This window comes from Cupressus sempervirens, chromosome 6 (genome assembly GCF_028749045.1).
Source record: "Cupressus sempervirens isolate cs-2001-9-10 chromosome 6, ASM2874904v1, whole genome shotgun sequence".
NCBI classification, from domain to species: domain Eukaryota; kingdom Viridiplantae; phylum Streptophyta; class Pinopsida; order Cupressales; family Cupressaceae; genus Cupressus; species Cupressus sempervirens.
The window spans coordinates 18,335,752-18,479,930 of NC_143123.1; the positions used below are offsets into that span (position 1 = coordinate 18,335,752).

The window sequence follows — 144,179 nt, forward strand, 5'->3', positions numbered from 1 at the left end:
GTCAACTTTCACATCAGGACATTCAAAACTAGTGTCCATCATTACCAAATTTTAAAAAAGTACCTCTATAAATGAATTACTTTAAAAAAAAAGTTGCTTACCCTTATCAATTGTAGTAACTTACCTTATTTTTTCCCTAACTTTTCTTCAACTTTCAATGCATACTAATAAACATATTCAACTAAACTAAGTTTCAACATACTCAATCCATCTTGAACATTAAATTTCAAGCCATTAATATACCTTGCTACATTTTCCTTAGAAGATTCGTGATGCCCAGATCTTATTTGTATTTTGCAAAATTATTCAATATAAGCCTTCAAAGACATGTCTTTTTGCTTCAAGTTTTGTAGTTTCTTAAACAATCCAAGTTCATAGTCTTTAGGAATGAATTTTTCCTTGAATATAGAAACCATGATTTTCCATGTAGTAATCTTAGGTTTATCATTATCTTCTCTATCCTTCTGCAATTCTTTCCACCATAAGGCAACATGACCTTTCAACTTAGTTTGTGCTAGCCTAACTCTCTATGGATCTACAATATTTTCAATCTCAAGTTAATCATAAAGTTCATTGATCCAATCTATCATTTCCCCAGGATCCAAAGAACCAAAATAATTTAAAACTTCCATTCTAAGACTCTAATGAACTTGTGCCACAACTTTCAACAATATTTCTTCTTTTAAAGGGATCTCTACTGTAGGAACTTCAAGATCTTCAATAACTTCGATATATTCTTCTTCAACTTTAGGCTTCCTCCTTGAGCCATTCAAGACATTTCAATTCTCATTCCTCATTTCAGCCTTGAATTCTTCAAACATATTCTCTAGCCTCCTAGGGTTCATTCTTCTAGGTGACATACTAACCACAAAAATGTGTTACTGCCTCCAACTTCGACGATATGTACACCAACAAGGACCAATAGGTCCATAACAGGATTCCACAAAACTTGAATAAGTCCTCTACAGTTATGAGCCAAAACTTTAATCTTTCACCTCATAATCAAGGATAAAAGTCTTTACAAGCTCTCTGAGCTTAACTAAGATCATATAAAAAACTATTAGATCCACTCAATCTCTGACAAGTCATCGACAAGATCAACCTCTCGCTCTGATAAGATTAATAAGATCAAACAACTAGATCAACAATAGGCTTTGATACCATTCTGGTGAAGATAGGTGAATCTCAAAAGGAGATGACCAAGCCCCCAACAAATACAATACAAGTACACCAGATATAATCGCAAGAAACACTTTAATTATTAATAGATCTTCAATCACACCAATTTTCCATATACATTCCACTTATTCATAAGATATCTTGCATGATAAAATATACTATATGTCAGGTTGTAAGACCTTCCTGGTTACAACTAATGTATTTTCCAAATTATAGACTAGAATTTACTATTCAAGCTTTATTTAAGTATCCTCTTGAATGATACTACCTTAAGCATAATACCTCCTAAGACTCAAGGATATTACATATATAGCCATTAGAATACACAAGTATGCTTTGAGTTTACAATCCCCAATAATGTGAAACATGCATTACAATATAGGAACGACCCTCAATAAATTGATGACCACATACATAATAGATGAGATAACATTATGTGACCTTAGGTATAGGTCCACATGTGAACCAACTGCCTAGATCCAAGAGTGCACAAGCTAACTCTTAAATATAGAATCATGCCAAATTAAGTACTAGGCATCACATAAAGAGAAATATAGGAAAACAACACCCAAGAAGATGAAGCATGACTTCCACTAGATGCCACATAGGATTATGCACACTTTTGGATAATGATCCATGATATGTCCCCAATATGAAGCTAAGGCCACATAATTTGGAAATAACAACAAGAGCTCTCTAATACAAAATATTTGAAAGATAATTATGAAATAGCAAATAAGAAATATGTTTTTGGGCGATGCAAGATTTTCAACAGTTCGTAGATGCTCTTGCATCATAATGACACCACATAAAACCACCAAAACAAGTTGAACATTAGTTTGTGCGAGACAAAGAGATTAATTTAGAAGATTACATGCAAATCCATGAAAAAGAAAATCAAATTGGAAATGTACTAGAAACTAATTAAGTGCATGAATGCAACAAGAAAAGTAGTAACACAACTCAAGTTCATAATTAGCAGGAATGAACTTAGCCTTCAACTTAGTCACCATGAACCTCCATCTAGTGATCTTTATTTCATCTTTTTCTTCTCGGTCTCTTTGCAATTCTTTCCACCAAAGAGTAGCGTGTCCCTTCAACTTAGTTTGTGCCAACCTCACTCTAAGTGGATCCTCAATATTATCAAGCTCAAAGTAGTCTTCCAGTTCACCAATCCAATCAATTAGGTCTTCAGGAGTTAAAGTACTTGAGAAATTAGAAACCTCCATCATATGCTTCAGCTTGAACTAAGATCTAGATCTAGCAAACTGATCAGTCCTAGTTCCAATAGGTCTCTCTGCATGATTGGTTAAGATCCAACAACTTCAAAGTCTTTAGCAACTTCCTCATAACCATCTTTAGTACTCATATACCTAGGCACACCACCTAAAGCATTCACAATTTCAACAATCATGTCACTTTTCATCAATACAATCTTAGATCTGAACTCTGCTCTAATCTTCTCTAAGATCCTTTCTTCCATAGCATCACTAAGATCATTAATTGCACTAGGGTCCAATTGTCTTGGAGTCATCTTCCAATTTTTTGCAAACCCTAAGCAATAGACCCACCAATCCAGAAGATCAATCAGCTCCACTAGATTAACCTTCCCTACAAATCCTGGTGCAAACTACCTCAGCTTCAGTGATCTGTCCACAAACTCAGGAAAAACCTTTGCTCTGATACCACTCGATGCAGTACGAGGCAAGACAATCCACAAAGGAGATGTCCAAACCCCTAGAAAATAACCATACAATGAAAACACAATAACAAGCAACAAAAATGCAACATCTAATACCAATTCACAACTCTTTATTAATAAAACAACTCATTACATGAAATATGCCTGACTATAAGGCCTTCTGGGTTAGGGACAAATACAAATAGAAAATTACAAAATTAGTTATGTAAGATCCCACAAGATCTAACTTACAATATCAATCCCAGCTAGTCCAGATCCACAACTGGACAAGAACACCAAGAAGAATCCACACTTGTACCGTCAAGTCCACCAAGCAATCTGCTGGTTCCTAAGACACAACCCTGGCTCTTCAAAATTTCTATCTACTTCTCATCTCCTTCTCCAGGTTGGAATGAAACAATATTTTCAAAAGACTCTACAAGACCCCTTATGTATACTTTTGTCACAAAATTTTTCACCCTTGTCCAAAGTTTTTACAAGGACAACCTTGTGAAACATGGAAACAACCTCCAAGGTGTGGGACTTGAACTGTGAGGTTGAGTATCCAGAGAAGGTCGACTTCCTTTACTATCAGGATGCACCTAACTATTCTTGGAGAGCAAAAGAGAGAAGGAATGCATGAAAGAAAATCTGCCTACTCTAACCTAAGGGGTAATGCACCAAAATAGAGTGTTGACCTTATCTCTACCCATAAATGCACAGTTAGCTAGTTATAACCTCAAGGTATATAGATTCAAGCTTCACTTAATTCAACAACCACATGTAGATCAGACAACAAAAGAATGCTATAGGAAGAAACTTCACTTAATATCATTCAAATGTCAAAAGTAGATACAATTGTGAAAATTGCAGAACATAGACCAAAAAAAAAAACCAAAGGCAAAGAAACCTTGCATAGTGTGTTAATGGCTAAAAGAGACTTGGAAAAGGATTACAATGGCTCAGAGGCATGATAAATTATAGTAGTATGCATAGAGCAATACTAGAGAATTAGAGAAATATCAACCCTTACAAAGATCACAAAATTTGCTTTTATAGCTGAGGCATAATTGAAATATTTCTAATTGAGTTACTCCACAACTACTATCATTAAACACTTAGAGAACAATCATATAGCTCTAGAGAAAATTTGATCTTGGCATTGATTAAGATATAATAAAATCCAATATTTTGCCAAAATAGAGCCTTGAGAAGATATAACGACGCCATTAAGTCACTCTGACCAGGTAGATGGATAAAACTAGAGGTGGTAGAGTGTTTCCTTCATTTATCAAACATGAAATTCATTTGAGAGTGGTTGGAATCGATCATGAAGATTGGATCATGTGACAAAACCATCTCTTTCCCATAGTTGGCCCAACAAATCAGCAAAAGTCAATAGATCAACTGAGTTTTGCAACTGGGATAAGCCACATAGGACAATAGCTCTTTATCTTTCTGCCACCCTGCAAAGTCCTCGTGGTTTGACCCTCTTATCCATCATAATTGTGCCATCCCTAACTACGACTACCCAAGGAACCGTGACCCAACCGTGATGTTATTGTTGTTGTTACTACCCAAGCCTGCAAGGATATGTGTCCTTCAAGCACTTCCCCATATTGCTTAAAGTCCTTGCATTTCTATGGTGAAGGAAAGCATTGATCATTGATCTACGAAAGATCAACGATTGTTGAAAACCTTTATTATTACTATGCCTATCCTTTTATCTTTTGGGCCCACAGACCACTCGGCATCCACCCCAGCACAACCTGGCATTCAAATGGTACTACTTTTTAACCTTAGTGGCCCATACAGAAGGATGGACCCACTAGTCCATATGTCACAATGTCACTTGCCCACATTGTCAAAAAATCTGACAAAAGACAGAATGCAGGAAAGCGATTGCCAATAGAATCTTAGTCGTATTCCAACTTACATTGGTATATCAACATGATACCTTACTTCATCTATGGCCCATGAGAAATGGGACCCATATGCCATATGACAGCAAGGCACTTGCCTACTTTATTTAAAAGCCGTTCATTTTGAGAAAGCGAGAAAGCGCTCACTGTAGACTTGTGCAAGATCTGATGGTTTAGGAAATTGCGAGAGCCCAAAAAGAAAACTTAAGAGGATATGGAAATATTAGAAGGTTCCTTATTTAATTTATTTTGTATTTCCATGGCATTAGAATATTTTTAAAATGGGAAGTGGTTATTTATCATTTGAATTCAAATGTGGTGATTTTGGCAGGAAGGCAAATTTGGCTAACAATTCTGGCGACTCAGGGGGATGCAAACCAGCTATGCATAGATTGATAGCTTGTGCATCCATTGGGCAACAAAATCATAGAAAATGTGAGAATCTGCCCAACAAAACCCTAAAATCATAAAAAAAATTCATGGGAAACCTCAAAACTACCTCTTCTTGCAATTGTAACCAAGAACCAAAATCCTCTACAACCTCTGTAGGACACATGTGCTTGTGCACTTCTTGGAAAACAAGAAACCATAGGAAGGAAACTAACCTAATTCTATACATGAAATACTCATCCTTTATTAGAAGCAGGACTCAAGATATATTCCATTTACTAGAATAGGCAGAATTTCACCATTAGGCTTGCTTAATTGGAAAGGCATTGGCATGTTTCCAACTGATAACCAGATAGGGACCACTCCATAGTGCATCAAATTTTGAGTGCCTCCCGGGTTTTGCTCTGTCTCCATCCCATTTTAGTACCAGACACATTCTCTAAAGATTCTAACCCTGGCCTTCCTATCAAAGCTCTTTTTCACCTGTTGCTAATGTGTTTCTAGGGTCTACATGGCTTGTTTCCTTTTCTCTTCCAACTCCATCAAATTTTCCATTCTTACTATCATGGCACTATTTTCCATTAGCTCCAGCTAATGAGCCAATTCTAGGGATGGGAATCTAATGAAATTGGAAGTCTTGCTTCTTTTCCATATACTACCATAAAGGGTGAATTTCCTGTGGCTCTCTTAGGTGTTATTCTATTAGCTCACAGCGTTGTCTTCAACTTTTGATGCCAAGATCTTTGGTTGTCCTGTGCAGTCCTCTTTATAATCCTTATTAGGTTTTTGTTAGATGAATCAACCAATCAGTAACCTTAGGGATAATAGTTTGAGGATGTGCTCAAGTAGATATTATGATCAATTGCCCATGCACACATTTGAGCTCCTACAAAAGATTTTGCATTATTTGAAATGATTGTCGAGGGGGCACCGAACCTAGTAATAATCTCATCAAGAAATTCAACAACTGAAGATTATGTGGCATCCTTTAATGAAATTTCCTTTGTCCATCTATTGAAATAATCTATAGTAGTTAGGATCCATTTGTGACCAAAGTTAGAAGGAGGATTGACAAGGCCTATGAAATCCAATCTCCATTGAGCAAAGGGTTGGTCCACCTGAATGGGATGAAGGGGAAGAGCTGCAAGTCTTTGCTCGCCAGAGAAGAAAGCACATTTTCCACACTTCCTTACATACTTATGAAAATCATGGAACAAGAATGGTCAATGGTAACCAACTCTCATGATCTTCATTGCACTCAATGCTTGAATTCCTCCTTTTTGAGCAAGTAGAAGACCTTGAATCAAGGACTCATACTCGGCCACATTATTGGTACAACTAAAATGGAGCCTAAAGGAGAAGTAGTACCTTACTTGTGTAGGATAAATATACATCACACGCACCCCTGATCCATTCTTATTCCTTGATCCATCAAAATAAATACTCCATATCCCACTCATATCTTCTTTGGTTTTCATAAGGTGAGGGACAAGAGCATCCCTTTCTAACACACAATATGTACCAAGACCTATCTCAAGGGTTTCTAATATGGGATTAAATTGGTATGCATTAGCCCATTCATCTAAGAGAAAAATTGGGTATCTCTGCTACAGAAGTGGCAGGCTCATTCACTATGTCATTCTCATCCATTTCTAGGATAATGCACTTCATTTTGATGAGATTAGGGGTGTCGGGTTTGATATGATGGAGGGATAGAGGCTCTGTTCTGATTGAAGCCTTGGTACCATATCTTGTTCTAAAAAACATATATGACCAATCAGAAGATATGTAACCACCTATTTGGGCTGTGAAATCTCTTGACAAACAAATGGCAAAGTGTGGCTTGACTTTAGTAACTGATATATCTTGAGTTATAATATAACTAGGGCATGCATGTAGGGCTATTTCCATGTTCCTAAGGATCCCTATAGTCTTGATAGTACTACCATCCAACTGTAATACAATCCTAACAATGGGTTCATATTCCATTTCTAAAGCATCAGCAACACACTTAGGCATCACTGAACTACTAGCCCCTGAATCAATCATGCAATTGTGAACTAGTTTATCCCCTATAATTAGAGAAACATAAAATGGAGGAGGTCTGAACTTTTTACTTGTCTCTGCCTCCCTTCATGGTTGTACCAGGCTTGTGGAACCTTCCATGTTGGGTGACTGGTCCTTTGGTTCAATACTTTCCAATTCTTGTTGCAATAGCCTCTTTTGCATGGCTATAGTGGCAACAACATCCCACATGGATATATTCACATTTGTCTTCTTCATCTACTCTACCACACTGAATGAAGCATTAGGTGCTCTAGTAGAAGCCTTGGGAACTATAGGTGCAGGGGGTTGAGTTAGAACAACTTGGGGGGCATTCATATCTCCTCTAGAATTACTTTGTTTTTATTGTTGGAAGGTATTGGCTTGGTCATTTGCTGCTTGTGCATGAGTCATTGCATTTCATGTTGAAGCTTGATCAAGAGGAGGAGGACGGGTAGCATCTTCAATGGCTCTCCTTTTTCTCCTAGTGTTGTGAGCAATAGAATCTTGGTTTACATTACAATATTCCTCCACTTGATGATTCATGAAGGAGAAATCACCCTATCTTTGCATTTGTGAGGCATCCTTGGGTTGGCTTTCATTGTATGATTGTCCTATTGCAGGTTCTTGAGTGGTCAAAGCTAAATAAGATATAGCCTTTTGACACATGCAATAGGCATAGGAATAGTTGCAGGAGGGACAAAAATCTTGATCTTGAGCCATATTTTTTTGAGGGACTATGGCTCTACTTTGATTTGCATTTGAGGTAGAGGCATGACTATTCTGCCTACTCTAATCAAAAGAATTGTTCCCATAATTATGATTTGGAAGCCTACCATTGTTCAGAGTTTCATATTGCAATTGATGAGCCTTACTACCTTGAGCTTACCACCTTTCCAAAGTCACCATTTCATTGCTCTCTTTCTACATCACTGAGAAGCTATCTTCCAACCTCTTTTCTTGGCTTTGCAATCTTTTATCTATGTTCAACATCATAGACTACATCTTCTCCTTGATTTCATCCATTCCATTCGAACATGTGGAAGCTTGAGGGACTAGAATAAGGGCTTATGGTGTGGAAGCTGTGGTAATAGGGAGCATTGTTGGTTGGTGATTTGGGACATCAGGGAAGAAGGACATAGGAGGCCTTGGAGCTAACTTCCCTCCTTGTATCAATATATTTTCTGCCCTTATTGCTATTTCATAAGCATTGGGTAAGGTATCTCCTCCCATGGTTTGGATTGTAGTGGCAATATCACTGTTAAAAGCTCAGAGGTAAGAAGGCTTTACCAGGGGTAGGTTTCACTAAAGTAGGTATTTTGTCCGATGTTTTACGAAACCTCTAATTGAAACCAGTCATACATTCATGGGGGGCTCTTTTTATAGTAGTTAGTTGTTCTAAAAGTGACAAGTAGTCACTTTTGTCCTCAAAGTGTTTACATAGTCCTGCTCCTAATCCATCCCAATCCGTTATAGAACCATGTGATAGACCCCTATACCATTGTAGGGCTTTCCCTTTTAAAGATGAAGCTAGGAGTCTAATGGCCAAATCATCTTCTATAATACCATGGATATTGTAGATATTTGCAACCTCTTGAATGTGCTCTAAGGGAGAGATAGAAGTTTCACTAGTAAATTCAAGTATACTTTTAAGTGCAGCTACTGGTATGTCATGTCTTTGGGCCAATAAAAGAGGACTTCCACCATTGCAGGTGGCAAAAGCATGAGCTCTAGCCATATAAGCAAGTGATCTATTAATATGAGTTGATGGCAACCTAGGTTGAGATCTAACAATAGGAGTGGAAATTGTTCTTACAGGGGTATGTATTTCCTCTATATTCCTAACGGGTGATAGAGACAATCTAGTCTTTCTTCTTCTAACATTTGAAAATGAGAGCTCTTGGTATTGAAAATTACATCTAGAAGATGCCCTCATTTCAGCTTTGGTCATGGAACCAGATGTGAAGGGTGTAGAGTTGTCAAGTGCTTGTAAAATGAGTCTCTTGAAGGCCTAGAATACTGAGAGCAACACTATCTTCTCAACATTAGCTTTAAATTCTTTCTCTTTTGACACTAGTAGACTTGAAATCTTTGTGTCATAAGGTCCCATCGGGCATGCCAAAAACTGTTGTCACAAAATTTTGCACCCTTGGCCAAAGTTTTTACCTAAGGACAACCTTGTGAAACATTGAAGCAACCTCCAAGCTGTAGGACTTGAACTGTGAGGTTGAATCTCTAGAGAAGGCTGACTTCCTTTGTTATCAAGATGCACTTAACTACAATTGGAGAGGAAAAGGGAGAAGGAATGCATGAAAGAAAATCTACCTACTCTAACTTGAGAGGTTATGCACCAAATAGAGTGTTTTACCTTATCTCTACCCATAAATGCATAGTTAACTAGTTATAACCTCAAGGAATATAGATTCAAACTTTGCTTAATTCAACAACCACATGTAGATCAAATAACAAAAGAATGCTATAGGAAGAAACTTCACTTAATATCATTTAGATGTCAAAAGTAGATACAACCATGCAAATTGCAGAACATAGACAAAAACATTAACCAGAGGCAAAGAAACCTTGCACAGTGTATTAATGGCTAAAAGAGACTCAAAAGAGGATTACAATGGCTCAGAGGCATGAGAAATTATAGTAGTATGCATAGAGCAATACTAGAGAATCAAAGAAAGATCAACTCTTGTAAAGATCGCGAAATCTACCTTTATAGCTCAGGCACAACTAAGATATTTCTATTTGAGTTACTCCACAACTATTGTCATTAAATGCTCAAAGAACAATCATATAGCTTTGGAGAAAATCTGGTCTTGGCATAGATTTAGATACAATAAAATCCAATATTTTTCCAAAATAGAGCCTTGAGAAGATAGAATGACGCCATTAAGTTACTTTGACCAGGTAGATGGATAAAACTAGAGGCGGTGGAGTGTTTTCTTCATTTACCAGGCATGGCATTCATTTGAGAGTGGTTGGAATTGATCATGAAGATTGGATCATGTAAGAAAACCATCTCTTTCCCATAGTTAGCCTAACAGATCAGCAAAAGTCAATAGGTAAACTAAGTTTTACAATCGGGATAAGCCATGTGGGCCAATAGCTTTTTATCTTTCTGCCACCTTACAAAGTCCTTGTGGTTCGACCCTCTTATCCATCATAATTGTGCCATCCCTAACCATGACTGCCCAAGGAACCACAACCCAACCGTAATGTTACCACTATTATTATTACCTAGGCTCGTAAGGATACGTGTCTTTCAGGCACTTCCTTGTATTGCTTAAAGTCCTCACAATTCCATGATGTGGGAAAGCACTGATCGTTGATCTATGGAAGATTGACGATCGTTGAAAACCTTTATTATTACTGCGATTGTCCTTTTATCTTTTGAGCCCACAGACCACTCAACATCCACCCTAGTACGACCTGGCATCCAACTGGCACTACTTTTAAACCCTGGTGGCCCAGACGGAAGGAAAAACCCACCAGTCCATATGTCACAATGTTGCTTGCCCGTATTGTCAGAAAATCTAACAAAAAACTGAATATGAGAAAGTGACTGCCAATAGAATCTTAGTCGTATTCCAACTTACATCAGCATGTCAACATGGTACCTTACTTCATCTATGGCCCACGAGAAATGAGACCCAAAAGCTACATGGCAGCGAGGCACTTGCTTGCTTTATTTAAAATTCATTCATTTTGAGAAAGTAGGAAAGCGCCCGTCGTAGACCTATGCAAGATCTGACGATCCGAGAAATTGCGGGAGCCCAAAAAGAAAACTTAAGAGGATAAGGAAATATTATAAGGCTCCTTATTAAGTTTATTTTTCATTTCCATGGCATTCAAATATTAAAAAATGGGAAGTGGTTATTTATCATTTGAACTCAAATGTGGTGATTTTGGCGAGAAGACAAATTTGGCCTATAATACCCAACTAAGGCACAAGTCATCCTAGTTTATTACAAACTAAATTAAGTCCCTCATATAAATTAAATGCCAAAATTTGAATCACAGATGACTCGACACCAACAAAAACCAAGACCAAATCGAGTGTAAGAAAAACCAAGTCGAGCACCGATAAATTCACAAGCATTGTCGAGCTCCTAGAGCAAACCAAGCACTACAGATCATGCTAAGATCCAAGACTAGTCGAGCTCCAATACCATGCCCATCTCCAAGACCATGTTGAGCACCACAATGTGTGTTGAGCTCCTAGAGCATGCTAAGCATCATAGAGCATGTTGAGCTCCATATTGTATGTCGAGCTCATAGAGTATGTTGTGCTCCCAAGTGTCCGAGTCCACAACCACAAACCATAATTCCTTCAACATATAGGATTGCAAGAAGGCCTAGGATGCTCCTGCATCATTACTAGCAAAGGAATATGAAAAACAAAGGCAAAACATTGACCCCCCATGACACTTTAATTAGAGTAGTGTATGTACAATAAGGTACAAGATATGGTGAATCCCAAGAATATAGTAACCTGCATGAATGTCTTTAGATGACACTGCTCAAATCATAAGGCAAAACAAGGCAAAATAACTAAAATAAAATTACAAATGGAACATGACACGTTATCTCAATCTGTTTACAAAAAAGCATAGAAAAGATGTCTACAAAGACTAGAAGAGACATAAGGTTGATACAACAAATAATACAACCCATGATGAATCATCTAAAGTAACAAAATTGATCCCCAAACTTGAAACAACCAATATATCCACTAGAGCACAAAAATACAAAAAATTGAATAGAATATGCCTAGAGCATAATCGTGAAAAATAACTAGCATCATTGAAAAGTGCTTTGAAAGACCTTTCCAAAGATATAAATAATTCCTAAATCAAAGATTGAATGCTCAAGATATGTCTTTCAGAGTGGAAAACCGAACTCCTGACTTTGACAACAACAAAAAAGCCATAAAAAAATCAAAACTAAAAAACCACCTACAACATCATGATGATCTCAAAACTAGCTTTCTGACAATATCTCGTTAGTGGAAAATGAAGTCCGTATGCCCAAGATATCTAAGATATGATAAAAAAACTAAAGGTAGGTCCAAACAGAGTCAAAAGGGCTTGCAAGGTATGCTGATGTAGTGTTGATGTCAGCAAGTGACAAGCCAAAATTTGACAATCAAATGGTTGTCAAAGTAAAAAAAGCCTAAAAAATGACCCCTGATAGAACATAGCCACAGTTGTTAGAAAAAAACTAGTTCATCTAAAAATAAATATCTAACTGATTGGAATATAAGAGGGGCTAGTGCTAGGAAAAAAATTCTAGGGGCCAAAATTTGGCATGTACTTTTTAAAAGAAATTATCAAATCCTATTGGTGTAAATAGGTATTTACTACTTACACTTTACTTAAGTTTACTTAGGTTAGTGCATTATTTTATTATTTCTCTTTATAAGACACTTAGGAGTTTGTGCACCTTCTCGAGTTGTCATGTAGACAACATAGTTATTTGCACTCCTAATTTAACACATGTTGTCTACAACACTATTTTGCGTGTCAAACCATTGTAGGCTTATCCTCTCATCATCGCACTTACTTCTGTGCTTAATGGAGGATAACCCGTATCTGGTGGACATGTGCCTGGTTGTAGGACTTATCATGATGCTGATTCTGAGGCATTCTAGATGCATCTCAGAGGCCTTTATATTGAGGCGCTCCTAGTGTACTTGTACATTGTATTGAATACTATATAGTTATTGTGATCATACTCTAGTCTAATTTGTGCTTGTGTTTTGAGTTCCTTGGTCTTAGGTGAATTCTTCCCTAAGGAAGATTTTTACATGGTATCGAAGCTGAGGGAGATACTTGTCACATAGCCATTGGAGACCTCGTTGATTCATCTCTCTAAGGGACTCGATTCAAATCTGGAGCATAAGTTGTAATTGGGAGCATCTAGAGCCGAAGCGAACCTCACCATTGTGTTTGGAGCAACAATTTGATGAAGATTGACTATAAATTTTCTTATTTTAGACCATAGTCAACCAGGAGGGAATTTTTTTTTGCAAATCAGAACCTAAACGCTTGATCTGCAAATCTAGGTATGGTCTTTTTCGATCTGATTAATTGATTTTTGGATCCATTAATTCTATATTTTTTTTGCATTTTTTGAAATATTTTTCGAAATTAATTTTTTGGTCCAGGCACTAGGCAGTCACACCCCAGCCCTGAACCAGTGAGGAATATTTAGTAATCTGCAGAATATATTTTATTTCATAGGCTATTATACAAATTTTTGGGCTCAAATCAATGCATCAGAACCTAAATTATCAGCATAGCAATAGTCCCTTATCACCAATGAATATTCCTCAAAATTTTGTCAAAGTTAGATTTCCTTCCCTCGGCAAAATGGATTAACAATCCATGCGAGCCAATTTCATTGGCAATCACTACCTTTACATGTCTATTGTTGCGAGATTCCTTTTATACAACATTGGCCCACATTGATTAGTCAATGTGGGACTAAACTATACAGTCCCCCTATCGGCATTCCAATTCTTGGCCATCGCAAAAAAACATTCTAACGAAGACCTCCAGCAAAAGACCCCCCATGCGCAAAGCAACACGTGTCACAAATAGAACACTGGCATGCGACAAGAGATTGTTCGACCACCAATGCCACTTGCATAGTCTGCCAACCATTTTGCACAAGACATGTGGCATTTCTCGACATGTCCAATCGACAAGTGATTGTGCATTCCAATCAGCATTGAGGACACGTCAACCTTTCACTAGCTAGACTCCGTACAGTCTCCATGGCGTCCATAGCATCGCCAGCGGTGCATATTTATACACCAGCTAGCATGCCATGTCACCTGCCATACATCCAATCAGCAGTATAACTTGGAAATTTTTGTACAATTTTGTACCATTCATACATGCCACATCATCAATCGTACAAGGTGACATCATCACATGCTTGCACAGTCGCTGATGTCAATAAACTATTAGCCTAAATTTGATGGTCATTTGCCCGTCATACTAGGGCATTTTTGGACTTCCACGATGGCTATTTGACCATCAAATTTAACACAATATTTTCCTCTACAGACCCCTCTTCAGATGCAGTTTTGATTTGGTAGCCCAACTTCAAACGGCCATAACTCGGCCATTCAGACTCCAAATCAGGTGTATTTTTTTTAATTTGGGTAAAATTTCCTGAATTGTTCAGTGGTGTAGCTATTTTTTGGTGTTGGTGCACGAATTGGTTAGTATAAGCATTTTTTGGTGACTGTACCTGCCTAATCTTACTTTTTGCAACTTCAAATGCATCGTACGGGCTCATTTGTACTCCTTTTTAGGTTCTATTTTTTTTGAAAGTATATATATTTTCCTCTAGTTTTTAGATCTGTAGTTAGATTGTAGTCTTATTTGGACAAAAATATTACTCTTAGAGATAGGTCATGTTTTGCATTATATTGCTCCATAATCATTGTAATTTTGAGCTACATTGTAATAGTCCAGATTTTTACTCTACATTGAGGTTGTAATCAACAAAATTAGAAAGCCCACTTTGTCCATTTTGGCAAGTGGCCCATTGTAATCACACTATATGTAAAGTGCTAAAAACATTTATTTGGGGCAAATTTTTTGATTGAGTGAAAGGGGGGTGTGTATTGTGTACTGTGTCTCCTTGATCTTGTGTTCTTGCATTATGGGTTCTTTTTCAAAGTCAACTCCACATAATTATGCTACTTGGAAAGAAAACATTAAAGAGCCATTGGTAGAAAAAGGTTTATTGTGTTATGTCACTGGTGCTGCAAAGAAACCTCCTGCTGATGCTGATGAAGCTCGAAAAGAAGACTAGGAATCCAAACAAGAGATGACCCTAGGAACCTTGTTGAAAAATATCTCTGATCTTATCAAATTTCACATTAGGAAGCTTATAGATCCAATAGAGGTTTGGGCTAAACTTGAAGCTTTATATGGGATAGTAGGTGAAGACATGGCTTATACCATAGGGGATAAACTTCCCAAGTTGGATCCTAGAAATTTTGACATTATTAAGGACTATCTTACCCAAGTAGAAATGTATAGGGCACTGCCGAAGGACTGTGGTGAACCCATTAAAGATGGAAAGATGATCAAACACATCATTACTTATCTTCCACCTGAATATGCTACTTTTGTTTCTAGCTTCAACACACACAAATTAACAATGGGTAGTGCCTATGTTAAGCGTTCATTCAAAACATTCTTAGAAATGTTGATCTTTGAACATGACAATCTATTGGGTATGGGAATTCTCAAGTCTTCCAAAACTAAAGCCTTGGTAGCAAATGAAGGTAATTCAACTGGTAAAAACTCAAACAAGAAGCAAAAGCCATGAAAGGCTAAGCCACAAGATGACACACAACAATCCTCCTCAAAACAACAATCTTCCTCAAATCAATCTTCTTCCACTCAACATTCATCTTCACAACAAGGAAAGTCTTCTTTCATGAATAATCGAAAGGGGAACAATTCCAATAGGAAGAAGAAGAAAACATGTTCCTATTGTAAGAGGAATGGTCATGATGAACATGAGTGCAAAGATAAGCAGATTGATGAATTGGTCAACATAATGAGGAAACACAAAATTGATGTACCTAGTGCATATAAGGACAAGGGTTCTTCATCCACTTCAAAGGGCAAGGGACAAGCTTTAGTTGTGAGTACAAATAATGTAGAGGAATGGGTTCTTGATTCATGAGCAACACATCGTATGGGTGCTTCAAGGGAGCAATTTTCCTTTTTAAAACCATCAAATGTACCATACATCTATGTGGGCAATGATACTCAAGTTGAAGTAGAAGGTAAAGGGAATGTTGAGTTAGAGAATGGCGTCCTCAAGGATGTACTTCATGTTCCTAATCTTAGCACTAACCTTCTCTCCATCTATCAAATCACTCACTATGGATGTGGCAACAAAGTAGAGTTCCTCCTCGATAGAGTAGTGTAGAAAAATCTCAAAGATGATTCAATGGTGGCAGTTGGAAAGGAAAATCATGAGAGAAGACTTTATTCTTTCTCACATTTTGTGCCTAAGTCTGCTTCTCTTGCCTTGTTGACTCATTCAAACACTCAAATTAAACTATGGCATGAAAGATTTGGACACCTTAATTATCGCTACCTTCAGTAACTTAGCAGCAAGGAAATGGTCATTGGTCTACCTCAAGTCAAGTTTTCAGAGGGTGTATGTCTAGGTTGCAAAGCAGGTAAACATCCCAAAGAGAAATATGACAAGGGGAAGTCTTGGAAGGCAACTGTTGTTCTAAAATTGGTTCATAGTGATGTAGTTGGCCCTTTTCCAGCACCATCCTTTGGTAAGGCCCACTATGTTCTCACATTTATTGATGACTTTTCAAGGTACACTTGGGTCTTTTTCCTTGGTCATAAGAGTGAAGTCTTTGACAACTTTATCACATTCAAAGCTCAAGTTGAGAAAAAATTTGGAAAAGGCATCAAGATCCTAAGGACAGATAATGGCAGAGAATATGTCAACTCCAGACTTATAGACTTTTTCCCACATGAGGGTATAGATCTTCAACATTCAATTGTATATACGCCATAGCAAAACAGTGTAGCTGAAAGAAAGAACAAAACCCTTAAGGAAATGACTACTTGCATGCTTCAACACAAGTCTCTAGATTAAGTTTTTTGGTCTAAAGCCATGTGTTGTGCCAACTGCATCCAAAATAGAAGTCCGCATAAAGCCTTAGATGGAATAACACCTTTTGAGGCATGGTGTGGCATAAAACCAAGTGTTAAGCACTTCAAGGTTTTTGGTTGTCCAGCATGGGTAAGGATACCTCCACAAAAGCGAAAGGCGTTAGAACCACAAAGCAAACCATGCATATTTGTTGGATATCTTAATCATCTCAAAGCATACAGACTAATGGATCTAGAGACACATGAAATCTTTTATGAGAGGAGTGTTCACTTTGAAGAGACATGTCCAAGTTTGGTTTCTTCTACTCCTCCTTCTTCCACCTTCATGGATAGTGATCATAGTGATGATAGTGAATCAGAAGATGAGATTCCTCCAACTTTGATTCATAGGACACCACCTTCACAGAGTCAACAAACAATTGAGGCCATTCCTTCTTCTTCTTCCACTAGACCTTGTTGGGCACAATAAACTCTTGATGCAGCAGGTTCATTGGTGGGAAATCCTTCAGACACTCGGAGGACTAGGTCACAACCCAAGTCATTTCCACATGCATACATAGCCATTGCTTTAGATCCACAGTCTTTTAAGGAAGCATCAGGGATTCCAGAATGGGATAAGGCTATGGAGGAAGAATACAATTCATTGATGAAAAAGAACACATGGGACTTAATTCCTCTTCCTAAGGGAAGAAAAGTGGTTCGATGTAAGTGGATCTATCGAACCAAATTTGTAGCGGATGGAAGTATTGATAAGAACAAGGCTCGACTGGTTGTCAAAGGTTTCTCGCAGGTTCCAGGTATTGACTATACAGAGACTTTTGCACCAATTGCCAAGATGAACTCAATTTGCTTGACACTAGCAATTGTGGCAGCTCAAGGTTGGGTTGTACACTAGATGGATGTTAAAAGCGCTTTTTTGAATGGTGATCTTCATGAGGAAATTTATATGGAGCAGCCACAGGGGTTCATACAAGATTATACTATGGTTTGCAAATTGAAGAATTCTATTTATGGTCTTCAGCAGGCTCCTTGGGCTTGGTATGCCAAAATGGATTCCTTCCTCCTCTTAGCAGGTTTCACCAGATGTCACTCTGATTCAAATGCTTACATTCTTCAGAAGGATGACTCTCACTTGATATTAATGCTTTATGTCAATGACTTGATCATTACAGGGAGCACTACATCCATCATTGCCAATGTCAAGACCTCTCTACAGGACAGATTTTCAATGACAGACCTAGGTTTGCTACATTAGTTCCTTGGCATTGAGATCACATAGTCTTTAGTAGGGATAACTCTTTCACAACCCAAGTACGCTCTTGACTTGCTTTCTTAGTTTCACATGAGTGATTGCAAGCCTGCTCCTACTCTCTTCCTATCACGTGTCAAGCTAGAGGCTAAGTGCACAACTCCACTTGTTGATGCGACATTACATAGATAGTTAGTTGGGAGCCTTATCTACTTGACACAAACATGCCCTGATATTGCTTTTGTAGTTGGCATGGTTTCATGCTTTAAGCAAGAACCACATGAGCTTCATTGGAAGGCTGACAAGCACATTTTGCACTATATCAAGGATACACGTACACATGGGATACATTATGCAGTAGGTACAAGAATTTAGCTGATTGGATACACAGACTCAGACTATGCAGGAGACTTAGATTCTCTCAAGTCCACTTTAGGGTACATATTTCACCTTGGTTTTGGCCCTATTTGTTGGCAGAGTAAGAAGCAGAACAATGTTGCTCTTTCTTCCACATAGGCTGAGTATCAAGGAGTTGCCAATGCAGCTATAGAGGCTCTTTAGTTACAACACATCTTGGAGGAGTTTAGATTTGATCTCCCTGAGCTTACAGTTATTCATTGTGACAATCAGAGTGCCATTGAAATCTCTAAGCATCCATTTCAACATCAGCGGACTAAGCATATTGAGGTTCATATGCACTATATCAGAGAGCTTATCCATGAGCAGATCATTGCACTACAGTACTATCTTATAGCAAAGTAGGTCACTAATATCTTCACCAAACCCTTCACCGAGGTCAAGTATACTCATTTGCAAGATCTCTTAGGGGTGTGGGATGTTGCAAAAAGGGGAGTCCCTTGACTTCTCTTTTCTTCTTCTTCTTCTTCTCGGAGGGATTTTTTCCTCTTTTGAGGTCTTCTTCTCTCTCTTCTTCTTTATTGTACTCATCTCTCTTTTTGGACGAGGGTTTTTCCCATGAGGTTTTCCTCTTTCTCTACTTTATGAGAGATTGCATTGCATCATTCTAGCATTGCTTTTGTACATGGGTACCTAACATGGCCTCGTAGTCGGGACCCATTATGCATTGATGAGCATAAGTGCATTCCCCTAAGTTGCACTTAAGGGGGGGTGTTAGTGTAAATAGTTATTTACTATTTACACTTTACTTAAGTTTACTTAGTTTAGTGCATTATTTTATTATTTCTCTTTATGAGACACTTAGGAGTTTGTGCACCTTCTTGAGTTGTCATGTAGACAACATAGAAGTACACAACTCTAATTGTGCACATGGTGTCTACAAAATGGGAGTTTGCATCATTCACTAAGTTGTCATGCAGACAACATAGTTATTCGCACTCCTAACTTAGCACATGTTGTCTACAACATTGTTTTGCATGTCACACCATTGTAGGCTTATCCTCTCATCATCGCACTTACTTTCGTGCTTAATGGAGGATAACCCATATCTGGTGGACATGTGCCTGGTTGTAGGACTTATCATGATGTTGATTTCAAGGCACTCTAGATGCATCTTAGAGGCCTTTATATTGAGGCACTCCTAGTGTACTTGTACATTGTATTGAATACTATACAATTATTCTGATCATACTCTGGTCTAATTTGTGCTTGTGTTTTGAGTTCCTTGGTCTTGGGTAAATTCTGCCCTAAGGCAGATTCTTACAAATCCGCTTGGGAAAAGCATGAGACCACCAAATAATGGTAGGAAGGGAAAATATAACCAATAACCAAAAATTGTGTCATAAATAATACAATTTCACCAAAAGTTGGCACCACACCCAAAAATAAAATATGTGCATTTATAATATGCATAGCCAAAGCCGCTTGTGATCATGGGTTGGCAGGTACACCGTGGAGCTCCAAGGACACCACACGCAATCAAAACCACCAAAAAAGACCTATATGTAAAAGATACATGCTAAAAAGCCTCCTTCCAAATAAGAGGCCCAAAAAAGGGCTCAAAAACCAAGACTAAGGTCCTGTCAAAAATGTGATCACCCAAATTATGTCATTGAAGGTGGAGCCAGCTAGGGTGATCCACTAAAAATAAATTTGTAACAACTCCCATGTATGTGTAGGGTTTTATGGACCTTTAAAGGAGAATTTTGAGGAGGAGGTGTGAACTCTGACAATCACCTCCTAGATGCGCTCTCCCAAATAAACAGTGGAGGCGTACTTTGCTAAAGGAAAAATGGTCCTATAGGGGTCTGATAGTGACATAATGATTTGAGAGAATACTTGTGCAAGGCACCATGATGTACTTTCATGGGGTCCATGCCTAAAATCCATGTAAAGCTCATAAAAAAAAATCATATGCAAACAATGTCGCAAGGTAAAAAGGGCCCCTAAAACAATAATTTTTTTGTCATTTTTCAAAAAAGAACATGCATTTAAAGATACACGCACTGTATTTTTTATTGCCAAAAAAGATTTTGGAAAATAAAAAATCATTGTCGCTTCTTAATTTTATTTTTTGGAAAATAGAAATAATCATTGTTCTCGATTTGCATGCCCAGGCCATGCGACCTAGGTGCAAATTTTTCTTTTGCCTTAGAAACCAACTTCATCTAAACTAGATGTATTTTATATGGAAATGGGGGTTTTGAATGCTCAGAGGGTTTGTTTGGTTCATGGAAGATGATGGGAATCAACTCTTTCATAATCCAAATTTGAAATTTTTTGTGTTATTTCAAAATTGACAAAATGGAATTAGAATATCAAACTACTAATTTTGTCTCAAAACCAGATTTTCAGACTTCCTAATAGCAATTAGGAATTGATAATCAAAACCTGGTTATGGTTTTTGAGAAGTGTAAAAATAATAGATTGGACTACTTTTTGGAGTCTACTTGCAACTCCAAGCTTACGCATGAAAATGTGTCTTTCCACTCATCTTCCGAGTGAAATAAATGGTTCAAATAAAATCTCAAAATAGAAATGAAGGTTTCCAAAACCTTGATTTGGCTAAAGCAAGAATTGTAGAAATCTTGATTTCTACAATTCCATGAACCAAATGGACCCTGAATGAAAAGGTGATGTCTATTTGGGCTCAAAGTGACCAGAATAAAAGGTACCCCAAATTTAATAAAAAACTCTAAAAAATGAAACCCTATGAACAAAAGATCTAAAAACCCAACCAAACCTCTATGAAACAGATAGGGGCATGAAGATTTGGAGCTTTGATACCATGTTGAAGGTGATGAAATATCAACCCCACAACTCCCAAGAATCACCTACATGCGAACACCTGTCATGAAAAGAGAGGAGCAAAGCTAAGGATGCCTAAATTCAGAGATCTACAAAATATGAGACATTCTTGACGTGCAAAAAAAAATTGCAAATTGTACTAAATGAATAGTATTACAAAGAGAGATCATTCTTTTAAAGGAGATCAAAACCCTAAAAGGTAAAACCTAAGTTGCATGATGATAATTAATAAAAAAATTAATTATTACATGCCTAAAATTAGCTTAAGCAGAATAGAGTTAATTAGAAAATATCTAATTACTCTAACATCCCTCTATATATCATTTTGTTCTAGTTCCATTTTGTTGTTGCTATGATTGTGTTCTCCCCTATTCATTTGTTTCTTTTGTCTTATCTTCTCTTTTTGATGTATACTCTCCCTTTGGTATCTCTCAAATTTCCCTCTTTTTATAACTTTCTTATTTTCCCCCCTGTCATCAATGACAAAGGTTGTTGTGGGTGACTACAGGTTATTGAATATATTGTGATATTGACCCTATATTGTGGTAAGATGAGTGTCCCATGATGCCTTTAGAGTTGTGAGAAAAATTATCTCACTCTTCATCTCTCCTAATAGTATTTCCAATTCAATTATGGTGTTGTCTAGGAGTTGGTTGATTACAACTTCTGTATTTGCAATTTGTATCTAGATGATTCAAGTCGTTAGTGATATTTTGCATTATACTTCTATGAGCCCGAGGGATCACTTTTCCTACTTGTTCTTGATCTCATGTATGAGATGTAATGTCCTTTGAGATTTGGATAGATAGTCAACTATAGGGTCAATTACTACGTTGTAATTATCTTCAAATTTTGCAGTTATTATTCAGCTTGTTGTAGTTTCTATTCCAAATCTGGTGACAATGCGTGTGGATTTGATGACTTATTCATGATCGGGGCTGAAGCCTACAAAGTTTTTGTCAACTTTTCTTCGATTTCCAGTAGGGTTGTTCAGTTCTTTGCCACTTTTTCTTGAAATGTGCTCATTCTTTCAGTCTCAAGCTTCTTCTTGACTAGTGCTTCTAACAATTACTTGTTTGTCTTTAACCTTGTCAACCAATGTAGAGAGTTGGTTTATGAGATTTGTACTAGGATCATATGGGACATCAAAAGCTAGTTCTGCAATGATGTTTTTGGTAATCACTAGTGTGCTAGCTTGTTTTTCCTTCTTGAGTTCTGATTGCTTCTTCAAGTGATGCTTATACTCATTGATCTCTTTAGATCCATGTCTTTAATCTTTTCTTTCTTTTCAACTATGAGCATGTCTAATTTTGCCTTTCCTTTGGCTAGTCCCACATCATTTTCATAAAATTCTCCTTTATCTTTTGAGCTTGAAGAGGAGGATGATGATGTCATCATGTGTCTGGTTGCCCTTCTCTTTCTAGCATATTCTCCACCATTTGTTCTAGACATGCTCGGTGCTCTCTTTCTACTTTCTTGTTTATGTGTCTTACTCTTAGACACTCTTGATGAAAATGTAGGTCTCATTGTTATGCCTTGTCTCTCTTTTTATGATTTTGCTTCCTCTTCACCTTGCTTGGTTGGTGACTCTATGTCCTCCTCTATATTTGGGGATTTCTCGTAATGAGGTTCATCATTTGGTATTTGTAACAGTACTTTCACTTTTATTTTCTGCATCTTTTGCTGATGATGAGTCAACAAATATAGTCACTATTTTAATAGTTACATCAATCTATTGTTGAGTTATGCCTTGTAGTGACTTGACTTGCTCCTGTATGGTTTTCTCATTGATGCTTGTAATTGGAAATACCAAATTTTAGGGCATAGTTACCCATGACAAAATTATCCCACTCATTCTCAAAATTTGAATTCCAAGCTTGGTTAATTCACAGAAGACCTATGAACCCCATGTCTAGGGTCTAGATTGTAACGTTATGAATCTCTTCATGAATCAATGGTGGCCTATTGCCCTTGTACACTTGTGTCATTTATCTTTTATCTTCTATCACATTATTGGTGACTCATCACTTTGGTAACTTGGATCAATTATAATCCACAGATGACTTCTTGTGCCAACGTGGGTGTGCTAGAGTGCATGTCGGTGTGCCTCTCGACTAGTAGCTCTAGACTTCTTTCTCCTTTAGCTTCCTTTGACCTTTGTTCATTCATTTTTCCAAACATATATTCTTGGCCATCAATGAAAACACTCAATGCTTATCTTATCATTCATGAAAGATGCACGTGGGGCCAACATTTATGACACGTACATTCAAACAAATGTGTGATGATCACCAAACAAATAACATAGTTGTAATATGAATAATAGGGAAACTTGGAAATGCTTTGTTGAACCTACAACAAAGGTCATTGCAACAAGCTACTCATTGTTCCTACCCTTTGGGGTATTACACTCATTTGTTTTTTCACTCCTACTTAAACACAACTCATGCTAATGTATATTCATCGATACAAGAGAAGGCAATGAATGCATATTTATCCTCAAATATGTCAAAAATTTGATCAAGGAGCCCCATAAATGTAAAATGTGATGACAAAATCTTATATAGACTACTATTTAAGTCATAGTATGGAATAATTTGTTTTTGACTATAGATAATGGGTATTAAATTTGAACCAAGAGAAAAATTAAATATAATACGATTCATTAATTACAACAAACATATTGATCTAGAAATCCATTGCAGAGAATAAGCATTTTTTGTGCCATTTATAATTAATGGAAGTACATTGAAGCATATTTTTAACTCATGGGAAAGAAGATATACTTATCATGAAGAAATAATTAGGAAAAACTATGCTACAAATACCTCATGGGGTGACATTGAAAAAGAGGCCCATCATTTCAAAGAAAAAGATTTAGACAACAAAAATGAAAACTTGAATCCAAAAAAAAAACACAACTAATGAAATCCAAATAGAAGTTGGACACATGACACACAATAAACTAGATGAAATATCCTACAGTAGATTTGAAACAAACAAGCACCCACAGATAGCTGACAATAACATTTACAAGTGAAGAATAAAATAATTCTTGAAATAACATGCATTGAATTATATGTATCTTGGCAATTTGACAACCAATTTACATATCCACATACAATAACACACTTAACTCTATGCACATTAAACAAATGTAGTTTATATGCTCACACATCTAACATACTTAATGATCATGACATCATGTCATCTAATATTTTGTGCCTACAAGAAGTCCATATGCATCCTTATCTACCAAACAAAATTTCCAACATTTCAATACAAAAGTGATTGATGACATCCATGACACAAAGACACTGATAAAAAATAACATAACAGTTATAAAATGAAAATAAAAAATTGAAATAATTTAGAAGATTTGCCATTAATGATAATTCTACATGACAATGTGATGAGAGTGCAGTAGATTGGATGAACAAACCCTACATAAGAGGTCGTAAAATGACTTCTTAATCAATCAAAAGTGCATTCCTTTGCACTTTGCCTAAAATGTTTATTCCAAGCTACACATTGGCTCATGGAGTTTAAATATTTCACTTGGCTTTCAAGGATTCCCTTAGCATGAACTTAGAGGTCCTGGACCACTTCCTATTTAATTTCTAACTTGAATCAACACAATGTCCTTGTGACTCCTTATACAACCCTCAATAGCTTGGGCTAGTCTTGAGGGTTTGAATGACTCAACTATACTAATACTTCCCTACACTTTTGATGGAGTGATCTTATGATATTATACATGGAATACAATTAGTTTCAATCTTCCAAGGTGATCCTAACACTCGATTAAGGATAGGTGCCTCAAATATGACTATTTAGAAATTAAGCTTGCCTAATTGGTAATCAACTTTCCCTTTTTGACTCACTAATGATCTAAAAAAAATAAGGGCATTTGAAAATACTCTTTTGGGCCCTTCAAGAAAATTTCACAATTTCAAGCATGTATCAATTGAACAAGGCATCTAATGCCTAGTGAGCTATTAGGCCTAAAGCGAAGCTTGTGTCTAGCACTTGGGATGTTTGTGCAAGCGAGCAGGGGAGCTTCTATTATTGGAACCTCTCCATGGACTTTGAATATAGACCCAGTGCTAATGATTATGATTGGATACGAGCCTTGGATTCTAAATTTGGTCAACAACATTGGTTTTTTGTGAGAGATGGGTATGAAAGCACATCCTGATTGCTATGTGGGAGCTCCCTAAGGTTGCCTTTGTGCAACTTGATCGGCACAACATTGGGAATGGTTTGATAGTGGTTGTCATTCTAATGTGTCATCAGGATGTCTTGGAAAGTGATCTTTCAAGGGTGATCTCATGTCTAGCACTTGGATTGTGCGTTGATGGGGATATTTTCGCTATTTAAACTCTTCCCAACGGTCCTCGAATAGATCTAGTCCCTATAACCAGGACAGATGCGAGTTTGGGATTCTAAATTTGGTCAACAACATCGATTTCTACAAGAGGGACAAGAAGCACACCTGATTAGCTATGCGGGTGCTCTCCAATGTGTCATCGCAGTGAGACAAAAAGTGATCTCTTGAAAGGGAGCCCCCATCTAGTGCTTTGGGTTTTGTTCTCCTATCTTAGATACAACCAATTCTTGTGAACCAAAAATGACTTGTACTATCTGATTGTAAATTTTATTTGGGAGCAGCATTGAGTCTATGGAAGGGCCCCGTTGCAATGTGAACGAACAAAGGAAACCTTTGAAAATCTTTCTGTGAACGGTACCATGGTGATTGCAAGAGAAAATTGACTTAGTCAGAGCATTGGCCTTAGGCCATTGTGACGGCCTTGCAATTTCTCTTTAATTGCAACCTATGTTTGCGCAGTAGTAGAGTTCACATGTAAGATTGGCCTTGTTCTTGACAATTCCAGGAGATGACCTCTAGAACTTTTGGATTGGGCCCCTTCAGAGTGAAATTCATCCAGTTGATTGGATGAGCTTGATGTGCTTGTATCTATTTTGAGATGGTAATGATGGTCATTAATCTGTGGCGATGAGTATATCCCATTTGGTAATCGTAATGACAGAGCTAGTGGGAGGTACTTGTAACTTTATTTTGTTGGATACCTTAATGGAAGTATTTGCATAGCTTGCAACACACTACATTTGGTGTTTGATTCTAAGATGTGTTTGTTGCTGAGTGTATGGAGTTGTATCTTTTAGCCAAGGGCTCTATCTCTTGGCACATTCTATCATTGCATTTTTATCCTGCGCAGACAACAAGCAGGAAAGAGATGGTTACATGAGTGCTTTGCTTGACGTCCCTCATTTCATCAAGGGTCCACTCTCCACCCTAAGTTTTGCCAATTGGTAGAGTCTTTGGATTGAGAGGGGCCGGCGAAAGGTTTGGTTGCGTATAATTTATTCACCAGTGTGTTCTTGATGTGTGCTCACCTCTCCACTGTCTCATCCTACAAAAGTGCATGGCACTGTCACGACAACTTTTGTGGTCCAGGTTAGTTGAAGCGTAGAGTATTGCCGCTAATTTTTGTTTGGATGCAAAAACTCTCCATGCCTTGTCCTGCATGTGCAATCCGAATGCATGTGGCTCATGGGTTCTGTGGGAGATACTCTTCTTCAACTTCCCCCTAAATTGAGTGTTCTATGTTGCATTGTGTGGACAAAAAGCACAAGGCATTTCATCTCTCTTCAGATGTGAATTTGAAGAAGGGCTTGTCGAAGTATGGTAATTTGTATGGGGTGCACCAAAAAGCATGTAGGGGGCATATGCATGGGAAATGGATGTCTCTGAGTGTCCTTGCTTGGTCGCGTGCGCGGTGTACATCTTTACATTATGACTCTATTGCGAGCATTTATGATTCGAGCATTTTCGGGGAATGAGTTTTGTACAAGATATTCTTCTCAGGCTCCTATGAACCAAGCACTCATCTTTGCAATGCTTCGATAAGTGTGGGCCCAATGTGTCTATCTAGAGGAAGAAATCACACAAATGCTTTTTGTCGAGATGTGGGTGCTCGCGGGTGGTTCCCTCGCGATGCAGTTCTTCGGTATGTGTATATGCATGTGATTGAAGCTTGTTCGACAACACTAGTGTGAGTGTTCTCCCATAGGAACTTTTCTATACACCTAAATTGGCAGATCACGTGTCACGGGGAATGGTTAGTGAAGTTGTGCTAGGAAAGGAGATATTCACCAGAGGTTGAGACATGTCTATGTATGCAAGGGGGATCTCATCACCTATAAATGTGCCTAGGGGGTGTTATACATGATGCCCTTGAGCGACCTTATAATTGAGGTGGTCACGTGTACAGTGATGTCCCTGCCAATCGCATAACCAACCATGTTTTTGACTCATGTGACCTTCTTCAGCACGATGGTCTTCGTTGGCACTTTGGCAACTAGCTCTTCGTCATGGGAAAATGTTTGTTGCGATCGAGAAGGCTTTTGTCTGTGTGGGTGCACCTCAACAGGTGTGTAGGAGGCATATGCCTGGGAAATGGATGTCTTTGAGTGGCCTTATAATTGAGGTGGTTATGTGCACGGTGCATCTCGTACAAACTTGAGACTTCTTTCTGAGTAGTGGTGACATCAAGCTCGAGGGTAAAGGGTTTCATATGGGATGTTCTTCCCAGGTGCCTGTGAACTGTGGCTCCTTGTTTGGTCCTCTTCGATCAACAATGGGATACTTTCCTCTTGTGTGAAATCTTTGAGTGTTGCGATTCCTGCTTATGCTATGTTCGTCCCTCTTGTTGCTTGTGTGGGGGATTATGTTTGGATGCATGACAGAGCGAATGCAAATTTTTGGTTTCCCATCACAGCGGGCATTCCTTGGCTGTAGCAAGTCTTGGGGGTCCCCTCATTGTTAGAAGCTATCTAGTCAATCCTACCAGTAGTCAAATGATTGTCTCAAAGATTAAGCCATGCATGTCTAAGTATGAACTATTTCAAACTTTGAAACTATGAATGGCTTATTAAATCAGTTATAGTTTCTTTAATAGTACTTTGCTACTCAGATAACCATAGTAATTCTAGAGCTAATATGTACACCCAATCCCAACTCTAAAAAGGGATGCATTTATTAGATAAAAGGCTAGCGCGAGCGAGCTCGCTATTCCAATGATTCATGATAACTTGATGGATCGCACGACCTTTGTGCTGGCAATGCTTCATTCAAATTTTTGCCCTATCAACTTTTGATGGTAGGACAGAGGCCTACCATGGTGGTGACGGATAATGGAGAATTAGGGTTTGATTTTGGAGAGGAAGCCTGAGAAACAACTGCCATATCCAAGGAAGGCAGAAAGCACGCAAATTACCCAATCTTGACATGGGGAGGTAGTGATAATAAATAATAATATTGGGCTCATCAAGTCTGGTAATTAGAATGAGTATAATCTAAATCCCTTAACGAGGATCCATCAAAGGGCAAGTCTAGTGCCAATAGCCATGGTAATTCCAGCTCCAATAGTGTATATTTAAGTTGTTATAGTTAAAAAGCTCATAGTTGGACCTTGGATCATCACGGTCGGTCTGCCTTCTTGGTGTGCACTAGCCCTCATGTCCCTTATGTTGGTGGTGTGTTCCTGGCCTTAATTGGTTGGGTCACGGCTCCGACACCATTACTTTGAAAAAATTAGAGTGCTCAAAGAAAGCCTACACTTTGAGTACATTAGCATGGAATAACACAATAAGAGTCTGGTCCTGCTTCGTTAGCCTTCGGGACTAGAGTAATGATTAATAGGGACTGTCGGGGGCATTCATATTTCATTGTCAGAGGTGAAATTCTTGGATATATGGAAGATGAACCACTACAAAAGCATTTTTCAAGGATGTTTTCATTAATCAAGAATGAAAGTTGGGGGCTTGAAGATGATCAAATATGGTCCTAGTCTCAACCATAAACAATATCGACCAGGGATCGACAAATGTTGTTCTAAGGACTCCGCCAACACCTTTTGAGAAATTAGAGTGTTTGGGTTATGGGGGGAGTATGGTCGCAAGACTAAAACTTAAAGGAATTGACAGAAGGGCACCACGAGGAGTGGAGCCTGCGGCTTAATTTGACTCAACATGGGGAAACTTACCAGGTCTAGACATAGTAAGGATTGACAGATTAAGTCTTGGTTTACAAAGCAAAAATAAGGATTCGATTCACCCCTATCAATCTAATGACTCCTTCAACCTCCAAGCAATAAAAAAACCATCCAAAGAAACTTTATCTTATATTCAAACCCCTTCCTTTCTTATATAAATTAAGTTTTATACTCTGATTGTTTATGTTTTTGTATGTCACACACAAATGCGAGGCTTAGGGCTTCCTACCAAAGATCACCATTTTATTGGAGCACTCCAAGAGTTTGAAATATTGTGAAGCATCCAAAGAACTATTAAAACCCATAATTTTATAAAATTTGACTAGAGTATGATAGCCCAATTTCCACATTATCAGGTGAACCCTAAGTTTATGAGGGTTCCAAACCACCCGGTAAAGTTGTCGATGCCAAATTCAATAAAAGATCATTTCATGACTTCAAACCAAATACAAATGAAAGTTAATACACATAATAATATTAATGTAATTAAATCATGTCTACCAATCTACACGGTTTATGCCAAATACAAGAACAAACAAAAATCTCAGAAATACTAATGGTTTTATTGCTCTAAAACTCAAAATCTATAGTTACATAATATATCTTGTCCCCTAAGACATTTATAGACTTATTTTGAATGATCACCAACTTACCTCAACTAGTTATTTAATTAGGTGACCATTATCATCAAATTTGTAAAACGACACCTAAACGTTTCAATGTTGTCATGACAACATTTTTTACAATATTGCAACATTAATGACACCTAAACATTGCAATATTGTCTAGGACCTAAATACCATTATAGTTTGCATGTTTAGGATGAAAATGATTCATTTTACATTTTTTCAAGTTGGTATTCACCATTTTACCACTTTGACCCACATGACACAAAAATCCCTATTAGGTCTTAAAGCCAATATTCAACCCAAATTTGGCTTAGAATATGATTGTATGCTTGCATCATGAACCCTTGTGATCTATTGGGTCTTATTACATTTACCCTTCTTTGTTAACATTACAAGTGCCCTTAGTATTGTTTAGGGGGAAAAGGGAAACACTTTAATAGGATTGTAGATCTCCGCTTTTTTGGGGCACTAAGTCACTCAAATATGTATGTGAGGGAAAGAGGGGAATTTCCAAATATGATTTCTTCTATAATCCAAAATAGATTACCTAGGACCCAAAGGAAGAAGGGTTCCAATGCTAAATTTGAATTATGAAGGAGAATGCAATACAAGGAAATACACTCTTTGGCCCTTATAGGATAATGTGTATGCAAAATTGAACCAATTGCTTAGATAAGGTAGATCTAGATGTTACATGTATACAATCAACCTAATTAAGATATAGATCTAATATATGTATATGAAAGGAAATAAAATATAAAAGGCTCACCTTGAAATGTGTAGAGGAAGGATGTGTTTTACCTCTAAAAGTTAGAGATCTGAGCCTATTTTTGAATATCTGATTATGGGTTCCTAAATGAAATGACTATATGAACAATACCCAAAAATTATTAGTACAAAAAAGCATAAAGGACTAGGTCGACCTAGAGAAGGACTGGATCAACTTAGATGGATTGATTCCCATAAGTTGACGTAGTGTAATGATATTGTAAAAAATTTGAACCAACTTCTCTACAAAGTTTCTGACGGGTTATTTTTGGATTTGCATGCAAAATTTTGTTAGCCTGCTCCTACACACAATTTAATTAAGAATTTTTATTGTTGGGTTGATTGAGGGCTTGCCTTGGTCAAGCCCTAGGTAAAGGAATTGACTATAAATGACAAATGTAAATGTAAATGGCTGAAAAACAAGATAAATGTTAGGATTCATCTTACTTAAAACCCTTGTCAATAAGTATTTTGTTCGTAGTATGTTGTAGATCTTGAATTAGGTCTAGGCATGTAAGGTATCTCCATACTTTGCAATGGATTTGTTGTAATCCCATCATGGTTCCATGGATGTAAATGTGCATCAATATAGAAGATAATGAATGCTTCAATGTATAAATCCTCCTTTGATGGCCTAGAATAAGGTAGATCTTGAAGAGGAAATGCCCACAGAGGACCCTTCAATGCTAGATAGAAATCTCCCTTGCTTTAACATTTTAACTCCTTGAATAACCTTCTTGTCTTCAAAAGGATATTAATGATTGAGCTCGAGGGATAAACTTATGTCATGATAATGATATCTTAGCTTATGAAAATGAATCCTCCAAGCCTCCTTATATATGAGTTTTGTAATGCCCTGCTCGAGAACCCAAAAGAAATAAATCTAATCTGTTACAAATTCTATGAAACTGTTTAAAAAAATAATTTAAAAAATATCAAAGTAACAATAAAAAAGTAATATGCACATACAAAACATTAACACAAGTGCAATTTCAATACAAATTTTATTCCTTAAGGGTTCCTTCGCATTGAGTCACATTTAAGAAAGTTTTATTAATAATTTTAAGTCTCAATTATAATGTCCATTATCATTAAATGGATAAACACATATACAATATCATACACACGATACATAAAGCAACTAATATGATATAGTACATGTTAGAAATGCTTTAGAATAACTACCAAGGTGGGGGGTGCGAATCAGTTATTCAAGGTCCAAATGTCCTATTCAAACTTTTCACTAAGTACAGTGAGCCCATTCAACCATTCATTCATCCAAGCTTTTGACTTTTCTAACTAGCAAGCTACTGTAAATCAACATGTAAGCATAACACATAAGAAATCAACACATAACACAGTGATTTACGTGGAAACCCAAATTGGGAAAAACCACCAATAACATGCTACTCAATTCTCACTCTTCTAAAGTGATACCCTATGAAAGACTTGCCCTATTAAAGGCATACAACACACTGTTAAATGTGACCTTGTTAGAGGATTTAACCACCCTGTTAGAAGTGGGCCTGGTTAGAGGACTTTAGAATATTCACTTGGAATGCCACCCTGTTAAAGGATTTTAAAATGGCTATTAGGCCAACCTAAGTCCATAGGATTCTTCCTTATCTAATACAATTGCTAGAGAGTATTTGAAAATATTTGACCTAACTACAACATACAACTTATCCTACAGATTTGAGATCACTTCTCATCTCATACCATTGCTTGGTCTTCAATCTCTGCAACTTTGACAGCTTGACGTCCGTTCAAGTTTAGTCTCATTGAGTCTCCATGCTTAATGTACCAGTGCAATCATTTCTTCATGACCACTCATAGAAGTAGAGCCTCTATGCTCTTCCTTCTCCTAGATGTCTTCTCCTTGACACCCTTAACCACTTCGCAATTTGGCTCTTTGTAGCAGCAACATCAGCAGCATTTGCTTCTTGCTTTATGACTCCTTAAATAGAAGTCTCGAAGTTCTTTTCCAGCTTGATTCTTCCTTCCTTTAATTTCAATTCATATGAATTAGGTAGGATTCATTGTATCTAACCCATATTTTGTTTCCTCTAGAAACTTCTTGAATAATCCTCTTGAATTTGCCTAAAAATGGTTTACATAGAATTCTATGCCACCAGCTCATCATCCTTATCTTCCAACTAGTTCACAAAATTCAAGTTAATCACTTTGTCAGCTCAGATTATGAAAATCTTCATCAATTGAAATAATGCAACAGCTCGACACTATTGAAATACTGATGCTCGGCATATATTGTGCTACTCAGCATCAACTATGTTTTTACTGATGCTCGGCACGTGAAGATCATTTGGCACATACTAAGATTTTCTAATACTCAGCATTTGAACTTCACTCGGCACCTGAAGATCACTCGACACACACTAGAATTTCCTGTTACTTAGCTTCGACTAAGAATTTTTTCAGCTTCAACTAACTTGCTCGACACTCACTAATGATCTTAGTTTAAGCTTTGTAGTCAACCTTGTGACAACTTCTTCCTCCAATGTTTCTAAGTGTGACCAACTTCTATATTTTTTAGTACGTTATCAATACATCATTTAACCATTGTCTTAATTGATTCTTGCACTTCATTACAACATCATAACTCAACCTTTTCCCTTAGGTGCTCTTGTTACATCTTGTTGATCAAATCCTCTTCATCAATCAACTAAGTGATAATACTTGAATCTTATAAGAAAATGTCATTCCTACAAATAGCAAGTTTGACATCAATGACAAAACAATGATTGAAAACATTCTTTTAACAACAATCTTCCTTCTTTGCAATAATCTTCCTCTTTGATCTTCATCAATGAGCTTTCTAATCAAATTTCCAACAGTACATTCAGATAACATCATCCACTGCTCATGTTGCAAGCTATGTAATAATAAATAAAAGTACATCGATATACAATATAATATCTCATAGGATCTCAAAACACATGATACATAGATACATCAAACAAATAGAATTCTCCAAGATAAGAATAAGAATAATAATGCTACAATTGTATCAATAAGCATCCAACATCTGTCAATCTGAGGGGACCACGTGGTCACCTAATTAGGCTCTCACTCCCATCATGTAGGAGAGATAATGTATGATTCACACATAGATGATCAAATCATAAAACAATCTTAGGTAATGAATCTTGATAGCCAAATTTACCTCAAGGGTGACACAAACTACTAATAAAGAAAAAAAAACCAAATTCGAAAAGACACTCATCCAAACCAACATTACATACCAAAATCAACAAAAGATATCAATTACAAATCAAATATCAAAACTAAAAAGATACAACCACCTCCAAATTAATGCCAAGATTCACAAGCACAATAACCAACACATAACAATTGTCATCAATAAAAGTAAGCTACCAATCACTAACTCCAACAATAAAAACACCAACAATGAATAACTAATATTCATTAATAAAAGTTAATTGCTAATGATATCTGACATCCAATCATTAAATAATAACTCATAATAAATATACCATCAAAATTAATGTCAGGCAAGTACACCACCAATAAATACACCACTAGAGGCAAGTACAAAGAAAATAAGAAGGAGACTTAGGCTCATAATACAGAGTGTCATCACATGAGCCAACTCTAGGGTTGCCCTGGTAGTCTCTCAGGACCCCAACCCCCTATTGATTCTATGCAGAACTAGAATACCCCCTCGTGAAGATGAAAGTAGTCATACCTCTCAAGGTGTCATATCATTCTCATCCTTAGTCTATACAAGAACTCAAGGCATGGATGAGGAAAAATCTCTAACTTATCTTTTAAATTTATCTCAAGGCATGAGGGAGGAAAGTATTTTAATTACTATGTTATCACTTGTTACATAACTTACAATGAGCTACCCTGGCAACCACTCTGGGCCCTAACCCCCATTGCAAGCCACTCTTATAAACATGCATCTAGACTATCTTCCCAGAACTCACAAATCACAATTGTGTCCCATACCATAGAAGTAATATTGATCAAATTCGGTGTTGAAAACAGATTGATACAAGTGTGATAAATGTGTTTCAATCATTATTTTGTCACTGATGTCAAACCTTCTATTTGCTGGTAAGACGACTACTTATATGATTTAAGTACTATCGCTTATTTGATTGATGAAGAGGATTTGACCAAATAATGTAACAATAGCACCTAGAGGAAAGGTTGAGTTATGATATGTAAAGGAGTACAAAAATTAGCTAAGATAGTAATATCATAGTGCATTGATGATCTACTTAAGGTTGAAAAGGTTGGTTACACTAAGAAAGTTCAGAAGAACAAGTTAAACAAAGTTTGTCTACCAAGCTTGACTAAGTGGAAGTCGAGTAGTAAAAGTATATTTTAGTGTATTCCGAGTAAAACAATTGATGTCGAGCACTAGTAAACTTTAGTTTGTGCTAAGTGATTTATAGAGGATGCCAAGCAATGCAGTATGTGTCGAGCATCAGAAGCTAGTTAATTTCGAGTGTCAACATTATTTGAAAGATCATGAATTTGATAGATATGAGTCAACAAGTTTATTTTCTTAGACTATGTGAACCATGTGGAAGATAAGATTGATGAGCTAGTGGTACAAAATTCACGGTAAACTATTTTGAGGCAAATTCAAAGAGATTGAAGGAGAAGTTTCTAGAAAGGGGTGAAATGAAATAAGGGGTAGATTCATTGAATCCTACCTAATCTGTTCTAACCCTAAATTGGACGATGGAGAATGAATGACAAAACATTTTAATTCTCTATTTAGAAGGATGGTTGGTCAAAAGCAAAGGTTGTCATGTGCGAGAATTTAAGGAAGACAAAGAGTCTAGGGTATTGCTTCATTCAATGACCTCGGTGAAGAGTTTGCATTGGCAAGTTGAGCAAGAAAGCTTAAGGGTATGGATGCTTGAAGGGTGAACAAGCTATCAGAGCTAAAGTGTGTGAAAGCCAAATAAAATGGAGAACTAAAACAAAGATATGTAATCTACAAATGGAGTCGTAAGTTGTTATCAGATCAAGCCTTATTGTTACTTTCTAATAATTGTATTAGTCTAGGGTAAATCCTTTAGATTAAGGTTGACCTAACAATCATTTGTAAATCCTTTAACTGGGTGATATTCCAAGTGAATGGTCTAAAGTCCTCCAACAATGATCACTCCTGACAGGGTGATTGAAATCCTTTAACCAGGTCACATTTAATAGTGTGCATTGTAACCTTTAACAGAGTTAGCCTTTCAAAGGGCATCACTTCATAAGAGTGAGAAAGAGTAGCATATTATCGGTGGTTTTTCTCAAATTGAGTTTTCACATAAATCATTATGTCAAGTGTGTTATTGAATCTATTATGTTTCATGTTTACATTTCTGCAAATTGATTTGACAGTAGCTACAAGTTTTGAGTGATTGCATAATCTTATGGATGCATACATGATGATAAATGTTTTATAGGCTCACTAAGTTGTGAAAAGTTTTAATAGTACATCTAGACCTTGGATAACTAATTCACCCCCTATCATTTATTCTAAAGAATTCCAACAATTGGTATCAGAGTCGTCTACTTAAGAGGACTAGTTTAAAGGTACAAAAAGCACAAAGATTAAGATGTCAAAAAGAGAAGTAACCAAGCTTAAGAGAGATAACTTTCTTTCATGGAAAATTTTGATGAAACTACACCTTGGAGGATTTGGAGATCATGCACAATCTAACATTATTGTTGAGCATATTGATCTTGCTGGACCCCTAACTATTGAGGATTTGAAAAAAGAAGAAATAACACAACCGGGCAATGTTGGAGATTGCCCCTGCCCTAAGCTATGTTGAGTTTGATGATATCAAAAGTCTTGATAGTGTAAATAAAATGTGGGATGCTCTACACACCATCTATGGAGGAGACAAGAATGTTCTGAGAGCCAAAGCTGAAAGTCTCAGAGGTAAGTTTGATGATATGAGAAAGTAAGAAGATGAGAATATTGCTCAATATTGCTCTAGGATAAAAGATGTTGTTAATGCAACAAGAGGAGCTATTGGTATATGATAATAAATGTTGTTAATGCAATGAGAGGAGCTACTAGTATAATAGATGTTGATATTGTACTAAGAAAAGTTTTGAGAACACTTGCTACCTATATATGCTATTAGAGTTTCTGCAATACAAGAACTAAGATGTGTACTAGGGAATGTTCTAACTCTTAAAGGTTTGGTAGGTAGACTCACTGCTTTTGAGTTATCCAACTTTGATAATTACAAACCTAAAAATATTGGATCTACTTTCAAAACTAAGCTATCATTGAAGGAACCTGATGAGAAGAAGAAGGAAAAAAAGAGACAAAATATGTGGCCAGTGACAATGATACAGATGAGGAGAATGTAGATCAACTTGAAGCACTATTAGCAAGGAAATTTCACAGAGGTAAAGGCAAGTGCAAAGGTAAATTAATTATCATTTATTTCAATTGCAATGAGGTTGATCATATTGCTGCTAGATGTCTAGAAAAGAAGAACTATAAAGGTGGTGACAAGTACAAAAATAGAAGAGATCAAGATAACAAAGATTACAAAGACAAAGGCAAGAAGTCTTGCTACATTGTTAAAGAGGAAACAAGAGATGAATATGACGAACATGATGATAAAGTGGTGTATGTTGTAGTGAATGATGAATTTGGTGGAGATGAGACAACTGCACTTGTGTCTTGTGTGAACAAGAATGATAGATGGATCACTGACAGTGGGTGTTCACATCACATGATTGGAGATGAAAGTAAGTTCATTACTTTGAATTGTTATGATGGAAATAGTGTAAGATTTGGTAATGATGCACCATGTTTGATAAAAGGAAAAGGTTTTATCGAGCTCATAGAAAAGATTTTATGTGACAATGCTTACTACATTGAAGGATTTAACTATAATTTGTTGAGTGTGTCACAATTGAATAATTCAAGATGTGAGGTTGAGTTTGAAAACAAGATTGCTAAGATATATGATATTGATGAAAAATTGATTGGAAAGGGTGATCAAACTAAAAGTAATATATTCTACCTTGATATAGAGGATGCTACTTATTTAGTCATAAAATTTGATGATGTTTGGCTATGGCACAATAGGTTATTTCATGTTAATTTTGATAACTTGATTAGTTTTAGTAACTTGAGAAGAGTTAGAGGTTTGCTTAAGTTGAAGAAGCCTGATAATATAATGTGTAAACAATGTCAATTAGGCAAAATGAGAAAGTCAAGTTTTAAGAGTAAAACTCATACCTTTAAATGAACACCAAAGATTGTTCATACTCACTTGTGTGGACCAAATGAAGTGCAAATCTACAAAAGTGATAAGTACATTATGTTGATTGTTGATAATTATTCTAGAATAATAACAGTTATGTTTCTAAAACAAAAATCTGATGCTTTCCAAATGTTTAAGTGGTACTTAACAAAAGTTGAAAAGGAAATAGGTAAAAGTCTAAAATGTTTGAGATCTGACATAGGAGGAGAATTTACATTAAATGAGTTTGAGATGTTTTGTAATGACAAAGGAATCAAAAGACAAACTTCTGCTCCTAGAACCCCTTCATAAAATAGATTTGTTGAAAGGAGGAATAAGTCTATAATGGACTATGCTAGGACACTCGTGATGGAGAAAAATGTTGCTTTAAAATATTGGAGAGAAGTTGTAAGTACAACTATCTATACCTTGAATTGTGTACAAGTCAAGAAAGGTATTCATTCAACACCTCTTGAACTATGGTATGGATACTCACCCAATGTAAAATATTTTAAGGTATTTGGAAGCAAATGCTATATTCTCAAAGACCTCAAGAATGGTAAACTAGATGCAAAAAGTGAAGAAGGTATATTCCTAGATTATTCCACGAGAAGTAAATATTATAAGTGTTTAAATACTAACACTAACAAAGTTTTTGCAAAGTGAAAATGTGAAATTTGATGAATATTTAGAAGTATATGAGGCTGAACCTATGAAGGAACCAGAAGAATACAAATCATTTGTATACTTTTATGAAGGTAAGTTTGCTAAAGAAGATGTTGCAAATCGAGGTACAAACCAACAACAAGTTTTAGTGATTGTCGAGTCACATATTATGAATGTTGAGTTGCATCCAGGAATCGAGCTACATTCAAGTGTCAAGTTACAAAATGAAGTTGAGGCAAATTCTGATTTTGAGATTAGTGTACATGAAAGATGTTGAAATACCTAATAGAGATGTACATAGTGATTAAAAAGTTGAAAGACCAAATGAAGAAACTAGACCTGAACCAAGATTGTCTAAATATGTCAAGAGACATCATCCTATTGCACAAATCATTAAATATAAAGATGCTAAACCAATGACAAAAAACAAGTTGAGAAACGATGCATGTTTGCTGAGCATGAAAGAACCCAAAACAATGAAAGTTCCTTAGAAGATGTGGACTAGAGTAAAGTCATGGAAGAAGAGATTGAACAAATTGAGAAAAAACATGAACTCTAGTTCCTAGACCAAAAGACAAAAATGTGATTGGCACCAAGTGGGTATACAGAAAGAAGTTAGATGAAAATGGTGAAGTCACAAGGAACAAGGCAAGATTAGTCTGTAAAGAATATGCACAAGAAGAAGGAATTGACTATGGAGAAACATTTGCCCCTGTTGCTAGATTAGGAGTAAGAACTCGGCTTGCTTGTTTTGCATACAAAGGTTTGAAAGTTTATCAAATAGATGTTAAATCTGCATTTTTAAATGGTATATTAGAGGAAGAAGTTTATATAGAATAGCCGGAAGGATTTGTTGATGTTAACAATAAAAACAAGGTATGTAGATTACATAAAGTTTTATATGGTTTGAAGCAAGCACCAAAGCATGGTATGAGAAACTTCATAATTATATTGTGAAGGTTGGATTTGAAATGAGTGGTGATAACAACAATATGTACTTGAAGACAAAGAAAGACAAAGGTTTTTTGTTATCTGAAATTTTTGTTGATGATATATTTAGAGGTCAAGATACTTTATGTAAGGCTTTTGAAAATGAAATGAAGCAAGAGATGTCTATGTTTGGAGAAATCAAGTTCTTTGTGGGTTTGCAAGCACACCAGATGAAATATGGTATATACATCACTCAGTCAAAGTATGTCAAGAAGATAGTAAAATCTTTTGGATTGGAGGATTCCAAGCCAATAAGAGCACCTATGATAACAAGACATAAATTGTCAAAGAATGATGATTCATCTGAGGCGAATCAAACATTATACAAGTCTATGATTGGCAAATTACAATATGTAGTATACAACAAACCTGATATTGCTTTATTTGTAGGGATAGTTGCAAGATTCTCTACTAATCACAGGGAGAATCATTTGATGGCTATAAAGAGAATAATGAGATATCTGAAAGGAATAGAGGAATATGGTCTATACTACAAGAAAAATGTGAAATTTGAATTAAGAGCCTATAACGATGCTGATTGGGCTAAAAATATTGATGACAGAAAGAGCACCAATGGAGGAGCATTTTTCTTATGCAAGAGGCTAGTTACATGGACTAACAAGAAACAAATTTGTATTTCACAATCTACTGCTGAAGTTGAATATGTTACTGCTACTGCTGTAAATTGTACAAACATTGTATGGATCAAATAACTACTCAAAGGGACGAAGGAAGAAATAACTGAACCAATGATACTTTATTGTGATGATGCAAGTGCTATAAATATATCAAAGAATCTTGTGATGCACACAAAGACTAAGCACATTGCAATCAAGTATCATTACTTGAGAGAATTAGTTAAAGATAAAGAGGTGAAGATGGAATATGTTAACACAAAAGAGCAAATTGTTGATATCTTCACAAAGGCATTACCCAAGGATGCTCACGAGTATCTAAGAGGTAAACTAGGGATGATATCAAAGGCTATCTAAGAAGCAAGAGTCTAGTGCCCTGCATCAAACAAGTTAATTGACATATGTTACAAATTGATGCAGTGGATCTTACTTTAGGAGCAACCTAAGTAATCAAAGAGTTGAAACTATAAATCAGTCATAAGCAAAGTGACAAAGGGAGAAACTGAAGAAGTTCATATCTGCATATTAAAGATGACAAGTCTTTGGCATTGTTGTCAAAGAGGGAAATAGTTACTGGTCTGAAAAGAGGGAGATAATACCTGAAAGAGGGGGATGATAACTGAACAAGAGACATTGAAGATAGACACAAAGAGGGAGAAATTATGACTGCTAGGAAAGAAAGTGTACCTGCTAATTATATCTACACAGTAAGAGGAAGATAATGTAGAGGGAGATATAAGAAGTAATTTAGAGGGAGTCATAAGGATGAGCTGATTGTTTGTTGATCAGAGCATAACAAATTTTGTAACCTATCTAGAAGATGAAAGTTGCTAATCGAGGGAGAGATTTCAATACAAGGAATTATTTTCTTTTTGGTATTTTGTTGGTCTTATTGTTTAAACTGAGTCAATTTGGTTGATCAGTTTGGTTTGCCATCAATGCTAAAGAGGGAGATTGTTGAAAACATATTGATACAAGTGTAATAAATATGTTTCAATCATTTTTTTGTCATTGATGTTAAACCTACTATTTGTTGATAAGACAACTACTTATATGATTTAAGTACTATCACTTATTTGATTGATAAAGAGGATTTGATCAAATGATGTAACAATAGCACCTAGAGGAAAGGTTGAGTTATGATATGTAAATGAGTACAAGAATCAACTAAGACAATGATATCATAGCACATTGATAATCTACTTAAGGTTGCAAAGGTTGGTTACACTAAGAAAGTTCAGAAGAACAAGTTAAACAAAGTTTGTCTGCCAAGCTTGACCGAGTGGACAGTAGGTGCTAAGCAAAGTTAATGCAAGTTGAGTAGTAAAATTAGTTGAAGCTGAGTAAAAGTATATTTTAGTGTATACCAAGTAAAACAGTTGATGTCGAATAAAGTTTAGTTGATGCTGAGCACTAGTAAACTTTATTTTATGCTGGGTGATATTATAGAGGATCCTGAGCAACACAATATGTTGAATCACTACTCATGAAATATGGGTCATCGAGTTTGACTCAAAATCACACAGTTAAATCCTGATATTCATATCACAATTTGACTAGCTGTGGAAATTATCTCCTACTTATCAATTGATGAGCTTAAGGGGCTTTCTAATGAATGGTTCATAAGGCACAACACTTGGTGAAGGTTTTGCAAATGGGGTTGCAAGCTTTGGGTTTAACTAAGGAGGAAACTCCGTAGTTAAGCGCGCTCAGGCTGGAGTAGTACTGGGATGGGTGACCTCCCGGGAAGTCCCGGTGCTTCACCCCTGTGAGCATCACCTAGATCCAATGAGTGCTAAGTGTTCCATTTATTCTCATGAGAGATGGATTCATGTTGAATCACTACTCATGAAATATGGGTCATCGAGTTTGACTCAAAATCACACAGTTAAATCCTGATATTCATATCACAATTTGACTAGCTGTGGAAATTATCTCCTACTTATCAATTGATGAGCTTAAGGGGCTTTCTAATGCATGGTTCATAAGGCACAACACTTGGTGAAGGTTTTGCAAATGGGGTTGCAAGCTTTGGGTTTAACTAAGGAGGAAACTCCGTAGTTAAGCGCGCTCAGGCTGGAGTAGTACTGGGATGGGTGACCTCCCGGGAAGTCCCGGTGCTTCACCCCTGTGAGCATCACCTAGATCCAATGAGTGCTAAGTGTTCCATTTATTCTCATGAGAGATGGATTCATGTTGAATCACTACTCATGAAATATGGGTCATCGAGTTTGACTCAAAATCACACAGTTAAATCCTGATATTCATATCACAATTTGACTAGCTGTGGAAATTATCTCCTACTTATCAATTGATGAGCTTAAGGGGCTTTCTAATGAATGGTTCATAAGGCACAACACTTGGTGAAGGTTTTGCAAATGGGGTTGCAAGCTTTGGGTTTAACTAAGGAGGAAACTCCGTAGTTAAGCGCGCTCAGGCTGGAGTAGTACTGGGATGGGTGACCTCCCAGGAAGTCCCGGTGCTTCACCCCTGTGAGCATCACCTAGATCCAATGAGTGCTAAGTGTTCCATTTATTCTCATGAGAGATGGATTCATGTTGAATCACTACTCATGAAATATGGGTCATCGAGTTTGACTCAAAATCACACAGTTAAATCCTGATATTCATATCACAATTTGACTAGCTGTGGAAATTATCTCCTACTTATCAATTGATGAGCTTAAGGGGCTTTCTAATGAATGGTTCATAAGGCACAACACTTGGTGAAGGTTTTGCAAATGGGGTTGCAAGCTTTGGGTTTAACTAAGGAGGAAACTCCGTAGTTAAGCGCGCTCAGGCTGGAGTAGTACTGGGATGGGTGACCTCCCGGGAAGTCCCGGTGCTTCACCCCTGTGAGCATCACCTAGATCCAATGAGTGCTAAGTGTTCCATTTATTCTCATGAGAGATGGATTCATGTTGAATCACTACTCATGAAATATGGGTCATCGAGTTTGACTCAAAATCACACAGTTAAATCCTGATATTCATATCACAACACAATATGTGTCAAGCATCAAAACATAGTTAATGTTGAGTGTTAACATAATTTGAAAGATTGTGAATTTAATAGATCTGAGTTGACAAGTTTGCTTTTTTGGATTATATGAACCATGTGGAAGATAAGATTGATGACCTCGTGGTACAAAATTCATGGTAAACCATTTTGAAGCAAATTCAAAGAGGATTGAAGGAGAAGTTTCTAGAAAGGGATTTGATAGATTCATTGAATCCTACTGAATATGTCCTAACCCTAAATTAGACGATGGAGAATGAACGATAAAATATCTTAATTCTCTATTTATAGGTATGGCTGGTTAGAAGCAAAGGTTGTTGTGTACGGGAACCTGAGGAAGACAAAGAGTCTAGGGTATTGCTTCATTTAGTGACCTAAGTGAAGAGTCTGCATTGGCAAGTTGGGCAAGAGGGCTTAAGGGTATGGATGCTTGAAGGGTGAACAAGCTATCAAAGTTGAAGTGTGTAAAAGCCAAGAAGAATGGAGGACTGAAACAAAGATTTGTAATTTGCAAATGGAGTTGTAAGTTGTTATTAGATCAAGCCTTATTGTTACTCTCTAATAATTATATTAGTCCAGGGTAAATTCTTTGGATTAAGGTTGACCTAACAATCATTTGTAAATCCTTTAACTAGGTGACATTCCAAGTGAATGGTCTAAAGTCCTCTGATAATGCTCACTCTTAACAAGGTGATTAAAATCCTTTAACTGATTCATGTTTAATAATGTGCATTGTAACCTTTAATAGGGTTGGCCTTTCATAAGGCATCACTTGAAAAGAGTGAGAAAGAGTAGCATGTTATTGGTGGTTTTTCCCAGATTGAATTTTCACGTAAATCATTGTGTCAAGTGTGTTATTGAATCTGTTATGTTTCATGTTTACATTTCTCCAAATTGATTTGACAGTAACCTACAAGTTTTAAGTGATTACATAATCTTATGGATGCATGCATGATGATAAATGTTTTATGGGTTCACTAAGCTGTGAAAAGTTTTAATAGTACAGATGGACCTTGGATAATTGATTCACAACCCCCACCCCCCTCAAGTTATTTTAAAGAATTCCAGTTCTCGGTTCTTTAACAAGCAACTTGAACATAACATTGGTTTTCAGAACCCAAGTTTCCCATAAATGCTCATAAGAAGAAATCCCATAAAAGAAATCTCAATTTAAATCATAACGTAGATCATGAAATTTAGTCAAAATATCATTAAAGAAATCTAAAAAATGCATGTGGTGAATATCCTAACTTAGCCAACTAAATAATCCACAAAGACAAACCATCACGAAAAATAAACAACACAAGACTATAAATAGAATATTTAAGAAAACACATAGTTTTCAGCCATATGATTTAATTTCACCATTTTCTCTTGTTTAGTTTGGGCCATAAAGATATGTTTAAAATAAAAGTAAGAATACACATGTTAATATAAATTGTTATGCTAATATACTTATTTAAATCAATAAGTATTTGAATGTCAAATCTCTTTGTGCATATAAAATATCATATAATATTATCATGTTATTAATTTAAATAATCTCAAATCACGAATGATTTAATTAATAACGTAAATGTATATTATTAAATTAAATATTAATATCAATTTCATTTCTAAAATATTAATTTGATTTCTATTTAAGTCCAATCTTAATATTTACTTTTTATTTAATTCATGATGCAACTAGATATAACTCAAACTTGAAATTATAATTTTAATTAAGTTATCTACAATCTCTTTCATAATATTAAATATTAATAACTAGATGATTATATGGTGAACTCCACTACAACTTCTCTTAAAATATAATTAAATCACAATTATATTTTTATTAATTTATAATTTCACTTGCATTAATAAATATATAATAAGTTATATCCCACTAAGTTATATAATATATTTGTTTCCATATGCATGCATACCTCTCAATTAATCTTTTGATTTTTCAATAAATTTTGTAATCAAAATATTTTATATATAAGAAGAATATTTATCTTTATTTAGGAAATTCATGATAATCACATGGTTCTAATAACAAATTTAAAGTTGAAACCTTATCTGTTCAATTTGTTGTTTTCTTCCAATTTTCTATAATCAAATTTTCCTTATATTAGAAAGAACTTAAAAACAATACAATCATAATAATTTTCTAGATTTTTCTACAATCTTCCTCAGTTAAGTTTCTTGATTAATAAGTTTTATTTTTTCAAAATCTACAATATGATTTTTTATCCAAAAATTAATAGAATAAATTAATACCTACCTCAAAACCACAACTAAAATTTGAGACAATATGTGAATGCATGCAAATCCAAACCCTCTGAAACATTCAACAATTCTTTTGATCCAATTCTGTTTTTTCTCCCAAAACCTTGCGTGTGTAGAATGCGCTCGAACATTTAATAAAGAGTTCAACTCTACCTAGTGTTTTCAGTTTTCGAACATGCAAAGACCTATCATTAAAATAATTTTTTATTATTTAATCCCTTTATGCACACATAAAGAACTTTTTAATTAAAATATTCTTTTATTATCTTTTTCTCCATTTTATTAATCAGTGCAGGCACTATTTAAAGTGTAGTTTATTATTAAATTAATAATAATTAAAGCTCATTATTTAAATGCAACTCTAATTTAATTATTATTAATTAAATATTTATAATAAAGCAATATTAAAGTTTTAATCATTTAATATTTTAATTCTCTTTTTAGCCAACTTCTTAAATTAGACTTTTAAATTAAATCTTTTAAACTAAAACACATATTTTAATTATTTTCTAATTACTTAAATATTATCATATTCTAACTTCTCTTTAAACAAATTTCTAAATTAGACTTCAAAATTAAGTCTTTTAAATAAAACTGTATATTTAATTTGTTTTTAATTAATTGACTATTCTCATATTTTAATATTTTCTTTTTAATCAAATAATATTTAATAATTCTCAATATTATATGATTAACCCAAATATTATAATTAAATCATTTACCAAAAAAATCACATGGTCAAATCTACATAAAAGCAACATTAGCAAAACTAACCAAAACTCAAAAGTAAACAACACAGACAAAGATAAAATCATGCGTTTAAAAAAGGTGGAAAGTCAGGTACATGTCCTCCTTCTCAGGACAAGTAATTGGGCTATAACTGGGATTGAACCTGAACATTATCTCCCCGTTCTTACCATTGAGTTATTGTGATAGGGCACACTCATTCTAGCAATTCAGGGAAGTCGATGCCCGATACTTGCAAATCTGTACAAAATACGAGCATATATATATATATATATATATATATATATATATATATATATATATATATATATATATATATATATATATATATATATATATATATATAATGATGGGGAGTGGTACATCATTTAGATCCCAACTAGTAGGTGACTACGACTCTCTCCCTCAACCATATCGGGCATGTCAAACATGAATGTAAAACAAACACACACACACACACACACACACACACACACACACACACACACACACCATACACATGCAGATATGGGGTAATTATAATAGTAAATCCTAAATACAACTAACATCATATTCTAACATGAATATCTCATCATCGTGAGGACATACTAAACATCTTTCTGAGACACACCATATGGAACCATTATAAATGTAATATCATTAACTAACTAAGAAATTAAAACATCATCACTACGAGTAGGAAAATGTTACAACCTAATGTAATCAATTACTCAACGTATCAAAGTATTGCATTTCAAATATCAAATAAGGGCTAACACATCTATAGAAGAGTTATGTAGAACAAAAATAATTGAGTCTACAATGATAGAAAATGAGTGGTATTTAGGTGGGAAAACAATACAAGCTAATTGAAGAGTGTAATAAAACTAATTAAACCCCCGAGGCCTTTCGGGTCTTGAGCCCCAAAATCAATGGGGACTAGGTCAACCTTGGTCAACGTAGTCTTGGACTAGGTTTACTTGGGTCAACCTAGTCTAGTTTAGGTTGACCTAGGTCGACTTGGTCGCAAAGGTCAGGTCTGGGGAGCCACATAGAGCTTAGGCAGGCACTAGGAGAAATACAAGAGAAAGTAGAAGAAGATGGGAAAAAGAGGACATCGAGCACAGGTCCATCCATGGTCCAAAAAATGCATTATGGAAAGGGTGCTAAAAGGTCTTAAAAGGCAAGTGCATTCATTTTAAGATGATACACTTAGCCCCTACTTTAGCAAGAGTATGAGTTCCCACAAACTCATGATAAAGTAGATCAAGAGCAAAGATCTAATATTATCACAATCCTAGAGACAAAGAAATCATCAAGCCCCCAAGAGACTTGATTCTTTATCACATCCAAAATCATGATAAGAGAGATAAGCACTAAAAAGGGGTTTATTTACTCACCCAATAAGGTTTGTGTGTCTTATTGTGAACCACACAAGAAAGGGGAAAGAAAAGAATTAAAGAGGGGAAAATGTCTTTGCAAAAGGGGATGGCAATAGATAGTCTAGCAAGTGTGTGGCATGGTAGTCAACCCATCGAAGATGAACTAAGCAGTCTAGCAAGTGTGTGTGGCATGCTAGTTGGTCCATTAAAGGATCCAACTTTAAGGGAACACCATGTCCCAAAAAGAAGAATCAAAAGTGACCTAGGTATAAGGATATATGTGTCCTTAAGAGATCAAAACAAGATCGGGTTTCCTAGATTATCAATAGTCAAAAGAAGGGTCCAAAATCAAGGATCAACCCTCCCAATCTGTCAATAATTTAAAGAGATATCCAAAAGAGACCAAGCCCCTGGGAACTGCCAATAGTTCCAAGAAACTAGAAGGAAAGAGAAAGAGAAATAAACATGAAATAATAATGCATAGATTTGGGAATAACTTAGAAATCATACCAACGCTTAAGGCTAAAGTACTCCAGCCTATACATAGAATCCATATTTAGAATTCATGGTCAAAGGACAAGTAGAGTGTATGCCCCCACATTAAAGAAATTTCAAACACCTTGACATGAGCAGTAGCTTTAACGAAAGTTTACATGCATCCACTAAAGAACATTTCCACTATGAGATGCCCCCCCAAAAGAGAAACATGTCAAGAGAAAAGATCACATAACAAAATGAAAGAACACAAAGGGATCTACTAAGTTTAGGGTCAGTAGGATCATATGATAATATGCAATATTATATCAAGTATGAAATATTATCATTCCCCAAAGGAAGTAGAACTACAATACAATGGAGGAAAAGACACATAAGAGTTATGAAGAAGAGTCTTTTAGGGCTAATAACGTGGAGATAAAAAAGAATTGGTGGTACCATATCATAAGCAACTAAGAAGATTGTACAAGATCATCAGTATGAACAATTGAACAAGTACAACATAATATGTAACAACATATAAAAGAAAAGAGATACAAATAGAAGAATGTATAAAATTAGGCAATCATTTCATCCTCTTGTGCTCAACAAAGCAACATGGATTGCTTAAAGCAATCAAGACATCTAACAAAAGTACAACATAGAAGAAAACACAACACAAGAACACACAGACTACCATGGTAAATGAAGTTCACATCAAGCGTTCCGCGTGCTCCCCCCATTTCAATCTAAAATGCTAAGGGAAGGATGACAACTCACGAGAGGAATGACATCCATCGCAATAGAAATCACAACCAATTTTAAGCACACACATTTGATGGTCTGACTAATATACTAGTCAATCCATCAAAGGAAAGAATTTGTATTTTTTGCAACAAGGGAGTGGTAGAAATAGAATGACACTTTGATAAGTAGGATATTTTTTCTAGAACAAGTCAAGTTGTGATATTGTTATCAAGTTTCAACGGTTAGTTTTTTGAGTCAAACTCATTGAGCCATATTTCATGAGTAGTGGTTCACATAATCCGTCTCTCATGAGAAAGCCCCTTAAGCTCATCAATTGATAAGTAGGAGATATTTTCCACAACAAGTCAAATGATGATATTGTTATCATTCTCATGGGAGATGGGTTCTGTGAACAATTACTCATGAAATATAGGTCTATGAATTTGACTAAAAAAACTACATAGTTGAATCCTAACTTGACTCAAATAACTACATAGTTGAATCCTGACAGCAATATCATAGAATGCCACTTTGTCCAAGATTGTGCTGCATATAAAGATATTCACAACTAATATAAGGATAGTCGACAAGTAAGCAACATGAAATAGTTTTTTGAAGAGATAAAATTACACAAGACAACTAGCTTCCTAATACAAATCAACAACTAAAGAAAGAAAATTGCACAAGATAACTAGCTTCCTAATACAAATTAACAACTAAAAAAATAACCTAAAGAAATTACAATGACTCGTTACCTAGCCTTTCAATCCCTTAGGGTCCGTTTGGTTCATGGAATTTAAAGAACCGAGATTTCTACAAACCTTGGTTTAGCCAAATCAAGGTTTTGCAAATCTTCATTCCAATTTTTGGGATTTTACTTAAACTGTTTGTTTCACTCGGAAGATGCGTGTGAAGACACATTTTTATGTGTAAGCTTGGAGTTGAAGGCAAATTTTAAAAAGTAGTCCAATATATTGTTTTTACACTTCTTAAAAAACATAACCCGGTTTTGATTTTCAATTCCTACTTGCTAGTAGGAAATTGGAAAACCTGGTTTTGAGGCAAAATTGGAAGTCCGGTATACTAATAGGAATTGATTTTTTCAAAATCCAGATTTGAATTTTTTTGCGTTTGTTTCAAAATTGGCAAAATGAAATTAACATACCGAACTTCCAATTTTGCCTCAAAACCAAGTTTTCCAATTTCCTACTAGCAAGTAGGAATTGGAAATCAAAACTTGGTTATGTTTTTTAAGGAGTGTAAAAATAATACTTACGCATAAAAATGTGTCTTCACACGCATCATTTGAGTGAAACAAATAGTTTAGGGTCCGTTTGGTTCTTGGAAGATGAGAGGAACTGGCTTTTTCAAAACTTGGATTTGAAAATTTGTGCGTTTGTTTAAAAATTTGCAAAATGGAATTAGCATACGCGACTTCCAATTTTGCCTCAAAACCAAATTTTCCAACTTCCTAAAAAAAGTAGGAATTGAAAATCAAAACCCGGTTTTGTTTTTTAAGGAGTGTAAAAACAATAGATTGGACTACTTTTTGAAATTTGCCTTCAACTCCAAGCTTATGTATAAAAATGTGTCTTCACAGGCATCCTCTGAGTGAAACAAACAGTTTCAATAAAATCTCAAAAATCAAATCTTAATTTGGCTAAACCAAAGTTTGTAAAAATCCAAATTTTTTAAATTCCACGAACTAAATGAACCTTAAGTAAAATCCCAAAAATCGAAATGAAGCTTTGCAGAATTTTGATTTGGTTAAACCAAAATGTGTAGAAATCCCAATTTTTCAAATTCCACCTACCATAGACATCATTAAAACCCTCGACTTCGTCAAAACTAATTTCTTTCGCTCTTTCCTACATCGTATGTTCTCGACAGAACAATTGATGAGCTCGAGTCCTCTTGCGACATAAAATACATTCTGCAAAATTAGCCCCATCCAAAATGAGCCTGCTTTATTTCAGTAGCTTATGAGATTTCTTTGACAGGCAGAAGTTTTATCTCTATTTCACGTCACTTATAAGGTTTCTAACCAGTCAAGAATTCGTAGTATACCAGAAAGATTGGACATGGTTGAGAACAATATGCTTTTGCATTTCGTTCCTCGATCTTTGCAACTCAGTATGAGCAAAAACAACGCCAATGTGAATCCCCGAAAAGAGAGTTTTAACTTATTTGCAAATGATTCTAAGAAGAGGAGGAAGGAGGAAGAAGATGCTCACCCCATGGATGAGGATCATCCTTACAAGAAAGCGAAGAGAAAGAGGAATGATTATGATGAAGTTTCCCAAGATTTTAATATGCGTCCAGCCAGTTTTTACCAGTTGGAGGATCTCATAGCTGAATTTCTGAGCAGCAGAGGACTTTCAAATACATTGTCATCATTTCTTTCAGAAACCAAACATGTACGCAGAGCAAATTTTTTACTTTCCTTCTGACTTACATAGATGAATTTGATTTTTTTTTTGTGTAGGATTTTTTTTTGAAAAACCGTCTTTGACGTCTGGTACGTATTTGAATCATTCACCGTGTCCATACAAGCATATCAAAACGGTATTCTCAGTTTTAATATTGGAATACACCACTTTATCATGGAAGGCCTTTTGCCTTCCAAGATTGAACCTTGGTCTTTTAGGGATAAGTTAAACTTCGTACATTTTTTGGTGTCATATTTAAAATTTAATGCGTGGGAAACCTTATATAGGTTTATATTTGAAAACGGAGTCCCCGGCCCTGTCCCTGCACTTACATTCGTCGTCTTCTGGTGTCTTGGCATATTTCTTAAAACGTTCAACGTACGTGTTTTACTGTTGCTTCAGTGGTTTGGGCAGAGGGCTCCTAGTTTTTGAATAGATGGGGCAAGCCGCGTGTGCGTGTTCGGTTCTGCACTTTCGGTATGCCCTGTGTGTGTTGTTATGCAAGTTTACTTTCCTTCTGAACGCTGTTAGGGAATGAGCACAATGTGTAAGTCATAATGCCTGTCATTGTCAATTTCTGGGAAAACAACAGCAGCAAATATGAGCCACATAATTGATCTCAAAAATTTTATATTGTGCTGGTTGGCGCAGTGATGGATTGCCGATCAATTTTATTAGGATACTGAATTTAAGTTTCTATGTCGAACAACCATTGAGCAGGGATGCACGCTTCTTGCCAGAGGTCATGAAGGTCAAGGGATAAGCCTAATCACATTACAAATCATCCAAACTCGCTGATTCATAAAAGCCCAACAGTCTGTTTGGTGTAAACACAAGAGGGATTGGCTTGCTGTGGAGCAGTTTTTCGGCAGGTTGCCATTGATTAGACCTTGCAAACAGCATTGATCACGTTACATTATTTTCCTGTCCACTCAGTATTAAATTCAACTCTTATTCATTAGGTTTTGCGGTTGCAGTAATGTGCTCATTTATTTTTTAAGATGATTAAACCCTTTTGCGGGCCTACTAGGGTAGTTTACTCTAAAATACACACGTGTATGGAATTGCCTAGTGCTCACCTTGCAAGATCTGAACTTAGGTCACAGGGGCAATGATCGGTCCAACTTGGGCCATTGTGGCAGTAAATAGGTTACAATAACTTCTATGCTTTCAAAACAAAAACCGTCATGATGCCTTAATGTAACCTTCGTGATAAGCACTCGCATAACTTTAGCCAAGCTCAACTGAATATGAACATTCATAAGGGTGCCATCTGCAGGCTTGCATAATATAGAAGGGAACTCAAAATATTATGTTTGGTCCATCTATATTAGCTCTAATAATCAGGATTTCTATTCCAAAGTGTAATGCAAGTATTGTCTGCTTTTCAGGAATTCACCAGGAAGGCACAAAAAGTAAAGCTGGAAGATATGTACCAATGTTACTGTGACAAAATATGGTGAGTTTAATGTTGCTTCTTTCGTTAGAATCTTTGTAAGTAATATTTCTCTCACTTGCCATATTTACCCTCTTTGAATTTAATGCATCAAATGGGTTGAGGAAGATCATTTTTTCTTGGTGTTTGATTTCATAAGGTATACGGAGGCTAAGAAAAAATGAGATCATTGCTAATGCACCCCATTAAGGAATTCTCGAACTGGAGCTCACAGATATAAGAATTCCACTCCAATGAAAGGGAAAAGATTTTAGATCCAAATGTGAATCCTTACCTATATATGTAGGAGGTTACCTTTCCAAAGGAAAATACTTTGATAAGTAGTTTAACTTGTGAACAATTAGGACCTTCATGCCTTCTTGAGGAAATATTTCTATCAAAGACACAACTTTTTCGTAGTCATTAAAGATTCATCAAAGAGTTTCTGGTACAAAAGACAGTTTTTAAAAAGATGTCTATGGTGGGTTTCAATTTGCCTTTTCCCAAAAGAATGTGTTGCCGACTATATAATTTTCTGTTTATTTAGTGATCTATTCTATGTTTACCTACTGGACATTAACTCTTTAAATTGGGTTTGGCTTTTTTTGTAATTATTTTTAATAGACAAAAATTGTCATGTTTAATCTTCCACCATTTAGCGGTTTCCTCTTTTAGAAAAATATGCACGAGGTTTCAAAAATTCAACCATTTGCAACAGCACATACAGATCACACAACAATTACATGAAATTAAGTGTACGCCCCCCTTTTGAATTTACCTGAATTTATTCCTGAAACAGCAAATCCAACTTAAGGTGAAAATGGCCTCATCCTCAGTAAGATAAACCTGTTATAAAATTGTTAACTCTAAAGTCCCTTATTGGAATTATTTGTGATTTTGGATGTGCACGCAATTTTAATTACTAGAAACATATATTAGTACAATAATTATTAATAATCCATAATAGTATTTAATCCCATAAATCCATCATTCACAACTAGTTCCACATCAATATCATTTTGAGCAAGCAGATTCCGGTATTTTTGGAATTCATTAGGAGTATCTTCCAAACTGCAACCTCAAGGACAATACAATTGCAAGTGCATGGGCGGATCTCCCATCCATCCATTTCAGGGTGATATACTTGATATGACCCTCAAGCCTAGGGGCACTAAATGCCCCCTGCCCCATGAGCATGGCAGATCCATTCATCTTGAGGTGGCATACATGATGACACTCTCAAGCTCAAGGGCACTTAGTGCACACCAATCCACAAGCATGTCAGGAGCAAGATCTCCTCCACCCCTCAGTTCACCTTGGAGGTTGCCCTTGTTGTTTATGTCCAGGGGAGTTCAACACTTCCTAGCCACGAGTATGACTCCAAGCATCTTAGAGTGGCATACTTGATGGGACCCAAAACCAGGGGCACTCAATGGCCACCTACCCATGAGCATAACATTCATCTCGGGGTGGCATATTTGGTTGTCATGAACATGGAAGGGCAGCTATCCTTTGTATTTGCAAGACACCAATAAAAATCAAAGTCATTGGGTTCTTCCCAGCAGACCTGGTCCGGTCTTGGTTCAGACCAGGTACTGGTAGTTGGGTTTGCCTAGGTTACTGGTATATCTGGTCTCGATCAGTTCCAGAGGATTTAGATGTGAGATCCTAAAGTCAACAATCTCTAGTTTCTCAAAGGTTATTTTGGACTTGATGCTTTTGTGTGTAATCTGTATTCCTAGTTAGCTTATTAATAGACATGATTTTAAGTTTATACGTTGGATGGCAGTGCTTGACCTAGAGTATCTTTAACATAGTTAAATTTTTTGAGTGAATCTCAAGGATATTGGGTTTGGAGTACCAAATATTATCAGATCAGACTTACCGTTGCCCTCTTAAGCCATTAAAAGTTATTTGGGCCTTCATTTTCTCTGCAAAATTATGTTTCCCTTTATGTATGGATGATCTCTCAGATGTGTCACGTGTGTAGATATATGAACGATAGATCAGAGATGCTAGATTGTAGTACTAAGTGGTGGACCTTAGTAGTTTTACCTGTAGGTTTAAGGGAACTTGACAAAGATGATGGCAATTGAATAAGATTTGGATGGTGACACATACAATCTGCTCAAATTGTGCTGCACCAGTGGAAACTTGTGTAGAATCTGCTGAAAATGGATTGATGATCATAGAACACAAGTTGGCATGCCGCATTACCATCAGTTATTAATGGAGAATGTTTCTTGAATCAACGTGCTTTGAATGATGGAACCCCCTCCCTGTTGTTTCAGTTGGATGGGGATGTGCCGCCTCTACCTTGGATCGATCCGGCGAAGCTATTTTAAAGGAATGGCAAATGGCAACACACATTTCTATGACTGTAATTTGATATATTTGGTGTATCTGGTCTTGGAATAATAATTTTTTTAATTCACATTGATAAGCAATTATTAGAGCAGATAAACATTTATCCACACACACATGTTTTTTGTACAAACGAACCCAGACCCCAAAACAAATTTAGCTGTAGCTGTGAGTTGGATCCCTGAACTCAAATCTAAACCAGCAAGTCAGATATAAATTCAAAATATATTGTTAAAGGAAAATCTGCTATTACAAGGGACAATAAATATCTTTCTAATCCTTGAATAATCGGAAAAAATATTTCTTGAGCAACTTACTAAAACTTTGTATGCACATATATTGCTGGTTGCCTGATTTCTCTTTATTGTTATTCTTTGAAGGATTGATGCTTGAATTATCAATGATTTTAATGATTTGATTATAAAATGGTTGATGCTTGAATAGTTGATGTTTGAATGATGAATGTTTTCATGACCAAAGAATTGATTGTTGGTTGGTTTGCTTGATTTCTTTATTCCCAATTGGTGATTAACGGATGATATATTGGTGAACGGTGGCTGAATGGCTGGGAAGACAAAAGTAATATCATAGTGACAAAACATTTATCTGTTAATGTTCAACATTTCTTGTCTTCATTACATAGAGCTCTACTTAACGTTTTTTCTTTGGGGTTTTTTCTTTATATATTTATAATATTTATTATACGAAGCAAATATTAATCATTCTAGGTTGCTGACAAAGTCTCCAAATTTGTCTACACAGTGTGGGTACAATTGAAGTTTGGCTGGCTGAGGTAGTGGGACTCAAAAGAATAGGTTGCAAAAATGACACAGATTGTCCTAGTGAGCAAGATGCAGATGTTTGAGGTGCCATACAATTGAAACAAATAATTAATGAAGTGATGCTAAGAAGGTGGTTGCAGGAGTCATCTGCAACCGTATTCTAGTAAGGTTTTCTATAGGCTTATTTTATCTATGAGACATTCTTAATATTCGTCTTGGTGATCCTTAATTTGTAAGCTGAGATTGTTTTACCATACACTAGTCTATAACTGTCACACCCCTGCAAATAAATACAACAGATTCCAGTTTTTCTAGCAGATTAAGTGACAAACTTGTTTAATACTAAACCTGGGTGCCAGAGAAAACTAATCTGTTCTACTCTTGGCCAACTTTCTTGGCGCCTAAGTCGTAGGGCAAATAATTTATATTTTCATGTCAAACCTTCATAACAGAGAATGTGTTTCCTTCTTTGGCCAACCTCAGATTTGCAAGGGTATTGAAAATATGTTCAACTTCAAAATAAATATTTAGTCAAATGGCTGACCTCCCTTCACATGAAGGCCACTTTGGTGAAAGAAAAGCTAAATTAATTAATTTGTCTTAATAACGGCTGGCCCTTTTATGAATGGTTGACTCCTTTGGGTGAAAGGGCATATGAGGAGGTATTCAAGATGGAGAGAATGAGAATGAACTGGGGAACATAATGAAAAACTGCTCGTAAATGCAGCAGCAAATTTGAGCAAAGAATAGAAAGAATATAGAAGCTGTGTGAAATAGAGGATATGATGGATCAATGAAGGCAAGAGCAGATTTATGGAGAATATGCAAGAGAAGGCAGCGACCATTATAGCAGTGATTCTCACAAGAAATAGCATTATTGCAGGAATTAAGAAATGAACTGATAATTAGTTTAAATAAAATAATGACAAAGGGAAGCGATTCAAATCTGCATGATGGCAAATGAAATCAAGGAGAATTATGCTTACAATGACGAATATTTTTAATAAAACTTGTTGAGGGGCAATCGTAATAACAACCATTAGGGCAATGGTCACATGAAATAAGTAACTGCTTTTATAAGGAGGCTGGTCCATGGAAGATACATACCCTTCCTGCTGATGTAAGGCACATAAGCAGCAGATTAAGCATCCAAGATAACAGAATGCAAGAATTAGCAGACTTATTATCCAGCAAAGGAGGCAGGAGATTCAGCGAAGGAGGCAGAAGTATATAATATAAACAGCAGAGAGCATCATCGAACAGCAATATTATCTATAGCAGATGGAGTGGTAGTAATACCTTCAGATACCATGTTATGATACTATGAAGGAATAGCTATGCATTTTTTTTTTGGATCGGTTAAAATTCTACATATTTTATAAATAATATAAATATGGATTTACAAGAAAAGAAACCAGAGCAGTCCTCATGAATTCTGTGGAGAAACCATCACACCATTGTTTCTTTCCAAAATTCCTGCAACTATCCCCCATGACTATACCCAGTTTAACCACAAGAATCCCCAATAAAAAATGCAATGCGGTACTCCCAAACACACCTAGGGATAGACAAAATAAGCATTATCTGTCATGTCCCCTTCTTGTAATTGGATTAAATAATAAACAATAATTAATTACATTAAAGTATAAAAGAATAAATATTAAAGTTCATTAGATATTAAGTAAGTTGAACAAAAGGTCAAAAGACAATGGAAAGGTTGCGTCCCCTTCAAATGCGAGTTATAAATAGGGAGAGATGGCCACTTCATTTGGGAAAAAAGGGGGAAGGAGGAAGAAATGGTGGAACATAAGAATTGAGGTGGTATTATGACGCAGTACAAGGCAGGAGAATCCCCAAAGGAGATGTCCAAACCCCCAGCAAACAACCACACAGCAGAAATACAACAACAAAGCAACAATAATGCAAGATCGAATACCCAATCACAGCCCTTTATTCATAGATATAACTGATTACATGCAATATGCCTGGTTGTAAGGTCTTCTGGGTTAGGGCCAACTACAAACAGCAATTACAAAATCAGTTCTGCAAGATCCAACAAGATCTAACTTACAAATTCGATTTCAGCTAGTCCAAATACACAACTGGATAAAAACACCAAGAAGAATCCACACTTGTACTCTCAGGTCCACCAAGCAATCCTTTGGTTTCCAAGCTGCAGCCCTAGCTCTTCAAAATTGGCCTCTACATTTCATCCCCTTCTCAAAGCTGGAATGATGACCTTTGTCAAAAGACTCCATAAAATCCCTTATGCCCAACTAAGCCACAAGTTGGCCCAGCTCATTACAAACTAAATTAAATCCCTTACATTAAATATAGGTCGAGCCACAAGTCGTCTATACCCGTACATAAATAAAATGCTAAAAGTCGGCTCACAGAGAACTCAACACGAACAAAACCAAGACCAATATTGGCACTCGACACATACAGGAACACTTGGTATCCACTAGAACACTCAGCACCAACAGGTTCACTCGGCACATGAAGGAACACTTGGTCAACATAAGATTGCTATAGTAACTCGGCATCCACTAGGAGCTACAGTAACCAGGCATCCACTAAGAGCTACAGTAACTCGACATCCACTAGGAGCTACAGTAAGTCGGCATCCACTAAGAGCTATAGTAACTCGGCATCCACTAGAGCTACAGTAACTCAACATCCATTAGAGCTACAGTAACTCGGCATGTACTAAAGCTACAGTAACTCGGCATACACTAAACAACTTGACTGCAACAGAGAATTGGAAACTATTGACACTCAGCTCCAATATGCAAGATTGCAATAAAGCCTAGGATGCTCCTGCATCAAACACCCCAGGTTCGAAAAGATGTTCTAGTAACTGGAAGAACATCTTCTGGGATTCAACACATAAATCCCAAATTGGTTCTTCACATACATATCCTCCAAATCTTCAACTTGTACACTCTTTCCCTTGTTCTTTTTCTGCTTCTTCACATCCATTTGAGTTGTGCTACAGGTCTACTTTCCACACTGATCTCCAACCTTCTCAGAATCTGTCAACTCAAATCGACTGTCAATACTCAAGTTCCTCCTACCAAGCTCTTCATTCTGCAAAGGAATCAGGGAAAACTTCCTCCACCTTTCTCAACAGTAAACACATTCTTGACACAATCATGCACAGCCCTACAATCATGCTGCCAAGGTCTATCAAGTAACACATGACAACTGTTCATGTCCACGATATCACACAACACTTGATCCCTATACTGCCTAATGTGGAAATCAACAAGGCATTGCTCCCTCACTTCCAAAGCATATTCACCTTGTACCCAGCCAATCCTATAAGGATGAGGATGTTTTACTCTCTTCAAACCAAGTTTTTGAAACATCTCCTCAACAACAAGGTTATCAGTACTACCACCATCCCCAATCACCTTGCAGACTTTATCACCAGACCTACAAGAAGTCTTGAACAAACTAGTCCTCTGAAAAGATTCCAATGTCCTCTCACCAACCAGTACTTGTCGAGCCAGGAAACTTTCTCCTTGCTTAGGCTGTCTGTCTTGAACTACAACATCATTCACAATAGCAGTTGCCCTACCAATTGGACATTCAAAAGATCTATGCCCTTCTTTACCACATCTGAAACAATTACCTCTGAACTCACCTCCACCTGTCCTCCTTTTCTGATCAGCAGGTTTTGGTTCACTTTCAACACTCGGTTTAGCTTGTACCAAGCTATCCTACTTCTCCTTCCCTCTAGCATTACCTTGACTTTTCCTTTGCAGCTTATCTTTTTCCTTTAGAGCATACTGATAAGCATCCTCAACTGAAGAAATATTCAACATACCAACCTCATCTTGAATATTAAATCTCAAACCATTAATGTATTGAGTTACCTTTTCCTTTGACAATTCTCTATGACCAGACCAAATAGTCAATTTGGAGAACTCTCGGTATAATCTTTCACAGACATATCCTTTTGTTTCAGATTCTGCGATCTCTTAAACAACTCAAGTTCATAATCAGGAGGAATGAACTTAGCCTTCAACTTAGTTACTATCAATCTCCATCTAGAGATCTTCATTTCACCTTCCTCTTTTCTGTCTCTTTGCAATTCTTTCCACCAAAGAGTAGCATGTCCTTTCAACTTAGTGTGTGTCAACCTCACTCTGAGTGGATCCTCAATGTCTGCAAGCTCAAAGTAGTCTTCCAATTCACCAATCCAATCAATCAAGTCTTCAGGAGTCAAAGTACCTGAGAAATTAGAAACCTCCATCTTATGCTTTAGCTTCAACTGAGATCCAAGTCTAGCAAACTGACCAGCTCTAGTTCCAATAAGTCTCTCCACATGATCAGTTCCTCACTACTAGATCCAGCAACTTCAAAGTCTTCAACAACTTCCTCATAACTACCTTCAGTGCCCACATGCCTAGGTACACCACCTAAAGCACTTACAATTTCAGCAATCATGTCACTCTTCGTCAATGCAATCTCAGATCTGAACTTTGCTCTAATCTTCTTTGAGATCCTTTCTTCCACAACATCACTAAGATCATCAATTGCCCTAGGGTCCAATCTTCTTGGAGGCATCTTCCAAAATTTTAGCAAACCCAAAGCAATAGATCCACAAATCCAGAAGATCAATCAGCCATTAGATCAACCTTCTCTGCAAGTCTTGGTGTAAATTGCCTTAGCTTTGGCGATTTGTCAACACACTTAGAAACAACCTTCGCTTTGATACCACCTGATGCAGTGCAAGGCAAGAGAATCCCCAAAAGAGATGTCCAAACCCATAGCAAACAACCACATAGTGAAAATACAACAACAAAGCAACAATAATGCAAGATTTGATATCAAATCACAACTCTTTATTCATAGATATAACTGATTACATGCAATATGCCTGACTGTAAGGCCTTCCGGGTTAGGGCCAACTACAAACAACAATTACAAAATCAGTTTTGCAAGATCCAACAAGATCCAACTTACAAACTCAATTCTAGCTAGTCCAAATACACAACTGGATAAAAACACCAAGAAGAATCCACACTTGTACCCTTAAGTCCGCCAAACAATCCTCTGGTTTCCAAGCCTCAGCCCTAGCTCTTCAAAATTCGCATCTACACTTCATCCCCTTCACAAAGCTGGAATGATAACCTGTGGCCTAAAGACTCCACAAAACCCCTTATTTATACCCAACTAAGCTACAAGTCGGCCCAACTCATTACAAACAAAATTAAATCCCTTACATTAAATATAGGTCGAGCCACAAGTTGGCTACAACACTAAATTAAATACCCATACATAAATTAAATACCAAAATTCAGCTCACAGACAACTCGACACGAATAGAACCAAGGCCAATACTGGCACTCGGCACATACAGGAACACTTGGTATCCACTAGAACACTCGGCACCAACAGGTTCACTCGGCACATGAAGGAACACTCGGTCAACATAAGACTGCTACAGTAACTCGGCATCTACTAGGAACTACAGTAACTCAGCATCCACTAAGAGCTACAGTAACTCGACATCCATGAAGAGCTACAATAACTCGACATCCACTAGAGCTATAGTAACTCGGCATGCACTAAAGCTACAGTAACTCGGCATACACTAAACAACTCAACTGCAACAGAAAATTGGAAACCACTGGCACTTGACTCCAATATGCAAGATTGCAAGAAAGCCTAGGATGCTCTTGCATCATACTAAGGGAAAGGAAAAGGAAGAAAATAGGAAAATTGACTTTCAAAAGGTGAAGGGTTGTGACTCTTTGAAAGGGTTGTGATTATGAAGGAGTAGGTTTGTGATTCTTAATAAGGATTGTAAGAATGAAGGGTTGTAATTATGAAGGTTGTGAGTCTTCAAAAGGGCTATGACTATGAAGGGTTGTGTTCCTTGGAATGAGTTGTAATAATGAAGGGTTGTGACTCTTCAAAAGAGGGACAATTATGAAGGCTCGTGTCTGTAGTTGTTGAAATGTGTAGCTTTAGAAGAAATTTTTGTATATCTTCTACATGTGTTGATTATCCTTGCCTGCAGATACTGAGTTTGGTTGCTTCTTTTAGTGCTCAAGTTATATGTGTGTATGCTTCATTTGAGTCTATTATTGAAGTAGTTTGATAGCTTGTGTATGCTAAGTGTTGATTTTGTGGTGACTGATTAAGCAAGTACTGCACACTTTTCATAAGGCAATTTTTTTTTTTTTGGGTTAACTTGTCAAGCATTTTAGAGTTGGCTCATCAAGCATTTCCCAAGGTTGACTCGTCAAGTATGTTTGAGGTTAATTTGTTATGCCAACAAAAGTCATGTAATATTGGCTTAGGCTTAGGGTTTTTTCTAAAGAGAATTTAACTTCTTGCAGCAGTATTGAGTTGTAAGGGAGATTGCAGATTGTAAGAGGTTGAAGTTACTGGATAATAATATTGGAGTCTCTGTTTGGTGGACATAGCCCAAGATTGGGTGAACTATACTAAATCTTTGTGTTTTCTGTTCCATTAATGTGTTCTTTATTCCTTTGTGTTATCGGTTATATTTGCATGTGATTGTTTTTCTGTCTAAATAATCCTAACACTAGGCTTAGTCATTGCGGCTGTATGATGTGTCATTATATGGTTATTCAAAAGGCTCACGTTTGCTGATTCATCACTCGATGGAATTCAAGAGACCCTCGCGATGACTCATGAAGATTTGCTTCATGCGTTCGAATAGATTAGCGTTACAAGAAGTTGATGGTTCGTTTGGCATTTATTATTCTTCTTTTTCTGATTTCCTTATCGTCAGTCATGCTTTGGATTATCAACCTTATGTATTTTTTTAGCATTGTGCCTTGCTGGCTCGTGACTTCTTTGTCAAGATATGGTTACTCTTATTCTTACTTCTTGGGTCTCCTCGTGCATGCTGACTTGGTGTCATCAATGCTGGCTTCAGTTATTTAGTGTTGTATCAAGTCTATTAATGTTGTCATTAACTTTGTGTCATTCGTTTTCTTCAGTTCTGATGTTTCATATTCCTCCACTGTCTCACTTGTATAGGTTGTTTCATATTGATGAGGTAACTGTTTGCATTTGTATCTGCTTTATTACTTTTATCATATTCAGTGTATTTGCAAGAACCTGTTGGAGTGGTGAGTATATATTGTCAGGCATGTGATTTATATAGCCATGTATCAAGTTACAACATTCTTCAGAGAATTGTGTCTGGAGATTTGTGAGATTCTGTGTATTCTCATGAAAAACAATTAGTTATCAGTTTTTTTGATTTTTATTATTTAGTTGACATATTTGGAGCATAGTTATAAGTTGTTAAATTTTTCACATTATTGTATCTTTGTGAAGGAACTTTATTTCTGATCATTAAGCGATCGGTATATGTTGAACACATAAAAGGGAGCAGAGCAGAATTTTGTAATAAGCTGTCAATTCGGGTTTGAGGACAGATTCGGATTCGAGAATATAATTTGTGGATTCAGGAATTTTTTTTTCCCGATTTGTATATACAAACACATGCATTATATATTAAAAAAGATAAGAGAAATATACATAATTGTAAAACTAAATCATTTTATAGTATGAAGCTATAATGCTTGATCATTGATCAATGCCAGATGTCAAAGATAAACATTATGATTATGATTCAAAAGAAAATCATCACATCAAACTATTGAAATAGAGCAATTTTATTTTTATTTTTCCAAGTTTTGGGCCGACGTCTTATGTTTTGCCTTGTGTGTCCGTGAGAATTCTCGACTGGTCCGGATTTGACCCTGTGGGTCTACGGCTCCAGAGGGACTGACAGGTCAAATCTAGACCCTTTGTGGATCAGAGACATACTAGTTCGTTAGTCTAAACACTGTTCGGACCCAAATTTGGTTAGCGGGCCAGACGTGTGAATTTGGTAACATAGGTAAAGTGTTTGCAAATCTAATAAAGGATATATTTTTGAGTGTGACTGGGGTTTTCCCTCGAGTAGGATTTTCCCAGGGTAAATATTGGTGTCATCTATTTATATATTTTTCTGAATTTCTGTTTATTGCATGTGATACTATTCGTTCGAAAACTTAACAATAATGTCCCAAAAATAATAATTCAATAAATAATATTAGTTCTTTTAATATAAACTAATATTAAATAATTATTGAAGTTTTCAATATATACTAATCATAATCTTTAATAAATACCAATTATTTAATATTAGTTCATTCATATAAGCTAATATTAAATAATCAAAGCAATGGTTAGAGAAGAGGAACTGAATATTGCTGGAAACGCCTTTTCTTTAAAGAGGTCGCATGGTGAAGAAGTAAATAGGATTGAATTTGATGAATGTTATTTTCTTTCAGATTGAGAGCCAAATGGTTTTTTCATCAGTGAAGACTTGGTTCAATAATGAAGATTCAAATATGATAAAAAGGTGGTGAATGATATACAAAAAATCGGAAGTGATCGAATCATTGTTTTAATCAAAGGTGGCTTCTATGGTGCGATTGTGATCTTGCCACAACGAATAAGTAATTTGTGCAGGTCAAGTGTAACCTGAAGACCTCCTTAGGTGTCAAGGACAAAGAGGATAAGTTTGTAGTGTGTGATGCTTTCATATTGTCCACAAGGATGAATTAATAGGTCGCATGGTGAAGTTAACTGTTGTTTCCTGTGCAAGTGTGAAACCACAATGGACATGATCTAAATGATTTTGTGCTATATTGTGCTTGTTATTGGAGTAATATGTTTGGAGAATGACTAGCCATCTGTTATGAGTTTTCGTCGGCAGTATAGGACAAATAAGTTGTTAGGATCAAGGAGACAACAATAACAATCACATGCAAATATAACCAATATCAGAAAATAATAAATCGCACAAAAGAGAACACAAGACACAAAGATTTAATGTGGTTCATTCAATCCTTGGGCTATGTCCACCAAACAACGAGTCCAATATTCTTATTATCCAGTGACTACAACCTGGTTACAATCGGTAATCCCTTATAACTCAACACCGTCGCAAGAAGCTACAATCTCATCATACATAATGAAATCCCCAACCCTAAGCCATTTTATACAAGCTTTTTGGTGCTTACAAAATTAGGGCTGGAATAATTCGTCCAATAGAAAAATTACAACCAATGTCTTTTACAATAATAAAGTTGAGCTAGCGTTGTCGGATCAAAGCCCCAGGATCTCGTAAGGGGCGCTGCTGTTTGACATCGTAAAATAATCTGGGAGAAACCACATCAAATTAAGTAGGGAGAAATTAACCCCTGAGTCTGATTAGACTCCACAAAACAACAATCTCCCACTTGGAGATTGATCAAACTCCACAACAGTAACCTCCCACTTGGAGACTAATCATAACACTGCTAAACTATAACTCCCACTAGAATGTAGAACCACCCTAGGCTTAGTGGTTCCTTTAATTCTGTTCAGTCGAGAAGACCAACCGAAGTAGAGAGGAGTTCAACTTCTCCCTTGTTACTGCCTTTGTGAACATATCTGCTGGATTGTCATCTGTATGTATCTTTTTCAACTTTAACATTCCATCATTCAAAACTAACCGAATGAAATGGTACCGCAATTGTATGTGTTTTGTCTTAGAATGTGGAGTAGAATTCTTCGCAATATGAAAGGCACCTTGGCTATTTGTAAACAAATAATTATCCATCTGAGGGTGCCCCAACTATTCCATGAAGAATTGAATCCATATCATCTCCTTGGCTGCCTTTGTAGCAACAACATACTCTGCCTCTGTAGTGGATAATGGATTCACCTTTTGTAACCAAGAAACCCAACTAATTGCTGTCCCACCAATAATAAAGACATATCCTGCAGTACTTCTCCTGGTCTCTAGATCCCCTGCCAAATCTGAGTCAACATAGCCTTGCCAATTAATAGTAGAGCCCTTAAAATGTAAACATTTATTGGATGTTCCTCTCAAATATTTGAGAATCCATTTACTGCATTCCAATGCTCAATCCTAGGATGACTCATATACCTGTTAACAACTCCCACTGTATGTGCAATAGCTGGCCTAGTGCATATCATAGCATACTTTAAACTTCCTATAGCTGAAGCATAAGGTACCTTGGACATTTTAGCTTCCTCTTGTGTTTTTGGACACATCTCCTTAGTTAAAACTTAATTTCAAATGACCAGGCAAAGTTGTGCGGACAGCTTTGGAATTCTCCATAGAGAAACATTGCAACACCTTCCCAATATAATTAGCTTGAGATAATGTCAATGTTTTTTTCTTCCCATCTCCGCAAATTTTCATACCAAGGATTTTTTTGCTCCCCAAATCCTTAATAGCAAATGAATATGTTAACTGTTGTTTCAACCCCTTGATGTGATCCATGTTATACCTAGCTACAAACATATCATCAACATATAAATATAAAATAATGTAGCTATCATCATCCAACTTCTTAAAATAAACATAATGGTCTGAATGACACCTAGTGTATCCATGCTCATGAACAAAACTGTCAAATTTAAGAGACTATTGCCGAAGTGATTTTTTCAATCCATATAAACTTTTCTTCAATTTGCACACTAAGTTCTCCTTACCTTTGACCTCAAATCCCTGTGGGTGTTCCATAAATATTTCTGCATCCAAATCACATTGAAGAAAAACTATTTTAACATCAACTGCTCTAAATGCAAATATTCAGTAGCCACAATACTTAAAATAGTACAAATAGAAGTCATTTTAACAACTGGAGAAAATATCTCCTCAAAATCAATTCTCTTTTTCTGGGCAAACCTTTTACAAGTAACTTGACTTTAAATCTTTTCTTATCTCCATCCTCTTTTTTTAGCTTGCAAACCCATTTATTCTATAAAGCTCTTTTATCTGCAGGCAACTTACATAAATCCCAAGTCTGATTTTTCAGCAAGGAGTCCATTTCATCTCTCATTGCAGACTCCTACTGAAGCTTTGTATCCACCTACACAACTTCATCATAACATTCAGGTTCACCAACATCTGTCAATAAAATAGAATACAAAGAGGGAGAAAATCGTTCTAGAGGCTTTCTTAACCTTGTTGACCATCTAACATTAATTGGGGTTTGTGGTATGTGTTGTTGCTGTTGTTGCGGAGCATAAGAAACTATTAAACCATTATCTTCTGGAATATGATCCAGTACCACATAATCATTTTCTTTCTTCTCATGCTTTTGCAATAGATCTTTCTACAACACTTTCTCATTGAATATGACATCCCCACAATTTTATGATTTTCAAAATCCCAAAGTCTTTAGCCAAATTTATCAACACCATATCTAACAAATACACATTTCTTTGACATAGCTTCCAACTTGGTTCTATTTTCAAAATCTATATTTGCAAATGCTTCACAACCAAAGGTTCTAAAGAAATAATAACTTACCTTTTTACTAGTCCATGCTTCCTCTGAAATACCACAACCCAAAGGAGTAGAGAGACCTCTATCGATCAAATATACAATAGTATTGACAGCCTCTGCCTACACATTTAAGGGAAGCCCAATATGTAACCTCATACTCCTTGCACGCTCCATTATTGTCCTGTTCATGCGTTCAACCACTCCATTTTCTTGTGGAGTCCTTGGAACAACTTCTTGTCTACGAATACCATTAGTAGAACAATATTCTTCAAATTCATGGCTGCAATATTCACTACCATTATCAGATCTGAGACATTTTAGTCTTTTACCAGTCTCATTTTCAACCAAGCATTTCCATTTTTTAAAAGTTACAAATACATTAGATTTCTCTCTAAGGAAATAAACCCATACTTTTCTAGTTGTATCATCAATAAATGTAACATAATAATGACAGTCACCAAGGGAAGATACCTGAGCTGGTCCCCATACATTTATATGTACAAGCTCCAATTTTTGTTTTTGGTTTTCTTTTCCTTCTCACTCTTCACAAAATTCACTTTCTTTTGTTTTCCATAGACAACTTTCACAAAAATCCATATTGACATATTTCAAACCTGGTAAAACTTTCTTTGAATGAAGTAATTTCATACCTTTCTCACTCATGTGCCCAAGTTTGTTGTGCCATAGTGTTGTTTCAGAATCTACAACAACTATTTGTTCTCCCTGCTTAAGTGCAACAACTGTTCTTGAACATCCATTTTTCTCTGAAACAATTAAATTAGAAGGAACAATATGACCTGTACAAAGATATAAGGAGCCTACTTTCACACCTATTGCTACTACTAATGAACCTTTTGAAATCTTCCAATTTTTATCATTACAAGTAACCGTGCAACCCTCATGACCCAGTTGCCCTACTGAAATTAAATTCCTACACAGCCTTGGAACATGTCTTACCTCATGCAGTAGCCAATGATTCTCATTCTGCAAATTAATCTTAATTTTCCCCTTTTCAACAATTTGACAGGGTCCGTTATCTCTCAAATAAACAAGCCCAAAATCCCCTTGGACATAATCAATAAAATAACTTATATGAGGAGTAGCATGAAATGAAGCCCCTAAATCTAAAACTCATGAATCATCAACATTTTTTAAGAACAGAAGCGAAGCATCCTCTTCGGATTTATTACTTACCACATTTGCCTCCTTGTTTCCTTCTTGCTTGTCTCCTTCATTGTTCTTTCGAGTCCAACAATCTTTCTTCTTGTGCCCTAGTTTCCCATAGTATCAACAATTTCTTGGTCCCCTGAGTTGAAACCTCTCATTGTTTCCCTTCTCATTCATTTTGCCTCTTCTCTATGGGTTCAAAACACTTCCTGATGTAGATCTACTTGAGCTTTTCCTACGAGTTTCTGCTGATGTCAGTTATTACACCACATAACATATTAGCAATTGAGTATCTGATACGGAGTATCAAACACACAATTCCTCTCTTGAAAAGTTAATACTCATGGGACATGAGAATAACTCCAATGTTCCTTACACCTGTGGATACTAACTCAGTATATCGATGTGATTTGCTAGTAATCATGTAGGTGGCCTTACGCTGTTTGTTTGAGGACGGTTTGGACTTTGGTGGACTGATGGTGATGGTAATTCGGTGTGAATGCTAGATGGTGTTGATGGAGAAGGTGATGGTAATAGAGGGTGAATGGTTCTTATGACTTACGCCTTTCTAACTTTCCTCTTCAAAATTCTAACTCCTAAACTACTTGCTATTCTACTCCTACTCCTATGAATGGAAGACTAGCAAATGGACTGGGATCGAATCTAATGAAAGTTAACCAATGGCTCCACCTCCATAGATGCAATAATTCAAAAGAAAAATAAATTAGTTTACCACACAAAGTTTCCCAACAAGTCGCTAGGATGCTAGTGGCCTAGTATTGATCCCTATCAAACATCTACTAATGCTACCATGCAACTATCCATCTACTTTACTCTTGCTTAACAACTTGAAATGCAATCCACTTTAACAACTTGAAAGGAAATTTTACTCTAACTATTTGGAAGTAGAAACCATGCAATAATACCAAAGGCTCTTAATCACCATGCAAGTCACAACAATAAGAAAGAAATAGCGAATTTTGGCATTATCTTTGCAACAATTTTCTTTGACCATTACAAATGAGAGCAAATGGCCTTATATAGAGGCCAAAATGTACAATTGATGGTAGAGATAAAGAAGCAAAATTGACGATCCAAATTGAATTCTAGAAACCCTAATTAGGGTTGCCACCTCATTGGCCAATGAGAAGATGCCACCTCGTCAATGGATCAATGAAAAAAAAAAAAAGTAGCAACCAATGAGAAGGCACCGAAATGGTGGCCAATCAGAATTAGACACTTGTCTTACCCTATAAGAAAGAGAAATTGCCACTTGGGCTTACATCAAATGATCTTCTAATATAAATCTCCCTTTTTCTTTCATTCTTTTAGCTAAGGCGATGAACCTAGCTAGCCTTTCGTTGACTTCCTCCACGGGAGGGCAAGGTGTATGCTTTTATCTCGAGCTTAGCCGATTGCATCATGCTTCTTGCTGCCTGTGGTGTCTTCTCATGGTCCTTCTTATACTCTTTTACAAATCTGATAAAGGCATTGAGGGAGGAAAGGGTGCCCAAATGTTTCTTCTTGATAGCAACCTTTCCTAACTCATCCAATCTTGATCCAAGTCTTACCTCATCAATGTCCTCTTCTCTGATGTCTTTAAAATCAATTGCCGCCCCAACATCGCTCATCATGGTTGAAATGGAAGTGTTGATGCTTGGGCTGTGCTGTGCAACTGCATTCTGTATCTCCTCGAGTGTTCTCAATCTGGTAGTCAAGGCAACAAACCAAGACTCAACCATACTCAATCCTCTTTCATCAACCAACTTGGCCCTTTCCAAATATGCTTCTGGCAATCCAGTGAACGCCTGTAGCCTGGGAATAGCTAGATCTTTGATTAGAAGGAAATCCTTCCACTCCTCTTCAAACATTCTGAACTTGTTTTTAACAGTCACCAATGACCGGAATGTCAAGATGAAGGAAGGCAAGAAATTTCGCCTATCTTGAATTGTATCATGGATCCAATCCCTGACTTCATGTAGTTGAGCTGATATTTCTTCTAGGTTGCTCCTGTTGTCTTGAGGAAGGGTTGCTTGGTGCAACTATTGGATAAGCTGGCAATCTCTTCAATATTTGTTCTCGGCCTCCAACTTTATGATCCTTTCATTTGCCTTCCTCAACCTTTCTCTGATTGAAGCTATACCCTCCTGGATCTCTTCACATTTCATATCATCTGTATTTCTTCCCAAGTTGTGTTCCACTATCTCATATTCCTGGGCCACAATCTCATCCACTGCTTTATTGACTGTTAGTATAGCAATTTGAACCTTTCGGTGACCATCATTGTCGCTCTTGATTACCTTTGCCACTGTTTTTGCCATTTGCTTTTGGTTCTCGCTATCACCCTTTTCTATTAATCCTTGGATGTCTTCCGTGCGAGCAGTTACTACTTCGCCTCTTGGCATGAGCATTTGCCTTAACCATAGTGGTGTAGTGCATCTCCCCAAATTTGGATTCGGTTCGAGTAACAAAGCATCACCAACGGCCTCGGGTGCCTGACTTATTGCCTCAATGTCAATCGGTCCATCTTCTTCTCCACTAGTTATTGCCATATCATCTCCTTGTTGGTTTTCTAAGAGAGGGGAGTACTCGGTGCTCTCACTGTAACCACTTGATTCTGAATCAGAGCTTACCTCTACAGCGGCCCCTTTATCACTTGAATTGACCTCTTGGCTTCTAGCCTCAATTATGCTTTCCCTTGATGGTGCTACATGCTGTCTCTTGGCTGGAGGTTCCAGATGTTCTTTTCTTTTTTCAACCTCCAAAGCTCTTTTCTTGCTTCTAACTGTTTTCTGTTGCCGATTACTTCCTTTACCCTTCTGTCTGACTGATTCTACTGGACCTTCTTTTGGCTTCATCTTTTCATAAGTAAGGGGAATCTATTAACTTTGTAGCTTCCTTAACTTTTCATTATACCACGACTCTATAAGCAAATCAACTGCTCTTGTAGTTGCCTCCAAGGAAGGATCCTGATGGTCATCCCAATCTACTGGATTCAACTCTATTCCTTCTATAGTATCATAATCTTCTCTCAACACATTTCCATCATCTTCCAATTGATCGGGAATATCAAGGCCTCTCCATTTGACATCTCTCATCATGTTCACCGACAACTTTGAGAAAGCTAGCTTTCTCACATGCAAGTCATCCTTGGCATTGGCCCAAAAGTCTTCAATAGTGTGAACATGTTTAAATTTATTTCCATGAGATACTTTGATAAGATCATTAAGATCGAATCCTTGCCTTGCTCTATACCATCCTAGATGATACCATTCCAATTCTTTCTCTGTAGCTGCAAAGGCGACCCGATTGGGGCAATTATCATTGCCAATTCCGAATGAGAAGGTAATCCTTGTCTTACCTTCGTTTTTCATTATTCTATCATAATGCTCAAGTTGCTTGGCCAATTCCATCAAAACTACCTTGTCAGGTGGGTATCTTGGAAGCCTCTTGGGACAAATTGTACTCCCTACTACTCTAATGTAGGTGAATTGCGGAAATTGGATAAACCAACTCCCATATTTCTTTATCTTTGCTTCTGCTTCCAATGAGAGTCTCTTAGCAGGTGTTCCTTGTAATACCCTTACTGTCTTCATGGCAAAGTCATCACAAAACATCTTAGTCTTTGTTGTTGTGCAAATGAAGTTGTGGATAGCATTCATGTACCAAATATTGCCCCGGCCCATTGCCAACTTCTCCTAAGGCCTTAAGTCCCGGACTCCTATACAATCTAGCAATTAGGTAAAACAGATAGGATCCCATGTAGAATTGCTTTTGGTTTTGTACGGTTCTAAGTTGCAACTCTAGGTTCTCGCTTATGATCCTAGCCCAATCAAATCTTCTTTTCCCTCTTTAATTTCATCAATAAAGGAGTACATCTTGTTTTCGAATTGCATACCTTGAGCTAGGCCTATGATTCGGCTGAGAAGCACAATGAGATCTCCATATTCCGATTTGAAATCCGCCACTATAAGCCTTGATGATCTGGTTACGCCTTTCTTTCCCTCGTGTAGCCAATCCCGTTTTAGATGTGTGAAATAAGCTTCTTGGTTTTCCTGAAATGATTTGGCTGCCTGATCCATCATCACCACTGTCATGCTCTTGTGCTGGGGAATGTTAAATGCTTCTTTGATCACCTATTTGCCAATGTTGGCCAACACCCTCTTCCCTTCATCAAAGATGATGGATTTACTGATAAAATCAAACCTGGATGCACATTCCATAACCAACTCTGGACATGGCAAGGTGGGAGGAAAAGCTGTTGCGTGTACAATTCCGCTTTTGTATATCTTCTTTGCTAAGGGGGATTGTCCTTCCTTTAGTCTATCCTTTATCTGTAGCATATTTATTGTATCGACATTGGTATTGGTTATTCGCCCCATTTTTGAAAAGAAAGTTGTTTTGGGCACCATATCCTCTTTGTCTTTCTTAGTATTTGTTGCCTTAAGGTTCTTGTTTGCACTAACATCTACCATCCTAAACACTTATTTTTGCCTCTTTGTTCTAAGTGATATGGACTACCCTTATCGATCTCCATCTTCTTTCTATCGATGGATTCTACACTTATTTCTGCCTCGCCAAATGCCCTATCACTACACTTATCAATCTCCAATCTTCAACCTAAGGGTGGGACTACCACTTATTTCTGCCTCGCCATTACCTTAGGATGGACTACACTTATATCTGCCAACTTCAACCTAGGGTGGACTAGCTTATTTCTGCCTCTTCAAATGTCCTATCATGGATTCTACCCTTATCAATCTCCAAACTTCAACCTATGATGGGATGATGAAGTGGTGGATGATGAATGCAAGAAGAACCAAGGGAAACAAAACTAGACAAGAACGAAATAGAGAAATCCGTTTAAGGACCCCTTTCAACTCTAAATGATTTGAAGTTACCTTTACCAATAGCCAGGTCCTCTTTTGGAATTTAGTTAAGACTTAAGAATTTCAAATCCCTTGCAAATCTTGATGCCCTAGTTGGAAAAATCAGAATTTGGATCCCTTGAAACTGTCCACCATTTGCCCAAAAAAAATCAAACCTTTGATCACAATGGCCTCCAAATAAAATCATCCAACTTTGGGAGAAATCGCAGCCTCTAGAAGATGTACGATCAGACCTCAAAAATCGCAGCCCTCTAGCAAATATAAAACTAGACTTGAACCATAATAAATCCGCCTTTCAACTTTGCAATTCTTAAATGCTCTCCTTTGCCAAAACAAATTGCCAAAATGGAAATTCAGATCTGCCCTAGAGGAGCCACCAAGCATGAGAATTTTGCCCTAGCATGGGAAATCGCCAAAATGAAGTGTAGATCTGCTTGGGTGTTAGAGGAAATCGCTAAGAATGGAGCCTTGTAAAATCGCTAAGCAAGGCAATCTGCCCTTTGCAAGCAAAATCGCCAAGTTTGGAAATCTGCCCTCCTGCTAAAATCGTCCAAGCACCATGAAATCTGCTATAGCTAGAAAAATTCGCCCAAGGAAAATGCCAATCAGCCTTTGCAAAATCACCCGAGGGAGAAGAAAGTCTGCTCTTAGTCAAAATCGCCTAAGCACCAAAGAGGAGTGAGGAATGAGGAAATAAGGGGAAAGAGCTTCCTCTTATACCCCCCTTGCTTATCCCTCCTAGCTGGCCGACTGGGACCCTGAGAGCAAAAAAAATATTAATTAGAACCCAAATCTGGCCCCTAATTAAATGCTTAGCCCAAAATTAACTTTGCTAAGATGAAATTTACTTTTTAAAATTGCCAATTAGACCAAGATTGCAAAAATAAAGTAAATCGTGCCTTAGAGATGCTGAATGTTTCTATTAATGATGATTTAGTGATTAATATGTCATTAAAATCGGATTTTGGCTAGCCAAAAGCCATTTTTTAAATATTAAATTACTAATTTCATTAAAGACTTAAAAATTCCAAGGCAAATTTAATCCATTTGATGCCAATTTTTGCGATTCAATTCAAATCAATTTTGTTAAGCGATTTAAATTTTTTGACAAAAATAAAATCATTTCTCAAGAGTTTAAAATTGATTTTGCAATTTGATTTCATCATCACAAAATTAATTTTTTCATCGAAAAAAATTCAAGATTTTCCAAAAAACCCAAATCTAACAAAATTTTATTTTTTGAAAATTATCCAAATTTATACAATTGCACCCCAATTTTCAAACAAATCTTCTAAGTACAAAATTTACAATTTTATCCTACCAAGTGTTGCTCTTTTGAATTTTGTCCAGCCTACGATGAGATTGGTTGTTTTGGAAAACCAAGTTGAAACCGGGTGAAAATAAACCTAGCCCTCTCCCTTTTGGCTTGAAGGTGTCCAAGACTTAAATCAAATCAAATTTTTTTGGACCACTTCGAAAAATTTGCCAAGGTGATTAAAAAAAAGAAGGGGGTCCCCAAAATTTTGGGGCGATGGTGTGAGAACCTCAACATCTGGCAACTCCACGGGTGAAATGTTCTTGAACGTTTCAAGAATAAAATAACTTAGAACAAAAATCTCGGGATGGCTTACTTGAAAACCTACTTAAGGATGAGCACTCAACAAGGGAAAGAACTCTCAAGTTGAACTTGAGCATCCTGACCATAAGTTACTCACGTGTGTGTGAATGATTTATTCCCCGCTCGACAAGAACTTGATGATCTCTCAGATCCATCAAACTTAGCTTATTATAATATCCTTACTTCAAAAGCAACCTAGATAGAGCCCCGCTACCAGTCAGGCGTCTATAGCCCAAACGGAGTTATCGCTATGGCACCACAATCATGGTTCTACCTTTAGCGATTATTTTTATAGCACCGACAGAGATGATTGCACACCCTTGAACCAAATTTCATCTTTATTTTCACTTTGATACTGCCTTTTCTCTTTTCTCATGATATTTTCTCTTGTTTTTTTTCTTTTCTTTTCAATCTTTTGTTTGGCTTGCAAGCAATGAAGCTTGCGAATGGTTTGGAAGACCACAGTGGCGCTGAAGCAGGTGTATGATTTTTACTAAGTCCAATTTCACTTCAAGACATCAAGAACTCAGAGCAATTGAGTGTGAGTAGAATGTTGTAACCGTGTCAAAGATAACTTAAGAATCTTCATCGAGTTCTACCCAAATTTAGTACAAGTCCTACCATAGACTAACAACTAAGCACCTCCTTAAATCTTTGAACCTTGTTAAATGTATTCGAAAAATGAACAAGACAGATTTCGTTTTGTCACAAAAAATGTAAAATCTACACACCTCGCCCACGAGTGATAACATGGACCCCCCTTGCTCTTACAAAGACCCAAAACCAAAACTGCTTTCAAACTGAGGGAAGCTAAAATTTTTTTCAAGTCAAATGACTTGACGCAAATCAAGCTAAAGCTCCGTCACAAACCTAAACTAAACAACTAAAAGAAAACTGTTCTAACCAATTCTAAGGGAAACTACTCTAACCTTTGGGCCAAATGGTCCAAAACAAACTCTATTCTAAAGAACGAAAGCAAACTAACTATTAATCGAAAGTAAACCTTTTCTAACTATGTACAAAAAGGGCATCCTAGGCTTGGAAATAATGCTTGAGGAATTGCCCATTGACAGGCAATGGGACATCCTCGCCAGTGAGTGTCTTAAGTCTAAATGCATTATCTCCGATAATCTCGGATATCTAGAAAGGACCCTTCCATAGTTTATCGAATTTGTCGTGTTGTCCTTTCTTTTCATGAGCTTTGTCCCAATATAAGACCAAGTCAGAGATCCTAAAGGCCTTATTTTGCGCTTTTTTGTCCAACCAATGCTTAACTACCCCTTGATGTTTTGCAATTTTTTTCTAGGGCTTCATCTCTTTTCTCATCTAGTTGTATTAGTTGAGCCAACCTAACTTGGACTTTGTGTTCGTTGTCATCATAGTATTCCTGCATGAACTTTAAAGTTGGAATTTTCAATTGAATCGGGAATACAGGGTCTTGTCCATAAACCAAATGATAAGGAGTGATTCCTATGGACTCTTTAACTCTTGTTCTGTCTGCCCACAAGGCGTATTTCAGCCGTGTGTGCCAATCTCTTGGGTTTCGGTCTAAAAGTTTTCCAATTACAATCAAAAAGTTCTTGTTTGTGGATTTTGCTAGGCCATTTCCTTGGGGATAGTAACTTGATGAAAATTTTAATTTGATCCCGTGGTCAAATGCCCAAGTATGAAATTTCAAAGAAGTGAAAGTAGAACCATTATCACATACAAAAGCAGGACACCCAAACCTGGTAGTGATCTTTTCCTCTAGGAATTTAATGACAGTTTTAGCAGTGCAATTCTTGAAAGCTTGAGCTTCTGACCACTGAGTACAGTAGTTAGTTGCGGTTAGAATATACCTACGTTGTGCTGAGGAAGGTGGATTGATAGGACCAATGAAGTCAATTCCCCACATCGCGAAAGGTCTCACCTCAATGATTGGCCGCAAAGGCATTGCTGGATTCTTTTCTCTCTTTACCGCAATTTGGCAAACATGACAAGTCTTTACATGCTTGTGAGTGTCTTTGAACAAAGTTGGCCAGTAGTATCCGACTCTTAGTATCCAATGTGTTGTAGCCAAATCTGATCCATGTCCTGTTCCCCATTTATTATGAAAATGTTCCAAAATGTTTCTGGCTCCTTCCTTTCCAACGCATCACAAATATATCCCCTCATGATTTTGCTTGTATAATACTGCTCCTTGTAGCATATATTTTCTGCTCTTGAATCTCAATGCCCGCTTTTGTATTGGGTTCAAATGTGAAGGGCATCGGTGATTTAATAGATAGTTGATTATGTCCTGATACCATTCGTTGGGGTGCACATCCTCCAATTCATAAACTTGTTGCACAAGTCCAGGCCCCTCTGATGCCATGGTCTGCACCAATTGTTGTCCTCTAACCAATTTCATCGGTTGAATCTGTATGTCATATTCTTGGGTAGTGGCGACCCACTTGTCTCTTCTTTCTCCAAGCATGTTTTGCATCAAAAGAGTCTTCACTGCTGTTAGGTACAATTGCATGTACTATGCTTCTCAAGATGTAATGCCTGAACTTCTTCACCGCCTTCACCAAGGTATAAGCTTGTTTCTCCACATTTGGATAATTCAATTCAGCCTCCCTGAAAGGTGCACTCATGAATGCAATTGGATGCTCTTCGCCTTCCTTATTCTTTTGTGTTAAAATGGCCGCACACGCGTGATCAGAGGCGAAAGAATATATGTTGAATGGCCTCTCATAATCCGGGCTTTCCAAAACTGTTGCATTAATGATAGCATGTTTTATTTCCTCAAATGCCCTCTTTGCTGCTGGAGTCCAATCCATTTTTGCATCCTTCTTTAACATGTCATTCATTGGTTTCACAATCTCAGCAAATGCAGATATGAACTTTCTCACAAAGTTAATCTTTCCAAAGAACAATTTGAGCTCTTTCTTGCTAGCTGGTATGCCAAGTTTGGAAATTGCTTCCACTCTCTCTGGATCTATCATGATACCTTTTTTTGAAATTACATGTCCCAAAAGTTTTCCTTCGGTAACTCCAAACATACATTTCTTCGGATTCAAAGAAACTCCGAACCACCTACATCTCGTGAAAACTTTCCTCAAATCCATAATGTGATCTTCTTTGTTCTTCGAAAACACTGTTATGTCATCCATGTAAATGATAATCCATTTGTCTTTTAAGTCTTTGAAAGCATAATCCATGGCCCTTTGAAATTTTGCACCTGCATTGATCAGGCCAAAAGGCATCCTCCTATATGCAAATGTTCCCCACTTCATGGTGAAGGCCGTTTTCAATCTATCTTCTTCTTCAACGATCACCTGATTGTACCCCGAGTATCCATTCATAAATGACATCATTTGAGCTCTATTCACAATTTGCAAGACCTCGTCTAGTGATGGCAATGGATAATTGTCCTTTTCCGATGCTCTATTCAAATTTCTGAAATCAACACATAGCCTTATTTCTCCGTTTTTCTTCCTAACTGGGACAAGATTGGCGACCCATGTTGAATGCCTTACCGGGAAGATGATCCACGCATCTAGCAACTTCTTCACTTCTTGAAATATCAATGGTTTTAACAAAGGGTTGACTGGCCTTTATCGCTGCCTGAATGGCTTACTCCCTTCCTTTAGTGGAATTGTGTGTGTAATGATGGCTGGATCATATGTTTTCAAATCATCATATCCCCAAGCAATTACGTCTGGAAACTCCCTCATCAAACTCAGTATATCCGCTTTCTCCTTAGGTGTGCAAACTTTCCCAATGTGGACAATTTTGTGACAATCTTCTGTTCCCAAGTTTACCTTATCACATTCGTCACCTCTTGTGGGTTGATATTGCACTTTGTGGAATTGGTCCATGTTGAATATTCTTTCCAATTCAATCATTCCCTTTGGAATAGTATTTGTCCTTCTACGTTGATCTCTACTTCTTCATCCACTTCACCATCAATGATTTGTGCTGTGAAGACATTTGAGTTAGTCAAGAACTTGAGAATATGTCTATCATCTTCAAACACCTGGAAATTCTTGACATTGTCTGGTACTGATGGGACCGATGCCAACTCAACTCCAAATTTCTTCAAGCCATCCAACTTAATTGATGCTAGTGAGCTTGTAGTTTGTGCGAGGGCATTGGCCACTTGATTGTTTGCTCTATAGCTGAACTTGATATTGAAGGCATCAAAGTCCTCTATCAAATCCCAAAATTTGTTTCTATATCTCATCAATCTCTTGTCATGGCAGGCGAACTGCTTTATTTGCTCAATTACTAAATATGAGTCTCCAAGTACATGTAGTGTCTTGGCACCTTTCTTGATAGCATACAACAAGCCTCAAATCAAAGCTTCATAGTCTGCCACATTGTTGGTGCATGGGAATTGCAATCTATGTGCCTCCAAATATGTTGCCCCAGTTGGGCTAACTAACTCAAATCCGGCTTCGGCTCCTTGCTTAGTTTTGGAACCATCGAACCTTAGAGTCCATACTCCATTGCTTTCTTGATACTTCTCCTTTTGGGAATTCTTCAACTCGTCTGTTTCATCACCTCTCTTCATTTCTGCGTTGGGTGGTGTAATTTGGTTCTTTGTTTCACCCATCACGCTACCTTCTGCTTCATCGACTTGTAGAGTCTCAATCCTCTGTTTGCTGTGTTGATCATCTTGTTTTAGAGCCCATGGGATTCTCTTTTCTACTTGTTCTAAGGCAACTATACACAAGGAGCAAGATAACTCTGAATGGAATGCATTGTGAATTCTGCACTAGTTGGGTAACAATAAGTCTCACTGACGTTCGGCTACCCAACTCCATTCCTTGCTGCATAGTTCTAGTCACAAAGTACTTGAAGTTCTCGAAGATGCCTTCACCCTCGTCCGATGAAGCATCTAGATCTCACTTAATCAGGATCTTAGTGGAATCCCTTCACTTATGATATTCATTGTCAGCGCTTATGTCTTCTTTGGTCTATAGGTGCTCATATTTGTTTCCACAAATACTATTTTGTTTGGTTCCCCATATTCTATAACTGTCAATCTCAACCTTGGGATGCTATCGATTCTGATTTGGTTGGCTAGTCCTTTCCGTGGGAGCCACATGTGAGAAAAGTCCGTTGCCATGTATCCATTCAACCTTCTAGCCCAATCTCTACCTAGGATCAATCCATAGGTATCGGCCACATCTACCACTGAAATATCTACCATGTGTTCCATTCTCAGATAAGATGCCAATTGCATGTGTATGTTGTGTAGTTCACCCACTATCGACACTTCTGTCTTATCCAATTCGGTAACCTTTCTGTTTGATTCCAAAGGCGTGATTCCTAAACTTCTGCAAATGTTCAAATGCATGACGTTACTTGATGCTCCTGAATCTATCAAGCAATTGTGAAGGAGCTTACCAAATATCCTCATTGATAGCAATAATGGGGCTGGCTCATCTTTTCCTTGATAATACACCATGGGTGTCTTATGTACTTGCTTTGGCTTCACTCCAAAATCTGTTGGTTGAGCTGCCTCTTCTTTCTTCACCTTTTCCTTATTGTTTACCGGGTCTTGACTCCTTTGAGTTTGTTGTCGGCGTTGAACCTTGAGCCACATAAACTGGTTGAGGCCCTGGTTGTCTGTTGAATTCACTGATATCGCCATATGCAATCTCTTGTGTAGAGCTTCCTATCTCTCTGTATGAGATGTCTTGAGATGAGTTTGTCATGTTCTTGAGAAGAGTTTGTCATGTTCGCTCCTAGGATGTCTTGGACCACATGTACCGAGTTAGGAGGAGGCCTCCCTTGAGTATATGTTAGTGCACCTTGAGTGTGAGACCCTTGTGATTTGTTATCTTTCAAACTGTCAAGGAACGTATCTCTAATCTCTGCTACCTTTAATAATTCAAACAAAGGGAGACTGATTTTGACCTTCTTCATCTCCTCTGCCACACTTTGTCCTAATCTTTTCAACTCCTCATTGTTCACGGCATTGTGTCCAGTTCTTCCTCTATTTGCTTCTTGTGTCGATTGGATATTTGCACTCTTTGAGTACCTTGATTGTTCTGTTCTGTGCTTTGTTGAAAACTCTGCTATCCATTTCCACTGCCATGATTCCCTTGTTTGTATTCAAGTGCATCCCTTGAGGAATTTGGTAGATTACTTGCATTGGGTGTGGAGGCATATTGAAATTATTTGGGGGTATGGAGGATGTGAAGGGTCCATCATTCCTCTTGTTGTTCCTCTGATAAAACCTTGCATTGCTAGCCGGTTGTTGAAATATTTGGTTCCCACCCGTTCCTTGAACTAGAACAGTGTCTTCCAAAGGTGGGAAAGAAAAATCCGACCCATTGTTATACCCCTTCTGATCCATTACCTCATCAACTGGCCCATTTGCTGACTCGGGAGGAAATCTCCCTTGGTGTTCTTCGCATGCTTCAAATTCTGGCGGGAATGAGAACTCCTCAAAAGTCAAGCACTGATCATATCTCAGGGATGGGACAATCTTATACCCCGTAACCTTAACATCTTTCTGATTATTTGACTCATCTATTATGTTTTGAAATAGCTTAGATGCCCTCTTGAATTCTGCACATCCTAACTCCGAATGTTGATCAGTGTCATGAAATCTGCAAAATTTAGACATGGCGGATTCAACTAAGAATATCTTGCCCACCGGCCTACTATCCCCTGAGGCTTGTTTATCAAGTGGCGACACCACATTTCCATTGTTTGGGCTTGTGTTCCAAGTCCTCTTTTGGTTAGACTGATTGTTGTATCCTTGGTCTTGTGACTGATTGTTACCTTGATAGTTATTGTTTTGATAGTTCCTTTGGTAACCGCCCCCTTGGTTATTTCTTTGGTAGTCTCTATCTTGATAGCTCCTCTGGTATCCACCTTCTTGATGATTTCTTTGGTACCCCCCTTGATAACCTCCACCTTGATTCTGGTAATTACTTCCTTGATTATTTTTATGGAAACTTTGGAGTTGATTGTTCTGGTTTCTCAAATAGGTGACTTCCGTAGACAACTTCTTGACTTGGTCAATCAATTCCTTCATCTCGTCCTTTTCTTCTTGAGTTCTTGTGGATGAAGTTGCACTTTGCAGATAAACTGGCATTCATGGCAGTGCTTGAGACAACGGGGGCCCTGGATGTACTACCAACTGATTTGTAGGCGCATGGTATGCAAGCTGTGGAACTGGATTATTCGGGTTCCATTCCTTGTTGGCCCAATTGCTTCCCTATTTCAATTGCTTTAGTGTAGGTCTTAGTCAACATTGTGGGAGCAGGATTTGCCATCCTTGTGAACATAGCCGTCTGGTTGTCCAAGGCACTGTAGTATGCTTCCAATGCACCTGCTTCCGTCATTGTGTAAGGGGCTTGCATTCTTGTGTAAGCCTTATGGAAACGATCGTTGAAGGAACTTATTGCCTCCCTATCATGTCTCCTTATGTCCACAAACATTCTATGTAACTCTAGTGGTGTGGTGGGCATGCCAAATTTTGCAACAAAGGCTTCTCTGAGCTGAACCCATCCCGTTATTGATGATGATGTTGGCAAATTGGTTCGGCCAATCCCTGAGCTACGTCCACCAAATAGTGAGTCCAATATTCTTATTACCTGTGATTACAACTTGATTACAATTTGTAATCCCTTACAACTCAATACCGTTGCAAGAAGCTACAATCTCATCATACATAATGAAATCCGTAACCCTAAGTCATTTTGTACAAGCTTTTTGCCGCTTACAAAATTAGGGCTAGAATAAGTTGTCCAGTAGAAAAAATAGCAGCCGATGCCTTTTACAATAATAAAGTCAATTGAGGTAGCGTACCTGAGGCAGAGCCCGGACCCCATCTTGGGTGTGTTGACCCCAAACGCCCGTAGAATAACCTTGGAGGAAGCCACACTGAATGATGTAGGGAGAAATTAACCTCCAAGTCTGATGAGGTTCCACATAACAACCAAAGTCCATCATGGAAGTTGACAGAGGGAGAAATTCAGTGATGACATTCCATAGTGGTTGATATTTCTTTGGGTTTATATTGAACTAGAGTGTGAATGTTGAACAATTATTGTGGTCATTTTTGTGTCTATTCAGTAGACAACCATTCCAAAGATAATGTCAGACACAATCCAGAGCAGTGCTGTCAACGTTTTAGACCAGGTGTACGATTATTGAATGTTACCCTTTGCACAATTTATTGTTGGATAGAGCGAGCATACATGAATATCAATTGTACTCATATCTTCTTGTACCTAAATTATAAAGATTGATTTAATTATGCCATAATTGGGATTTTATGTAGTAGTTCGAAGCAAAAGATTCTATAAAACCGCAATAAATATATAGCCATAATTCTTCAAACTGTTAATAGAAAATGATCAAATTCACATTGTCAAGTGGCTGCATACAAAGTGTTTGTTGAAATGTCTTTGTGAGAAAGGTCAATGGTATGGTTGTAGAAGTGTTTAACAAAATGCCAATGTGTATATGTGAAAACTGTGATGGAAATGTGGGACAAAACCAATAGGGGATTTTACAGTTGTACCAAAGCTAAAGGTCTTGCCTACCTATAGGGAAAAACAATCTGAAACTTTGGTTGGTTAAAGCTCTTCAAGAAGCTGGTGACAAGATTTGTACTTGTAAACCAAGAAATACCGTTTCTAACATCTTGAATGAACTAGAAGGATGTTATAGAGAACAATTTCCTTCATACTTGCTACATTTTTCTCTCATCCTTGTGATGTTATCATTGGAGCAAGATTGGTTGTTGATGCATTCAAATGCTGGAATCTGATTGATGATTACTTCATACCTTAGTGAGATTTTTGAGAATCTTGGCACCATGTGTTCCCCACGAAGAAATATTGATTTTGATGGTTGAAAGTTTTTAGGGTCTTGTTGATGTCAGCAATGTTTATGCTTCAAGAAGGGTTTCTATATTGAAAAACTTTGCAGAAGTTAGAGTGAGTGATCTACTATTGGATTTGGGTATGCAAGATTTGGTTTATGATATGTTTCATCATTTCTTGACAACAATCAAAAGGGCACATGGAAAAGAGGCCATTGTAACTATGCAAGATATTATGGTTCTAACTATCAATGGGAGTGAAATAATTCCCCGACCTATTTTATCTATGCTATGCTAAGGGTTGTTTTGAAATAGGATTGTGCAATTTCTTCATTTGCTCAACATTGGTATGTAATGTGTTTAGACAATGTGAATGAAAGCTTAAGTCTCTCCTGAAGGAAGAAGAGCAAAAGAAGGATTGTGTTAAAGATGAATGTGGAATAGAGTCTCAGGGAGTTTGCAAAGAAATACAAGAGAAAATAATCGTCCATGATTACATCCAGGATAAAGTTGAATCCTCTTGCTTTACAAAATAGTGCAATGATATAATCATAAACTCTGACTTCACTAAGCCAACAAAAGAAGGGTGCTCAAGATTGTATGTGAGTGATTTAGAGGTTAGCATTGATAAGTATACAAAAAGGATGAATTATGCTCATAAGGCTGATGATTTAAAAGTAATCTCTAGTAAGTCAATTACTTTTGAGGAGGAAAATGTTCTTATAGATAGAAGCAAATTTAAAGATTCATTAGGTAGTGAAAAAAGTACTAGTCACTGTGTTAAGTAAAAACCTTTGCCAGGACAAGATTTGAAGGATCAATTAGTGGTCTTGGAGGAAAGGATTGTGCGAGTGTTGTCAAGAATTGTCAATACTCATAAACAAATTGAAGAGCTTATATGGATTTTTTAAAATAAGGAGAGGAAGAAAGGAATTACAAATGAAATTTCTAGTGCACAACTACAAGAAATCAAGGAAGCATTAGAAAAGGCAAAATCAGATTACTTGCAATGACTTTGGGGCAGGGACTTTGCTAACAAGTTCACTGAAGACAAGGAAAATGAAATTGATGAACTTTGCTTACAATTGAGTACGTTTCACTGCCAAGCCCAAGTAGAGAAGATGACAACCTTGGGGAAAGGGCAAGAAGATAATTCAAGAATTAGAGAAATGCAACTAATAGTTGAAGTGATGTAGAGCATCATAGAAACCAACCAATAAATGGGATACATGCTGATCCCATTAAAATCCATGAGATAAATTCCATTCTTAGAGACATCTCATGAGGTGAACAAAACATTTTTCAACCCAAGTTAATCAATACTTCACCATTCACATGGTCTGACTTCTATTCAAGATTATATTATTAATAACTTTTATTTCTCATAGTTTCGTGCCAAACAATTTGGAGGACTTGTTCAAAATTAGCCCTTCTAAAACATATCCAAACCTGATACCAATCCAATAAACATATTACAAGTTATGGTCCCTGTACCGAGACCCATTTTTACTGTGATAAACCAGTGACAAAACTTGTAACCTTGCCTAGGGCATCCAATATATTTCACAATAAAAAACCAAATGATCCCAAACCAATTTCATAATAATAATTATTGAGTCTAGTTTCCAAACGGATAAGCCATTGAATCTTCCAATCCATAAATCATTGCATGCATGCAAATCTATGCTTGCAACTCCATTGAAGATATTAAAAAACCAATTTTCACTAAGAAATATATAACTTCCACAAATCTCAATGAAAACGACTCAAACGAAATGGAAATAAAACTAGATTCACATATCTATCCAAAGAATCCATTTAGAGTTCATAACTCTTCCATATGTGTTAGTACCAAGTGCCGCAACATGACTGCTGTCAGGGAATCCAAAATCTGCAAACAACCACTTTTACGGATATTCTCATAACATTCATTTCTCCACATAATCATTCCAAACCAAAACCAAAGGGAATGGTATTCCTCCTACTATCCAAATATACAGATTTTACACGGTTCCCAGGCCGTACATGGCTGTACAAGCCCTGGAACCATTACAAAAACTGAAAAACCAATCAAAACAACAACTTGGAATCACTCCAAACTTGTCTCAAATGTAACTATTTCCTTCCATTATGCTCTGATTCAACTATAAATCAGTTTTTATAGACTCATTGGTGGGTTACAACTCCCCAACCAACTCCTTACATTCTTTTAATCTTTTTTGCACTTTTTGCAATATTACAACTTTATAGTTTTGCACTTTCTTAACAACTTTACATTTATTGCCTTTAGGCATTACCATTGATTCCATTATATGGAATATCACATAAAAACACATGGAATTACATTAAATCATTAAAATATTTCTAGGGATAATCTTCAATATCTTTAAGACTCGGTGCTCCTGCACCATGAAGGCATTGAGGAAATCCATAGGGAACAATTGTCATCACACCCAGCACAATAATGAGATCAGGAAAATGGATAGATTGAAGGGAATTCGGAAGAGTCAATAGTAATGGAGGAGGAGCCAAGGAAATTGTTGGGTCATAGTGAGCATATTTGAAAAACTCTTTTGCAGTGCTGTGTGTAGATGGAGAAAGCTAAGAGTGCTCAGATGATAGCTGCTCAAGAAAGGAAGAACTTGCAAAGAATTAAGAAAATACATAGAACCCTGGGTCCTTAAACAAGACCAAAATAGTGTTCAAATGGACCCTTGTGATTGTTAGAGTACATCACAATTTAAACAACTAGATTTACATTATTAACATGGACAAATATCTTCACAAATGGTGTTAGTGATTTTTGTGGATGTTGTGTTACAATTATCAAATTCTCATGAGTTTTCCAGTTTTCTTTCTTAGAAGGATATGATGATTTATAAGGATGACACTAGAAAATCAATTTCACCATACTTCAATTTGTTGAGTACAATTGGTTGCACGGATTGGGTGACCTCTCTTATAATTTCAGGCTATGGACAAGTAATGAAACACACATTGGTTTGGGATCCTGGGGTTTGTATGATTAGCAGAGTATCTTACAATGAAGCAAATCTTAGAGCGACACAACTGAGATTGATGTGGAACCTAGGTGTTTTGGTACAAATCACAGTTTAGAAATTGTATTGCTTGAGGACAAGCAATCTTAGGATGAGAGGACTTGTAATGTCCCTTAAATTGAGATATTAATAAATAATGTTAATTATTTAATATTAGTTACAATATCTAATATTAAATAAATAATCATAATTAAATAATGTGAACATTATTTAATATTAGTCAATAAATAAAAAAGTAATTAATTTATTAAGTTTTGGAATTTGGGCTATGAGAAATTTAGGTGAATTCCTTCCCTTCATAATAACACTGTTGAGAGAGAATGGGCATGGAAGATTTTATGAAATGTATAACAATTTCTTAGAATTTGAGACAAGGAAACATTTCACCAGTGAAATATTTTGGTCTAGTTGGTTAAAGAAATAGTAGAGTCTTAGAAGGTAGCGGATTAAAGTCTTCAAATAAGCAACGACTTTGCAACAATTGTTGCAATATACGATTGCCATTCCAGATTGAAATGATGCCTTTTGTTTGTAATGAGAGATGATTGAATGATTTGAAGATCAATGACAACTGGATTATCATCGTTGAAGGAGTAAACAATGCAAGGAATACCCAGTCAACACCATTTTGTTTGTTCCAAACATGAGTTGACAACATTGTACAATAAAGAAATGATATGCGATCCGAACCATATTAAATATGGGTTATTCCGTGTCTGACAATAATTGATAACAATACTTGGAATAGTTTGTGACAGGTGTTCATGAAGAGAAAATTCTCCACATTGGCACATTTTCCTTGACAAAGTAGCTAGGGGTGACAAGGGAAGTGAATCAACTTCTCATTGAGGCTCTTTTAAGACGTGTTTGCGGCTTTTATGTTTTAGATTTAGAGTGATAGGGGGAATTTATAGTCATAAATTGGTAGCCCAATAGTGAGTGGATTATAGGCCCGTGAATACTGGTAGAATTTTTTTACAATAGGAACACTATTTGATGAAAGGGCACATAGAGTAAATTCTAGAGAATTATTGAGTTTTTAGTAGAGGGACTTTATACATTATATTGACATATGCTATTACATAAGCCATATGCGAGATCATGTATCATAAATCAATAACACAATTGAGAATATAAGATAATAGTTCCACATTCCCAACCAATATGAAAAGGGGACATTACTTTATCGGTCTACTTCGTCATAAACCAGTATATGCATTCTTCACAAAAAAATGTAAGATATGACCAAAATCACAAGAAATCATTGCTTGGAACATTCACACTTAGGAAGATAGCAACCCTTGACTTCATCATGCATGCATTACCTCTTGAGTGTCTTGTATTGTGACCACCACCATGTTTGCCTCTTGAGCCCCAACCCTTTGCTTGCAGTTTCTCACCACCCTTTTCGCTCCCTCATCATTTTGCCCTTCATTGTTACCAGTCTCCAAAGCCCTCCAATAGTGAGCAATTTTGAATTTGAGGACGGTCTTGTCATTTTCCTCCTTATTTCTCCTAAGGTGATGACCCTTTCCTAGTCTGGTGTGTAGTCACAAAGAATCCTCCACGGGCATTTGTCTTCCTCGCATGCCTATTTATCTCGTCTCAATATAGTATGAAAGGTTGCATATTTGGTGGGTACCCTAGTTAATGATCCAATCACCCTTGTTGGTATTGAAACCTTGTCCAGGCTCCACGTATTGCAGTACATCATTGGGATCCTACCTCCATTCTTCCTTCACACATTGGCACACTACCCTCCTTTAACCTCATTGAATTCAAGTCCTTGTGCACAAAACAAGGATGATATATCTATATTGGAATTGGATTTGTAATTTGTAATCAGAAATTTGATGCCCAACAAGCCTCATAACATGATCAAGAAAAATGAGTAAGCTGTTGTGAAAACATATGCTTCAAAGGCTATGGAAACCCTACCCTAGAGGGCCATGTATTGTTTGGAAGCTTTGAAACAAAAGTTGGCCTCCAACTTTGCAAACCTTCACCTACAACTCAATGAAATAAATTGATCTTTGATTGTCACCACAAGAAAACCCTTTTTTCACGCAGAGCGAGTAATTACTTATTGTCCTCTTTATCTTGACAAATCTTTGCCATCATTCTTTTGCATTAATTTCCTGTCACCTGAACACAAAAAACATTGTCCTTTGTTGATGGCATTTCAAAAACATACCACTTCGATGCATCATTAATCTACATCACCACTCGTCATATCTGTTACCACATCATTTCCTACTAGGGTGTACCATCATTGCCACCACACTTCATCAAGGGGTCAAGTTGACTGCCACCTTGGAGAGGGAGTCCGCCAAGGAATTGCCTAACATTAGTTTCTTCTGTAAAATAGAAATTATTTTATGAACCTTATACATATGCAATTTGTCAAGAGCAATGACGTTAAAAATAAGATGCGAATCTCCTTCCAAATGCAATCTTTCCACCCAAATTGTATTTTCCATTTTTACATCGAGTAAAGCTGCCTGGGCCTTTGCTTCATTGTTGTATTGTCCTCTAATGTTTTAACTTTGATGCCAAAATGTTACCCATAGAGTCTCTAGTTACACATCCAACCCCAAAGGACCCAATTTTCCTTTTGTAGCTTCATTAAAGTTGACTTTGACCCATCCTTCATTTGGTGCTTCCCATGTCACTTCATCTCCCTTTTTGACAAGATCAACACTTGGAGAGCCCATTAGTGGGCTTGAAACTCTAAAAAAGAAAATAAATTGAATTAACAATACACCAATTATATAGTTTACATATACTATAAAAAGCATAACGAAAAAGTAGTGTCATCTACTTAAAGAAGACGTCTAAAAATAGAACAAATTAAGACAATTTAAAAATAACGCCTAAACAACCATTTACTAGGATTAAAAAATAATGGGCTAAAAGTAGTTAGAATCTAGGATACAAAAAAGTAGTCTAATACCCCTTAACGAGAATTCTATCAACTATCTTGTAGAAGACTATGCATGTCTTGTGGTCATAAACTCTTCAAAACATTCTGCTGCTGCTCAGACCCTCCCTAGATCTGCAAAATGTCAATGAAAATAAGTAGCGAAAATTCGTCCAAAAAAATAGAGAAGGGTGGCCCCTTGTTCAAAATATTTAACAACAAGAAACAAGAAAGAGAGAGCTTGCCTCTGAGATGAGTCTTCAACTAACTTTCCTAGAATTTGCACAACTTCTGACCAAAAATCATCACAAAACGTCCAACCTGGTGTTGGACAACAAAACTGTGCTTCCCTGTAAACAAAGACACATTGAGAACAACTAGCATGATTTTGAGCGAAAATTGGCAAACCCTCCAAACTATTGTAGAAACTCAAATATTTTTTGAGGAAAAATTATCAAAGCCCTCCTTAAATTTTGTAAGGATGAAAACTAAGTAATCCACAATAATTTTTTAATGGGAGAAAATTATAAAACCACTTGAAAATTCACAACTTGAAAACTAATTTTTTAATTTGTGAAGGTATTTGTTCGTGAATGAAAGCCACAACGATTTTGTTAAAATCAACCATAAAACATAACAAATAGAGTGGAAAATCCTAGAAAATAGAACAAAAAAACATAGAAAAAAGCTAATTGTGATTTCCAGTTGGAAAACACAAACATGAAATTTACAATAACCCCTAGCTCGGGTTTGTAGCAGATTGTAAAGATAATGATTAACTTCAATGCTCGATTTTTTTTTTTATAAACTTAGGCTCCCCCATGAGGTAGTCATACCTAGATCGACACTTGCTCTAGTACCATGAAACCTAAAAAAACACAATACATTATATCAACAATACACCAAATTTAAAGAGTTTATAGACACCATAAAAACCATTAACCAAAAAGCAAAGTTGTTTAAATAAAGATGACGTCTAAAAAAGAATAGATTAAGACAATTCAAAATTAGAGCATAAATGACCATTAACTAAGATTCAAAAATAATAGGCTAAAAATAGCTAGAATCTAGAAAACTAAAAATAGTCTAATAGTGTGTATAATTGTGCATTGTCCAAATCCTCCGAAGTCTAGAATTAAGAAAAAGCTGAAAGGAAACTTACTTGGATTCAAGGATGCAACAATCACATAAACCAACTCAGTAATAAGGTGTTCAATTCTAAGACATAGTAATTCAGCTCTCCCTTGGAAAATTTTGCAATTGCGTTCTTCGCATATCTCCCAAATAATTGATGAAGGGCATATCTGTATCGTCCTAAAAAGTAAGCACTTCATTTGTGTTTATTTTGGGACCATTTTTAGCCTACTTTAGTTTGTTCTTATGGTAGGTCCTCATATTGTTGTTAAATGCATACATAATTTAAATTAAGCTCCTCATTGTGTGAACTCAAGGTTGGCTCTAATTTCTACTCTAAATTTCTCATTTATCCATCCGTACACAATTCATTTCCCACCTAGGTCCTTTTCATATATTTTCAGATTTCAGGATTTGCGTTGATTTCTCACATAACTAAACTCTTCACACTTAGCAAAACTTGAAATCACTTTGAAATTAGCCTCTCAAGGACTAGGCCGAAGTCAACATCACCCTGGACTAGGGTGAAATCGACCTTGTCCTAGGGTATTGATTTTTGGTGGCTCTAGGCTTAATGTTTTACTCTTTGGGTGTTTAATCCAGGCCATCTTCGTGAATTTTGAGCCCCAAAATGTGTATAAAAGGAGGCTTCTTCCTCTTATTTCACAATCCACAATCTACATGCACACCTACAAGCAAATTATTGTGCACTCTAGATATTCAAGCATTCGTTCAAGCATTTAAGTCTACCAAAGCATTTCATTTTAATTTATGCATTCAAAACATTTTCTTTCATAGATCTTACTCTTTTACCTAGTGGGATATCAAGCAAAGGAGTTTGCAATCAAGGAGGGAGATCTACAATCATCAAATCAACATTTGTGGTGAATCACAACATCTACTACATGATGATCTTATCTTACATGATTTCTTTTTGGTTTTTGTGTTGAGTCAAAGCTATTGCATCAACATTCTAAATCACATTCAAGTACAATTGCATCTACATGTGTTTGATCAAGTTTAATTCCTATATAGGTGCAAGCCCCTCTCCACAATTTGCCCTTCTTTCTTGTGTGCAGGAACAAGTGGCAAAGTTGCAGTTTTGAATTTTCGTAATTTTGGAAGTAGGGATTGATGCTTCACAAAATACAACAATTTTAATGCTTTCAAGAGCACTGAATTGAATCCTTAGTCAACATTGTTGTGAGGATTTGTGAATCACAAAGATGAGAATTTCAGGTCGTAGGGTTACAAATCTGGAGTTGTTTTGAATTCTGATAGTCAAATTCAGATCTGAAGCTCACATGTGCTCGATTAGCCTGTAATGCCTCTTCTACAATAGTCAAGAGGACAAGAGAAGAGAGAAGGTCAAGGCATGGTCCTGCAACAGGAAGAAGACCGTCCTTGTTCTTTGATCCTCAACAGTGGTATAGTTAGAAACACCTCCCAACCACATGAAACTTGTAGGCCCATCCTGTTGTGCTCATGGAGATAATGACCCCACCATGGTCACAAAAGACACGAACCACCAAAATGCTTATACACATGCCAAATAGTGCAAGGCACACAATACCAAGATCATGAATGCAATGTAGTGCTTCAAGTCACTACTGAAACCATTCTATAAGATATTATGTAAGGACACTAGTGGAGTGTAGTCACTTGGCTTGTACTATCCCAAGCTACATAGTGGTATGGTAACTCAAGTCTCTCAGGAGGCCTCATACCATGCCCTCGCACTAGCTTGCACAAGAGATTGGCAACTGTACATATACCACACTCTTGCGTTAGCACTCTCAAAATGCTTGATGACTGTACAATTTTCCTTTTTATCTTGCATTAAGTTTTATTATCCCATGTGTTTAATTGGTTATCATTTATTTAAACATCTTCACATTACCTTTTTGGCCACTTCTGGGTCGGGGTACCCGTGAAAAGCCACTCCACATGTCTACTTGTACATACCCTTTCTCTCCATACGACAAGTGCCACAAGGCAATGCAAATTTCTAACCCAACCCTCAAATGAACAGATACTCAACTGGCCTATATCTAGGAGTTCAGGTCTCATTGTCCCGCCTTAGGCATGCTCACGTACACATGGGTGGGAACAATCAACACCGTGTAGAACAACAATATACAATATGCGTGGGGATAGATTTGGGAAATGCAATCAAATGACACAAGTATAAAATACACTACTAGACACTTTGTCGGGAGTACGATTGCGCCTACGAATCCGAAAGACACCAAGTGAAGAACATGAGATGAATGAAACACGGAGGACAATCTATTTCCACCATCTTGATTGACACCACATAAACCCAACTCAAATCTGGGCGACATGCAAAATGAGGCATAGGAAAAATGTTCCAAAATCAAACATTATGATATTTGATGAAATTGAAAATGCACTTCAAAAATATACTCAAACTCCCAAAAATTCAATAAAAATCCCATTCCAGGCATTCACGCACAATCCAACAGCATAAGTAGTTGACAATTAACATTTTAATTACAAAACTCACAAAATTACTCATACCTGCCCAACTGGGTTATAGAATTGCTTGAAAACAAAGGGGAACACTAGTTCTCAACCTCCAAATACTTAGCAAAAAAAAAAGCGTTAAAATGAAGCAAAACAAAAGAGATGAGAGTGCTCTACCTCACTCTAAAAGTTTGAAATTGGGAATGAAGAGAAACAATTGGAGAGAGCTCCAAATGAGATGAAAACCACAACTAAGATGGATAATCCCACTACAAATCTAACGAGCCTATCCTCGCAATGATCCAACAAGCCAATCCCCCACAACGATCAAAACTCTAAAATCTCCAAAGAGGGTTTTTTGAGTAAAAACACAATTACTTCAAATTAACAAAAGAGAAGTGTGTGCAAAAACTTATTTTTATTAAAGTGACCTATTAATTAGAATATTAAATCACTAAATAGACTAATTGGTCTTGTTCCCAAATTAAATAAAACAATTCTAGAGATTTGGAATTCAACCATGGCAAATTAGCCAGTAATTAAATAGATTAAAATAAAATTTAAGTGATTAAAATTTCCCAACATATAATTAAGTCAACATTTTAATTAATATTTTCCACAACTTTGAAACCCTAAATGCACATAACACTCCCTATTCTAGTCACATAATGCATTATGAATCCAGATTTACCAAAATAACCGAAGGTTTAATAATAATAACAATAATATAGATACATTGCCCATATAGGGATGACATTGGTTCAGTATGAAAGGTCAAAGTCACTATCTCCTAGTGCCACCTTCGGGGATATAGGTGCACACTCAAATCTTGTAATTAGGATGAATGTACCTTGTACTTGTTTAGTAAATGAGCAAACATCAAGTAGAAATGCTCAACATATAAATAATCGAAGCACTACCGAACACATAGTTATGTCGAAGAAGAATGAGATATTGTGTAGATCTTGCAAGCAAGTGACTACGACTCTGTTCCCACTTTGTACTAGCACCAACAAGCAATGACACATAGAAGTAGTGTAGTACAACACACCAACATATAATTACATGCTAGAGTATTTAAATTAAGGCATTTAAATAATCATTTACAAACCATATGGGCATATATCTACTGAAATTACTAAACAGATATCCACAGCATAAAAGTAAACCAGCAATGAATCCAATAATATCCATTTGATAAAATTTTAAATCATAATCCAAGTCCAGATACAAAATGAAATGGGAATCATCATAAAGCATCATGTCACATCACTAGCATCATCATGTAGATTTGTTCAAACTGAATAGCAACATCATCTAGCATCTAACAGCTATGATACTAGTAATCGTAATAATGTTAGTCATCGAAGCATCTCATCATGCAAATAATCCAGTAAGAATAAACAAAGTATTTCTTAGGTTAAAATAGTCATGGAACAAAATGCAAACACGAGAGGCACTACATAGCCCTCAAGGTAGGTACAACATTCTTATTTCTCTTTGGCATTTACTTTGATACATTAAAGCTGACATCCTATGGCCGCAGATAATCAGGGCACCTCATCATGTCCTTCCTATCTCAACCCCCATGGTGGTTGAGCCCATGAGAGTTATGTGCTATGTGTGTATTTCTATCTTAACCCTAAAAATGGATAGACTATATGTATTATGGTTATATTATCATCTAATTTGGTTGCAAGTTCCATGACCAAATTATCTCATCTTATTCCTAGTTTAGGGTTATATCTCTAACTATATTGCATTCCTTGTTTCATTTGAATTTTATGAATTTAGGGAAAAGTATAAGTTGACCCCAAAAGGGGACATTGCAATAATATATAGATTTGTGAAGCAAATGAAGTCTTGGAAGCTTGCCAATCAATTGACTCAACTCAATTTAAAAATGCGAGTAAACATCACATACATGCAAGATTCAAGAAGATGATAAGATTTACTTGGGAGGAACCAACATGCTGGAGAAAAATCCAGCAAAATGTGAGATACAAATTGTTTAACATCAACTTTGACATAATTATAGTCCTATGTCATTGAGCACAAAACCTGTCCAAATCTTGAAGAATTTAATTCCTAAAATCTTTGAAGCAACTCATTTACAAGTCAGATTAGACATTCACAATCTATTCACTAGGAACTGTGAACTCTTGTGGGTTTTAATCCATTTTGCTTAATGAACTCAAAATCTGTCCAAATCTCAAAAAATTCAATTCCTAAAATCTTTGAAGCAACTCTTTTACAAGTCAGATGAGACATTCACCATCTATGCACTAGGAACTGTGAACTTTTGTTTGTTTTAACCCATTTCGCTTAATGAACTACTTCTAATTTGTTCTCCATTGATGTTTATGTCATTTACAATGGCATATGTATGCTTCACAAGCTCACATAGAATTCTAAAAGTTGCCAGGTGTCAAGAAACAATATAGTCTGGAAGTCTGGGAATTTTTCTTGTCACAAAGAGAGACTGCCTCTTTCTTACAGGGGTCACTTTCAAAACTGCCTCTTTTCGTTAAGGGTTGCTTCCAAAACCACAATTTTGTGATAATTTTTGCCTTTCGACTTCCAGAAGCTACTAGTGTTGCATACATACTTGAAACAATGTGGGGTTTTTTGAATTTATGTTTTTTAAGAAGATCCCAAATATGCAAGACTATTCTGACTTTAGTGCTATGAAAGGGCCTATTTTAAGCCTGCGACAAAGGTGTCCTCTGAGCTATGATCACTTTACCATGGAGTTTAAAACTGTTAGAATTGGTAATCTTTCCTTGGTTGTATTTATTAAATGGGATAAACCAAGGTATCCCTTATGTTGTTTGTCCTCTAGTCCACATGTGAGGACAAGTCTATTTTGTAATTCCTTTATTAAGGAAAATAGTTATTCCTCCTTAAGAGGATTATGACACTTGTTATGCACACACTTATGAATGTGGCAATCATTCACTTGGGAGTTACAAATAACTCCTCTTCTCATCTCTTTATAAGAGATGCTTCTCTCTCATTCACAACACACAATCACTATGTAGTTCTTGTAATGAGCCAGTGGCTCCATTTTCTCTCTTCTCTCTCCTTCTTTCATTCTTTAGGCATTTGCCTCATTCATATTATTCACAAGGGGTTTTCTTTGCTTTCCCCTTTCAAATCTTTGTCTCCTCTTGTTGATTCATTGGTGGTTGTTCATTCTTTCACTCTCTCTTGGATCTGAGTTTATGGTAACTATTTTCACAAACTCTCTTGGATTAATTGTTAATTCTTTTATTTTAGTTCATTTCAATGTTATTATTTCTAACATGGTATCAGAACATTTAATCCTTGTTTTGAGTTTTAATGTGATGAAGGTTATCATTCATTAGAAGTGCATCGTATTGAATAATCTCTACCTTGGTATCTCTATTAAAAAAAAATTATTAAATTTTTTTTTGCTCTTGTTTTAACAAGTAGCATTTATTAATTTGAGTTTAATAGTATTTGTTATTTTTTTTTAGTTTTATATATATATAAAAGAAATTAAAGAAATAATAAATTTGGATTTTAAATATTAAAAATTTAATAAAAAATAATAATAATATAGTTTGTTAGAGCAAATTTTTGATTTTAAATATTAAAAAAAAAAAACAAAAAAAGGAAAGTTCTAAAAAAATTATTTTAGAATTGGTTCAAAATTTATAAAAAAAAAAAAAAGTAAAATATCTTTATGAGATTTTTTAAATATTTAGAAACTCTATTTTTTCCCAAATCTGAACTTACTTTTTTGGATTTACTCTCATTTTTTTTAGCATCTTTCCTGTAGTCTTTTGTTTATTTCTTTTTTGTATTTGGCTATTTACTTTGTTAGTATTCCTTCTTTACATTCATCTTTGGATTTGATTTGAGTTTTGATTTTGGATCTGCATGAAGATCTTATGTTTTTGAATTGGTTGTGCAATCTATAGCAGACTAGGCATTCTTCATTATTAATTTTTTATGTGGATTCCAATGCTTCTGGTGTGCATTTTTTTTGCTATGTGGTCAGCAGAACCACTTCTTTTTTCCTTATGCTTTGTTTTTCTTTTTTCTCTTTTCTAGACCCCATTCTATATGGGCCTTCATCATTTTTTCCTCAGAGGCTTGACATGCAAAATTCCTTGGTTAAAATATCCCATTTTGGGACTTCATCAATATTTTTGCATGCTTTTCCTCATTCTTAATTGCCTTTGCAAATATCCTTCTTCTCCATACTTTCTCACTACTTCTTAATACATTGACCATTTGAAATAGACATTTTGCAGGTTTTCCACCCAATCCTAACACTATTCTATCCAGATTTGGCTTACAAAGACACCTTAGTCTTTGGGTGTGTGTGAATCAGTATGTCCTATGGAAGCCTGTGGAATGCTGCTACCCCAAAATCACCATTGTGCAATACTTCTCTCCATGTATTACCCCAAATACCTTGTCTTATTGCTGAATATTATTCTAAATCCCTTTGCGTTAGCTTTCCCATGTGCAAGCAAAGATGCAGGGTTGGCTATGTCAGCCAAGCGTGAGGGATCCATTTTTTTTCCGTCTATGGTGAAACCCTCGCCTGAAAAGAGGGTCAAGAGCATACTTGCCTGTCTGAAGGTGTTAGATCCAAGATGTGCAGGTCTGAATCCGGCCCTACCAAGTCGCATTCCTCACTCTTTATTGCATTATTAAGTTTTGAGTTTTTATTAGTAAAGTATTTTGCATAGTTGTTTTAAGTTTTTTTATTCATCATTAATCATACCAAGGTTTAATATTTGAATTTAATAAAGTCTTTGGTTTATCATTTATGAAACCTACATTTTTTTTTAATAATTAATTCATTTCTAAGTATTTTAGAATGGTTATATAAATTATATTTTTTCAAAGATAATTCTTTTTTGTGCTCATAAAGTTTAATATAGCTATATTTTTGTTTATCCTTTTTAAGCCAACTTTAATCCAAAGTTTTTTATTAATAAACCTTGAGCAATTCTTTTATTAATCAAGTTGTAGTATTAATCTTATATTTTATTTTCTTTTATTAATTTTTTCAAATGGTCATATTGTAGGTTATAAAACTAATTTATAACCTCTATACGGCTTTTGATCACATTTAAAGCTCCAATTTATAAGTTTGGTTATCTAATGTAGTTTAATTTTTTTAAAGTTATAAATTATTACGTTGTGAAATTCATTTATAACTTGTACATTTGACTTTAATAATTATAATTTGTATTAGTTAGATACATCTGAAAAATCTATTTTTAACCTTTTATTTTAAGGGTATTTGCAGATTCTTTAGTAACGTTTGAACAAAACATTGGCAGATATAGTTTCTATATTTGCAGAAGAATTATTCCTCTAACGTTTTTTTGCAGGTCTGCATCATTATTCACCTGCTACAACATTTATTCTAAGATATTCTCTGACAACTTTTTATAACTCTTGATTATTATTTTGAGAATATTATTCTAAGTCTTCCATTTGTAGCATTACATGATAAAGAGAAATCATTGCTAAAAAAAAAAGGGTTGTTGCTAATTAGCCACGTTATCTATTCATGTAAGATGCTTTTTCGGCTTTTATCATTCTGAAAATTCAGTTTTTTTTTACAAAAAAGCACTCTATTTTGGCAATCATTTGTAATAATTGTGATTAGATTCTGTTATCTAAAAGTACTATTTAAGAAGATTTTGTCTTTATTCAAAATGTTCATTCTACTTGATCTATATATATATATATATATATTTAAGGATCCTTCCAATATTGTGACTTATCATATATTTATTTAAGTATATATGGGTGCACACATATATACCCAGATAAATATATAATTTTATGACTATAATAATTCAGAAATTGATTTATACCTTCACAAAATGAATTAAGTACTCATGGTTACCCTCAATGGAGTTTTATACCTGATATACATATTTTGTTTATTTTGATCATCCTTGGATCTCTGCATTTTGAAAATAAAGTTTAATTCATTTTGAGTGGATTATGAGTTATCTTACACATTTGCCTTCAACCTTATTGCGATATTTTGATGTGCACATAGTTGCACTATTATGCGTTTATAGCATCATTCTATGCCCATGTTGGCACTTTATGGTTTTATACCATTGATATACATGATTTATATGATATTTTGTTTTGAGTTGCATAGGTAGCCAATTTTTTCAAGGATAACTATGTAGGTCCCCTCAGTATAACTGATACATAGTTTCCTTATCTGGCCCATGGAGTATACCTCCATCCTATATTGGTGTGCACTCATTTTATATGGAGTTTCCCTCCATTTGATCCTATCTGTTCCACTTTGATAGGATAATTTCTTTATGGAGTTTCCCTCCATTTGGTTCTATTGGCTCCACTTTGAAAGATTAATATTTATATGGAGTTTCCCTCCATTTGATTCTATATGCTTTACTTTGAAAGGTTGATATTTATGGAGTTTCTCTCCATGTTGTTCCATTTTGTTCCTCAATGCGAGGATGATATTTTATGGGGATTTCCCATTTCAATCTCTTTATCTCCATGGTGTATGCTCCTAGTTTTGATTTAGTCATGGTATGACTTCTTACACTTTGCTCATTTTTGAGTGTATAGGTGACGAGGCTACCATATCTTGGAGCACTCCAATATTGGAGACTCTACTTGAGAAACTTGTTTTGACCCATGATGTTTCTTTTCGTGGCAATGAAGTTGCTTGTCCATGATGGATTTCCAATTTGAAGGCAATATGTTGTTACACCCTCATAATCCATTCGTTTGAGTATCCTAACAAATCATGATAATACTAATTTGATCAGCATGTCTCTCTTTTTACTTTATTTCCATATATTAATGTGATAATGATCTGCATACTTTATTGCTTAGATCATGAGTCATGCATGTTATGGATTGATCACCCATTAACTTGCAGTGGGATGATTCATTAAGTGGACTATCTATATCCACGTGATTGATGCAATGTTGATGCACGTATCATTAGTTGGCCTTGTCTGTGGTCATCAGTACATTAGTATAATATCCCGTTCATGAGAATTTTGATCAAACTTTTTTGATAATATTTTGAGCATATACTTCATTTTTTATATCAGGTTATCTCCATTGCTTTTTGATAACATAATTGTATTTTCCTCATTGTTTCTCTATGAGAGTTTTATTATCCTTATTCAAAGGATTTCTAATTTGCATATAAAATGAAATACTTCTTGTGGATAGTTGTCTTGTTTCTTGTGTCTAAGTTTTTCAGGTAATCCATCCAGCACATACAAGATTTGGTGTACTTTAATGACCTATCCACTTCTCTCTTGGCTCTACGAAGATCTACATACACTCACAAGAGACCTTTTGCATTATTGAAGATCAAGATTGCTGCTATTTAGAATTTTACCCTTTGATGTAATTTCCCCAAGTAAAGATTAAAGGGGGGTGTTAGAATTGGTAATCTTTCCTTGGTTGTATTTATTAAATGGGATAAACCAAGGTATCCCTTATGTTGTTTGTCCTCTAGTCCACATGTGAGGACAAGTCTATTTTGTAATTCCTTTATTAAGGAAAATAGTTATTCCTCCTTAAGAGGATTATGACACTTGTTATGCACACACTTACGAATGTGGCAATCATTCACTTGGGAGTTACAAATAACTCCTCTTCTCATCTCTTTATAAGAGATGCTTCTCTCTCATTCACAACACACAATCACTATGTAGTTCTTGTAATGAGCCAGTGGCTCTATTTTCTCTCTTCTCTCTCCTTCTTTCATTCTTTAGGCATTTGCCTCATTCATATTATTCACAAGGGGTTTTCTTTGCTTTCCCCTTTCAAATCTTTGTCTTCTCTTGTTGATTCATTGGTGGTTGTTCATTCTTTCACTCTCTTTTGGATCTGAGTTTATGGTAACTATTTTCACAAACTCTCTTGGATTAATTGTTAATTCTTTTATTTTAGTTCATTTCAATGTTATTATTTCTAACAAAAACAATACTGGATCCATTAATGGATCATGCTTCCCATACAGGCTTTTGATCCTGCAAAGCTATAGAGATTTATAACAAGAGGTATTCTCCTCTCCAAAGATAACATGGTTGCTACCTCATCTCGCACCATTACAACCAAGACCTAGAAAATCTTTCTCCAAAAATATGGAGTTGCAAATGCCAGAGCTTGAACTTTAGGAAGCAACCATGTTAACTTTTAACTGTAGCATCTGCTTCTGGATTAGATTTTGTGAATTTTTTTTTCCATCAACATTTCAGACCACACTCCGTGATCCATCATGATGATGTTAGAGAGCATCAGGAGATTGAATCATTTTATAGAAACTGGTTGCAAGACTGTTTATTTTTTTTTCCCTTTATGCCATTATTAAGCCTGTATTTTGGCGGTGTAGCAAATTCATATGAATCTAGATAAGTTGTTCAATGCTACAGCCCTAATGGACTCAAAATAATTGCTCACAGATGCCTTCACACTGCACAACAAAGCAGTTGATGTGATTTCCTTTGAGGATAACCATTTCTCTGTAGATGGCATCCTTGATTATTTTTAACGTTCTTGTCTAGTGCATTTAAATTAGGTGAGCCAGCTTTACCTACTGAAAAAGAAAAGTTCAAATTGCTAAATGGTAGCCTTGGCCTTTTTATCCAAAGATATCAGAGATTCCATTTGTAAAAGTGCTGTCCAACCAGTACCAATTAACGATTTCTTAAACAATGCTCTCCCTGGTGACTGTGCAGTGAGGAACATTGTTGTCTTCTTTACCCTTGCAAGCCTTTCCACTTCTGTTCTGCCTCATTTGCAACCACAGTACCTCTGTGTTCCATTTCTTGACCATGTAAAAACAAGAACAGGATACAAACTTACAAACACACCCACAAATAAGTACAATCACCCACTTTTTCATTTATCACACATAAGAACTAGATGACAGATGGAAAATATCACCAAGGATTCCAAACACAAAAATGATTGAATCAGTGAAGTGTGCAGTTCAGCACGAAGATAATAGTGAGCTAAGCAGAAAATGAAATGATTCCTTAAAATTTGTACCACCTATTACATCCATTTGATGGGCCATGAATTCTCAAGATTCTCATGCAGTAAGATGATTTGTCTCACTATTATATGTAATTGATTAGTTTTGAAAATCAATCATAAATTCTACAGTTGTAATCAAAATAATGTTGTTCACTGGGGTGCCTTGAGAAGAGTTGGTGTCTACGTTGTTACATTATCTTACATTCATATATAATTTTCTTGGTTTTCCTGAATGATTAATTATATTGATCTTCCAGTATGCAATTTTCTATATTTGGGATAAAGTTGGCCATTCCTTCTGCTTCATTAATAAGAAGTGTGATATTCCACTGCTTACCGCGTCCTGACTTCATGGCATTGATTATAATTTGAGTCATTCTCTACCATCAGGTCATGTAGTTCTCTGGCACATATTAACAAAGGTCCACTACAAGTTCCCAGACCTTGGATTTAATTTTTGATGAAATGCTCCAAGTGTTTGGCATCCTCCAGCACTAGGAAATTATTTAGAATAAAGATTCAGTTTTATATGAGTTGATTGTATTAGATGATTGAGTCCGTGCATTTCTTTATCCTGATTTATATTATATTTTATAGTTTATGTGAGTAGTTTTAATTTACTTTTGTGTTTTTATGGTTAGTGATATTTTAATCTTGGGTTTGAATGATTTTTTTCAGTGCAAGCTCAAGAAAAGAGAAATCAGCAGAAAGGAAGGTGAATAGGGAGACTACTTTGGGCAAAGCAAATGTGGATGTACACACGAGTGAGGAAAATAGCAAGAAAAAGGATCACAAGGTGAAATCTTGCATGAATTATAATGAACATGTGGCCAAACCATTGATCCAAACTCCAAATGGCTTCAGCAAAGGTATATTTTAAATCTTGATCATGCGAGAGATGCTTTTTTTGAACTGAAAGTCAGATAGCAGTAACTATCGATCAAATTCTGCTAGTAAGTATTTTGACAGGACCTATGTTTACTGTGAAAACAGCAAAGGCACGTGCTTCAGAAATAGATTTTCTGAGAAGCAAGAAGAGAAAAAGTTCTGTCTCTGAAGTTGTGAATGTTCTAAGTGGAGTTGAAGATCAGAAGATTACAGAAAAAGTTAATAAAAAATTGGAGCCAGCAATGATAACTCAGAAAAACAGTGTCAAACTTTCATTTGCTTCAAATGAATTGGAACAGGTATTTGACTTTGCTGAACCCTTATACAAATCAAGAAAATCCAAGAGGGTCAAGAATAAGGAGGCAACATCAGATGAATTGAATATGACTGATAATGACAGACAAAATGGTGGCAAAAAGAGCAAGAAAGTGACAGTAAGTGAGGAGGATGTACAACCAATGAAAAGGGATGCTTCACATACACAACGAAAAAAGGGAAAGACTGTAGACTTGATACAAGATTTAGAAAATCCAATAAATATTGAAATATTCAAGAAGGAGAAGAAGAAGAAGAAAGATAAGAAGACAAAATCCGATGCTACTAGTCTGGGAGATGATGGGGAACTTGGTGATACAGATATGGTAATAACACTGCCTCGCAGGAAGTCAGATGTAACAGATTCAAATAATGCAAAAAAGAGATCGAAGGTGGAAGGTTTGGAGGATCTCTCAGTGGAACCCAACACATCCCCAAATTTAAAAGTTACAAAGGAGAAGAGGAAGAAATTACCCCAAATGACACCAGCAGTCAATAAAAAGGAAAATAAGAAAGTAAAGAAGGTACAGGAAGAATTACAAGTAACATTCTCTCATACGACAAATGGTGGAACAAAAGGAGACAAGGAGATCTTATTCGAAGACACTAGTAACACACAAAACATCAGCATAGCACATCAGAATTTTGAAAGGAAGAGATCTTCAATAAGTGAATCATTAGAATTGAAAAATATCTCCACAGAGACCACATCTCAGAACAGAGGTAGGCCAGGAAAGAAGGATGGTGCTGTAGAGGCTAAAGAGCACATCTCACCAAAAACAAAGAAGGATAAACAGAAAAATATGGAAATGGTAAGATCAGAAAACCATACTTCTTGGGTTATTTCATCTATTTATAAAATTCTTAAACAAATGTTGTGTACAGATGTGAAAATTTGATTGATAAAATTTCCCAAATTATGTATTTGATTATAATTTTTTTTTATTGCAAAAGACGTACAATGGCAGCATGAGGTTTTAAATGTCCTTACATAAAATCCACTTTTTCTTCAAAGATAAGGATAAGAATGAATATAAAATAAAAATATGATAAATATAATAATTTAGTCTTCATATATATATTTTTGGCTTTTGCAGAAAGTTTAATAGAAATGCAGCACACAGTTTACCATTTTAAAATGTCCATATATAAAATCCACTTTGCTCAAGGAAGAGGATATGAATGAAGACCATTAAAAAAAGGCCTATTACATCGTCAAATATATGCTATTATCATATAGCTGCAACTATTACAAAGATACGCCTAATCAAATTTCCCCAACTAGAGACCAAGAACTTATAGAAGATCCACATAAAGAACAGGAGAACCTAGTACAAACCAATATAGTCAGGACCATAGGATCCATCTACATTTTTCAAAATAGCCACCATCTTCACTTGAAATTTGATTGCCCTTTTGCTTTGACAATGTTGAAGTGCTTCTGGTACAGGGAGGATTCCTCTTGCTGTAGTAGTTCTAGAACATTCAAAGCAGGATGATAAAAATGCTTTCATTTTGTTCATTTATTAGAACCCAATTTATATTTACTTCTTTAATTCATTCTAGTCCGATACATATAAGACATAAGCGCTGAAAAGGAATATATATCCTCATATACTTTTATGAAGGTTCTTAATAAAAAATTACTTCTCCTTTTACCACTTCCCACATATAAACATAATGGTTTTTTCCTTGTTTTAGGTTGACTTTTAGCGCTTTTCCATGGGCTATGTTTGCCTTTAATTCTAAATATGGTTTTCTTCCTATTTAATGATTGTCCTTTTAGAAAGTGTTTGCTCTATTGTATTGTAAGATAATATAATTTGTTTTCCACTTTGATGACATCATGGAATTATATCCCTCTAATATGTTTTTGGTGATGGATATTCACCCTTTTAAATTATTTTTCTTTTATGGTAATTTGCACCCTTTCGATTGCCATGTATATTGTCAGTTTTTTACATCTCCCAGTACTCCATGTCATCCTCCTATTTTTGGCGCTGTTTTTTCTCTGTACATTTTTCAGTGTTTGTGTATGATTATTTATACATTTATTTATATTTCCCATTTTTTCTTAAGGGACGTAAATGTATTCATCCCTATTTTTGTGCCTATTCAGATTATGATAATGGTATATTAAGATATAGGTAAGGTAGGACTTATAGTTACGAGTCTATAAATTGATATTTATTTATTAGTTTATACTTTTATTTAATTATTCAGTATTTATTTATTTAACTATTTAATCAAGATATATAAATTATTAATTATTCAATAATCAGTTAGTCATTTTATTCTTTAATCAATTACATAATTATTTCAAATAGAGATATTGATTATTATGGTTTAATATAGAATTTCATATTAGAGGGGATGTTACACCTATTAGGCCATTGAACCTTTTCTCCATGCATATGATAGTGTTGATTGACAGTGTTCATCAAAATGTATAGCCAGTCATTAGGAGTGAAGAAAGCTTTTCTATTTCTGCATTATCTACTGCACCATTCAAACCAGATTGAAATTTCTCCCGAATAAAGTATCTCCTCAAGATGACCTCCTCATCTCTTTTCAATCGAAGGATGCTACCCACAAACATTGATGAAACCTGAGACTTAATTCTGTGCCTTAATACTCCCTTGATAAAATCCTTACCCAGAATCTCCACAAGAGCTTCAATAACCTCATCCTCTTTCAAGATGATTTTCTTCAAGCTAACCACCTTTATTTCACCATTGAAAGTGGTCTGTTGTGCATAAACACTTAGTTGTAGCCACAACTTGATGACACACCACAGGTAGGAGAGACGAAGAACATTGGAATATTAATGAAAGAGATCTCATATGATTTCATAGTCCAGATAAAAAGAGCAGAAATGTCTGGGAGTACTTCCCACACCAAATAGAACAAATAACCATCATCACCTTTAGGAATTAATTAAGGTTTGTGGTGAAATCATTTTGCATTATGTCGTGGACCTTTGCACTGTATGGAGTTATCATCCACAATTTAGGTTTCCTCTTGATCTATACATTGATTCCTAAGGCAATAAACAACAATTTCTTTTCTAAATTTTGGATGGTTGGACAAGGGTACATTTATCCACCTGCAATCCCAGATTGAAGTCCTCTTAAGTAAGATAATGCCATTTTATATTTCTTCATAAATTTACTCTTTAGGCTGCAAATCATACATTTTTTCAGTTTTGGAAAGCTTGTCAAAACTCATTTGGGTCTGTTATTCTTATCCTGAGAGCGCTAGTCTCAATGGAGATTCCTAATTTTGATGGAAGTTGAGATGCATTAGAATGGCGACTTCAATTTAGAAGAGCTTGTGATCAAATTATACCATGAAAGTTATATCTTTATATACACTTGTATGCTGAAGCTAACAAATGATTTGTGCCATTGCAAAATAACTTTTATTCTTTGGATGAATTCAGAGTTCAAGCAAGTTCTCCTAGATAAGTAGGTGCCAAAAGAAATAATAGGAGAGTGAGGAGAGGGAGGAGGAAAAGAGGACGACGAAGGATAAAAGTACATGCACTTCAGTCCTAAAGATTCATTCCTTTAATTTTGTGGTTGTATAAAAAAAATTGAAGGTAATATTTTAGATAAACCCTAGTGGCTAGCAGCAAATACAATTAGTACATCAGCCCGAAATTCTCTGAGAAGTTACTAGTACAAATAAGAGCACATCAAATACAAATTACAATCAACAGCAGGTAAGGATATTCAACTTTGTGAGGATTTGAAGTTCTCTATCAAGATGCTCTATAGTGAAACTTTGATTTTTTTGAATATGGATGGGTTGGATATTTTTCTTGGTTATCCTTGTTTAGAATCTTTGAGAACAATTAACATCAATGTGCAAAAGAAGTTAACGAATCTTTGGTACAGGAGGAAAAAGTTACATTTCTATATAGTATATAATTAAGATGTAAGGAGAGTCAAGGTTAATAAAGTATTAGATTAATGTAATGCATCTTTAATGGTCATCTTAGTGAGTCTATAGTTTATAAATTAGTTTCTATAATTTGTCTTTAGTTCATGATTAATTTTTTTAGAAACATCGTTTTTGTAAATCTATTAAGGAGCTTTCATCTCCTTTGTTCACAACAACATCGATTTACCACAACATGGTATTAGATTGGGTCAATGTGATTTTATAAAATTTGGCAATTTTTTTAAGAAAAATTTGAGCCTCCTCTGATCTGAATTTTTTTCCCAGATATTTGTTTTATTTTTTATTTTTTGTTAAATAAAAATCGTGGGAGGTTTTTTGTGGTTCATTTTCGAAGATTTTTGGTAAAAACTGTAAGCCTAGTCGAGGATTTTGATTGCACGATTTCTTGGTTTGAGCAAGTATCTTTGATTTTGAAGGTTGCATTACTTGCATATTTATTGCATGTGCTTTTTGTGAGTTGCATGTTGCTGTTTATCATGCGAACTCTTGTGTTTTGTCACATGGAGGTTTCTTTGATGGACTTTCATAATTTCTTTGCTTAAAAATTTATGGTGGGTTTTTATAATTTTTTCCCTTGAATTTTGTTTTTGATGGGTGTTCATAAGTTTTTTTCCCTTAAAAAGAAATTCTGGTAGGTTTTAATAATTTTGCCCCTTGAATTTTATTTTATTGTGTTTATAATTTTTTAATAGTTTGCTCTTGTCAAGGAGGGCTCTCTGATTTCTAGAAAGTTTTTACCATTTTTTCTTTAAAAACAATGTCTTGATTTTGTGCTACTTATCTGTTTTGTTTTCCAATTATTTTCTCAAAAAAAATAGCAAGTTTTTACAGTTTGAATTGGGGCATCGTGCTCATCTGCAAAAGTTTGGAAGGTTTGCTGATTTTTCTTCAAATCGTGGCAGCTGTTCTCTGTGTGTCTCCGCCTAGAGGGAAGGACAAATATGTTATCCCACATCAGGTTGGACGTTTTTTGATGATTTCTAGTTTGAAGTTTTGTAGACTTTGGGAGTGTCAGTGGTAGACTCATCTTAGTGGCAGGCTCTTGTCTCTTGTTGCGGAGCCTTCTAAAGAAGGGGGCACCCTTCTCTACTCTTTTTGAATGAATTTTGGCTACTCTTGATCATTGACTTTTTGCAAATCCAAAGAGGGTCTCAAAAGTGGTAGTATGTTCTGAAGAATCTATGACCACAAGACATGTACACTCTTATGTAGGGTAGTTAGATGATGACCATTAAGGGAGGCTATGAGAATATTGTAATGTTTGTTTAATGGTCATCTTAGTTAGTCTTTACTTGATTAAGTAGTTTCTTTTTTTGTCTTTAGTTCATGATTGTTTCTTTTAGAAATGTCTTTGTAAATCTATATAAGGAGCTTTCATCTTTTCTGTTTAATACAACATCAATTTACTATAACAAACGTTGAAGAAGCTATTAAAAAATGCGCTAAAGATTCAAAGGACAAACTAGAGGAGAATACTATCAAGAAAAAATAGGAAACATTTGTTCCTTTTCCCCAGTCAACAAAGCCAACAATAAAGGGAGAAGAATCAAAGAAGTTTCTAGAAATAGAAAAGGGCGCAATATAGAGAGGCATCCACATCCTTGTGAGACAAATGATGGAGTGAACCATCATGATCACTACGAATATACATTGAAGCAAAGGAACAACTACAACAATTAGTGGCATCTACAAAGCAATACTAGTGTGATGAAGAATGTAATCAGATAGGTGTAGAAAAATGTGGATTGAGGATGCAATTTGGATGCCATCAAGTTAATCATTGTGAAGATCAACTAAGGATGTTTGGATGATTAATCATTAGAGTTTTATTTTGGTAAGGATTTGCAATAGTAAAACAGTCTGGCTTCTGTCATGTTTTGGGGATGAAACTTGTCACTTAGGGATGGATGTTATAACCTAGGGGAATGACATTATAGTGTATTAGGTGGAGGGAGATGCTTACATGTGTTGCACATGATTAATTTTATTAGGTGATGATGTGGACAACTTGTTTAATTAATCTTATTAGGTGATGACTAGGTCTATAACAAGGAAGTGGTTATCATTGTAAGGAGATCTGTTGAGTAATATATTGTGTTTGGAATCTCTTGTAAATATAGTGTTTGGAATCTCTTGTACATATAGTGTGGAGTCACGATTGGCTTCTTCTATTAGGAGTATTGTACAGTGTTAATTGTCTCAAGGGTGTATTCTATTTATGCATGTATTGGATATTTGGACATCTTGGTCCACAAACATTTGTTATGGTATGCGTGTTCTCTACTCTACATTACATTATTGCAATCATTTTGTGTGGATTTTATCATGACATTCTAGCGTTACTTGATTGGTGGCATCTCTCATTGCTTTCTTTGTGACGTGATGTTGCTTGTCCTTTGTTTCTTCTTCTGAGATATATTCATATACTTACACACCCTCACATACTGAATTGAACGCGTGTAGTTCAAAATTTATATTTTATATAGTGCTCAGTTCATAGTTTACAGAGTCGCACATGTATGATTGCTTGTTTTCAGCGTTGTTTTATTATGACACAAGTCACTCATTAGTGATTACTGTGTTCTACTAGAAGTATTTATGGTTCATGAATATCTTATTTGATTTTCAATTTTTGTTGCAGAGGACGGCAAATGCCTTTGGGAGAGTGAGAGTAAATGAGCTTAGTGTTTTTCTGAAATTGAATATTTGTAGATATGATTAAAATCATTAAATTCAATAACGAATGCAACTTTATAACTGGCTAAAGGTTTTATCTTTCAATTTTATAGTCTACAGTTTGTAGACATTGAAGCCTTTCAATCCATTTGATTTTTCAAAATGTATACAAATTTGGTGGTTTTTATTGTTAAAAAACTCTGGCAATATTTGTAGCATTTCCATGGAGTGCGGGTTTAACAGATGATCTTTAGCTGATATCCAGTATTTGATTATACAACTTTGTGGCAGGTTAAGTTTGTGGAACGCAAGCTTGGAGATAATTCCTATTGAGCCAAGGTAAATGCTGTGTATTTTCAGTAAGGAATGAGATCATAACTCAGGTTTTGTACAAATAATAACTTATTTCACATGGGCATTGAACGGGCCTGCAGGATGGTGCAGAAAATAGGTATGGCGCTAAGGCTCAGGAAGTTCTTGGGCAAGCTAGGGGAAAGTGAGTTATATTTATTTCATTAAGTTCTTCAATCTCAACAGTCACCAACATATATAATTTAACGTAAACCAAATGTAACATAATCTTCTAGTATATATTTCGACATTAGAAAACTAAGAAGTGAGGGAGTTACGCAGGAGGCACATTTGAAGGGTTTTCTAATTTATTAAAATTTAGATATTCGGACTCTGATGATTGGCAGTACATCAAAGAGTTCTATGGCTCAATGTTTGATTCAGTTGTGCAATTTTCCTTTTTGGTTATCATTTCCCAAAGCTTGCATTGGCCATGTTGACAGACTATGAAATGGAAAGAATAGTCATTCACACTTGTATATAATTTTTGAGAACTTGTATATAATATTTGAGGCATTAAAATGCTAGATTATTAATTTTGCATTTGAAATCTGCTTGAAATATTTTGAAGTAACCTGCATTGTATGTTTTTAATATGTTTTAGTAGGGATTGTCACATTATAGACTAGATCGTTTGGTGTAAAGGTCTGGTAAAGATTGTTCTCCCAATATTGGCTTTGGGTGGTAATATAGGGAGGGATGGACTAAAATATTCCTTGTAATTAAGTGTTTTTACCGTATTATGGAAATTTATAGTTCTAGTTTAGATTTAAAAACGTAAAAGAACTACATAACTAATATAACTTGTAAAACTTATTCCTTAAAAAGATAGAAAGTTAGGACACCAAAAATATAGAAAAATAAACAATACCTAATAAGATTATAATAGTAAAAATGAAATAAGAAACTTAAACGAAAAAAAATGCGATTGAATTGTGTCTAAACATTAGTCTTATAAAATAAGAAGTATGAAGAAAACAAACAAATAAGTAATAGAGTAGTGTAAGATATGTGATTTCCAAACATTATAGAGTGAGCAAAATGGGATGCCCCTAAAGACCGAAAATATTTATTTATTATTGTATCCTTTATAATACTTGAGATATTCTCTTTTAGTTGTTATAATACTTGAGATATTGCATAAAAAGACATTGAATTGGAAGGTTACATTGAAAATGTCAAAGATAGGTGTAGGCCATCTTCTCAATTTGATGTTTATGACAAATACATTAATGCCTTCATGGAGTACATAAATATGGGATAATGGTTAATTGATAACTATGGCATAGTCAATGACCCATAAGAGAGGAGTACGATATGTAAAACATGTAATACCAGTGGATTACTATTTTGACTTTCTTGACCACGATTATAAGGGCAATAAATTTTTGTTATTAGACCTATTTTTGGGAGAGGATAGTAATTTATTTATTTTTTAATATAAATTTTATTCTTCCGATTAGTATTGTAGGGAATTTCATGTTGTCAATTCACTATTAGGGAGAAGAAGTAATTTTATTGGTATATATTCTTTGATTGTAATAAGTCTAGTCTCTATGAAGGTGAGATTTTATTTGCAAATAAGTTTGTCACTATGATTTTTTTTTAAAATTATACAATGATCGCCTAGTAGGCATTGGAAGATATTCATAATCGTTAGAGGAATCAGCATTGGATTATTGTTTTCCCTCTACGTTAGAGAGTACCGACTGTCCAATATGATTAGTTTATAGGGGATGGAATGGGGGTTAAGTAATTTTACCTAAACTAAACAAAAGAAGAAAGAAGAAGAAGCGAAGAAGCTAGTTGAACTCATTTTATGGATTACACTAAACTTTTTTAATAGGTGGTGGGACGAATGAAGGAGGTGAAAGATAAAAATGTGAATCATGTGAAATAGGAACACTGCAATGCAAGTACCAAATTCACATCTGCCCTCAACAAAGCTTAAAATCTATAATAGTAAAACACTTTTAATACAACAAAAGCCTTATATTGTCCCATTATTTCTTTGATATTTACTTGGATAATTTTATATGTAGATTGTCTTCAAAGTTGCATAGCCATTGCAACAAAATGACTTATTTGCTTGTGTATATGAAATCTTGATAATAATAGTCTTGCTTGTAGCTAATGCTAGCTCTCTTAATAGTTTTCTAGTGGAAATGGTGCTAATAGAGAGTTTTATTTATATGCTTCACTTGACATTTGGTCAACAATGGAGATAAATTATAGATTAATGAATAAGAAAAAATGTGTTACATCCCAATTTTTGACCTAATTTGAATTATAGCCGTTGAGGTTCACATGAACTCGGTGGTTTAATTTGTTATAATTTGACAAAATGGTAAGATAGTTAGTCGTTGTGATTTCAAGTGAAGATGACATGTTAGTTGATCGTTAATCACGAACTCACGGAATTAAGATGAAGGTTAATTGTTATGATTATTAAATTTAATTACGGAGAAATTTCTTGCAGGAAGCATGTTGAAGGGGTGGAAGCATTGTTAATAAAGAATTAGGTAGGGCATCACCATCACTAGGCAGATGGGTAGAGGACCTAGCGACTTGGAACAAAATACATCTGTGAGAACTGCATGAGTTATTTAATAAATAATTTAAAATAAAATAATTGGGTTAAAATATATATAAAGTATCTCAAAGGATTTTAATTTATTTTTCATCATATTATTTTTAATAAATATTTAATTACGTGCATTTGAATATAAAAATGATTTGGCACCGTTATCATTTAATAATTTAATAGTTGTACATTATAATAATGATCAAATTATAATAATTGAATTATTATAATTTTCAAATTATAATCTTCCAATTCTTATTGCTTTTATTCTTTTCTTTCTTCTTAGTCAATTTATTAATTGGGAATTCGAATGGTTTTACATCTTTTATGTTTTGGAAGACGTGAGTAGAGCTAGGAGATATAGAACATCAATATAAATGTTTAGCGGTAAAAATGGAATTTCCTTCACCCATAGTTCGGCTTTCTTTCCTTCCTTCTTTTCTTTAACGTTTTGTATAACGTTCGAATGAAATCTTGTAACTATTGGTAAGCTGATGAGTCATATTAAACTTTATATTAGAATCTCACGAATCATTCACACGATTTTTTTTTTCTTCTCTGTTTCTAATGAGACTCAGTTCACATCTTTGAAGGAGATAACCTGCAATGTAATCCGAATGCTATTTTCTTATACAATACTCTCCCGTAATTGTTCCAGACATTCAAACATTTCTTTTAGTCTTTCATACCATTGTTGCCGGTACAGAGCTCAAATTTTAAATTCGTTTTGGCCTAAACTCTATCAGTCAACTGTGGTTCATAGTGTAGTAGTCAAGGAATCGTCCAAGCATTTAAAGGAGTCATGTAAGATATTCATCATATTTTGTTGTTCTTATTTATTGCCAAGTTCGTAGCTCAACAAAACCTCGTATATATTTATGCTCTAAGTTCCACGGGATTCTCAATTTTGCTTTTCATTACTGTAACAACAGTAGTAGAAGATAGTGATATTGATATTATACAGTTCCATTTGAATGCCAAGGATGAAAGATGAAATTAGATATTTATACATTTGTATTCTGATCTTAATAATGGAAACCATGTCGTACAATTAGGCAAATATATGTTGGAATCAAATTATAATTAAATTCGAAGTTGTGTATGTACTGCATTAAAAACAAATTCTGAACCCACCTTTTTCCTTTCAATTTGAATCAATAAGAGAAGATTCTTGTTTAATATCTGTTTGATAATCTTTGTTTTTTACTTAGAGTATCAACCTTGAATAAGCTACAATAAACTTGAATAACAATTTTGATCAGAACTTAATTCATTCTTTTCTTTCATAATGAGATGATAAATGAATCCACACCAAGGAATTCACCGACATGGTAGCCTAAAATGGTGAGGAGGTGTTGAGGGTCTGCAAAAACGCGAGAGAGAATTCAGTTATGAATAAATTAAATAATTAAGCATTCAAATTTTGAGATCTTTAAAGAACATAATTTATGTAAACATGGAATGCAAAATGATGGATAATTGATAGAGCCGTTTGCTCTGAGAATTCGAAATACTTGGGACTCTCCCGACTGTATAGCCAAGAAGATGGGTGATGAGGTGCGAGAAAGGAATCATCAATAATATGAATCAGTATCAGTTATGACATTTCAATATTTATCATTTAATATGAATTAATTAATAGCTCATGCATATTCCTATTATTGTGATCTCTTGCAGCCAAGTCGTATGGTGAGTTAATTATTAGGAAGCCCAGTAGATGGCAAGATGACCCTTGCCTATTCCGGGTAGGGAGGGCCTTTCTCGTTAGAGATCGTGTGGGGATAAGTTGTGGTCCGAGGTTGGGTGGTTAAGCCCATGGCAATGTTTCACCTCTCCCCAAGATGTCAGTAGTGCGTTAGACAGAGATAAGCTTTGCAGTCAATTGTTTATCAGAATTAGGTATTATCATTTTTATTTATGAGGAGGTAAGATTGAATTGAGTTAATTTCATTGTTACCATTATATTACACCTAGATAGGTTCGTGAATTGTTTTCATTTATATGAATATCAAATAAAAGTATTATCCAATCTTCAAAAATTATCACAGTTAAGCAATTCAAAGGAAAAAGAGTCTGAAGTCCTAATTGATTGAGAGATGACTGGAACCCTAAATAATACAGTGGTATTGGGAACCCTATTTGAATTAGTGGTATCAGAAGCCCTATTTGAATCAATGGTATTGAAAGCCCTAAATTGAATCCGTGGTAGCGAAAACCCTAAGTGAGATAGCACTATCAGAAGCCCTAAATGTACCGAAGGTAAATGATGCCCTAATTGATACAGTGGTATGTGATGCCCTAATTTAAAATATAGTGGTATTTAATTGTAATTATTATTTGTTTTTAAGATAACGGTTTGTAAGATGATAGTCATCATATGAAATTGTTATAGTGTATTTGAGGACTAACCTGGGTGGTTGCAGAAGCATCCCTAGTTTGATTTCGATCTCAGTTTTTCGAGGTATGTGGTTTTCAATTTTTTTAGTGATTTCATTTGATAGTATTTCAAGTTTTTAGTTAAAAAATCTTGTCTAACTGATTTTAATGGTAAATCTTATTCACATGAACATGAATGATATAACTGTCTTCCTATGAAACGAAGTAGAAATTGTATTCTTTGCATATGTTAGATGTTAATTTAGACCCAGGAAAACGAGATATTACAAAATGAGATAGGGTAGGAGTCTAATTACTATATGAATTTGATGATGTGGCATAGTTGGAAGAATTTGATTCACAAGCATGGTTGGAGAAACCAATAAAATATTAGTTTTATTTATTTATGGAGTAAAAAGAAGAATTAAATATATTATTTGAAACTTAGTTAATAATGGTAGGAGTTTTGATATTGCCACTAGGATTCAACTATGTAGTTTTTTGAGTCAAACTAATTGACCCATGTTTCATGAGTAGTGGTTCACATGAACCTATCTCTCATGATAATGAATGGAACACTTAGCACTCATTGTATCTTTGTCATGCTCACAGAGGTAAAGCACTAAGACTTCCTAGGAGGTCACCCATCCTAGTGCTACTCCAGCTCGAGTGTGATTAGCTATGAAGTTTCCTCCATGGTTAAACCCTTTGCTTGCAACCCCATTTGCAAAACCTTCAGCAAGTGTTGTGCCTTATGAACCATTAATTATAAAGCTCTCGTAGCTCACCAATTGGCAACTAGGAGATATTTTTCACAAGTCAAAATGTGATATTGTTATCAAGATTCAACTTGTAGTTTTTTGAGTCAAATTCATTGATTCATGTTTCATGAGTATTTGTTCACATGAACCCATCTCTCATGAGAATGAATAGAACACTTAACACTCATTGCATTTATGTGATACTCACAAGGTGAAACACAAGGACTTTTCACAAGGTCACCTGTCCCAAAACTACTCCAACTCGAGTACACTTAACTATAAAATTTCTCTCATGGCTAAACCCACTCTTCTTGTAACCCCATTGCAAATCCTTCAACAAATCTTGTCCCTTATGACCCATTCAATAAAAAACCCCTTAAGCTCATAAATTAATAAGTAGATGTTTTTTCCACATGTCAAATTGTAATATTGCTATCAAGATTCTATTCTGTAGTTTTTTGAGTCAAACTCATTGGCCCATAATTCATGACTAGTGGTTCATAGGAACCCATCTCTCATGAGAGTAAATGTAATACTTAACACTCATGCATCTAGGTGATGCTCATTGAGGTGAAGTATTGAGACCTCTTGGGAGGTCACTCATCCCACTACTTCTCCAGCTTGAGCACGCTTAACTACAAAGTTTCCTCTTTGGTTAAACCCACTTTGCTTGCAATCCCATTTGTTTTAGCAAGTTTTGTGAACCACTACCCATGAAACATGGGTCAATGAGTTTGACTCAAACAACTATGCAATAGTATCTTGATAGCAATATCATAATTTGAGTTGCCGTGGAAAATATCTCATACTTACAAATGGTAGGAGTGTAAGTTGATTAGATTAAAATTATTTAATTATAGTGGACCAAAAGATAAATTAAATAAATTATCTAGTTGACAACTTAAAATTGTTTAATTCATATAAATAAAATCGTTGGTGAGAAAATGATGAAATATACAAGATGAAAATTTACTATTCATTTTAAATGTCTATAAATTGGAAAATAAAATAAAATATTACAAACAAAAACACAATGCCTCCAATTTATGCATTCAACATTAGCAAGAAAAAAATGGAGTGCAACATGATTTACTTTTTAAGCATACTATAAAATTTTGAGGAATCAAGCCTACACTATAATTTACAATAAATGAAAAATATAATGTCACGGTTCTAAAACATACATTCCACTAATTTTTTGTTAATTAAATGTATAAGAAAATTGAGAAGAAACACTCACAAGATCTGTTTACACCAAATTAAAATATTCTTCAAATTCTTTCAACACAAATATGCCTAACAATTCCTTACCATGGTTTCCTTACAAGGAAAAAAATTTGCAAAGGGAAAAATGAGGAACTCTACAATGATACAACTTCACAATAAATAGAAAAAAGATAATTATCTTTCATGTAACCATTTTTCCTTCTACTTATAGATTTTTTGAATAAAACAAAAATATTCGATGTTTTCAAGTGAGTGAAGATTATATGATCTTGTTAAAATAAATGAGTTTCAAGCTTTAATAAAATAGACATGCTCCAACTTCACAATAAATAGAAAAAAGATAATTATCTTTCATGTAACTATTTTTCTTTCACTTATATATTTTTTGAAATGCTAACATAAAATTTTCGAAGTCTTCAAGTGAGTGCAAATTATATGAACTTGTTAAATTAAATGAGTTTCAAGCTTTAATAAATTTCATTGAGATTTAATAGGCATTTGATCATCTCAACATCATATCAATTAAAAGGCAACAATTTACTTAGATGTTTAGGCCAATTTTCAAGGCTTCATCAAGTCCCATCATAATTATTGACATTACATTGTAGGTAACCCTCTTAATCAGCACAACAGTAACCACACATAAACAAAATCATTGGTGAGAAAATGATGAAATATACAAGATGAAAATTTACTATTCATTTTAGATGTCTATAAATTGGAAAAAAAGAAAAATATATTACAAACAAAAACACTGCCTCCAATTTATGCATTCAACATTAGTAAGAAAAAAATGGAGTGCAACGTGATTTACTTTTTATACATACTATGAAATTTTGAGGAATCAAACCTACACTATAATTTACAATAAATGAATCCAATTACGGGTTACCGTCCAAAACTTGCCACATGTCCATTTTGGAGATTTCCCGTTCTTTTCAAGAAACTAGCCTCGAGACACAACTTCAATTGATCTCTAGTGTATCAATGACTAAGATCAATGCCTTTCACCATAACATGCAAAGTGACATTAGACAAGTTGGCAATGGCAACCATAAGGGACACATTATTAATTGATGCTTAATGGATCTGCAAACTACACTTGGCATATGGGCCACAAACTTTGCACAATCACCAACAAATTAATAAAATTTCCCTGGCCATTGAATAATTAGTGAAAACTATTATTATTATTTTTCCATACGAAATAATTAATTTGCCTGACATTACAAAATTGATTATGGCTAACCAAAAAAATTCCTAAATTTGTTTGTGTCAGCAAACATTTTCATTAGATTTTGATATGACAAAGAAAAATTCGCCAATAGAATTTTTTTTCCTACATGGAAAAAAAAATCACCCTCAAGATGAACTTTTTTTGCCCATTAATGTTGGATTCGCCAACATTTTGCATTTTTTTTCGAGAGGGGTTTCTTAAAGTTTTCCTTGCTGAAAAGCTAAAATTTATGCCTCTTTGTGGTTCGTTTTCATTTTTTCTTCTTCAATTGATGTTGTAGAACAAATGAATCAATATAGCTTCAAAAGTTTTTTTTTTGGATCAATAAATGACTGAAGCCTTGATAATTATATTAAAAAAAAAAAAAAAACATAGTATCTTTGTTCAAATGGGCATTGGTAGGAAAGAATAGAGAAGAAGATTAAAAGGGGCATACCCCAGTCTCAACATTTCAGTTTTCTTTTGTTTTATATACAATATACTTGATAAGATTCCCATCTAAATACTTCCAGATATGTTGATCTTAGTTACATACATCTTTTGCTTATTAGTGACTAGAGAGTAAAACGATGGAGACATGCTGAACTTCATTTCTTGCAATAGAATGTACTTTTGCAAGTCTGAATAGTCTAATTACACTTGCTAACCTGCTAATGATAATGGAACTCAAAAAATACATTAGCTCTGTTAGAAAAAATATCATCTGAATCGATCTCCCTGTTTTCCTGTGAAAAAGGTCCTTATGTTTGAATCTTTATAACTTTATGGTGAACAGTACTGACATAAATTTTGTTTAACTAAACCTACTTAACCTTTATTCTTAATACACCTAATCTAGATACGTTTTCCTTCCAACCTCTTTGATTAGAATTTAATACTTAGTCAGTTTTTAGGAATTCCTCTTTAACCAATATGATATGGCAGATTCAATTTAAGACTAAATTTACTAATTCCATAGATTAATCTGGATAGTCTACTAATCAAATTTGAGCCCAAATTGAGGGGAGAATCTCAGCTCTTGCCACTGAAAGAACGAGATTGAATAAATTATAAGTCAATAAGCTTATTTCATATGTATTAGCTTCCTATTGATTATGTTTGATTGTTCCATTACTTAAAAAGGGATGCAATTTGCTTGATTCAAATTCCCAGAGAGCCCAAATCTTATGGTTTGAATTTCAAGGATTCAAACAAAACTACTCAATGCTGATTTAATGGTTAGAAGTATACGTAATAAGCATCTAATATTCCAATTCCAAACAAATTAATGTAATGATTACATCAATCCAAAAAAAAAAGAAAGATCCGGTTGCACCCAAAGTATATACTATATTGAAATGGAGCTTTACATATGATTATAGGAAGGATATACAGAAAAAAAAACTATACAGACTAAAATACCATCATAGCCATCAATATCAGTAACCGGATCTACAGAGGATGAAACCTTGTTGCCAAAATAGTTTCATCTATAGAAATTTGCTAGGCCCATAACATAGAACCAAAAGGGAGAAAACCCATACACAACAGGGGAGAAACTAGATAGCCTACGAAACCCAAAAGACTATGACTCCAATAAAAGAGAAGACTAAAAAGATCCCAACAAAATCACTGAAAGAGATCAAACGAAGACAATCTAGGACACTAGAAGAATGCCAATGCCAACACTAAGAAGAGAGAACAAACCCAAGGCCCAAAAAAGTAAGGTTTCCAACAATACTACCATAAGACCTACTAACCACAAAACATAAAACTTAATCCTCCTCTTTTTTCACACAAACCATGATGATTTCTGAGGCTTCCTTTATATCACTTGGCTGCCTAGTGGGAAGACATACACAGTCTTTTTTCTTTGCTAGACTTATATAGGTTCAGAAGTATGAACTCTAATTGTTGAGATTACCCCACTCCACCCTAGGTTCGATATATGCAGAATACATATTCAGATAATTTTGGAGCTACTCCATGTTTTGTTCCTCCACAATCCCTCTCCAACACAGAAGGAAAAAAATGTTGGCTTCCATCTTCGAGCACTCCTAAAAAAATAGAACATTGTCCCTAATAGACAAAATATGACGTCAATAAACATTCTCTAGCCCTAAGCTACCTGGTGCATAATTCATATAGACCTCAGGAAGGAGAATCCTCAACTACAAGTTTATACAACGAACTACATTTTCCAAACACTCTAGCCACATAGCGTCAAAGATATTACGACAGAGGGTGATAATCTCATTATGACCAATGTTTTTCGTAGCTAGACATGTAATGAAGGACCTTATGACCGAGTTGTTGGTACGCCATGTACAATCGTAGCTGAAAATATACTCTCCTAAGACTATGCTAATAACAACTCGAGACAAATCATCCATAGGATTTGGGATTTTGTTCCACCTTTTTGATTTCACATTTCCCCTAAATGCCACGGTTTGAGTTTCCAGGGCATGAAAGACTGCTACTGCTGATTCCATTAGTTGTAGAGACTAAATATGATTACCAAAAAATATGCAATATAGATCAATTGAAAATAAAGCATCTTTTATAGAGGATACCATGATTGAAGGATTTGGAGACTACTAGATTTTTTGGAGCAAACATTTCATGATTGCCAACTTTTGCGATCATGTTGAGTTATTTTCCATACTCTTCACCGATAATGATAACAAGATTGAATCTAAAGATTAATGAGTTTAGAAGGGAATGAACAAAAAGTTGATAAAACTTAGGATAAAATTTAAATGCAAAGTCAAATGTTTAAGTCTTGATGAATAATAATATCGTCCCCATCCACTCCCTTATTTGCGAGGAGATCTACTTTTTTGTTTCCTTCTGTGATTATATGTTGAATTATAGTTATTTTCTAATAAATGTAATAATTTTAATACTTCTTCAAGTTTCAAATTTAGTACCCAATTTGGGGTTTTCCTTTTTTTCTTAAAGCATTAAGAACAATTTGGGAAGATATTACGACAGAGGGTGATAATCTCATTATGACTAATGTTTTCCCTAGTTAGACATGTAATGAAGGACCCTATGACCGAGCTATTGGTACGCCATGTAAAACCATAACTGAAAATATACTATCCTAAGACTCTGCTAATAACAACTCGAGACAAATCATCCATAGGACTTAGGATTTTGTTCCACTTTTCTAGTTTCACATTTCCCGTAAATGTCATGATTCAAGTTTCTAGGGCATGAAAGACTACTATTGCCAACTCCATTAGTTGCAAAGACTAAATATGATTACCAAAAAAATGAAAGATAGATCAATTGAAAATAAAGCCTCTTTTATAGAGGATACCATGATCGAAAGATCTGGAGACTACTAGATTTTTTGAGGCGAACGTTTCATGATTGCCAATTGTTGCGATCATGTTGATTTATTTTCCATACTCTTCACTAATAATGATAACAAGATTGAATCCAAAGATTAAGTTTAGAGGGGAATAATCAAAAAGTTGATAAAACTTAGGATTAAATTTAAATGCAAAGTAAAATGTTCAAGAGTCTTGATGAATAATAATATCCTCCACATCCACTCCCTTATTTACGAGGAGATCTGCTTTTTTGTTTCCTTGTATGAATATATGTTGAATTATAATTTCTTCTAGTAAATCTAATAATTTTAATACTTCTTCAAGTTTCAAATTCAGTACCAAATTTGGGGTTTTCCTTTTCCTCAAGCATTAAGAACAATTTGGGAATCCCCTTCTATAATAAGTTTCTTTATTCCTAAGTTTAAGCTTAATTGAAGCCCTTCTTGGAGGGCTTCTAATTCTGCTAAATTGTTTTTATAATACCCATAGGTTTGGCTCTTTTAATGACCCATTTTCAGAGTCTGAGTTGATGATGCAACCTATTCCAACTTTTCTAGGATTTCCCCTAGAAGCTCCATCAAAATTTAATTTATACCAACCTTTTGGTGGAGGTTCCTATTTACATTCCATTCTAGCTTTCTGGTTTTGCTTCTTGTATGCTAGAGATGGATTAATAAGTTTGTCACAATTTTTCTTCATTTCTCCATCCCATTATGTGAAAGTTGCTTCCTCTTTCACTATTCTTCTTAAATGATTATTCACGACTTCTATGATGCTCACTTCAATTTTGTTGACCAGTGATGAGGAGTTGAATTCCGAATCATAGAAAATTCGTCTGTTCCTTTCTTTCTAGATCTCCCACATAAGGATGGAAGGACAAATATTTGAAAGTTTTTTATAGATTTTAAAAGAGCTTCCATTAGGCCATCCTAATAGTAGACTCTCAAGATTCCTAGGTAGAGGAAAGGTCCAACTTAACTTTTGTTGGAGCCACTCCCAACATTCTTTTACATATGAACACTGGAATAATAGATGGTCAATAGTCTCATTGTCATGTTTACATAGATAGCACCTTGACGGTCCCTCAATTCCTATCTTCCTAAGTCTATCTGCTATTAGAATCCTCTTTTGTATTGCTTTCGAGGCTGCCCAAATGAATTGGTATCTCCTTTCTTTGCGATCGACCTTTCAAAGTTTAAGAGTTTCTTCTAACATCTTTTTTCCTTTCGGCTCTAGACCTATATTCTCCATAGATTTCCACTCCCATATCTCTATCCCATTCTCCTCTTTTGTTTATAATTGCTTACTTTATTACCCCATACACTTACTAATGTGTTTTTAGCATTTGTCAGAATGTTTAAGCTATCTAGTGATGGAAGGCCATCCCATGAATCTTCCCAAAATAGCACTTCTTCTCCTAAACCTATATCCCAAGTTACATATCTACTAATAAGTGATCGACACTTTACAATAAAGTTCCAACTTTTCGATCCTTTAGGTAAGTTACGCATCCTGAAAAGGGATGTGGGATCCTCTTCATTTAAGTATTTTTATACAATATTTTTGCCCACTTTTGCTCCCGTTCTTGATATATTCACCATACCAGTTTTACTCCTAATGCTTCATTTTGCCAGTTAAGGTTTTTTATCCCTAAGCCCCCCAACTCTTTAGTTTGCTGATATTCTTAGATTTAATTAAGGCCATTTTATTTTTTTCGTTGGAATCATTCTAGAAGAAACTTCTTAGCTTCCCTTCTAGACTTTTATTTACTTTTTGGTTAATGAGAGGGAAGACATTTGATATGTGGGGATTGCTGAAAGAATTGCTTTAATTTTTGTCGCTTTACCTGCCTTTGTTAACCATTTTCCTTTCCAACATCCTATTTTCTTGTCAATTCTTTCTAAGATATTATTCCACCCTTTATTGTGACCAGTTCCTTTTGCTAATTCGATTCCTAAGTATTTACATGGAAATGATCCTTTTTTATATCCCATAAGGTTACAAATTTGATTTTCTATATTAGGTTTAGTGTTCATAAAAAAGATCTCAGACTTATCTGCATTTACTTTTTGACTTGATGCTTCCATGTAATGATGAATAATGTTTTAAAAATTTTGGGCTTCCACCAAAGAACTTTCTCCTAGCAAAACTGTGTGATTAGCAAACTATTGATGAGTGATGTTTGGGATATTTTCTGCAATAGTTATGCCTTTAGTGTTGTCTATTGACTGAGCTCTTTTTATTGATCTCCCAAAAAGTTTCTGCCGTAATGATCAATAGGATTGACAGTATTGGATCTCCTTGTCTAACATCCATTGAAATATTGAAAAATCCTTTTGAAGATCCATTTACGAGGAGTGATATTTTGGGTGTTGATATACAATTGAAGATGGTATTAATCCATAGATGAGAAAAACCAAAGGCTTCTAATTATTTGCATAAGAATCTCCATTCCACGATATCATATGCTTTTTGTATGTCCAATTTCATAAACATACTAGCCTCTTTATTTCTGTTTGCTAAATGAATTGTTTCTTAAATAATGATTATACCATCTAAAATAGATCTTTCTGGTATGAATCTAGTTTTTTTCTTCGATATGAGTTTGGAGAGGATCAATTTAAGACGTCGAGCTAGAACTTTTGAGTAGATTTTATATATAGTGTTGCATACTGCTATAGGTCTATAATCCCTTGGTACTTTAGCAGAAGCTTTTTTTGGGAATAGGAGTTATAAAGGTGCGATTGATCTCTACTAATAATGATCCGCAATTTTTGGATGCTTCTATTGCTTTCCATAAATCTATCCCTGTTATGTCCCAACATTTTTGATAAAAGAAAGCCTGAAAGTCATCAAGCTGTGGCAATTTATCGAGATTAAGTCTAAAAAGTGCTGATTTGACCTCTTCTAGAGATAGAGGTTTTTAAAGTAGTTTATTATCTTCCATAGTGACTAACTTCTAGATGCTTTCTAGCATCTTTTCTTGTTCTATTAAATTAGAGAAGTCAAAGTTGTTTAGGAGATTTTTAGAATAATCCACAACTACTTTAGCAATATTTGTTGGGTTTTCAATTATGTTTCCTTCTTTATCCTTGATTTTCGAAAGTTTATTTAAAGATCTGTTAAAAATAGTGATGTTATGAATTTTTTAGTATTGTGATCCCCTTCTGCTAACCACATCTCTTGCGATTTTTGTCTCCAAAATATCTCTTCTTTTGCTAATATTTCCTCTTGTTTTGCAAGTAATTCTTTTTTTTAAAGATATCTTTCAGTATCCATTCCTTTTTTTATAACATCATTGTTTAGTGTTTTTAAATATTCTTCATTATCTAATTTTTCTTTGAAAATATTATTGAAATGTGTTTTGTTTCATTTTAGGATATTTTCTTTGATCATTTTCATCTTAGAAACGAAGCAGTACATTTTTGACCCTTGAACCTATTCTTCTGTCCACCATTGTTTGGTGTTTCCCATAAAACTAGAATCTAAAAACCACATTTTTTCACATTTAACAGGGTTTCTAGATGGTCTAATTGGTTCAATTAATTCAATTTTTTTAGCCCTAGTTTTGAGTTGCCATTATAAATTTTCAGCTCCTCTTTAAAATCTGAAACCTTATATCAAGCAAGTCCCTCGTGTTTTCTCCTTTTCGCGAGTCATCATGCCTTGCATATGGAATTTGGTCTTGTGATGTCTTTTTGTGAGTCCTTCCCTTGAACTGCTTTGAACCTCTTTGAACCTTCGTTCAAAGTAGTTCAAAGAAATTCAACCAAAGCTTTTTGATACTAACTTTTTTTGCAAGTAGGACCTACCAAGTTCAGTGGAGACATTTACTTGAACCACTTCAAACCTCTTTGAACCTTGGTTCAAATAAATTTAAAGTAGTTCTAGTACTAAGGATTTTGTTCACAAATATTAATGATTCTTAAAAGGATGGTGGTTCTTGAGAAATTAATTAAGGTGTCAGAGTAATGATTAAAAAGTCTTGCCTGATTTATCATTGCTTGAAGCAGAGGCCGAGTAGTCATCATGGTTGAAAGGAAAGAAAATCTTTCATTGGGAGTCAGATTGGATGTCAGGAGTTTATAATTATTGTAAGGACTTTCACAAAGGGTGATCATTTAATGAAGGTGTCCTGTCACAATTTCAAGCGTACAAGTTAAGCTGCAACAATCTCGCCATGAATACCTCATAATGAGGTGGTACTTTCACCAGTATGTTCCCTTACCTTTAAAACACTAGTTTCCTGCTTAATTATTTTGTCATGTGCAAAGGCAAATTAGAAGTGGAGCAACAGTAAACAAAGGGAAGTGGTATGGTTTTATTTCAACTATTTATAGGTGGTATTTTGACTCCCAAGAAGAAAAAAGGAGCAACATCTCCTAAACAAATCACGGCTCCTAGAACCAGGCCTAAGACCAAATCTAAAGCACTCACACAATAGAAGGTTCAGAAAGAAAAAATGATGACTCAAGGATAGAATAAAGGAGAAGAGCTCAACTTTTTAAATAATCAAGATGGTGATGTAGAATCAATAGAAGCTTTGGAGTTAGATCAGCCTAGTTTCATGACTCCTCCCAAAGGAAATCAAGGGATGCCGACTACTTCCACTATCCCACCATGGCTATCAAATTTAGTAAGCAAGAAACATAGCCTTCAACAAGTGTCTATACCAGCTAAGGACATTGTCACAAAATATGCAGCCCGCGATTCTAAGAGCAAGAAGATGAAAAGTGATGCATGGTTGATCAAAGACCCTATGACTGGAAAGGTGATGATAGAGTTGGCTACCTATAAATAGAAGGATGAATCTAGGGAGATTGATGCAGAGGATTTCAAAGTTACTACTGTGGAATTGGGGGCCATCACTAGAGATACCAAGAACCACTTCTTCAAATTCTTTGTAGATCATATGGTAACTCAGTTTGTAAGAGATAGAAAGGAAAAGAAAGAACTGAAAAGGCTAGTAATCACTATGGCTAAGTCCATAGATTCTCTGATGAATTTGGGCACCCTTCCATTGATTCAGACTCCATAATATTTTGATCCCAATTCATCAGATAGCCAACAATTGGTCAAACAAATGCAAAGCGAAAAGTTACTCTCATAAGCAATGCATGAGTGGGTAAGTTCCATAGTAAAGGAAGGTGGTAAATTTACCCTAGATTTCACTACCACGTACACAGAGGGAGAAGTAATGTTGGGTGAGGTCCAAACCCTTATTCCAGTGTGGGAGGTTGATAGAAGTCGGTGCCAAGCTATTGTGTTTCAGGTCCACGAAGTTGAAAAATATGGCGTGTTGAAGTTTTTGAGCAAAAATCCCATAAAAAATGTAGACTCGTACATGCTGTTCATCCTCAAAAATAATATGGTTTGGAAGAATTCAATTTTTACAAGGGGGCCATCGAAGAGATGCGAGAAGTGGAACTCAAAGTTGCTAGAATGCATAAAGAGCTCCTGAAGGATATGTAGATTGTCAACCCTATAGGTTTTCTACAATTTGTGGATGGCAGCATGGACTCTGAGGTTTTAACTAAGAGCTTCAATGATGCCATGCCTAGGATAAAGGAGAGCAACACCTCTACTTCTAGAGACTTCACCACCCTGGCCAACATTGAATCAATGTTATACTTGAACTTGGGCCTTATGCTAAGGCAAAGCTGCAGGATTGAGGAGTTCAAGTGGCAGAAAGATGCCTACAGATCAAGACTACTCAACGTGAAGAATCCTCACTGCCACACGATGCAAGAATTTGTGAGTGCCTTCAGAAGCTGGAAATTAGTCAAGAAAACCATGGTAGATGGAGAAAAGTCTTGTGAGAATGTTTAGTTACAAACAATTATCATTGGCGTTTGAATTTTCAAAACTATTTTAAAACTGCTTCTTTGCTTATAACTGTTTTTAATCGAAAGGTTGGGTTTGATGAAGGCCTTTTCGGGTTTGTAAAAGACTATAAATGTTGGGGCATTTGGCTAGAATGGGGTTAGATTTTAGTAGCATAAAAATACTTGGATAAGTTTAGGATTATTTAAGTTGGTTGGATATAAATAGTAATAGACAGATAGTAGTGTATGCAAAAGTTCTCTCTTAATGACTATGTGCTTGGGACGTCTTTTTGAATATATATATTTATCATATTTTATTGTGCTTTGAAACTTAGTGTTTGAGCATAATCAGTTATGGTTACTTTGTGAGTTGTGATTGTTTATATTGTATGACATCTACTACTATTTCTCTTGTTATTTGTATTTGTCTTTCATTTGGAAAATTGGTTAAAGTCACTGTAGAATTTAAGTTCATATTTGAATCTTAATCAGTTGTGGAAAGACTACGAGCTTTTCAATTCAATGTTCAATTTTTGAAGTTGTAAATCGATACTTCAGTACCCAAGAGTACTTGAGTGTCCTTTAAGCACTTTTTGGCAAAAGTGTGCAATTTGTTTGTTTTAATCTTTCAAATTCCTTGATAAATTATTTGTAAAGGGACCTGTACCTATAAAAATTTAGAGGGAAATAATTAACACAACATTTACCCAATTGTTATGAGCTTTATTGGATTTTCTAACCTTGGCCATAGATTGAATTACTGATTTTTGTAGGAAAAGACAATCTATTCACTAACAAATTTTTAGCGACTATACTGGGGAGAATCCCTAAAGTAAGATGACTAAGCCCTTTTGAAGTGGTAATGAATTACAATGGTCCTACTGCATGATAACATTTTTTCTATTTTGTAGCCTAATTTAAGGTTTGAAGATACACAAGAGGATATTGTTTCTGATTTAACTTCGGTTGCCTGGACACTACGCCAAAATAATCAACAATTTCAGCAAGTGTTGAATGTCCTTGATAGAGAAGAACATGTTGAGCTCCTAAGAGGTGTGCCATAAGTTCAAGAAGAGGTGGTGGTTAATAGACTTGCTCAAGCTCCTGCAATACCCTAAGTAGAAGAATAAGAAACTAGATCTTGCTTATAGAAGGTACACAAGAGGAGAAAGAGAAAAAGGCATTCTAGATGAGAATTTTGAACCTTTAAAGAATTTGATTTTTCTTCCCGACTTTAATACTTCGAGAAAGCAGAAAACTAAATTTTGTAGTAGACCCAGTTCTCCTCCCAAACATTCCCCTATCTCTCCTCTAGTGCAGTCTCTACTTCCACTTAAAGCTTTAGTTCCTTATCATTTGAATATCCAACCTCTGTAATTTATATTACCAACCATGGCTGTCAACCAACCCTAGGGACAAAATATAGGTCCATTGAACATTGGAGTCAACCTCGTTGCATTGCCCAAGGGTGCAACTAAAGTTTTGCCCAAGTTCAATGGAGACAACAAAGTCTCTACAGAAGATCAACTAAGTGCCTTACAAATAGCATGTGGAATTATAAGTGTCCCCACTTAAGAGATAGCTACGAGGTTGCTTGTTCGAACACTAATAGATGCTTCTACTAATTTCTTTAATCACCTGCCCCAACATTCCATAACCAATTGGAATGAGATGAAAAAACATTTGAAAATATATTCAAAACCCCTAACAATGAGTGTTCTTTGTTGCTTTAGCTAAGACAATTGAAGAAATAAATGCACGAACTCATGAGGGAATTCGTAGCTGAATTCAATAGATTGATTTAGAGGATTCTTGCTGCCTCTAGGCCGAACAGTGAAAATCAAAATATATTCTTTGTAAATGTAGTCCCACTTGATGTATGTTTTCATCTCATAAAAGACATAGTCACTAATTTGGCTGCTGCTCAAAGGTTGTCAATTCAGTTAGAAGATGCACTCATCACCGCCTATAAATGGAGAAGAGAAGTTCAATCTTTTGGGCTTGCTTCCACCTCTGCTCCCACAGATCCTTTCATGCAGAGATTAATGAATGATATGGCTATGTTGAAGAGACAACATAATAGAACTAGTGGCCCTTACCAATCCCCATATTAGGATGTTAATAAATGACAACAACACCCAAGTCATGGTAAAACCCCATTCTTAAAACCCCCTTAGCCAAGATTGCAAATTGAAGAAGCACTTAAAGAGACCATGTGTTCTTCCCATTTGACTACAGATTAGAATGGACAAACTTGCACTAATTGGTTAAGATGTGTTTAGATAGAGAAAGATGTTCTTAGCACCAAACAATCGATTGAATGTGAAAGGGGAGAAATGGAAAATTCAGGTACCTATTTTCTTGAATATGAATCTGACACAGAAAGGGGAGGGGATGGTTTTGTGACACTCCAAGATCCTATCTGCACGATCTTGACTAGGAATCAAAGAAATCAAAAGTCCTACATGGGAACCAATGCAGCTGCCACAAGCTCTAAAGGAAAAGAAACCACACATAGTGACCCAACAAGGAATCCATATTTTAAAATATTATCCAGAGCAAAGTCAACAACCAACACTTCTGCATTTGATATTGTAGAATTTTGTAAATCCTCTTCCATCTCTATCTCTCTGACAGAATACTTGAGAATGAATTCTAAGGAATTGGATAAACTAGTTCAATATGTGAAGAGGGAACTCCTAGCAAATGTCCAATTCACTGATAATGTTGTTGAAAACCATACATCTCATGAGAAACCTATCTTTGTGTTAGAGGGTACTAGACAAGTCCCTAATAATGAATAACCTTATGCTCATGCCGTTGAAGGAGGAGTCAAAGAAAGAAAACCCAACCCATTTTACGTATCTATGTTGTTAAACAAGCAAAAAATAAGCAATTACGTTATAGATTCGAGGGATTACAATAATATTATGCTAGCTCCAATAGCCGAGGCCCTTGGTCTGGACCTCACTAAAACATTCAGATGCTGCTATTCTATGGATGGGAAACAAGTCCCCCCTATCGGTCAACTTAAAGATGTACAATGTGTCCTTTATGCTTGCCCAGACAAGAGGTTGAAATTAACCATCCTGGTGGCTGACATTCTCGCTAGTTATGGAATGTTGCTGAGCAGAACATTTTATAAGGACATGGGAGGGGAGATCAAAATGGATTGGTTTGAGGCTTCGATCTCGGTGGGAAATAAGAAGATCAAAATAGAGCCGAAGCTAAAGAATAAGTACATGGTGGTACCTTTGGACAATCCTAAAGCCCATATATTGTACGAAGAATGCCAATTTGGGAACTATGTTGTTTTGTCTGACAGTGGACTTGACGAAGGTGAGTTGAAAGGTGGCACAAATGCCTTATGGATATTGGAATTTGATGGCAGTTTCTCTAACTCAGGATCAGGTGATGGAGCGGTCTTGATTTCTCCCAGAGTAGATTTTTGCCCTTTCTCTTTTAAATTGGACTTCCACAACACCAATAATACAACATAATATGAAGCCTTACTCTTAGGGTTGCAGGAAGCAAAAGCGAAAAATATAAAGCAATTGAGAGTAAAAGGTGATGCGAAACTCATTGTAAAATAGGTAAGAAATCAATTCTCTGTAAAAAAAAATGATAGATTGAAACACTATAGAAACCTAGTTTGGGATGAGATTGAATTCTTTGATGCTTTCTCCATAGAGTTTATACCCGGCCCTCAAAATTCTAAAGATGATTCTTTAGCTGTTTCCACTTCTTTACTATTGCCACACTGTGATTTTAAGAGTGATACCTATAGGACCAAAATGATCTATAGACCTAATGTCCTAGATAATGTAAATCATTAGTAGGTTTTTGACAACAATTCATAGTTAAAAGATTTTATTGGATGTATTGGAATCTTTGCTAACACTTTCTTTTAAGGGTTGGAAAAGGATGGAAAATCAATTAGCAAATAATTAATTGAATCTAGAGAGGTGATTCAATTAAAAGGCAATAAAATTCTTAGGGGATTAGTTTCTTTGGAGAATTTGTTCGAATAGAAAGATGACAATACCATTAGAAAGGAAAGTGATCACAAGGAATGCTTGAAGGAACATGAAAAAATAAATATCAGAGACGAAGGAGATCCTAAATGGATTTCTATTGGCCGAACATGTTTAGAAAGAGAAAAGAGCGGATTTCTTAGACTTCTCGTCAAATATAGAGATGTCTTTTCCTAGGGGTACAAAGACTTGAAGAATTTCAAGAATGGAGAGCTTAGGCATCACATACCTTTAAAACTTGAGGCAACCACTTTTCAACAAAAGCTTCAAAATTATTACCCAAAGGTGTTTGAAGTGAATTTTAATTAAGTGGAAAAAATGTTGAAAGCCCGTATAATATATTTGATTCACCACTCAACTTGGATAGAAAACATTGTTCCCATGAGAAATAAAAATGGCAAGATAAGAATTTGCGTGGATTTTAGGAATTTAAACCAAGCTAGTCTCAAGGACAATTATGCACTCCCAACTATGGATCATGTTCTACAATCAGTCGCTGGGTCTAGGGTTATGTCAATGGTTGACGATTACTCAAGGTATAATCAAATCAATGTTACACTAGAAGACCACCATAAGATAACTTTTATAACTCCTTGGGGCACCTATGCTTATTGTAGGAATTTGGTATAGCTCTAATACCATGTAAGAATTTGGTAGAGTTTTGATACCATGTAAGATTGCCTAAGGCAAGAATGAAATGCCAAGATCTAGAAGCTGAAGAGATAGCAAAAGAGAGACAAGATGCGATCAAATGAGAATAGATTAATTAGATAATCGGATGAATACATCATAGAAGTGCCTTGCATATAAAGGAAATCAAGATGACTAGGAGTCATACAAAGAGATAAGCAACAACTAAGCACATATCCACCAAGAGTGGATTATCCTCCATTGTGCATGAATGTATGTGCAACAATGAGAGGATAAGAATGCAAAGTTGTATCTTGTAAAGAGATATAATAGACAACATGTGCTCAATTGGAGTGCAAACTACTGTGTTTTCAACATGACAACTCATATGAATATGCAAACTCCTAGGTGTCTACATGACAACTAATATGAAAATGTATTAACCTAAGTAAAGTTAACTAAAGTGTAAATAGTAAATAATTATTTACACCAACACGCCCCCTTAAGTGCAACTTAGAGAAATGTACTTAAGTTCACAAAAGCTATATAATAATGCAATATGGGTCCCAGCTACTAGGCCATGTTAGGTACCCATGTACAATATGCAAGTGCAAAAGATATGCAATGCAATCTCTCATAAAGTGGAGAAAGAGGGAAAACTAAATGGGAAAACCCCCCTCCAAAAAGAGAGATAAGTACAATAAAAGAAAATGAGAGAGAGGAAGACCTCATGTGAGGAAAAGATGCCCCCCAAAAGGGAGAAGCAGTGAAAGATAGAGCAAGTAACCCCCCCTCAATGTAGAATGTACGCCGGTGGTAGATGCACAAGGATCAATGTAGAAACTCCTCCTTGAGTGTAGAATAACATTCCTCCCCTTAGGAAGAAAAAAAACCAAAGGTGTACCAATGAAGCCTCTCCCATTTGTAGGAAGAAACCAAAAAATGTATGAAATCTCTGAAACTTGATCAAGTGTCCCCATGTCAATACTGAAAGATGCCTCCTATAAATCATGTGTACTATGCCACTCTATTGAAAAAGACAAATCAAGATCAACTAAGGATGAATGTAGAACATGTACATCAAAGGCTCAAATATTTCCTCTGAAGATAAAGTGACCTCCTCCAACTGTTGTATCAAAGGATCTACCATCATGTCAACCTCAAAAGACTGATCAAGTAGAGAATGAAGATGAGGGTTAGCATGTTCCCTCGCAAAAATTGAAGAAGGATCATATTCACCAAAGAGAAGATGAATGTCATCAATAATGTCTCCCAAATCTGCAATGTAGGACTCTAAAAAAAAAACCTGTAATGTCTATCAAGTAGTCATCCGAATTGAGTCTGGAAGACAATGAATATCCTATTGCAGTGAATCACTTGAATCCATGGCTATGTGAGTACAACTATCATCAACAACAACAATAGATGGAATATCAGTAGGAGGAGAAGCAATGGATGGCTCAAGAACTTGATCACATGTGAGAATACCCAAGTTCAAGTAGCCAAAGTTCTCCTCAAAATTTGAATCAACACTAGAAGTGTGATCAAAATCTGCTGAGAAATCACTATCATCATCATGAGCAAAATTTGAGAAGTAGTATAGCCTAGATGTGTGATCAACCACCCCTGTAGCAATGATTTGGCTAGTCTCCAAGTCTTTGATAAAAAATTGAATCAGGTGTGAATTCCATAGTCCTTCTTCTATCTCCATGAGTGAGCTGATAGATGGAAAGAAGATTATGACTTAGGTGAGGTACACACAACACATCTTTGAAGTATCCCTCCCCCTTATCAATAGTTCCTTTCCCAATCACATTCATGTAAGTATGATCTCCCCTCAAAATAGGTGGAGTATGACAAGTATCAAATGATGAAAACATAGACTGTGAAGATGCCATATGATGAGAATCCCCTGAATCTAGAAGCCATCTCCTTGAATCTTGACTTGAAGTAGCTACTAAGGCTTGTCCTTTTCCCATGTGATCCTTTCCTTTATCTAAATTTGAATGTGAAGAAGAGGGTGAAGTAGTCATTCTTGAAGGTAGACTAATTTGATTCTTCTTGAGAAGATTCTTGAGTTCATCAATTTCCTTCTTGTAACAATAATGTTCTTCATGTTCATTCTTCTTGCAATATGCACAAGTAAGCAACTCCTTCTTGGATGATTTTCTCTTGTTGTTGGAGTTGTCTTGTGGTGAGGAGGTTAAGTGTTCTTTCCCTTGTTCTGAATTTTGTTGCCATGATTTTTGCTTCTTGTTAGACCCTTTTCCTTGATTCCCTTTACTAGTCACTAATGCTTTGGACTTTAAAGACTTGATAATTCCTATGCTCATCAAATTTGATTGTTCTATCATCAACATCTCCATGAAGGAATTAAATGAAGACATGGTGTAGGAAGAACCTAAGGTCAACTTATGAGTGTTGAAGCTCGAAACAAATGATGCATACTCTGGAGGAAGTTTTCTCATCAAATTATAGATCATTTTTTCATCCTCTATGGTAATTCCACAATCCTTAACCATTGACCTTAGCTCATGTGCCTTGGTCATATAGTCTTGAATTGTGTCAAAATCCTTTGGATCTAATGACATGAGATTTTCATCAAGTTCAAAACCCCTAGCTTTGTCTACTTTTTCATACAAGCTAGCAAACTTATCTCATGGTTCCTTTACTATTTTACAATTATCGATATGGAAGATTAGATCTTCATGTACATACTTCCTCAAAGTATGAATAGCAACCTTATTGTTATGATTCCATTCATTAATTTTATTAGGATCAAATGGTGCAACCATGGTTCCATCAACATAATCAATTAAACCTTTTTCCATCATTTTACTCCACGCTCTAATTTTCCATGTAGCATAATTATGTGGAGTTAAAAGTGGAAACCTAGGAGAATCCATGATACAAAATAAAAGAACACAAGAGAAAGAGAAGTGCAAACACTCAAGACACACCCCCCAAAACAATCAATCAAAGAACTCCCCAAAATGGATAATTTTAGCACTTTATACTTAGTGTGTGTACAATTTCCACTTGTCAAAATGAACCAAAGTGGACTTCGAATTTTGATGGTTACAACAACAAATATGAAGCTATATTAGACTCAACAAGATAAGACACAAGACCTCTCAAGGATCTAATCAATTACAGGTGTCAATAGGCTAAAAAGAGACCAAAATTTGAAAGTACTATTTGTACTTATAATTTTTCCAAACTAATACCAGATCTAGGAAGTAGACAAAAAAATGCACTTTAAAAAAAAATAGCACTTGAATATGTATCCATATGAGCCCAAACGAAGCCTTTGAAATTGCCAAAAATGATATTTGTGATTTAAAAAGAAAATTAGGGATAGGGATTGCAAACAACTTGCAATAATGTGTAGATCAAAAAATTCTACCCCAAAACAATAAAAATTGCTTGAAAAAATAAGTCCATATGAGGGAGATATCGCTGTTTGAAAATCACCTCAGTAATTATTTTTCTTGAATCACCATCATCGCACCTCCAAAAATGAAATGACTCTAGATTTCACCTCATATGTCTGATTTTGATGAAACAAGAGTTGATTTAGGGGGTTTTTGACCTTCTAAATGTGATACCAACATTTGATTTGCACAAACAAGCTCCAATCTTGACTTGCAAAAAAAATCCTCTCTCCAATGGCTATGCAATGAAATTCCTATGGCTCTAATACCATGTAAGAATTTGGTAGAGCTCTAATACTATGTAAGAATTTGGTATAGCTTTGATACCATTTAAGAATTTGCTTAAGGGAAGAATGAAATGCCAAGATCTAGAAGCTCAAGAGATAACACAAGAGAGACAAGATGTGATAAAATGAGAATGGATTGATCAGATAATTGGATGAATACACCATAGAAGCATCTTTTATATAAAGGCAATCAAGATGACTAGGAGTCATACAAAGAGATAAACAACAATTAAGCACATGTCCACCAAGAATGGATTATCCTCCATTGTGCATGAATGTACATGCAACAATGAAAGGATAAGAATGCAAAGGTGTATCTTGCAAAGAGATGTAGTAGACAACATGTGCTCAATTGGAGTGCAAACTACTGAGTTGTCAACATGACAACTCATATGAATATGCATACTTCTAGGTGTCTACATGACGACTAATATGAAAATGCATTTACCTAATTAAACTTAACTAAAGTGTAAATAGTAAAAACTTATTTACACTAACACTTATAATAGAATGCCTTTTGGCTTGATTAATGCAGGAGCAACATTTCAAAGAGAAACGAATTCCTCTTTCAAAGACTTGCGAGATAAAATAATTGTAATATATCTAGATGATCTGACTGTCTACTCCAAGAGGAGGAAACATCATTTGAGGGACCTAGAAGCAGTATTAGGCTGATGCAGACAACATGTCATATCTATTAATTCTAAAAAGTCTATTTTCTTCATAGAGGAAGGAAAACTTCTAGGACACATTGTTTCAAGGAAAGGTATAAGGATTGACCCGAACAAAATAAGAGCGATTCAAAATTTATCTTTGCCTACCAATAGGAGCAATTTGAAATCCTTCTTTGGTCAGATAAATTTCCTAAGGAGCCTTGTCCCTAAGTTCTCAGAAAAAGTAAGGCATATGCTGAGCATGATGAGCGAGAAACACCCTTTCAAGTGGCAAGAGGAAGGCAAAAGACATTTTGAAGATATTAAGACAACTATTTCAAATGCCCCTATGTTAGTAAGCCCATATTTCAAAAAATATTTTATTATTTATTGCTATGCCTTAGAGAACACTTTGTCTAGTATCTTAACCTAGAGAAATGATCAAGATGATGAAGCTTCGATTGCTTTCATGAACATCCCTTTGAAAAAGCATGAGCTAAATTACACTCAAATGGAGAAGCATGTGTTCGCTATGGTGAAGGCAATGAAATAATTCAAGTATTGTATTTTGCATTCCCATTCTATTGTCTATGTACTTGAAATGATAGTTAAGAGCATACTAAATCAACATGAGATTGGAATAAACAAGAGGGCAGTGTGGGTGACCAGGATTCAAGGATATGACCTTACAATTAAACCTACTAATTTGGTTAGGGGTAACGGTTCATGCAAATTGATAGCAAAAAATGTAGAGTTGTCGTCAAAAGACACAAATTCTACACCTACTATTTTTCTACTTAGTTCAATTGACCCTTGGTTTTCTAATGTAGTATACTTCTTGAAATATGGTGAATTCCCCATGAATTTGAGTTATAAAGAAAAACACAACCTCAAGTTGAAAGAAACAAAGTATGTAATTTCTCAAGGGATGTTGTATAAAAGAAGTATAGATGGGACCTTTTTGAGATGTGTAGACAGTGAATAACAGAAGAAATTATTGAAACTATACCATTCAGATGTTTGTGGTGGGCATTTTTCCTCTACTGTAATCGCTTTCAAAATCCTCAAAAATTACTTCTACTGGCTAGGTATGCTTAAAGATGCGTATTCATTTGTGAAAGATTGCGAGAAGTGCAAACTCTTTATAGGCTGCCCTTAGCTAGCAACATTACCACTGAGACCAATAGTGATTGATGAACCTTTCCATCAATGGGGTATAGATTTCATAGGACCCTTAAATCCTCCATCCAGTGTTGGTCATGTATATATCCTAACTGCCATGTATTATTTCACCAAATAGGTGGAAGCAGTTCCAACTAAGAAGGATAACTCATAAGTGGTGTATGAGTTCTTGATGGACTACATATTTGTTAGGTTTGGGGTTCCACAAAAGATAGTGGCGGATAATGCAACCTATTTCTCATTTGAAGAGATTTCTATGTTTCGCTATGAACACAACATATCATTGGCACATTCTTCAGATTATTTTCCTTAGGGAAATGGGTAGTTAGATTTTGGTAACAAGAACTTGGTCACCATAATGAAGAAATTGGTAGGTGATAATGCTTAGAATTGGCATAAGAAATTATATGAAGCACTATGGGCTGACAGGATTACACCTAAGAGAGTTATTGGTATGGCCCCTTTTGAATTGGTGTATGGAGTAGGAGCTCAAGTATCTCTACCATGAAGTTGCAATCAGTACTTGAGGATCCATTTTTTCAAGACTCCTTAGAAAAGAAGGTGATATATTTGAATAAACTAGAGGACGAAAGAGATAAAGTTGTGGATCACAAAACTGAACACTAGATGAAAGTAAAGCAAATTTTTGATATGTAAGCTAGACCTTGCAATTTCACAAAGTGCGATGAAGTTCTTTTATGGGACAAGAGGAGGGAGCCCAAAGGAGCACATGGTAAATTCAATTCATTATGGAAAGGTCGATTTATTGTCATAGAACCTATTGGTTTGAATGCTTTCCACTTAAGTTACCCAGATGGTACTGCAATGCCCTTTACATATAATAGGCAAGACCTAAAATTGTTGAAATTGTAATCCCTCAAAAGGTCCTTCTTGTGAATATATCCTTTTTGGATTTCTATTTTGCTTTTGTTCTATTTTCTGTTGTGCCCTGTTATTGTGTCCTTTTGGTCAGCTTTGTTCCCAACATTTTGAGTTCTCTGTGTACTCCGCGTACATAGTCCCCAGTTAGAGCCCTTGTTAGCCATAGTTTGATTCACCATTATAATTTTTTCAGTTCCTCTTTAAAATCTGAAACCTTATGTCAAGCAAGTCCCTCTCATTTTATCTTTTTCAAGAGTCATCATGCCTTGCATATGGAAGTCAGTCTTGTGATGTCTTTTTGTGAGTCCTTCCCTTGAACTACTTTGAACCTCTTTGAACCTTGGTTCAAAGTAGTCCAAAGTAGTTCAACCAAAGCTTTTTGATACTAACTTTTCTTGCAGGTGGGACCTATGAAGTTTAGTGGAGACATTTACTTGAACCACTTCGAACCTCTTTGAACCTTGGTTCAAAGTAGTTCAAAGTAATTCTACTACTAAGGATTTTGTTCACTGATATTAATAATTCTTAAAAGGACGAAAATTTTTGAGAAATTAAATAGGGTGTTAGAGTAATGATTAAAAGGTCTTGTCTGATTTATCATCGCTTGAAGCTTAGGCCGAGCAGTCATAATGGTTAAAAGGAAATAAAATATTTCATTTGGGGGTCATATTGGATGTCAGGAGTTTATAATTATTATAAGGACATTCATGAAGGGTGATCATTTAATGAAGGTGTCTTGTCACAGTTTCAAGTGTGCAAGTTAAGCCATAACAATCTTTCCATGAATACCTCATTATGAGGTGGTACTTTCACCAGTATGTTCCCTTACCTTTAAAACACCAATTTTCCACTTAATTATTTTTATCATTTGCAAAGGAAAATTAGAAGCAAAGCAATAGTAAACGAAGGGAAGTGTTCTCTAGAGTTTTCTTTCAGTTGGTTACAGATGGTATTTTGACTCCCAAGAAATAAAAAGGAGCAACATCTCCTAAACAAATCATGGCTCCTAGAACCAATTCCAAGGCCAAATAATTAGTAGAAGAGCTTAGCTTTTCAGATAATCAAGATGGTGATGTAGAATTAATTGAAGATTCAAAGTTGGATCAACCTAGTTTCGTGACTCCTCCCAAAGGAAATCAAGGGATGATGGCTACTTCCACTATCCCACCATGGTTATCGAATTTAGTAAGCAAGAAACAAAGCATTCAACTGGTGTCTATACCAGTTAAGGACATTGTCACAAAATACGTAGCCCATAATTCTAAGAGAAAGAAGATGGAAAGTGACATGCAATTGATCAAAGATTCTATGATTGGAAAGGTGACGATGGAGTTGGCTACCTATAAACAGAAGGATGAATTTGGGGAGATTGATGTAGAGGATTTCAAATTTAGTACTGTGGAATTGGGGGCCATCACCAGAGATACCAAGAACCACTTCTTCAAATTCTCTACATATCATATGCTAACTCAGTCTGAAAGAGATAGCAAAGAAAAGAAAGAACTGAAAAGGTTGGTAATCACTGTGGATGAGTATATAGATTCTCTAATGAATTTGGGCACCCTTCAATTGATTTAGACTCTGCAATATTTTGATCTCAATTCATCAGATAGCCAACAATTGGTCGAACAAATGCAAAGAGGAAAGTTACTCTCAGAAGCAATGTACAAGTGGGTAAATTCTATAGTAAAGGAAGGCAGTAAATTTATCCTAGATTTCACTGCCACATACACAGAGGGAGAAGTATTGTTGGGTGAAGTCCAAACCCTTGTTCTGGTGTGGAAGGCTGATTAAAGCCGGTGCCAAGCCATTGTGTTTTAGATCCACGAAATTGAAAAATATGGTGCATTGAAGTTTCTGAGTGAAAATCCCATGAAAACTATAGACTCGTGCATGATGTTCATCCTTAAAAATAATATGGGTTGGGAAGAGTCAATTTACAAGGGGGCCAACGAAGAGACGCGAGTACTGGAACTTGAAGTTTCTGGAATGCATAAAGAGCTCTTGAAGGATATGTAGATTGTCAACCCTATAGGTATTCTATAGTTTGTGGATGGCAACATGGACTGCAAAGTTTTAACTAAGAGCTTCAACAATGCCATGTTTGGGATAAAGGATAACAACGCCCCTACTTCCAAAGACTTCACCACCCTGGCCAACATTGAATAAATGTTATACTTGAATAGGGACCTTATGCCAAGGCAAAGCCGCAGGATCAGGGAGCTCAAGTGGCAGAAAGATGCTTGCAGATCAAAGACTACTTAGCTTGAAGAATCCTCACTCCCACACAATGTAGGAATTTGCAAGCACCTTCAGAAGCTGGAAATTAGTCAAGAAAACCATGGTAGATGGAGAAAATCTTGGTGAGAATGTTTAGTTGGAAAAAATTATCTTTATCATTTGAATTTTCAAAACTGTTTTAGATTTGCTTCTTTGCTTATAACTATTTTTAACCAAAAGGCTGGGTTTTGATGGAGGCCTTTCTGGGTTTATAAAAGACTATAAATTCTGGGGAATTTGGATAGAATGGGGTTAGATTTTAGTAACATAAAAATACTCAGATAAGTTTAGGATTATTTAACTTGGTTCGATAGAAATAGTAATAGATAAATAGTAGTATATGCAAAAGTTCTCTCTTAATGACTTTGTGCTTGGGAAGTATTTTTGAATGAATATATATATATATCTATATATAATATTTTACTATGCTTTGAAACTTAGTGCTTGAGCAAAATTAGTTATGGTTACTTTGTGAGCTGTGATGGTTTATATTGTATGACATCTACTACTATTTCTCTTGTTTTTTATATTTGTCTTTCATTTGGAAAATTGGCTTAAGTCACTATAGCATTGAATCTTAATCACTTGTGGAAAGACTGCGAGCTTTCCAATTCAATGTTAAATTTTTGAAGTTGTAAATCAACACCTCAGTACCCAAGAGTACGTTAGTGTGCCTTAAGCACTTTCTAGCAAAAGTACACAATTTGTTTGTTTTGATCTTACAAATTCCTTGATAAATTATTCATAAAGGGAGCCGTACCTATAAAAATTCAAAGGGAAATAATTAACACAATGTTTACCCAACTGTTATGAACTTTATTGGATTTTCTAGCCTTGGGCATAGATTGAATTACTAATTTTTGTAGGAAAAGACAATTTATTCACTATCAAGTTCTTACTGGATAATGGTATGATCCTGCTATGGGCAATATAGTTGATTGAATTATCATATCTATGTCTCTTAATTCTTCTTTAAATATAAATCTATCCATTTTTCATTAGATGTAGGTGACATCTTTCCTCCTATTATTCCAAGTAAAAGTTCCATTATTGGTAGGGATATCTAGAAGCTGATTATGTTTTATCCATCTTTTGGAGTTAATGGTTTCTTGTGATATATGTTGCATTCCCCCAAATTTTTCTTCCAACTTTAATATAACATTGAAATTTCCCCCTATGAGGATGTTTTTATTGTGATAACCTCACATAAATATGCTTAATCCTTCCCATAAATGATTCTTATCTGCTGTTTGTATAGGCCCATATACATTGATTAAGTTGAAGCTTCAAAAGGTTGTTATAGACATTCCATTCACAAGTAAAGATGATAAAGGAAGAAGTCAAATGTATAATCTCTCTCATCTTGTAACATTCTTAATACCAAAAAATTTATTTGTTTAGCAAGTGAAACAAAAAAGAAATTGTATATTGGGATAATAAAATACTAGACATAAGTTGTCAAATAGTGATTTTCCTTATGGATATTGGGAAAGTTGCATAGTAGAATGGGGTACAAAAAAAATGTGGAATCAAAAAAGGTTTGAGGATTTTAAAGGTAAAAACATTATTAGTCTTTTTATGGATTTTGAGTCAGTACATCTTAAAAAGAGGTATTATACAAACTACATGTGGAATTGAATAAGGTTAAGGATTTTGATTGAAATATAAGGGATCATTCTTTCAATTGTACTCTTTTGATGGTTAACTTTCTTTTGTTTGTTCTAATATTTCTCCCAATTTTTTTGTTTAACCACTAAATCCATCTGTATGGCAAGGGATGTTAGATATATTAGCATTCTAACCTTTTCTTTGGTAAATCATCACACTTCTAGTTACTGTTGTAAATTTTTTTGTTTTTCCTACTCCATAAGTATTTCATGTTACTTCTTATTAGGCTAACGAAATTCGGGTTTGTCTTCTTCTTCCTCTAGGCTATAATCCATACACCTTTCTACTAGTTATTTTTATTGGTATGAGTGCCTTGTCTATTCTTTCTTATTTTCTTCAAATTTCTTCTTGTTCTTTTCAATTACTAGCTCTTCTCTTGAATGTTCTTCTTTTGAAGCATCCAAGGATCACACATCCATTCGATGATGACCTTTGATTCCTTGTTGTGGAACTCTTTCGATTACCCTTACACCTTTCTATAACTCATCACTTTAGGAAGGTTGACTAACATCCTATCAAAATATACTAGCATTCTCACATTTGAAGATATCATGATTATCTTGTTCACAAGATTTTTCCTTTCGTTTCACCAACATTCTCAGGCATAATGCCTTAATTTCCCATTACTAAAACAATTTGCATCCTTTCTCCTATTATTCCTTCCTCTTCCTCCATCTCCTCAGTAGTTAGGTTCATGTTTAGTTTTACTCCTTGTTGTTGATTATCCTGCGAGGTTTCACACTACAAATGTGACTTTGACAATATTGATACCCTTTATTTTGAGAATGACTTAACTATAACACATCTCTTTTTCTCAGTCCTTAGCCTATTCATTTTGAATGTGTTGCTCTTGATTATAATATATGTACTAAATTTGTTTAGGATTTTTAAATGCATTGGACTTGATCTCCTATTGCACCACTAGTTTTTTAACTTTTAATTTTAGGTCTTAATTGTCTTTTTTGTTTTTATCCTTTTCTATCGTTCTCTGTGAGTCCGGTTCAATCTGGTATGTCATAGATGCCAAATCATTATATTTATCAAAGCTTTTTCTATCCAATCTTTCCTAATGTGTTTTGTTAA

At 35.5% G+C, this 144,179-nt stretch overlaps 1 protein-coding gene and 1 pseudogene across 1 annotated transcript; both read left to right on the top strand.

Moving 5' to 3' along the window:
• Positions 1-28,230: 28,230 nt before the first annotated feature.
• LOC149550840 (18S ribosomal RNA) lies at positions 28,231-29,339 on the top strand (annotated as a pseudogene).
• A 21,481-nt stretch (positions 29,340-50,820) lies between these two features.
• LOC149550841 (uncharacterized) lies at positions 50,821-111,252 on the top strand. Its single transcript, XM_089786419.1, has 6 exons — positions 50,821-51,440; positions 52,844-52,911; positions 103,199-103,389; positions 103,514-104,535; positions 110,657-110,704; positions 110,800-111,252. Exons 1-5 carry the CDS (start codon positions 51,105-51,107, stop codon positions 110,696-110,698), a joined length of 1,659 nt encoding a protein of 552 aa, XP_089642545.1. The 5' UTR covers positions 50,821-51,104; the 3' UTR covers positions 110,699-110,704; positions 110,800-111,252.
• The last annotated feature ends 32,927 nt before the right edge of the window (positions 111,253-144,179 follow it).

Excerpts from the sequence above, each read along its gene's own strand:
- LOC149550841 (XM_089786419.1), top strand. The coding sequence starts at position 51,105 with ATGGTTGAGAACAATATGCTTTTGCATTTCGTTCCTCGATCTTTGCAA. Across the intron at positions 51,441-52,843 it reads TTCTTTCAGAAACCAAACAT|GAATTCACCAGGAAGGCACA; the intron begins GTACGCAGAGCA and ends TCTGCTTTTCAG. Across the intron at positions 52,912-103,198 it reads TGTTACTGTGACAAAATATG|TGCAAGCTCAAGAAAAGAGA; the intron begins GTGAGTTTAATG and ends GATTTTTTTCAG.